The sequence below is a fragment of the Juglans microcarpa x Juglans regia genome, chromosome 8D, assembly GCF_004785595.1.
Source record: "Juglans microcarpa x Juglans regia isolate MS1-56 chromosome 8D, Jm3101_v1.0, whole genome shotgun sequence".
Lineage (NCBI taxonomy): Eukaryota > Viridiplantae > Streptophyta > Magnoliopsida > Fagales > Juglandaceae > Juglans > Juglans microcarpa x Juglans regia.
Genome location: NC_054608.1, coordinates 25673179 through 25805947, shown reverse-complemented (window position 1 = coordinate 25805947; position 132769 = coordinate 25673179). Strand labels below are relative to the sequence as shown.

General features: G+C 36.2%; 3 protein-coding genes, 1 long non-coding RNA gene and 1 other non-coding gene across 5 annotated transcripts; 1 reads left to right on the top strand and 4 right to left on the bottom strand.

Moving 5' to 3' along the window:
• The first annotated feature begins 6561 nt into the window (after window positions 1–6561).
• On the top strand, window positions 6562–8505 carry LOC121243682 (transcription factor TCP12-like). The gene is made up of 2 exons (XM_041141801.1): window positions 6562–8045; window positions 8237–8505. The coding sequence occupies exons 1-2, from the start codon at window positions 6957–6959 to the stop codon at window positions 8330–8332; spliced, it is 1185 nt and encodes a 394-aa protein (XP_040997735.1). The 5' UTR covers window positions 6562–6956; the 3' UTR covers window positions 8333–8505.
• A 13983-nt stretch (window positions 8506–22488) lies between these two features.
• On the bottom strand, window positions 22489–28034 carry LOC121242114. The gene is made up of 3 exons (XR_005935890.1): window positions 27815–28034; window positions 27575–27669; window positions 22489–22656 (listed from the first exon to the last, which is right to left on the bottom strand). It is a non-coding gene; the product is annotated as an uncharacterized LOC121242114 (long non-coding RNA).
• Window positions 28035–32409: 4375 nt separating this feature from the next.
• LOC121243026 (protein transport protein Sec61 subunit gamma-like) lies at window positions 32410–32924 on the bottom strand. The gene has a single exon (XM_041141084.1). It carries the CDS (start codon window positions 32868–32870, stop codon window positions 32661–32663), a length of 210 nt encoding a protein of 69 aa, XP_040997018.1. The 5' UTR covers window positions 32871–32924; the 3' UTR covers window positions 32410–32660.
• A 14657-nt stretch (window positions 32925–47581) lies between these two features.
• LOC121243664 (transcription initiation factor TFIID subunit 2) lies at window positions 47582–99702 on the bottom strand. Its single transcript, XM_041141786.1, has 25 exons — window positions 99411–99702; window positions 98979–99309; window positions 98259–98404; window positions 98071–98137; window positions 88636–88835; window positions 88390–88543; window positions 85541–85625; window positions 85325–85416; window positions 83998–84123; window positions 83844–83897; window positions 81735–81803; window positions 76105–76202; window positions 75607–75954; window positions 67330–67417; window positions 65015–65140; window positions 64862–64918; window positions 62436–62515; window positions 62305–62347; window positions 60257–60343; window positions 53165–53254; window positions 50682–50740; window positions 50499–50589; window positions 50255–50420; window positions 49236–49419; window positions 47582–48868 (listed from the first exon to the last, which is right to left on the bottom strand). Exons 1-25 carry the CDS (start codon window positions 99524–99526, stop codon window positions 47713–47715), a joined length of 4113 nt encoding a protein of 1370 aa, XP_040997720.1. The 5' UTR covers window positions 99527–99702; the 3' UTR covers window positions 47582–47712.
• Window positions 97260–97332, bottom strand: TRNAF-GAA. Its single transcript has one exon. It is a non-coding gene; the product is annotated as a tRNA-Phe (tRNA).
• Window positions 99703–132769: the final 33067 nt, after the last annotated feature.

The following is a 132769-nucleotide window of genomic DNA, read 5'->3' as shown; positions in this document are numbered from 1 at the left end:
TTGATGCAATTATTAGTTTTGGAGGCACATTGTGAATTAAGTGAAAGTTCGAGAGGGCAAAGTGTAATTAACCCTAATTATAATTTTCCAAATTTTATACCCCCTAGCTAGCCTCCTAATTCCCTACTCCTAAAATTGGTCTGATCTCACTAATTAAAAAAGAAAAAGAAAAAAGAAAACCCATCTTCGTTCCCCTAAAAAACTAAAAAAATTTCAGCACTTAATTCTGATCATTTCTTAATTTTCTTTAAATCATAAAGTGGAGAACATGATCACAGTACTCTTGAGTACCATTTAATAATTTCAAGGTTAATTTTTCGATATTATTGTAAATTTGACTATTTAATTAATTAATTAATTAATAATGATCAACCTGTTAATGATTAATACTTTTGGCCTAATTAATTAAAGGCCTAGAATATGAGAGACGATTCTAACTTGGTGGTCTGATTTTGTTTCAGTTTAAATTAAAAAAACATTATCATTCGTATTATTTGAAAAAACATGCTCATGAGAATCAGGAGATTATATATTACATAAAAATACACACACACACAAATCAACTTTTAATTTATTTTTAATAATTTATTTCAATATTTGTCCATTGAAATTGATTTTAATGGCTTGACTGATCTTCATCACGAATTGTTTGTATCACTAAACTAGTATGTATAGGCGATGTTCTTGTATATGTCCTGTGTAACACAGCTTATTAGGCCTTAATTTATCTCTTTTTATGATCAATAAAGTTTTAATTACTTACCGATAAAAAAAAAATTTGTGCTCGATTTGATATCATTGGTGAAGTTAAATGATTTCCTATATATTTAATATATGTTTTAATATAAAATATAAAAAATATATTATAATTGTAAATCAAAGATACAATGATATTATGATCAATTCATGCTAATTAATTGATGCACATCTATATATGGACCTATGGTATAGAAATATCTTCACTTGAAAATATATTCAACGTTTCTTCTTGGAGTTGTGGAGAAAAGAGAAATTAGTAGATGAGAACATGGAAAAGATTGAAGGAGACTCGAGAAAACAGACAGAAAAATCGGCTTTGCCTTTACGAGTTTTTTTTAAATATTTTATTTTTCATTTTAAAAAAATTTAGGGTAAAAAAACTTTTGAAATCTAAGAAGGAATAACAATATTTCTTCTAATTTAGGGCGAAATTTTTAGTTAACAAAATGTAAAATACATGAATTTTTTATTTCTGAAGAAAGAAAAACAAATATTATAGATATTTGGAGGCTAAAAAGACCTTATTTCAAATTGTGAAATACTTTAATCACAAAAATATTCCACAAAAAGTAAACACACAGATATACGTGGGTTGATGCTGTACGTTAAATTGTAAAATTATTTTTATTGTAAGGTATATCTAACGTATCACATCACTCTATTTGTATATTTATTATATGTACACAAATAATAAATATATATTTAGTATTGTATATATATTGTATATATATATACATGCGTGTGTGTGTATATATATATATATATGTATATATATGTATGTATATATATGAAGATTTATTAAAGTGGTTGCTTCTAATTGCACCTATTTTAGAAGTTGTCCTACTCCATGGCATTAAACCACATCATAAAAAATCAAAGGAAACGACAACACTTTGTAATCAATCAAGATTCAAGGACATGATGATAATAGTGTCCTTTTGTGAGAAAAAGATGAATAGTAAATGTTTAGGCAGACATGCGCACCCATTCATTTTATCTTTTAGTCAGATCGAACTTGGTGTGAACATAATTATACTTTTAAGGGATAATTGTTGTTTTTCATCTTAAATTTTATAATTTATCATGGTTAGATTGACTAATGTATCACATTTTAAGTTAAATTTATTGAAATAACTAACGTACTGCAAGTCTTTTAAAATGTTTCATATAATCTTATATGACTAATCATCACGACGATAAAATTCAAGATGAAGAATAATATTTCATCTCTCATATTTTCTTCCGAACTAATAGAAAGTTGAGAGCAGCTAGGAGATATATGTTTCTACATTAGAAACTCCAACAAAGTCCATTGTGCTAAGTAATCCTAGCAAGTTCAATTTATTGAAATAACTAACGTACCAAGTCATTTTAAATGTTTCATATCACTTTATATGACTAATCATCACGACGATAAAATTCATGATGAAGAACTATATTTCGTCTCTCCTATGTTTCTCCAAACTAATAAAAAGTTGAGAGTAGCTAGGGGACATATGTTTCTACATTAGAAACTCCAGCAAAGTCCATTGTGCTAAGTAATCCTAGCAAGTTACAACCACCTATAAATGGCTGCATATTGGTATGCTATGATTGGCAAAAGTGGGCATGTCATGATCACATTATAATATTGAACATAGATCTCATGTTAGTCATGTCCTTTTGTGAGAAAAATATAAGTTGTGAATGTTTAGGCAGACATGCATGTCCACCCATTCATCATCATCCTAATTTAGTGAGATGGAGTAGTATATAGTGCAACCATTGTTTTCATGATCTTTCTCTATCTTGGATCTTTCTAAATAAACTCCAAAAAAGTCAAGTGCATGTGTTAATTAATCCTAGCTAGCAAGTAGCTGATCAACCACCCCTAAAAATGGCATATTGGTGTGGTATTATTGGCAAATGTGAGCATATCATGACATATAACATTATTCATGTACATTGAGATCAGAGAGGCATTTGGTTTACCCACCCTTTCATATAACTTTTTGGCGAAAATGATGTGAGGGACAGAGATATTGGGGCGTTGTTGTTTGAAGGTTTGTGAATCATCCAAGCTAGCTAGCTAGCTAGCCATGCATGCACCCATTGCATGTATATATGCATTCTTATAATTGATACCTCGATCCATATATTTATTCCAAGGCCCCACTCATGCATAGTGGAGGTATATTAATGTGATTACAACTTCGAATACTTCGATTATTCTCATGATCTCCCGTTATATATAGTACGTACCTGCTTTATGACATATTTTAAATGATTAATGTTTCAGTTGATAACAGTACACGATGCACTTACAATTAATTAACCAAGGTGCTAAAAGCAAATTAAAGAAACAAGAATCGAAAGAACTTAATCCATACATGTCGGTGTGTAAAGTACATAATTTTCTATTCATGTAGCTCTTATATGTCTAAAAAAAAGCCAAAATACATTTTTTTTTTCTTTTATGTTAAGTAGTGATGTGACAATCTTTACATTAATATTACGCGCTAGTTTGGATTCAGAGATGAGATAAGATAGTTTCAGATAAAAGATGATAGTTGAAAAAAATATTGTTAGAATATTAATTTTTAATATTATTATTGTTTTGATATTGGAAAAAGTTGAATTGTTTTTTATATTTTGTGTAAAAATTTAAAAAATACATTATAATAATGAGATGAGATAAAATACTTTTTGATTCTAAACGGGACTAATATGTTTGCATGGGAGGTAAATGAGCAAGCTTGAAAATAGATTTTTTTTTATACAAATCTAACAAATTACTAAACATATCCACCTAAGCAGATCTAGAGATCAATGAGTGCAAACAAGCGTGGCATGAAATTGAGAGAAGTGAGAACAAGCTGTTCACAACATTTCCATCAAATCTTAGCTAAGAGTATCCGATCACTACACCTGGATCGATCTGAGCCATGACTATTTGCAACGTACAAATGGAATCCAAACCCTATCCACTGTCAAAAAACCCATAATTAGTACGTAGTACGTCTTCCCCTAAGCTGGAGTGGTGTCTTGGTACGTACAAAAGTTATTCCAGGCTTAGCACCTTGTTTGGCCAAGAACTGGCCAGGTTTCCCTAGAAATATATAATATGCATGAATCAAAGTGCAGAGAAATTTGTTGGCAAACACAAGTACGTACTTATGTTATCCAGAGTCTCCCTCAAAGCCCAACATACATACACAATCAATCCCTTTCAATCAACTAACCAATAACCAGGAGTCCGACTCAACCTCCACATCCATGACATTGAGTTAGTTGCACACAGAAAAGTATATTTGGTATTATCTCCTTGACAGCATTCTTGCAAAGCAGCAGCTGATCAGATATGATCAGCTAGAAAAGGTACTGGTTTAAAGCTTAGGAGCCGGGGTCCCTGCAAAGTTGGGCAGCATGAGTTTCAACAATGGAGTGAAGATCAAAGCTTGAGGACATGATCATGCAATGGAGTCAAGAATATCATAACAGAAGAAGAAAAAACAAAAGAAAGACCAGCTTATGTTATATATGTTTTCATGATCTAGTCAGAGAGAGAGAGAGAGAGAGAGAGAGAGAGAGAGATGCATCTTTCTCAGAATGGGCCAAGTTGGGCTTTTCAATTTGCATCAAAACGACAATAATGGACACATGAGTCAGATATGAAAGAGTAAAAATAAAAAATAAAAATCAAAGCGCATGCAGATGAACCAAACAAATACTGTTTGGTCACAACATAGACAAAAACAGTCATGTCAGGCTGTGTGAGAAATGGAAAAGCAATATTCCCATATAATAGCTCCTTGTTTGGCTCACAGCTTAAATGCTATTATATATATATATAGATCTTTCTTTTGCATCATATTTTCTTTCTCTATCTTTTTGCCCTGTCCTGTCCTGGAATAGTTTCCTAGAAAGCATTCGCAATTTCGATGGTTTCTTGGCCCTCTTCCAGGCCCACAGAGTGGGATGGTCCTCCAAATATGCCCGGTTGGAAATCATATGCCACAAGATCTTTTCAATGGCATAAGGATAAAAAGCAACACGAACTTTCTTTCCCATCACTACCTGTATATAATATGCAGGAATGCTATATAATATATAGATATATATATATATATATATATATATATATAACTAATAGCAATTGTACATGAATAAATACTTCAAACAAATAAACTACCAGCAAAGACTCATCATGATCAAGCTGGACCGGATTAATACTTCAAGTCAAGAGGTTGATGAGATCCGTTTAACAAGTAAAACTCACCAAATATTAAAGCCAGTCAAAAAGAAATCTTTGTCGTACAAGCTGCTGTAATCCGATTTTTCTTGATCGCCTAATTCTCTGATAAAATGGTGCAATATCCCCTGAGAAAAAAAATTCAAATGAAGCTGAAAAGATGGTGAAAAATGAAGGAAACAGTAAAAATAATACTGTGAAGCGTTGTTATTTCAACCACATATGGGGTTTTGGTACAGCACAGACCACAGAGAGGCAAAGAACTCACCAAGGAAGTACTAAACGCACTTGGGGTTTTGTTTTTGGGTTTGTTGGTATATTCTCATATTATCAGCCACTCTAATTGATGGCACATTCATCTCCCTTTTTCTTTCATAGTTATCTCCTCCTTGAAAGCAACCTTAGAACAATCCTAGCTTTGCCATATCATGTGGTCCTTGTAATTATGCTAGTCTAAAGTAGTCAGGCTCAGTTCTAGAGAGAGAGAGAGAGAGAGAGAGTCATGAGCTCTAGCTAGGGAGGGAGAGAGCGATGGTTTGAGATGAGTGGGATCAAGGACGGCATGTATAAATGGAAAGAAAATTCAAGAAAGAAATGGAAATATAGTTGAGGTAAAGATGGCTTTCAAGTGTGGATGGGACTATTGCCATTTTGAAAAAAATAAGATGAGATGGGATAATTAGTAGCTAGGGCACTTGTTGATTGGCTAGGTTTTGGAGAAGGTCTATGTATATGGCAGTGGCAAGTACAAGCACAAGCAAGTCTTTCTTGACAATGTGAGAGAAAGAAAGAATGAGAGAGAGAGAGAGAGAGAGAGAGCTTTTCAAAGAAAAGTTAAACAGATAAGCACGCATGGGAGGGAACCCAACGACATTCTAACATAGAGAGAGAGAGAGAGATGGGATTTCTTCCTTTTGATGAAAGGGACGTTTAATTAGAAGCCCAGTCAAAGGGTGCATTACCTGAGAATTGCAGGCTCATCACAGTGCATTCCCCTTGGAGGGGTGAAATAATTGTCCTCGATTTCTCATCATGTTTAGATATTACAGCTACGTGTAGGTTAAGAAATCCTTTGTAAAATCATATATGCAAACATGAATCGTCCAATGAAAAAGTCACATGAGCCTTTTAGCAAACCAATTACGGTGACACATGGCTTCCCACTTGATGATCCCCCGGCCTCTAAAACACACAAACACAATTAATACAATGTGGATATGATTAATTATTATTATTATATATTATTAATTTGCAGCATATGTCTTAATTAATTTGTGATTGATCATGAGGGGCCTGTTGAAGACTAGTAGTAGTGTTTTTGAGGATGGAGGAAGTAGTTCATGATCATGAAAGCCTCCTCATCACCTGCAAACCACGTGAAAAGCCACAATTACTTGGTATTTTCCTATCCACTCATCACTTCCCAAATATCGCTAAAGTAGCCAGTGCTACTGTTTGCCCAAAAGAGAGAAAAGATTAAGAAAAAGATGGCTCTTTGTCTGCAATAAATTCCCCCTTCCAGGCCATCTTTATTCAATCTCTCTCTCTCTCTCTCTCTCTGAAGCCCTTGGTCGACGTACAGTATTTGAGCTCTGCTGTCTTTCTCAAGCTGAGGGGAGGTAAATGTACTCTCTCTCTCTCTCTCTCTCTCTCTCTCTAACACACACGCACACACACACACACACATGATCACACACACACACAAAACGCAAAGAGAAGCGAATATACATACATACACATACATTGTACATCATCAAGAGGCTGTCCTTCTCAAGCTCGGGTAGAAAGTATTAACTCATCAAGGGTTGTCCTTCTCTAAGTCTCATGGTTTCCACTTGCAGAGAGAGGTAAAAGGATGAAATGAATAGGAAAAATTGAAACGACCCACGTCATTCTCCTGCTTTAATAGTCCAACCGGCCACCGTCAGGCCTAGTTAGGGTTGTCCAGTGCAATTCATATTCACAGATGTATCCCTCAAACAGTAACAATATTGGCAGTGACCCTTTCTCCTATTCTGACCAACCATTTTTCCAGCATCCTTTTCCAAATCATGACTTCAATATCATCTGCAATTCAAAACAAGGAGACCCATCTCCTTTATCCTTCTTCGGCCAATACTTCTCTTCCCCTTTCGTAGATGACGATGTTTTCACCCAACAACACCATGACCTGTTGTTTCAACAACAGCAATCCTTAGCGAAAGCTGCTAATAACACTGCCGGAGCTGTCACCAACAATATGGTGGATTCCAACAAAAATCACATGAATGGACAAAAAATGGCCGAGCAGATCCCGAGAAAACGATCTTGCAAGAGAGATCGGCACAGCAAGATTAACACTGCGCGAGGCCCAAGGGATCGGAGAATGAGATTGTCCCTTGAAGTTGCCCGCAAGTTTTTCGGCCTGCAAGACATGCTAGGCTTTGACAAGGCAAGCAAGACTGTTGAGTGGCTACTCCTACAGGCAAAACCTGAAATCAAGAAGCTAGCAAGAGAACTGAAGCGGAGTTGCAGCGTTAGTGTCAAGAGTGCTTCCTCTACTTCTGAGTGCGAAGTCGTGTCTGGCATCGATGATGTCGCAATTTCTTGTGAAAATCAACAAGGAACGGCTTCAGAGGAGAAGCCCTCGACGTGTGCTGTGAAAGAGAAGAAGATAAGGCAGTGTCGGAAGAGTGCATTTCACCCTCTTGCTAGGGAGTCAAGGGAGAAAGCTAGGGCAAGGGCAAGGGAGAGAACGGAGAAACTGAGGCGACGGAGACTTGATGAATCAAAATTATGTGAAGAGGCGACCAACTGTGACTTGAGCCGGCTAGGTTCTTGGAGTACCTTTGAAACTGGGGAAGAATCTGCTGGAACTCAAAGCCATAACATGAACCTTTCCTTGGAGGTGCCACCGCCTGAGGTTGAAGAAAGAAGCTCCCATGCTCGAGATCATCATGATTTAGGGGCTGCAGAAGCCATGGTTAATGACGATTCATTTCTGATTATTGGAAGATGGAGCCCATCTAATAATTTGATTTTCAATTCTCTGAACAATACTGCAATTCCCCAAGAGGTAATTACTTCCAAAAAAACAATATGAGTTTACTGAATTTTGCGAACAAGGCACTCGATCAGTCTAGCTAGCTTCCTATATATGTCATGTGCTATGACAAGCATATATGTATCTTCAAACGGATATATATTAGTGTCGTAGATGAACTACATTTTTTCAGATGACTGAACTCCTCGTACAATTTTTTGCAGCATCAATTTGCAGACTTTCAATTCTTTGGCAAATCGTGGCCGGAAGCCTGCAACAATCATAATCCATCAGACAAGGACAATCTCTCGTATGTCTGATGTGTGGAATGAATAAACATTAATTTGCAGCATGATATGTGGTGCATGCTCTCTTTCCGTTTGAAATGTAATATACAAAATTACCCTATTTGATCATTGTGCAATTAATCTTGTTTAATACTATGTTGTGAGTGATTGTTGTGTCTTAATTATAAGAATCTCATGTTTCTTTTGCTTCTGTTTCAAACATATCAGAATTGAGTAGAAGAAGACCATCCATGATAAACTATCCACATGATCAGGTGGATTAGCAGCAGGTTGGCCGCTTGATAAAACAAAATTATGATGAAGTCTTCCGTGGTTAAGATGGATTAACAATTAAGTACTAATGCCAATAGATGTATTCTTCATCTATTTTTCATCCCCACTTTAAGGCTTTACCTGCAAATTTTCAAGGCGATTTGCTTTTCTATATAGGTTCACTTGACAGATTGCCATGTTTTTTTTTCTATGTCTTCTCTAGTATATCTTTATTTGGAGTTAAAAGGATTAGGGTTGCTTCTCTACATGAATATCTTTGTTTTTTTCATTTGTGAGTAGCTAACTTCCTAAGTGCATTAATCCAGGGAATGAATTCGGTTTATCTTTTGAGATGTGATTGAATAGACGCTTGAGTGATCCACCATCCACTTTCAGGTCATGTTTTCAAAGTCCATTGACACCTAGGTAGTGAAATTTCAACACACCAATTATCTCATTACTTTACATGACAACAAAAACCTTGAAGTAAAGACAAGGAGAAAATGAATGATATAGTAGCTAGATGTGAAATTTATCTGTGACACATGACACAAATAATTAAATTATTAGCAAGGAATTAAACTTTTATAATTTGCTAAGGTGGGGATCATGATCATGTATTGTCATGATGAGCTGCTGAGGTTTCCTAATTATTAATAGCTAGGGGATAAATCAATGATAGGACACAATTAGCTTCATGAAAAAAACAAATAATAAAAAGCTCAATTGATGATATCTGACCAAGGATCAAGTGGAAGGAGAGGGAAAAAAAACCCTATTACTCATGGCACGTACTGCTGCCATAGTGCATGATCTGTTACTTCCAAGTACTTTACTTATTCCTAATGATACTAGAGCTAATTCTGGACATATACTACATGATCATCTACAAATGCATGGGGTTTGTCCAAAGAATAGTAGTACTATCACAGGCCAGTAGAATAGAAATTTGTATATATAGCATCAAAGAAGCAAAGCTGAATTGTTCTCATCACTATAAAAGATCAATTGCAGTCATCAGTATTGCATGGTAAGCTATAATATTATAGGAGGAAGAAGGTTGTAATGTGCAGGTCGATCTAGTACTGGAAATCTGGGTTTTCCATTTTCAATCTGTTTTTGTTGCAGTCGGGACTGCTCAAGATATATATATATATATATATATATATACACACACATATATAGTTTATTGCTTATATTAATAAATTTTTATCTTCAAGTAAAGGGAAGTATCTATGAGCACATCATGATGTTTCACAGTGAGTAAAATCCTTTACAATTGCAGATCATGTAGTAGTGCTAGCTATATATGCAACTCATGAACAACACAAATTGTTAATAGCAAGGCTTTAAAGTACTAATTTTATCATAAACTTATCAATCATATTAATAAAAATATATTTTTCTAATCTGAACTATTATATATATTAAAGTGCTATTTGATATATCATCTTAATTTTCTGACGCCTCCTATATAGCAGCTGCATGCATGCATCTTCAAAGTAAAATTTTCCATTAGACGCCCAACATTTTACATATATCAAAGCTCCCTTTGCTGAGTCGTTTGGATCTTTGAAAAATGAGGGAAAGCTAATTAAAATTGTTATATTGCTGCTGTTCAATCTGCTGATCAGCTAATTAATACCATTGCTAGTACTGCATGTATGGCTGTCAGTCCTAGATCAGGTTGTTGCTTAATTACTAGCTATGGCTTAGAAAAGTTTTCTAAACAACCAAACATGATATATAAGGTGAAAACACAAGAAGCTGGTGATCTAATATTTAATTAAGGTCATGAGACTGCTCAAGAATCTCAAAAGCATGCATGTTGACAACAAATTTAATAAGATCAGACTCAAGAAGACACTGAAAAAAAAACAATATTCAAGGAGACAGATGATCGGCTGAAATTAGCACTGTTTCTTTTTGGATCTGCTTCGCATCTTCATGTATTTTTTTTATTTTTTTCTATTTTTCAGTCAACATATAGCTAGGAATGGGAGCTTGTAAGAGGTTTTGGGGAGGGAATTGTCACATACATATAGCTAGCTAGCTATAGGTGGTAGATTAGGCAGCAGAAAAGATCTGAATATATGTCTCTTCTTGAAATATGGTTTTATGAAATGAAGCCTCATTTAGACTTAAGAGACATGTACATAACATTGATTTTTAAATGTGAAATAATTTCCTCTTTATATATATATATATATATATATATATGGTGGCCAAGTGTATTCTATATTAATGTAAAGGCAGGCCTAGCTAGTTAATTAGTAATTTTGTGAGCACTTAAAAATATAGTCATGTTTTCCTTAAAGAAGTCACTTGTGTTAGCTCCACAAAAATACACACACACAAATATTAATATATGCCATGTTTTCAAGAAAATTATCAAAATGTCTTCAAGATGAATAATTAACTGATCTTCTTCTTTGAAATTTGATAGCCAAACAATTATTATTTTGCAATGTGATCATATCCAAAGTACTGTAACTTCTGAGATTAATTTGGCATTTTGCATCCTTAATTTATTAAAAAGTCTTCTTGATATGCACACTAATTATAAGTTAATATCGTATCATGTATATACCATGCACCGAGAGTGCTTAATTCAAGTCATCTATTTTCGTCTAATATCTAACACTACAAAAAAACTGCTTATTTGCGACCAGTTATTTCTAGTGAAATGATTATTTCCAATTAAAATGAGTTTGTTTTCGTTACAAATAATCATTTTCTTCGCAAGAAGGTCACAAATATCCGTTTTTCTTGCAGTGTGAACAGTCAAAATTAGATAATGTATCCTATCAAAAAAAAAAAAAAAAAAGATAACGTGCATTTTGAGGCAAATGATCATAGGTTAATGTTGAAATGCATGAAAAAAAAATGATAGTTTAAATACCACAATATTACACAAAATATGATAATTTAAATACCCTTTTACTCTCTCTTTCTCTTTATTTATTTATTTTTAATTTATTGTGTACCTTAAACATTTTTTTCTAGTTCCTAAACAAAAATTCTTGGAACTTTTTGAGTTTAATGTTTTGAGTTTTAATTAATAGTCGAGTCTCAGACTATAACGGCTCAAGAAAGGTTGAACCCACATCTGAATTTATCATGTTCCCAAAGAACTATATTATATATATATATATATATATATAATGATCATGAGTACTACTAGCATTAATAATGTAATATCCCAGTCAGTATATATATATATATAATTCCTACACATGATGATGATCCAAACGAAACGTCTTGATCTAGCTAGCATGTATACATCGGAGTTGATCGTTGGAAATAGGTAGGTAGGCCTAGCTAGCGTGCATGCGTACGTCTAGACTACTACCGGCCCCAATCAAGCCTCTTATATTAAAATACATTTTCTATCTTCAATTGGAAAGTCTTTTCTCTGGTCGTCTTGATCAGTCATGAATATTATTATTATTTGATGCCAAAATTTTTGGGTTGGCTTTTGTAGTCCAACTTTTCAGCCGATATTGTTGAATGGGCAGACGTTTCTTGTAATTACTCTCTATCTTCCTGGCCGTGAATTCCTCAGAAGCTGTGGTTATAAGAGCTGCCTTTCTATAAAAGTACGTATTCTATGTTCAAATTGGATAGATTCTTTCTTTCGGATACCGAGCTAGCTAGCTAGCGTGGTTATCTTTTCTATATTCTTTTCCCTTTTTTTTTTTTTTTTTTTTTTTGGGTTGGTTCTGAGCAACTAACTAGCTAGTACTTGTGCGCATAGGCTTGTCTTTCCTTCTTCTAATTTCTCTACCTACCTATATTTTTACTGTTTAGTAGTTTGGCCACACACACATACAGGCTTGTGTGTGGATTTATTGTTTAGTAGTTTACCTATATTTTTACTATTTAAGAATTATTTGAATTTAGAGATGAGTTGAGATGGTTTGTAAATAATAGAATAAAAATTAAATTATTTATTATATTTTGTATAAAAATTTAAAAAAATTGTAATGATAAGATGAGATGAGATGAATTAAGATGAGTTGATGTGAACTTTAAATGCAAACAAAGTTGTGCCATTGGCTTGGCCAAATAGAAAAGTTAGCTAAAATTTACATGATGTAAAAAGCACCCTACATTGGATTGGCCAAATCTAAAATAAGATGGACTTCTGCTACAGTGGTTGGCCAAATATGGAGAACCACGATTGATTTATCAAACATTAAAATACTAATTTTTCACTCTAAACAAATATTAAAATATTAGTTTCTCACTCCAAGCAAAAATACTATTTGGTTTGTAATTAAAAAATTTAGATAGAATTTTAGATGAGTTTAATCAAATATTTTTTGTTATTAGCATTAAATGACTTTTGAAAATATGATTTTTTAATATTAATTTAATTAGAATATAATTATTATTAATATTAAATTGGTAGAATTATAAAATGTGATACAAATAAATTAAATAAAAACTTATTAATTTAATAATATTTTATTATTATATAAAGAGTAATGACTAATCCAATATGAGGATTGAATTTAAATAGAATTGACAAATGCAAAAAAAAAAAAAAATGTGATATTGGCTAAATTTTGAATATGCAATTGGCCAAGCCAATGGGGATGCCTAAGAGCAATAGCAATGACTTATTCATCTTTATCTTTATCTTTATCTTCATATTTACATAATATGTCTTTAATTTCATCTATATTAGCTTATGCATCTCTAAATTTTTACATAGCTATGAAATAGTACTTCTTCAAGTTTGAAGAAGTACTATTCACTCTCCAAATATTATTTTTAATGTTTTTTTTTTCTCCTACCCATTAAAATCAACTTTGTAGAATTTGTATTGAGATGATTTTGATATATGAAATTGGTATTAAGTTGATGATACAAAGTGTTTTTAAGTACATATTAATATTTATTGATAAAATTGGGCAATTTGATATATGAAATTGTTAATATTTAGATATATGAAATTTATATTTTTGAGCACATGATGCTAATTGTAAAATATATAAATGATAATAATTTTAAGAAAAAAAAATTAAAAATAATAATATTTTTTTTATTTGGTTCAAATATGCATAATTTAATGTGGGAGGTTTTTCTTGATATGTAAAATAAATCTTCAAAAGATGTGATTTTAAAAATGCATATAAAGAAACGAATGCTAATGCTATTACATGATCAGAGATCGATCCATGGCTATGCATGATGATCTTGTCATGAAGAACAATGGCCGGCGCCACCAAAAATATGTTCATGACCAGAAAAATAATTAATGAACATATTGAGGTTGTACGTACGTAGCTTATAAAGAACAGAAAAATAGCTTGCAGGTTGGAGCAATTTTCAAAGTCTTTTAAGCTTTAGTCGGCAAGAAGTTCATTTTTTTTTTGTAAGTATATCAACGAAAAAGGTAAAGCCATTGATTCATAATGTGTTGCAAACTTTTTTTTTTTTTTTTTGTAAGGCTTCATTTGTTTTCTCGTACAGCTGAGATGAGATTTGAGATAATGAGTTGAGATAAAATTTAAAAGTTGAATAAAATATTGTTAAAATATATATTTTTAAATTTTAAAAAAATTAAATTGTTTATTTTATTTTATGTAAAAATTTGAAAAAATTGTAATAATTAGATAAGACGGGACGAAATGAATTGAGAAGTTTTGTGAAAATGACCGAGTTTGGCTGCATCTAGGGAAAAGAATTACAAGATGAATATATTCTTATATATATCGTACTCTTGCTCATGATGAAATATATATAGTTTCCTAGCTGCTGTAATGTTTCTCATGTCTAGGTTGAATAGGATCTATGTTTGGTATTTGTTAAGAGGAACCATTGATCTGAAACATATAAATTAAGTACTTGAGAAAACTGCAAAGTTGGGAAGAAAAGTCTTTTAGGGAAGACAAGTAGTACTATATGTTCCTAGCTCACTGTTGCAGAACAAACGTACCACTGCACCAAAAATCATCCTCTAAGTGAATTCAGCCCGGCCTCTCTACTCCTTATCATGTGCATCTTCTTCTTCTTATTTTCAAGTACCAAATTGAACATTGCTGCTATTGATCTAAACGTTTCTTTCATTTTATAGCACCCCAACCCCCAAAACCACTACACAGAAATTAGCAAATGATTTCAATTTAGTTCAGTTTCTTTTAATGGAGGTGTGTTCTGGGTTCCTTTTCTTTCTCTGGAAAGCAGGTACTCCTCAACAAATTTCTGCAGCTCAGCTTTAAAAAAAGGAGTTTATTCTGATCTTCTTTATAATTTTGGCCTTGCCCTAAAAGCGTGAGGGCAGATCCAAATCCCAGAAAACCTCTAAATACAATGAATCCTTTCCCAGTTATTCAAAGAGATTTCACTGTACGTGCTAAACTAAACCCAGAGAGAGAGAGAGAGAGAGAGAGAGAGAGAGAGAGAGATCCGTGCTCGAGTGATGATCATTCAACAAGATAACCTAGCTAGGAGAAGATCAGAGAAGAGAAACAAGAAACTATATATGGAAACCTACGATACCCTGCAGATTAGGATTTACTATTATTAAGCCTCAAGATCTCTATCATTCCTCCAACCCATTTTCCTGAAAAATGAAAAAGATCGAAATAAACAGGAAATATTCAAATATGATCGATCCAAGTTTACTAAGCCGTAAATTATAACCATGGGTACTAAGGGTGGCCGGAAGCAAAAGAAAAATGGGAACAGTGAAACCCCAATTAGAAACCACTAGAGTACTCCTTGTGGAAGCCCTTGTATAGACATTATTCGTTTGCTTCTACGATTCTGGAAACAAAAACAGGATACCAAAAGTACCAGTGCTTTTGAGAAGCGAATTCACATTTTTTGAGCTTGAAAACCTCCACAAAACATGATTTTCCCTCTATTAAAAAAGATGCAGTTCAACCACAGATCATGAAGATTCATAAAACGCCAAAAGATGCAGAAAGATTTACTGAGAGAGAGAGAGAGAGACAAACAGGTTCTTCCAACCCACTTCCTGCAAAACCCAGAAAGGAATTAAGTTGGATCAAAGTATGGATAAGAAGTGATGATGATGAGAAACCCTAATGGCATGGTGATGGAAAAAGCTTGTCTTGGAGTGGTTGGAGGAATTTTAACAGTGGGGAACACCCGAAAAAGGGTTGGCTGATTACAGAAACGAAAGCGCACTGCTGGTGCATGTTTTATAGTACATTGGACATTACCCAGCTTTGAGCAGATTGAAAATGACCACTTTGGTTCAGGGTGGCTGTAACTCATTATTAATGAAAGAAAGTAAATTTCACTAGTACATGTAACATGCCCTTTTCCTTTGGAGCATCTAATCTTAGATTTACCACCACCTTAGTCCTTTGCATGACCCAGCCCCTGCCCTCTGTCTCACTTTTTTGTTCTTGTTTTTTAATTCAAAAATTAGTATTTTGTAGGCCGGCCGTACCCACTTCTTCCTGCAGGACCACATGATGCAGAGGAAAAACTGATGATTCTTTAAGACTTGCTAGCTTATTGGCTTGGCTTGCATGCATCCATGGAAGAGGATAGGCCTATTGATCATGATGTCTGTTATTTTTTAGGACACACATACATTCAGTAACGTACGTTTTAACCAGATATTAGATATACATGAATCCAACCTAACTTTTAAGTCCACCACATGATCATACTTCACGATCATGTACAGTACTACTTCGGGGTGAGAAATAATTAACTTCAGGACTTGAAATCTTAAACATGACAGAGGAGAAGAAGAAAAAAAAAAAATTAAGAGAACATATATATATATACACGTATTTGGGTATTTTATTAGGGAGTTTTGGGCGAGAAAGATGTCAAGAAAGAGCGTTAGTACTCATGAATTTGAATTTCTAAACAACGCTTGAAAGTTGAAAGCCAGTCTGCAGGGCCCTAGAGAAAGGAACATCTATTATATATATATGATTATCACCGTTGGCTGCACTACTTGAGAGACCATGCATGGTACATAGATTTTGTGGGTGTCATCAATATTGGGGATCATATACGTATATATATATATATATATACACATACATACATACATACATACATATATCTATATACGAAAAACTTAGAAAGTGTTAATTAATGTACTTATGAAAAACTTAAAAAACTTACTTCTGCTTACAAGTACTGGTTGTATTAATAGAACTATCGAAGACGACAACTACGTCGTGGTTAATTTTACTCATAGAATAGTACTGTTCTTAGAAGGTTATAAATTGATCACCACAAATTGCTAATTAGGATACTTAAGTACTTGTAATGAGAAATTAAAATTGTATATATATTTTTGGAACAAAATATATATAGTGTATCTTATACTAAATATTACCTATATTAACTAGCATTTGAACCATATATATATAGATCTTTGTGATAAAAAAAGAAGTTCAAACATCAAAATAAAACAACTTTCAAAAAAATCAAAATAAAAACAACCATTAAAAATTAAATTCAAACAAATTTTCAACGATTTACCCATTCATCAGTTCTTTCATCTACGTGAAGCTCATGTCCTAGTACAAGAAATATTTTAAAAAAAATTATTTAAGTCCTCTTATCTATTTTTACAAAACCCAACAAACAATACATCTAAAAAAAAATTCACAAAATTTCTCTTAAACGAAACACACAAGATTTGCCTATCTCCCATCGGCTAAGATACTAGCTAGCTGCATTCATTTTCCCGAACTATTTGCAGGTTTGTTCTTCAGAGTTTTCAGAGAGATTAATTAAGGAGAAATATCGGAGAAAAACATATATAAAGAGATGATCAGCTCAAAATTAAGGAAAAGATCAGAGACCAAAGGCAGGCAATGATATAACCCCGTACTGATCATAAATCGATCGACAACAGCTTAGAGAAAATGAATATATAGCTAGTATTCAGCTTATCTCATATATATAGGATATACTAATAATTAATTAAGCACCATAATCTCTAGAAACCACAATTGTTTATATATATATATATATATATATATATATATATGAACCCGGTGTAAGGGGATTTTCCCCCAATAAATCCAGCGGGCCTGTGAATGAAAACTAAGGGAATTGAGACCAAAAATCTAGCCTAGAACAAATAAAGTCTCCAACCCGGCCCATGGGTAGGATCCTCTGGACGCAACCTGTAGGAGGGAGGGTGCTGATGAGACTCGTCGATCTGAAGACCCATCGAGTAGTGTCCAGCTCTCAAATACTTGTCCTCATAGTAGGCGTAATGTGCGGGAGCCCCTTGATCTTCTGACAGGAAATATATCAATGGGCCACCAAAGATATTGTTTGGAAAAAGGAAATTGGAAAACCATGCCGTATTAATAGCACCACTACCTGGGCTATATGTCACATTAATGACGTCATCGCAGAACCATGCCGCATTAAAAGACTCTGACACAAGGAGCAGTACGAAGGACATAGACTCTATGAAGGCAGACACGATTTGTCCCCCAAGACTTTTAGTATAAATAACAGGTCTCAGGTACAAGGATACTCTCTCTGATTCCTAAACTTTTTCACTTATTTACAAATTTCCAAGAATACTTCCTAATTTTGGCATCGGAGACTCCTCGGCCCCAAGGTTGCCCTCTCTTAGTTCCATTATCTACCATCTTTTGCAAGTCTATTTCGAAAGACTTGAGTTGTTGGAGCCTGGTCTAAAGGTATGTGAAATACGACGTTAACACCTGGGTTATTCTATTCTCGAACTGACATATAGAACACACCATCCACATCACTTACATGATAAAATTTGATTTGTAAAATTCAAATTTTAAAATTAATCTGTCAAATCAAATCATGGTAGCCACGATATATCCAAACCAAAGTCATGATAAAATGTTTTTGTCTGATCCTCATGATCATGTCCTCGATCATGATCCAGCTAGACTCTGATATTCATATTCATGGTTATGTCTCAGGTAAACAAGATATGATATAACTCTTGTATTTATTCTTTAATTTCAAATAACCATATCGTGATGATCGATCTAGACCTGGTAAAACAAAAAATATCTCTGTATCATGCCCCACATGCATTATTCATTGCATCCTGTGCATCTTTTAGTTACGTTAGTGTATCTTTGACAATCAACAAATGCCACAAGTTTTGGTAATTGGTGCAGTACACATGGTATATTGATTAGATTAATGATCTTGATTTTGTAAATAATTGTGAATATTCAGTGCATTGGGACTGAAATAGTTTGAAATGACCAGCTTGATCATGATCATTTAGGTTTTTATTTGTTGAAATTATTGCGATAAACAGCAGCTTAGGATCTCTGCTTGCTGTAGATATCATCATTAGCCATATTGAAGCTGTTGTACGTAGGGTCGTTAACGTTTTTTGGTTGAACATCTATATATAATTATAACCAATTGGCCGGGTTTTGATCATCTGTCCTTTGAATCGTCTCCCAGCTTGCACTACAACCAGTACTGAAATATCGAGTCATGTGCAAGCAACATCGAAACGAATGTCATGCCATGTCATGTTATATTATTGTGATATGTGCAGTAATTACGATGAATAGTATTAAAAAGAGAAAATAAGAAAAACATACAGAATATAACGTTGTTTTGCTCCGCTCCATATGTTATGGTGATTTTCTCATTCCGCTCTGCTTCACTTTGACATCAATTTATTTTCTATATATATACACACACGTTCCACTCAATATAAATCACATGTTGCAACTCATGCCAAGACATAATACGGTTGTTTACTGCAACATACGGACGGATATATAGAAATTTCCGATGAATTAATGTATAAGAACAGTGGGGGAAGATGATGATCACAAGAAGAAGAGTACTCTTTTTGATATCAGATCATTGATCAGCAGGTGAGCGAATAATTTGAAGGGACAGCAAGCTTTACAGCAAATCAATTCCTAGTTGTCGCTTGGAGGATGATTAAATCGAGGTATATTAGTAGTACTACTAGTGTCGGCTAGCTACATATCTAATAATCTGCATCATGTTGCTGGAACATTGACATAATATTGCTGTGCTGTTCCATCTTGTCTCATAGATAAAATGACACTTGTTGGTCATCATGTACAGTTCAGGTTGTAATAGCTAGTACTACTGGAATGTAGCTAGCTAGGTACCATACAACAGTTTTTATGTAGTACTGGTTGAGATCATGTTTTGTTGAGTCGCCCTTCGGATATTTCAGCTCTGTTTGGATCTTTAAATTATATTATTTGTAAATAATAATGAATTATAATAAAATAATTTGAGAATAGTTGTATTCTTAAATATATAGTTAATTTAAATATTTTAATATATCTGTAAATAATAGTAAAATAGTTTAAGTTAATATATTTTATTGAGTTTTAGAGTGAGAAAGAAAAAATTGAATATAAATATTATAAAGTTAAATTTTTTTTAATAAATATAATTTTTTAATATAATTTTTATTTTAAAATTTGAAAAAATAGTATTGTTTTATATATTTTATTTGAAAGTTTGAAAAAATTATAATGTTTAAATAATGATTAGCTAGATGAAAATGTTGAAAATTTAAAATTGAAAAATATTATGTTTAAGTGATGTTCGATATTAAAATATAAGAAAACATCTGAAAATATTTTAAAACAATTGCGTTGGCAAACATAACTTAATTTTTAGTTTGGGAGCTGTTCATGTATATATATTTGATGGGATTTCCTAAAAATTCTTTGTGCATGGTCAAAAAAATGCAGCTTTCTGAACAGTTATCAAGAACATTGGTTTAAGTAAAAGACGAACGAAAATTCAGGATATCCACTGGCCGGAATATAATCTTTCTTTGGTGGGTACAAAATCTATCTAGAAGGAATATATATATATATATATATATATATATATATATATATATATGAGATCACAATAAACCCTATGTATTTTAGGTGAGGTATGGATACTTATAGTGAGATGGGATGAAAATAATTTTAAATAAAAGTTTAATAAAATATTGTTAGAATATTATATTTTAATATTATTATTATTTTGAAATTTAAAAAAATTAAAATATTATTTATTATATTTTGTGTGAAAATTTAAAAAAATTATAATAATTAGATGAGATGATCAATTGAGATCAACTCCAAATACAAACGATGCCTTATTCTTCTCCAGGTCAAGACGGGCGCCAAATCCACATATATACATACATACATACATACATATATATATATATATAAACTATATATATGGAAAATTGCACCCAAAAGATTTTTTTTTTCTTTTTCTTTGCGACCAATTATTTATCTAAATTAATTAATTCTTAATCGTTTCTGAGCATTGTAGGAAGTGCAATTAAAGCTAGCTAGCAGGACTACAAAAAATGGGGTAACTGATAATTTATAAGAAGAAATGATGATCTTAATTAATTTATAATTAAGGAGATCAGCTTTTGGGTTTTCCACTCTATACCTATATATATGTATATATATATATATATATATATATATATATATATATATTGTTAGCTCTTTCGCCATTTCCTTATTCTTCTTCTAAACCTAATATTCAAAATTGGTGGCCAAAACCTGATCTAACAATATACCAATATCGAGTCCATGCCAATTTGTCACTCTTAATTACCATGTACTAATTAATGATTTCCATGCTTCAGCAATCCAAGCCCCATCTTGAAGAATCAAGCATGAAAGCAACTATATATATATATATATATTAATATATATATATATATAGATGAAGATATGAAATACAATCGACCCTCCAAAGTTTTCGGAGAAGAATTAATTTATAAGTTTAAAGATAATTAATTAAGGGCTTGTTTGGGAACGAAAACATTCTTATCTTATCTAAAAAATTTTCATAATTCTCTTCCCAAACACAAACATTTTTCAATTTCAAATCTTAACTTTCTCATATAATCATTATCTAATCATTACAACTTTCCAAAACTTTCAAATAAAATATAAAAAATAATACAATTTTTTTCAAATTTTAAAACAAGAATTATATTAAAAAAATTATATTATAATAATATTTTACATTTATAATGTTTTTATTTAACTTTTTATCTTTCATTTCTCAGAACTCAATAAAATATCTTAACTCAAACTATTTCACTAATATTACATATTTCTCATCTCATCTCATCTCATTCCTAGTCAAACATCACTAAGCTGTGTTTGGTAAGTGAAATAGTCTTGAGACTACTTCACTACTATTCACAAATAGTTACTATTTACAAACTATTTATTATTTTTTCATTACCATTCACTATTGTTTTTCACTATAATTCACTATTTTTCATTACCATTTACAGATCATCTAAAATTACCACATCCAAAGGTAATAGATTTCTAAGTCCTGACTACTACAGTCTACTACTACTGCGGACAGAACAGGGAAAACATATATGTCGTTTATTTTTTTATAAGGGCATTCAGGAATTAAGGTGCAAAAGTTATCTAAATAATATTAAATCGTCTGATGGTACATTTGTTTTAAATTCCTGAGTAGGCTGCATTCCCAAAGTAGTAATTTATATTTAATTAGTGATTTGGATTCAGAGATGAGTGAGTTGAGATGGTTTATGAATAGTAGAATAAAAGTTAAATTATTTATTATATTTTATGTAAAAATTTGAGAAAGTTGTTTTGATATTTGAAAAAGTTGAATTGTTTATTATATTTTGTGTGAGAATTTGAGAAAATTGTAATGATGAGATGCGATAAGTTGAGGCGGGTTTTGAATGCAAATGAGTTTATTGTTATTTTTTATATGAATATATATATATTAATATTTACGTGTTTGATGAATTAATTAATTAGCAACTAATTCTCGATTTGTGATATTCGTTTTTCAGATTTTTGAGATCTATAACCCAAATAATTATAAAAAAAGACAATAAATTAATATGGAGAGCGAGGTACCTTGATGATGCATATCTTCATAGGCTACACATTGATGCATGCATGCATATACATCGTCCAACTCAATTTACTTCGGTCGACCAAGAAACCATATCATCCAATTAAGTGGCTCATGATCTATATGCATATTGAGATCAAAGGACATTCATTTGCTGGAATGACGTGCTGGTTGTCCTGAAATCAAAATTATTGAAATTATGTCAATTACATTAATACAAGAGTTGCTGTATATACAAGTCAGTGTATGTATTAATGTATGAATATTACTATTTTTTGTGGATTCCATTATAATTTTTTTTTTTATAATTAATAAAATTTATTGATCTTCAAAACTATGTATAGCCCGAGTACACAGGTGGTATACAAGTGAGAGATGCCTAATTACAACCTACGAACGAAAAAAGACGCATACAAGTCACCAAAATTACCCCTATCTAATACAATAGTCTTAGCTCAAAGTAACACTGTTTGGAAGTAATTAAAGATTAATTATAAGAAGTAATTAAAAAGATTAATTGAAAAAAACCAATTAATTAAACATGATAATTTTTTTTAATATAGATCCTTTTCTCTTAATTTGTATATATAATTCTCAATAAAAATATGAAATATTTAAAGAGTTTTGTTATACTGTATAACTTTAAAAAACCAAAACACTAATAATTTTTTAGCATCGTTGAGCTTCCACATCAGCAATGTGTAAAAAATAAGGTTTATAAATAGATTTTCTCATATTTAAAACCTTTTTTTTTTTAAAGTATATTTAAAACATTCTTATCATGCTTGTAAAACCCATAATTTTCTGCTTTGCATAATTTACAACCCCAAATTAAATCTTATCCCATGATTAGTCAAACCTACTTTAAAATTAGTGAAAGAATTGCCTAATTAATACACAAAAATAATCCAAGGTTTTGATATTTTTTTTTTTTTAAATCCCTGAATTACACAAATATTCCATATATACCACGTATCAAAAAGTTAAAAGATCAAAAGAAAATTAAAAAAGATAAATGAGAAAAATGCATAAAATTAATGAAGATGATGGCATGGTGGAGAGGAATATTAACCCCTCCAGCTTCCACCCGGCCATCTCTGCAGCCGACCGGGCACACAATGGGGACGAGTTCTCTTGCAAATCAAGTTTTGTCATGTCAACAGCATAAAAGATATATATGTTTTACACACCGACTTACGAATAAAATTTGCTAGTTAAATTATGTAAATGGCCCCCATTCTAACCCAATTCCCAATTTTTTTGTGAGGGTCAGGACCATTTGATCAGTTTCAAACCATCATGTGGACATGATGATTTCTGCTTTGAGCCCATGCCATCATGTCTACATAATTTGTTGGTTTAATATTGACAGTATCTCTGCAACCAGATGGGCTTTTATAACCCCCTATACTACTTTTACTGTGTGAATCAGTGACTATATATAATGGTAACTTTATAGCGGTAGGCCCAGTAAAGATGGTCATGTCCTACATACCCATATTCGAAGCTGACATTTTACATTGGGAAAACAATGCATGTTCAGATTTCCATTTGCTACATAAAGAAACCCTAAATTTTCAGTTGGGGGCCCAATTTGCGTACATTAATTCTGTTCACTAAAAATATAAAAAGGAATAGGATTAATTGTTGTAATACCAAATTGCATACATGATCTATAATAGGAAAATTATTTATATAGTCGTAGGCTACATTTGGGTACTAGAGTATTTGAGAATACTCCACTCCTATTTATTATTTTATTATTATTTTTTACCTACTTTTCATTACTTTTTACTACTATTTAATATTTTATCATTACTTTTTCACTATTATTCACAAAATATCTGAGATCACCTCATTACCTAAATGCAATCTTAGAGTGTGCAATCTTTGCATGCACTTTTCGACAAATTTGGAACCCACATAAAAATAATCATTTGTTAATGGCGGACTCTATTTTTCTCGATAGAAATGCAGAACTGTATATATCAGTACTACTATATATATATATATATATATATATATATATATATATAAACCTTTGAGTTCTTGGACACCCGATGCGAGCCAATAAAAAAAATATAATAACCTTTTAGCTAGTTAAAAAAAAAAAAAAATCCACATAAATAGGGAGGGTGCAATTGAAACTCAACACAACCATTATCTTATACCCAAGCTAGATTAACCCAAAACAACTGCATTAATCTAGCAATTAATGAGAAAGAAACTATACAATTGAAATTAGTAGTACTGATCAACATAATCATTTACATTCTAGATTATATTAATGATCTACTACAAACACAATGTGAGATTTCCAAGATAATTAATTATATACAACATCTATAATATATACTACAATCTCCCTGTCCCACACAGAAATTCTTGACATGATTCTCTTCAAGATCTCATGTGCTGTGTTTGGTTGCTTTATATATACGTACCCCATATATAATTAATTATTAATGGTGTTGTCAAGTTGACTTCGATACGTACTAGTGATTAAAATATATCACAAGTAAAAAATGCCAATAAATTAACAGGCAAAAATGTCCAAAATCATTACAGAATTCGTTGGAATTAATCTAAAGAAATCTAAATATATATATATATTTTTATTTATATATACATTTCCTTTAACTTCAACTTTTTATTTTCTAGCATTAATATGTTTGCATGCTTGCTTTATAGGAATGTAGATGAATTGGACAAAGTGAAAGTGGTATTCAAGTACCTTTTAATTGTAAATGTCAAATCATCATTTATAGTAAAATTTTAAATTGGGAAGAAAATGTGGATTTAATTATTTACATTATATCTTTAACACTCTAATGTTTGGTCAACCTTCCTCTCAATAAGTGGGTTCGTCTTGTGAAATATTTAATTAGTGAAGTCAGGGTTCTAAGTTAAGACCCATGCTCTGATATCATCATTTGAATTCACTACTTATTCTAAAAATTTAAGATTATAGAAAAAGATATATTTAATTATTTAAATTATAGCCTTTGTAATAGAATCTTGATAGACTACTCAGTATCTACAATTCCTATTAGTTCAATTTATCTCTCTCTCCTATAAATATAATATAAATTTATACAAGAATATCTCAGATGATCTATAAATAATAGTAAAATAATAATTATGAATAATTTATGAATAATAATGAATAATTTATGAATAGTATATCTACTCAAATAGGCTCTAAGCCCTTATATTAATTTATGAACAGTAATTTACTGTACTTTGTACTAGGTTGCTGTCTACATAATACGTACACCCACATCATGAGGCTGTCCTTTCATGTTGACTTTAGTTTACAGACACACAGTACCCAAATCACCTACATTAATTTCTGCTTGCTAACTTCTGTTCAACAAGTGTTTAAGGGACTAATTAATTATTCTATATATAATTAATGGCTTTTTTAATCTTACTACACGTGCCTAGCTTGTGACACATACAATTACAAATTGCACAAGCTGAGGGGCTAGGGGATGGTAATAATTTAATTAGATAGACTGTTTAATTCAATGTTTCTGTTTTTCCTAATTTGTCCAATATCAGTCCTGATCTTGATCTTCGATCTCTCAAAAGGTCAGGCTTGAATCTTTATATTAAATTCATAATCTCATACATACATACATACATGATGTATGTATGCATGACTAATTTGCATGTACATGATTAAGTTAATTTAGAACTGTGCATATAAAGGAATGAGCTTGTATTTGTTTATCTATGGATCATAATCTCATGTGCTGTTTGTTCTTAGTACAATCATGAATACTGGGATATATACTGTGCATCATGATGTGTGAATATTACATTTATATATATATATATATATATATATATATATATAAGTAACAGAAACAAAGAACAAAATTTTTTAATAATGTTTTTTTTTTTAAAGATTAGATTAAAAAGTTATGTTTTTTTTTAGGTTAAAGAAAAAAAAGAAAAGGAGTTGACTATTGAATTTGAATATACTATTTTTCAGGACACAAAGATACAAGCTAGTCACTTCTATGAGATATGGCATATATATAAGAGAATAAAAATTATTCTCATCAGTCACTATATTCACTACTCCACACCCTATGAAAAATATCCTCATACCCTATGAAAAAACACCTAAACCTTATAAAAAACTATAGGTGTGAGGCGTGAGTAAATCCCTAAAACCTAATTTAATTATTTTTTACAACGAACATTAAATCCATTATTTATATATATATATATATATATATATATATATATTTTTAAGGTGACAACCTGCACATTTAAGTAAAAACCTATAAAATGTTCACAAAAACTTCCTAAGACTTTACATGATCCAAACATCCCCTTGAATTAAGGGACATTAATTAATTTGTACAGTGAAGCTGAACCTATCATGCATGCGTACACATACATAGATTCAATTCAGTATCTATTCATTCATAAAATGCAAATCTTAATCCAGAATGGGGATATTACCATAATTGGAATGAGCTAGGGCAATGATATATAACTATTCCTCTTTTGGGGGAGAGAGAGAGAGAGAGAGAGAGAGAGAGAGAGAGAGAGAGATCAGCATGAAGGTGAGGTGACGGTGGTGGCACAGAGGGTGAGGAGTACTTCTGGGAGGGATCGAAGATCAGAATCGAGGTGATCATGATCCTCATATTGTTTTATTTCCAATAATTACGGAAAAAAGAGCAAGTGGAGACAAGATTGTCCCAATACTCGAGGGGTGCATGACGTAGCACAGCTATATCCATGCTAGGATTACTGCAAATCGTCCTATAATTTGTACTCCGAACAAACCAGCAGCGAATTTAGAGACTTTGTTTTTCACACAAAATCCAAAAATGAAATTGGGAGTACTGAGAATTAGGAGAGGTTCATCCATGGTAGTTGTAGTAGTACTCTACCTAAAGAGTATCCTTTCCCACAACAAACCAAGCGGCCAGCCTCCATTCTCTCAAATGGCGACACAAGTAATACATGGAAACTCGGGGGAAAAAACACTCAAAAAGGGAAGGAAAAAGAGAAAAGAAGCATGGTAAATGTCCAACAGCAATAAAAAGAAGCATGGACTTTGTATTTTACCTGGGATATCAATCAAATTTTGGCTTCGTTTTGCTTAGAAGATCATGTTCTTCTTCTTTGTCCAGCCATTGCATGCAGTCTGTGCTTAAAATGATCTTCGTTCAACACAATGCAGAAAAAGAGAAGAAAAATTGATGTCATCTGTAGAGCTCTATAAAGCACTAGCCCTAGAGAGAGAGAGAGAGAGAGAGAGAGAGAGAGAGAAGGGTATTTGAATCTGCAAAATATATATGATCTCACCTTAGAATTCAGCAACGTTTCCTCCGCACTTTTCAACACAAGCACCTTTCTTTCTCTGCACATTTGCTTCAAAGGAAAGTCTCCTCCAAATACAGAAATCGGCATCTTCTAATGTTTTCTTTTTCTTCTCCCTCTCAGAAGTTGTGTGATAGGGAAATGGTAAGTGAAAGAAGAGTAACAGTAATGATTTAGAACAAGTAGCTTGATCCATGGAAATCATTTTAATTCTGAAAAAGAAGCCAAAAAGACGACGAGATTAACGGAAAGTGAAGAGACAAATCTAGAAAAAGGAAGATACAGCAATAAATAATCGATACGGACTAGCAGTTCCAGGATCCACAATACTCCTCCTGCTGCTGCTGCTACATGAGCTACTAGGGTTTTATTTTATGGAGAGAGAGATAAAAAGGGCAGGTAATTGGCACTTCCCCCAGAAAAAAAAATATGAAAAAAAAGGCCATAGTAATGAAGTACATACAAAAGATAGAACAGTAACACGAGTGTCAGATTCAAAGAGATGAAGTTATGGGGGCTCTACATGGTTCAGCAATGGTAGTTACCTTGGAATGTGTGAGCTTTTTGTGTGTTTTGTACGGGGAGGGAGCAAGCCATTGCTCGAAGGAAATAGATCATAGATCACCTTTTTCCATAGGACGTACGTACCCCGGCCAGGCCAGCAGGCTGCTGCAGCGAGCTAGGGCTTTAATCTCTCTATCCGAAGGATTGTGTTTGTGTCTAAAGATTGAGCCATGAATTTGCCCAGATATAGCATTTATCTAATATTTTTATATTGACAATGATGTACTTAGGGGATGCTCGGAGGGGAATGAGATGATCTTTGAGAATTTTATAAAAAATAATAAAATGATTTGTGAATAGTATAAGTGAAATAGTTTGAGTTAAGTATTTATTGAGTTTTGAAAAAGAAAAGAGAAGAAATTAAAGAAAAATATTATAAAGTTAAATATTGTTAGAATATGATTTTTTAATATAATTTTCATTTTAAAATTTTAAAAAATTGAACTATTTTTTATTTTTTGGTTTTGACTAAATAATTGCCAGTGCTCTAAGTCCCGGTATATTCTTAGGTGAAAGTACAATGCATGACAAGGTTTGCCACAAAAGCGCTGATTTTACTGTACATACATACATATACATATATATACACACTAGCATGGGGGCTATGTGCAAGGCATGCCCCTGGTACGTAACGTCTCGTTGGAGGAAAAAAAAAGTCCTAAAATTTCTTCATAGAAGCGTATAATAGTAACAATTCATTAAATAAAAATTTTTTAAAAACAAATTTTGAACAACACCTAATTAAAAACACCATTATTTACATAAATGAACCAACATACAAAATCACTATTCAATTAAAAAGCTCATGAGAGTTGCATACCAAAATCACCAAGTTTAATTTATAAACACAAATTTTTATGTAAATTTGGTTTCACTCACGCTGCCTCAATGCATCAGTGTAAGGATCTCATTTGTTTATGTTTGTTAAATCGTCTCATCATCAATTTTTTTTTATTTAAACAAATATTACATAATACTTGTTTCGTCCGATTTGGTGCTTGTTAACAGTTAAATCGTCTCATCGCCAATTTGTTTTAGATCTAAACAAATATTATATATGTTTATTTCGTTTGATTTGATGACTGGTTTCGTCCAAGTTGATGCATGTCTATTGATCTCATTATTTCGAATGAAGGCTAACCCAGATTATACATGTGAGTTTTCTACATGGTTTCTAAAAATCCAAAGAGCTTCAACTGAGAAAAGAGATGAAGAAAACTCATACCCACGTAATGGTGAGATTCATAGGCAAGAAGAGAAATTTCAACGATGAAAAATCTAGAAGTTTGTGTGAGAAAGTAGGGAATAAAAGATATTGGAAACATGAGAAAGTAAGAAGAAGGAGATTTCGACCAACCTTTGGATAAGAATAAAGTTGTAAAGAGACAAGTGAAACACTATAAAAAAAAGACACTTTACATAATCGGTGAGGGAAAGAAAAACACAAAAGAATGAGAATTTGAGAAAACAGAGGGCAAAATTGGACGAAAAAATACTATTCATCTTGTACAAAGCATTCAAGGGCATAACTGTAATAACAATCAATTACACAAGGGCATAAGTGGAATAGAAAGTATCAAACAAAATACTATTCATTCCCATTCATAAGCGCTTTTAATACATAAGGGATAAGGGATATATATGTACCGCTTTGAGTTGCATGAAGTAGTAAGGAACTGAGCTGCTCTAGACATTAATGCACTTCTGTAGGTCATGTAGAAAATAATGTTGCAGATTGCATGATCTTTGAACTTTTAGAAATCATGTTTTCAACTTTGAACTTCTGTAGGTCATGTAGAAAATAATGTTACAGATTGCATGATCTTTGAACTTTGGGTCTTATTGTTTTTGAGAAAATATAGATGAACAGTTTTTGGCAGAATTCGTAGCATTTTCATGGCCAGGTCAGGAAGATTATTATATATTATTGCAAAGTTAATTTGGATTTTAGACACAATGAAAACCTAAAGATCGATGATCATTTTTATGAGTCAAAATGATCAGATCAGTCTCTTTTTTTTTTTTTTCTTTATTAAGTTTGATGATCGGTACCATATAATTAATTAATGATCAGATGATGAATGAATTAATCCGAGATGCCAAACAGCACTTTTAATTCATCATCTACGTCCTTTTTGCCCTAGTGTGCATGTTTAGCAGCTCAATGTGACAAGTCCAATCCTTTTCAGATTTTGCTTTACGATGAGAAAGGATATATGTACAGTATTCTGTTTCATGTGGCTGACACTTGTCCATGCAATTTTGCATGCTGAGTTAATTTGGCTGCTCCACCTGCCCAGCTGCTTAATTCAAACCTTTTCAGATCTTGCTTGCTGCAACTTCGATCGATTCAGTTTTTGAGGGTACGTACATGATCAGTAGTAGAAGACAAATGTCAAGCCGACCATTCAGATCATTTCAGTACTACTTCAACTGTTCCCTTTATCTCTCATCATCTTTTTAGCATTTGGGTTTCATCATTCACTAGTAAAATTCTTTCAATGGAGTCCATCAGAAAATAACGTTAGTATATTTTATTTTGGAGATCGAAAAAATTGTAATAAATAGATTATCGCTTGAATTTACAGATTAAAGTCATCAAATTTACGTTTAAATTATCGCTCAAATATTTTATTTTTTTAATAGTTAAGAAAGTTTAGTGAAATTATATATATATTTTAATAATTAAGGATGTTAAAATATTAAAAAAAAAGTTTACAGAGCTAGCGATACACCCAGCTGTAGATGCTCTGACTAGGACTGCCCAAATTCTTTCTCCCATAGCCTATCGATCACCAGTAGTACCACGTCTTAATTATGATAAATATAAACAGAGATAATATTTTTAATTATAGAGTGGATAAGTGCTACATATTTTTTTTTATAAAAAAATTAAATATGAGATTCATATAAAAAAATATACTAAATTTTTAATTATAATATTCGAGATCGCATCTTGTAAATTATTTGTTAATAAATCAGGCTCGAAAGGTAGTATTATGTTCTCAAAATTATCTCATTTATATATATATATATATATGAGAAGTCTTATGATCATAAATATATAAATTAATATAATTTCATATGTTATGTTTGATTTTTTTTATAATAAAAATAATTATCTTTACAAATATTTCTATAGGAGTATTTATATTGATATTATTTTAAATAATATTTTGGAGAATCAAGACACATGTCACGTACACTCAAATGCAGAAGCTGTGCACGTGAGAGAAAGAGATCAGGGATAGAGAGAGAGAGAGAGAGAGTAACTGCACTTTCTTGACCAATCGCTTTATGCATATGGTTGCACAGACTATATATATATATATCCGACCAAATTTCAAAGAAGAAGAGGTAGCTGCTAGCTATAAAAGATAGAGCAGCAATTAATAGTCTCGAATTCCTTACAGAAAGATTCCCAGTAAACTAGCTACCAACTGGCCATGCCCACCATTACCTCTGATCTCTTTCCCATGCTTCGTACGTACACATATGAGAGCTAGCTATTACTCTATTTACTCTTTTCTTTTTATATTTTTCCCAGCTTGCATGTCTTGTTGTCTGCCTTCTACGTACTCTAATACCAACAAGTTTATTTTAATCGCCACCAATCTCCGTAAGCAACAGTTGCCTATAAGCTACGAGAGATCAGACCTCCTACGGCCTACTCACTTGGGCATTTTCTATTAAAGATAAAAGAAAAATTCTATTTTATCAACTCAGTTTGTCCCTATTTTGATATCTTATTTTTTTTAACAGAAATGCTACGTACAACTAGCCTATACAACCTTTGTGTAACCGGCTGACAAACTAAATCCCACCACTGTATCCCTTTCCTCCCTCTCTCTCTCCCATTCCTTTTTCCGTCTATCCATGAAAAAGTTAAAAACTCCATCTGAACAATTGTCGCTCCTTTATCTGCAGTGTATGCTCCTCTTGAAACTTCTTCTTTTTTCTTTTTCAAATAATTGTCGCTATAATCTTCAAACCATCAACCAAACAAGAGTAAAAAATAAGAGAGGGAATTATCTTTCCATTGTAAGGATACCAAACGAATCTGAACATACATCCATCAGAACAAACTAAGAACTAAGATTAAAGACGTAAAAATTTACTCATATCTACTCTGCGAATATGACAATGCTACTAAGGTGTTTTTCTGAAAAAAGGTTGAACCCACAAAATCATGGATCTTTGTTCTTCCTTATGTGTTGACTACTTTACATGATCCTTTTTGTGGGCCCGCAGTCCCGAATGACCTCATTTAATCGGACCTAACGATGATGTTGTTGGTGGGGATGAAGATCAACTTCACAAAGAACCCAACGAACCCCATCACCACAAACCCAATTGCAGTACGAAACGCAACCTTTATAAACTCTTTGCGGTCGGGCTTGTGGCAGCGCTTAACGAGGTTGACGCTATCCTTAGAGAATTCTCTGAAGGGGTCGAAGACTGAGTCTATAGCATCCATTTTCTTTTCCTGGGTTGGATAAGAAATTAATTTGGAGGAGGACGAAGGAGGAAGAGTTTACTCTTCTTTGTCTCTTTCTAGACTCAGTTGTCACAATTGTCGTGCATTTTTTACAGAGGAGAAAGAATGAAATCTGAGAGGGAGAATGACAGGAAGAAGAGGTAGGAAAAATTTGATAGAGAGAGAGAGGGGACAAAATGAAGAGAGAATGACAGATTCTTAAAAAATAAAGTTTTTTATTCACCCGGTTACGCGACGGTTGTTCCAGCCGGTTGTAAATAGAATTTTTGTTTTTTTAACCTTTTTTTTCTTTAATAATAAAGAAAATGACTATTAGTGTATTGATATTTTTTTTATATTTTTTAAAAATATTTTAAAATGATAAAAATCTATAAATAAAAAAAATTGAAAAAAAAATGAAAAAACCAATTTAGCTTAGTGGTCACTTGGAGAGGTGCTACTCAGGCGACAGAGTAGCACCACTCTAAAGATAATGATAGGTTTACTACATTTCTAACATTCTTTTGCTGCTTTATAGTGTATTTAAAATTTTTATTTTCTTTTAAGTATTTTTTTTTAACATCCTTAATCATTAAGAAAAATTTAAAAAATATACAACTTCAGTAATATATAGTCAGTACTTCCTTAACTATTAAGTAAAAAAAAATTACAAAAAAGAAAAAAAATAAATAAAAGGAATAGTAAATGGGTTATAAGAAGTAGTAAACATATCATTATCATTCTATTAAAATAATTGCATCATACAACAATATTTTGTTTTAGTAATATTAATTACAGTTTTAAATTGTGAAAATATTCTATATTTTATTAAAAAATAATAAAAATTGTTATTAAAAATTTATATTTTTCATATTTTATGATTATAAATATCATTTCCCTTTTATTTTCAATCTCCTCAAATTTCTCCCTAATGCAAGAAATACTTAATTTCTTACTAGCTAGTGGAAAAGTCTCTCCAAAAATACCTATTGCGTATTATTCATTTTTTGTTAAAGAAGAAGAATAACTCTTCATTGATCAAAGTACCTCAAATGAGGGAAACAATACAAGAGGGACAATTCTCTAACTCAACAACATCTTTAGGGATGCATAATGCACTCTTTGTTAGTGCATCTGCTACAATGTTTGACCCCCTTTTTATATGAACCACTTCCCAATAATCTAATTGAGCAACACCCTTTTTAATATCCCAGATAATAGCCCTCGAGTAATGGCAAGAATCCTCTACCTATTTTATGTAGTTTACAACATTTAATGCATCACCCTCAATGATTATCTTCCTAATATCAATCTCCAGTACAAGTTGAACTGCATGAAAAGCCCCAATGATTCAGCTGTATGTGAGTCTGGAGCATTAGTCACCTTCATCCTCTTTGTAGCCATGACAAATCCTTCTTGATCTCTTACAATAATCCCAATTCCAACCTTGCTGCTTCTTTTGCTCAAAGATGCATCCCAATTCACTTTGAACATCCCCTGAGGAGGAGGAGTCCAATTAACAACAATTGCATTTGCCTCTGCTTCAGTTCCACTGTCCTTATTGTTTGCATCTCTAAAATCATTAGTTGCCTTAACTGCTGATACCATCACTTCTGTTGGGTGAGTAAAAAAGCCTCTGAATAGGAAATTATTTCTTCTATGTAGTATCTTCTGAGCTATAACTACAATTTCCTCCACTTGCTCTTATTCAAACAACTCAATAATAGCTTCAAACCGCTTCAGAAACCATCCTGATGGAAAGCCAGCCTTCTGCAATTTCTTGAAACCCTTACACCAAACTTCCCTTGCAGTTGGACAATCCCATATCACATGAATACTTGATTCTTCCTCTACCTGACACAATGAACACAGTGGTGAATCCATAACTCTCCTCTTAAAATGATTTGAGTTTGTTGGTAAGGACTCTAAGCAAGCTGTCCATATGAAGATTTTTACTGCAGTAGGCACATTTAACTTCCATAAGAAAGACCAAATTTGCTTATTTGCATTAGGATTTGAACCCTGTCCTCTCTCTCTGTCCTTCAACTCATTTTGCAAATAATAAGCACTTCTAATTGAAAACATATCATTTTGACTACATCTCCAAACAAGCTTGTCTAGGTAGTTTGAGCAGCTTGGTGTTATTTTTAATATCAATTCCCCTTCTTTACTTGAGAACCACTCTTGAATCAAATTGGCATTCCAATTTTTGGTATCAAGATCTATGATAGCACTTACTTTTGTATCTAAGTCCAAACCTGCATGCATAGTTTGAATCTTAAAAGAATTAGGTTGTTGAATCCATCTATCTTGCCATATCCTTACTTGATTTCCTATCCCAATACTCCATAATAAGCCCTTTTCCACTAACTTCTTTGCTACAAATAGACTTCTCCATATACAGGATGATTTAGCCCCAATTTTTGCTTCTAGAAAAGAAGTAAATGGAAAATATTTAAGCTTGAAAACTCTAGTAACCAAAGACTCTAGATTCTGCAGGAACCTCCAGCCTTGTTTTGCAAGTAGAGCCAAATTAAAACTTTCCAAGTCCTTGAATTCCATACCTTCATTGGACTTGTATGGGACTTTTTCCATTTGACCCCATGACGCCCAATGAGCCTTCCTCTCATTCTCCTGTTGACTCCACCAAAACTAACACATGATCTGATTAATTTTAAGGATAAGAGATTTAGGTAGTAGGTAAAGCTTGAATTACTGCTTTTAGTAGAATCTCTTTTCCTGCTTTAGACATTAGTTTTGTTTTCCAACAGCTTAGTCTACTTCTAACTTTATCCACAATTCTAGAGAAGGCCTTAAATCGAGATCTACCTATAAGGGCAGGTAGTTCCAAGTATTTCTCATAAGGAGAATAAGATCTTACACTTGCTATGTTCAGAATAAAGTCTTTGGCTTCACTCCTTGTGTTTCCACTGAAATGAATAGAAGTCTTTTCCTTATTTGGTCTTTGGCCTAATGCTTTCTCATATTTGTCCAACAAACTAATCATATTGCTCCATTCCAATGAATTAGCTTTGCAAAATAACAAGCTGTCATCTGCAAAAAACAAGTGGTTAATGCAAATCTGTCCTCGAACCAGTGGAAAGCTAGTGATAGCTTTTGTGATCTCAGCTTGATTTAGCAAAGCACTCAAAGCTTCAGAACAAATAATGAAGAGGTATGGTGATAATGGATCATCCTGCCTCAACCCTCTAGAAGCTTTAAATTTAGTATGAGGAGAGCCATTTATCAATATGGAATATGAGATTGAGCTGAGACAGCTTATAATCAAATCAATCCATTTCTGTTTGAACCCAAGCTTGGCCATAACAGCTTTAAGAAACTCCCACTCCGCCATATCATAAGTCTTATTCATATCTAACTTCAAAACCATGTAACTTGTCTTCCCCTTCATCTTTGAATTCATTGAATGCATCGTTTCATAAGCCACCATGACATTGTCAAGAATTAACCTTCCTGGTATAAATGCACATTTGCCAATACTTTTGAGATTATTTTGTAAATAACATTACATAGAGAAATAGGTCTATAATCTGATACCTTTTTTGAAGACTTATTTTTTTTTTTTTTTGTGATTAACACTATATAAATGTCATTGATCAGGCTCAGATCTCCTTCTATGTTGTTTAGAAATCCAAGGACTGCTCTACTCACCTCCTGCCCCACTATGTGCCAATGAGTTTGGTAAAAACTAGCATTAAAGCCATCTGGCCTAGGTGAACTCATGGGGTTCATCTGAAAAATAGCTTCTCTAACCTCTTATGCCAAAAACTCATTTGTAAGCTTTGCATTCATATCTCCTGTTACCTTGGACTTCTAGCCATTGAGGCATTCTGGAGTGCCATTTGGATTAGAAGAACAGAAAAGGACTTGGTAGAAACTTTGAAACAAAGTTGACATCTTTGTAGGTGAAAGTCATTGAGCCATCCTCCCTCTCAATCTCACTGATCTTATTTTTTTCCTTCTTTGATTAGCACACCTGTGAAAGTACTTTATGTTTTTGTCTCCTTCTTGTAACCATCTTCGCTTAACCCTTTGCTTCCACCTTGTATTCTCTTTCTCCAATAGGCACTCAACTTCCTTTTGTCTCATTTTTATAACAGAACCATATTGCCCTTTATTAACCTCTTACAGCCTTGATATCTCTTTCAACTTTTTTACAACTAAACCTCTACCCTTACTGCCATGCTTTTTATTCTACTAAATCAGTGCCTTCTTGCACATCTGCAGCCTAGAAGTGATAGATAGCAAAATGTTGCAAAATTGCCCTTTACTTTTCCATCCTTCCTCTATAGTTTTACCACAATCTTCCCTCCTATTCCAACATGCCTCATATCTAAATAATTTACTGCCTTGCACATTTGTAAACTGGTGCTGACTCAATTTAATCAAAATGGGAGAATGATCTAAAGATTGAGCAGGCAGAGTAATAACACTATAGAATTCAAATAGCATGTCCAGATTTAGGTTTGCAAATCCTCTATCCAGTCTCTCCTTAGTGAAAGCATTGTACTCCCTATTATTACTTCATGTAAACTTGTTTCCTTGATACCCAAGATCACTTAGCCCATAGCTTCTCTAAATTTCTCCATCTGTTGATATGGTCTAACTACAGCCCCTTCCTTTTCATTTTGGTGAAGGATCTCATTAAAATCACCAAAACAAAGCCAAGCTTTATCATATGTAGGTTTAACTCATTCAACAGTCTCCAACTCCCCTCTCTTTGTTCAGTGTAAGGACTACCATAGAAACTTGTGATTTGAATCTGATTATTATTAGGATCACATACCAGATTCATGGATATGTGGTATCTAGAATAAGAATTCAAGCTCAAATTGCTAGAGCTATGCCATAAAAATGCTAAACCTCCACTAAGACCTCTGCTATCCACAATAAAACTACAATCAAACCCCAATTTATTCCTCACTATCTCCACCTTATCTCTTTTACATTTTGTTTCCATTAAAAAAAAAAAAAATCCGGGCTCTTTGTTTTCACCCAAAGGTGAAGTTCTTGAACTGTTCGAGGGTTCCCAAGCCCTCGACAGTTTCAACTTAGACAATTCATTGTTGTTGGTGGAGCTTCCACCAACTTATTTTGACTCTCACATGAATCATAATTAAAAACCGATTTTGTTCTCTTCCCATTTGGACTTAGAACCCGAGAACTTGCCTGTCCAGCTCCTCTTTTTCTTCCCTCCTTACTGCCAGGTTCTACTTCAATAACTTTATTAGCTATTCCCCTAGCTCTTCTTTTCCATGGAGATTTTTTTTTTTTAAGGTTCAACATTAATCTTCTTAGAAACTTGTGGGGATTAGCTAAGCTTAACTCAACATCGACTAGCATCTGGTTCTCCTCATCTACTAAATTCAAAAACAATTCGTTTTCCCTTGTGCTTATCTCCTTTCCCTTATCCTGATCTTTCAACTTGTCCACAGAATCAGTAACTCTTCCTTCATCTTTATCATTACTAACAGCAATAGCCCCATTAGCACCACTCTTATTTTTAAGGGAGTAGTCCTCCTTATCCTTATCTCTGCTTTAAAAAATAAAATAGCCTGTATTATCTGCCAAAGTCTTTTGGAAGTTTGAATTTGAAAAGCCTGAATTATCTGCAGAAGCTTCCTTGTTTTGCTCTTAAAAAACCGCATCTGGATAACCACCCCTCTCCTTTGGAACTTCACTGTCTGCACTGCCCGAACCTGACGGATGCTAGTGGCCTGAGCCCCCCTCCTCCATACTTCCTTACACCAAATAAGGAAGAATTCATAGGTTGAGCTCTCATCCAGGGACCATACTGCTGGGCAGATATGTGCATCTCCTTGGAGTAATTCTGAGCATGAACACATTCATTCTCTACATGCTTCACAATCCCACACTTGAAACAAAAGTTCTGGAGCCTTTCATATTTAAAAGGCAACCATGTTTTCTTCCCTCCTAGACTAAGCATTGTACCTCTTATTAATGGCTTTGATAATTCTATGTCAACTCTAACCTGAAGGCACCTTCTCCATCCCAGCCCTTCTCTGTTTACATCCACTTCATGAACAACACCTAGCCTCCTACCAACTTGAAGTCCAACTTCTTGAGACATAGCTTCTAATGGAAGATTATGAATTTGCACCCAAAAAGGCTCATAAGAAAAAGGAATGTATTTTACTGCCAATCCACCATCAAAGGCTTGCATCACTAAAGAGAACGATAAAAAAACCATGGCCTACCATGCATAACTTTGTCTTTATCAGATTGTAACTGAAAATCCATAATAAATTTGTTCTCCCCAACATCCTTGAAAACCACCAATCCTTGAACTTTCCACACCTTAGACATAGTTGCCTTGAACGCTTCTTTATTAAAACTTTTCTTAGAAGCAAGAAAAGCCAACAAGCAATGTTCTCCTCTTATATTTGAGTCTTTAATTATATCTTCTGAAATTTGAATAGCTTCATTCTCCCCTTTAGTAAGATGGAAGCCCTCCCAACGACGTGCCAGTTCTTCCTCTTCCATATTCATGCACCAAACTCAGACTATGCTGAGACCAAAGTCCTCGTTTTAGCCAAACAAGGAACAAAACCTTACTCTCTCAACAGAGAAGAGAAGGACTATTATGTAGCATTCATTGATCTAGATTAAAGGTACTTTTCCATCTTATTTTCTCCACATGCATTTAGCAAAAGAGATCGTAATAATTTTTTTATATTAATTAATAATGTAGGATATAATTTTAAGATATGTAAGTTTCAGATACTTTATTTGAAAAAAAAATATAATTCACTATTTAAAAAATAATTTTTTCACGTAAATTCTAGATTTACCTACTTTTTTTAAAAAAGAATATGTGAAATTTACGCACACTCTAATCGATCATTATCTAATGAACTCACACGTGCCAGTTTTAATATATATATATATATATATATATATATATATATATTATATGTAAGTGCCAGTTTTAGTATTTTAACTTCATTTTTCATTTTGCTAGTCATCCTGCTGCATTTAGTTGGTCATGATGCGGTTCATCAATGTAATTTTTTTTTATTCATTAATTTCTCTTTCCACTTTGTCTTCCTAATCTTAACACTTGCTAGATGAAATTGACTTTAATATTTTGCTAGATGCATAACTAGGAATGAAATTAATGATCTCCCATGCATCTAATATTTCTACTTTTTTTTTTTCTCATAATATAGTGGCACTTTTTTCATCTTTTGATTTTATTTTTAATTTTTTGCTTATAATTTTCTTTATTTTGTGTATAGGAAGAAATTATATTATATTGTATATGAGTATTTATTGCAAATTTATTGGTAGTTAGAAATAATATTTAAAAAAGAATATTTAAATGATATAGAGAAAAAAAATAAGATAATCACTATAAGAAAACCTGTATTTGTGACGGATTATTTGGGACAAAAACATACTACTTTTAGCAATAAATAATCATTTTCGCAAGAAACAGCTAGTTACAAATAAACAGTTTTCTTGTAGTAAATGTATGATATATTGTTATAAAAGTCATTAGTTAAAATGAAAAAAGTGAATTCTAGTGATGTATTACGAAGAAAATTCACAAATCATTTGGAGTGCCCTCTGAAAGAGAATGCAAAGTATACATTTATTAATGCTTGCATGCACTTCACATGCTATTGTACGTTTGCATGGTTAATTGTACACTTGGGTGTATTTTGGCATGCGTGGATAAGAGTATGGTTCACGCATATATGCGTGGCTATGGGGTGCTTTTGTAGCGCCTTGTTGGTGCAATTGGCACTTAGCACGAAGCATGAAAGTGATCCTAATTGTTAGTTTTTGGACGGTCCTTAAAATACATTTCATCTTTCACTTCTTCCTTTTCAATTTCCTGTTCCATTATTCTAATCTATTACTGATCATTAGGGTTCTTTATCAAAATTGTAAATCTTTTGGTATTGTGATTTGATTTCATGAAGTGCCTAATGCAATCAAACAACCATGGCTGTTTGATTCGAGCACCCTTTTCTTTATGATATGTACTATCTATATGAGCTTTAAATAATTAGTTAAAATTATTTGGGTAACTATTTCAAGCAAATGTGCATTCACTCCTCCATTTATAATAATAAGGTTGATCGCTTGGACTACGTCATGGCTTCCATCGTTATTGGGTTGATCTCCTACATGATCACCATCGGGTTGTCCGTTATGCGAAACTCTCGGTTGTACCATACCAAAATCTTACCACACAAATCCAAGCCTATCACTCTCCTGCCTGACCCTAATTTACTTACTATAGATCAAGCCTATAGTACTTAAATATTCAAGTCTATTGTGCTATAGATCGTATCCAATTACTCTAGTACTGATCCTAAGTGACATTATGGATTTATCCAGAGTCGTAAAGCTCTAATACCAAGTTGTGGCACCCCCGACCAAGGATGCTAGCCAATCAGCTATATCCCTCGCATTCATGAGAAAGATGCGTGTCCATATGCTAAGTACACGAGTCGTAGTAAATCACTGCTAAATTTGTAAGAGGATTAGTCAGAGACTAAAGTAATTGTACCATAGAAGTATAACAATACACTTTAATAGTAATAATAAGATCCAAATGTCACTATCACTTCGTCCCAAATATAGTTACACTCCTTCATAAGGTCATCGCTTACATCAAAATACAGCAACCCACAAATTACTCGTCCCCCAACTACAATGAACATCGTAATTTTCAAGGTCTACGACTCCAAAGAACGAACCCGTAGGTGGGACCACCAAAACGAGATTTCGAAGAAATCTCAGTAAGTTAAAACCCATGATAGTATTAAGAATGAAAGACAAGGTCAATGAATATGCATGCATCAATTCATATAAATAAGATTAGAGGACATTTTAAACATGGCAAGGAATCACCTTTTGAGCCTAAACACATGTATTTCCAAGCTTGGCGAGGAATCGTCCTCTAAGCAAAACATATACATCCATAAGTATCATCAAGTATAGGGAATCACTCCCTCATTCGATATATAGAATCTCTCTACCCGATCAACATGTGAATACATTCACCAAAAATCAATAGAAAATCACTCTGCTCATTAGACAAGGGGAATTTCTCTACTCGGTCAACACATGGAACACCTCCATTAAAACATCACCAAGGACACTCCACCTGGTCAACGTGGGGACTCTCTCTATCCGCAATATCAAGTGAAGTCAATACGGAAACACCTCAACCCGATCATCACGAGGAATCCCTCTACCCATATGAAACTCGTGGCAACGTGCCACTCAGGAATGGTACAAAGAGTTTTCAACCCGATTACATGAGTATAGAGCACATTGAAAACACTTCACGTTAAATCACATCACTAAAGTAGTCTGTAAATATAATGAGAAAAGTTTTCACTTTCATGAGAGAATGAGATATGAAGTGGAATATGCAAATCCTAATATACACATAAGCATTTACCCCACATTTCTAGTATGGTCGTAAGATTGAACCTACCTTGATAGTATTCTAAATACTAATGGCCACGCTGGAGTGATGATCTTTAGGTTGACAAAGACTCTGAGCTCTTGGATTCCTTGAAGCCTTTGAATAGAGAAGAAAAAATGCGTTGAAATCCTTTACGATCTCTAAAGTGGGATGTTGACTATCGTTTATTGCCTTTTATATGGCAAGACTGCCAGTTATAGAGTCCCCATGGAACTTGATGTTACCTTTGACTTTATTTTTAGTTGAATGAGAGACATTCGAATTCGGCCACCCATTTTTCCTCTGGACTTGAAGAATGGTACAGACCGAGTGACTGATGAGACAAGGTGTGCACGTCCCTACAACCTACCTTAGGTCCAATTTCGTAGTTGCCCTCCTTATGAGAGTCTCCCACGTGGTGTTTAGCCTTACTTATGAGATCAGATGATATGTCCTGCAGGTATGTATTCCTTCTTCCTAGGTGTGCTTTTGTTGTGCCGTCTGATGAAGCATGGGCCTTGGGTACAACATTTGCAGCCTCCTGAGCCCCTTTGTGTTATCTCGAAGTGCTCCCAGTTATGTATTGGGCTTGGCCTCACCCTTTGCTTGCCCTTTGTACGGTTAACACATCCTTTGTATGCTTGTGTTGGGCAAAACTTCCTCCGCCGCCCTATGTTGTAACGTATTTGCCAAGCTCTTTACCACGTGTTGCTCGCCCTACTTCTACCTTGGCCACAAGTTGCTTGCCCGGCTGCCTTTGTCACCCCATTTTGCCCACGTGAGGGGATTCCTTTTCCGGTTCGGCATAATCCACACATTTATGACTCAATGGGTTTCGTTTTTTAATGTTACTTCCAAAGAGCCCCTAATTGTAATCACGGTATTCCTCCGCCATAAGTGAGGTTCCATTAATAAATTTGGGATGCCGTCCCTTTTGCTAAAAAAAAACTCTGTTCGCGAGTTTGAATTAAGTCGAGTTGAGGCTTATGAGTTTGGCTCACTTAATATTCAAACCAGTATTAGTATTTACGAACATCTCACTTATTAAATATCGAGCATGTCACACCCTAAACCTAAAGGGTCAGGGAGTGAGGTCCTTTTACTTAAATCAAATTCCAACTATAATAGTATAGATTCCAACTAATATTAAAAACACCTTAACAACATGCAAATATCATTTATTCCAATAATATATTCCTAAAAAAAAACATAGTTGAACTCCGCCAATTTATAAAATTGAACCTCAATAAAAATCTCAACAATTGCATTATTATCTCTAAATATCGTTCAAAATAAATAACTAACTTCATAAATAAAATCCTCTAATAATTCTCATGTGCCATTTGACACTTATTCCAGTACGCTCAACTAATCCCACCTGTACTTCCAATCTCTGATCTTCAGCTGGAACCTCAAAGTCATTTGAAAAATATGAAGATAAACGGTTGAGTTATCAATAACTCGCCAAGTAGAGAACCTATATTAGTGTGTAAACATGAGCTAGTTACAAAATGTAAAAAAAAAAAACAAAGTCTCAAAAATAACAAAAGTCATATTTTAAAAACATTTAATATAGGTTGACAAAAAATATTAGGCCATAACTAAAACAACATCAAAAACTAAAACAGAGGCCATGTTTACCCCATGGCAAGGTTGTGCATATTTGTGGTGTGCCAGGATGTTGGTCGCTCGGGTGATACACCCCTCGCACAATGTGATAATAAATTGTGTGCTCACATGCTTAATATATGTGTACAGTTAATTCGTTGTGGAAAGTAAAAGGATGGTAATTTAAAACTAATTAACAGTACTAGAAATATTTAAACACAACACAACCCAAATTATGAATAACCCTCTTGTCCCTAGAATATAGGCAAAGAATATTACAATCATCCGATCTTTATAAAAAATTCAAAACACAACAAGTTAACAAGGTGGAGAAAAGTCCCAATCCTTTTGGCCGTCCGTTACCCCTCCAACAATGCATTACAGATTCCTGAGAACTGGAATACAAATCTTACAAAAAAAAAAAAAAAAACTCCAACAAAATCGTAGAAAGCATTAAAAATATCACATATCCAAACAAAAACCAAAGAAACCTACAAATAAAAAGAAATCTAACAAATCCAACAAAAAAATTAAAGAAACAAACAAACCTAAAAAAATACAAAATTAATTCAAAATAAATGCATAGATCCACTAGCCATGGGCGCGTTCATGGGTCTTACAGATATGTGCACAAATCTTCAGAGATCTGTGGGCAATTCTGTATGGCCAATGGTTGCGGCCTTGTGTTATTAAGCTCACATTCCCGTCACGGCATCATCCACAGTCGCAGGTGCCAACCACAAAATTTAGAACTCCTAGCTCATAGAGTTCTAACACAAGCTTTGACCCAAGACAACAGAGAAAAGTCTGTCGACTTAGAGGAGGAGGTGGAGGAGAAGAGAAAGGAAAGAGAAGCTAGGATGATGGTTACTGGGAGAAGAGGGAACCACGGTTGGGAACTGACAATGAGAGAAATGTGAGGCGAGGGAAAATTTCCCTTTTATACTTAGGGTTATGTTTGGGAAACAATGCCGATATTGTTTCTTTCATTACAAAGCTATTATATATTTATATATAATTATATACATATAATATATATATATATATATATATATATATATATTACAGATGTAGGCTGGATAGGGTATATCCCAGTGGGCCTAGGCCCAACCAAGGCCCCATCCCCGCATGTATTTAACATGCGGATGGATGCGCCGCAAGCCCGGATCTAACAGGCAGGGGCCCCGCTCTGGGCAAGCAAGGTTGGGCAGGGGGAGGGCGAACAAGTGACGGGGCCCCCGTTGCCCACCCCTAATTTGTAGCTCTAACAATGGTCTTGGTTGCCTATCCATTTGAGCTACAATTGCTTTATGTATGGTATGTGCTTTGAATGTACTTAAATATCAATATTTATACAATGGATAGATTATCGAATGAATTGATTTATTTACATCTCTACACACCGTTGACTATCAAGACTTGATTTGCAAAAGAAGTTTAAAAATAAATTATCTTGCAAATCAAATCTTTTCATGTAAGCAATGCATTACAGATTCCTAAGGACCGGAATACAAATCGTACAAAAAAGAAAAAGAAAAAGAAAAGCTCCAAAACAATCATAGAAAGCATTACAAATATCACATATCCAAACAAAAACCAAAAACCAAAGAAACCTACAGATAAAAATAAATCTAACAAATCCAACAAAAAAACCAAAGAAACAAACAAACCTAAAAAAATACAAAATTAATACAAAATAAATGCATAGATCCACTAGCCACGAGCGTGTTCATGGGTCTTATAGATATGTTTACAAATCTTTAGAGATCTCTAGGCAATTCTGTATGGCCCATGGTCGCGGCCGTGTGTTATTAAGCTTGCATACCCGTCACGACATCATCCACTCTAAGCTCATAGAGTTCTAATACAAGCCGTGACCCACGACAATGGAGAGAAGTCCTTTGTCGACTTAGAGGAAGAGGAGAAGAAGGGAAGATGAAGGAGAAGAGGAAGGAGAGAGAAGGTAGGCTAATGGCTACTAACAGGTGAGAAGAGGAGCATAGGAGAAAAGGGGACCGCAGTTGGGAAGAGACAAGGAGAGAAATGAGAGGTGAGAGAAAATTTCCCTTTTATACTTAGTATTATGTTTGGGAAACAACGTCGATATCATTTCTTTCATTACAATATAGTTCCAGAGTTTATTTTGGATAACCCTCGAATAAATTGGTAGGATAGTTTTCCTGATCCATCAGAGACGTTATCTATTCTCTATATTATCCATTACGTGTCCATAGGTTCAATCTCTGGGCTTGCAAATCAGACCTGATTCTTGGGACCTCGGACTTGGGCCCTCCAACACATGGGCTTATTCCTACGAGGTCCTAAGTATCCCTTCCAGTTGGTAAGCTCGTGGGCATTTTCAATGGTATTAAAATCTATGGATTTACCAAATATGAGGTAGGAATTGGTAACAAGATCAAGTTTTGACACAATGTATGGTGTGAAAATAAACCTCCCAATGGCCTTCATGGTCTTGTTCAATACTGGAAAAACATTGGAAAGAGGGTGCTCTAGCTAGTGAGGTTGATGGGCTTATGGAGGTTTGTCTATGGAAAAAAATTAGTAGATTTTTTATTTGTTATTCTTCTATAAGTAAATAAGAATTTTATTGAAGAAAACAACAGTCATAGATCATGTACATACTACGCATTCAAAAGAGACTTGAATACGATGATCAATAGTACAAGAAAGTCATGAACACTTATATCCATCTTAATCTATTGCAATGCGAGAAAAAAATAGTGTTGAAAAAGAAGTCAAGTTCATCCGCCATTATCCTCTCACAATCTTCAAAACTTCTGTTGTTCATTTCCCAGTAACTGCACCACAATAAGCATGACGCTTTATTATGTCTCCACTTATGAGTGGTCAAGCCAATACAATAGGGTTTTTTTTTTTTTTTTTTTTTTAATATCATTCAGTGGTTAATTGAAATGGGTATATTTCTGAGAGTGAATGTTTTCGTTAGTCCCAATAAGATGGTTTCTATCATACCTTTCTTCGTTCTTAGTTCAATATTCTGGTGTTGATTCTTAATTTATTCCTTATTTGTTCTCTTTCTTCTTTAAAATGGATTTGATTAAAATGATGGAAAAGGATATTTAGAGACTAAAGAGAGGACTTTTCATTATTCATAATAATATAATTATAATAAAAATATAAGTGTCGGTACCAGCTCATTAAAGTGTAGTAATTCCGCTAGCTTGTTTGTGCATGAGAGAAAAATATCTATTAATGTAAATTATACTTTTATTTTATTTTTTTTTATTTTAAATATTTTTTAGAAAGAAAAAAAAAATACACGACTTCACTAATAATAACTTTCTTAACCATTAAAAAAAATAAAAAATAAAGTACACAAAAGGTAACTTTAAGGAGACAAACTCATAAACCAAGTATCATCTTCCATCTATAATAGAATGGTGGTGTGGTTACAGCAAGATCGAGATCCTCTCAAGTTCTTGTCCAAATCTCACAGGAAAAGATCTGAAAATCTCCCAGAGTACTTTATAGATTTTCTATGTTTAATACAAACTTAAATACTTGAAAGAAAATTTACCAATTCTTTGAGAGCGCATAGTTCTCAACTAGTATAGTTAAAATTTCACATAAACTGATTAATTGGAAGAATAAATGACAAACAAAAATGCATCTAATACAATTATTATTGTGTCAATACAAAGCAGTCCCTCATATGAACGCTCTACTTCTACACACTGCCGGAAATGAAGAATCTATAAAGAGAAGAAGCATAAAATACAACATCTATGATTTGTTAAGCGTTCGGTTTTTTATTTTAATTCGAATTTTTGGAGCAGCAGAAGTGCCTTCCGATGCCTCAGGCTTGACATCAACCCTTTTTGTCATACTATCTGGTCCCCGGCGTTCGTTTGCAACCCTTTTGGTCACCGCATCAGATGCACTGGGTTCATTTGGATTCAGTTGCGCAGGAGCCAACTTCATTCTAGGTTCCCCTTTCTTAGTTGGCTCTACAGAAGACGAATTTGTCTCCTTGCTCGGTAGCTTTGCCATCTCCTTTTCTTTCTGCCTTTTCTCCTTCTTCAAACGCTTACGTTCCAAATACTCGGGGTCATCTCGGCGTTCTTTATGGTCTTCCCGCTTCCTTTTCTTCTCCTTGCCCTTCTTCTTTTCCTTCTTCTTCTCCTTTTCATGCAGAGAAGAATCTGTCAAGCCAAGTGAACCACCATCAAGACCACTTCTACCAACTGAAAGAGTTTGAAGAGACGCGAATTTTTGCGCATAAGCATCTATATTGTTATCTTGGATGAAGCTAGATGATAATGGAACATCAGCCTGAAGTTGTCCTGAGACTTTGCTTGAATCTGCAGTGCACAGGAGTTCTTTTCGAATTTCGTCACCATCACTTGCAGGTTTTGCACTACCAATGCTGGCAGTCATTCGAGAACCATGATCATGGCATGAGTTTACTTCCTCAAGATTTTGGTTGCTGATGCTTACAATCTCCGCAAAATTCCTTTGGGGTGCATCCACAGACACAGAACTACTTGCCCCATGATCAGTTTCGTGTTGCCCACCCTGAGATTTCTCGACAGTTTTGTTATCAGCATCCTCAGTTCTACTGGTGGCAGCAGATTGCTTGACCCTGATTTTAATAGATGGCATCTTACGTTCATGACCGCTGGAAACAGTGTCTGCCTCCTTAGAAGCATGAGGAATAGCCAAAACTTCTTGTGAAGGGTTCGGAATGTCAGGAGGTGTCTCCAGAGGATGCTGTGTGTTAGAAGGTGGTTCTGGATGGTTCGGGATATCAGAAGGTAAGTCTGGAAGTTTCATTTCAGGAACAAGCGATGAAATCATGTTCTTCTGTTCAATGGAAGTTTCTGCATCGCCCATAAGCAATGTTCTAGTTTCTCTGGGCACTCCGCATAGAGTTGGGGACCTGAAAAATAAGAGTTCACGTTCCGCCCAAAATTAATTTTATAAAAAAGAAAATGAAGAAAAAAGACAGTGCTATCCTCCATTAACATGCAGAAAGCGAACAGCTATTTCCAGCATACATAAGCCAAAGAGAACCAAAAGAATTGCAAGAACATTAGATAAAAAAGGACCAAGTAACTTAATATAATTTTTACGTAAAAACGCAAAAATACATGTGATTAATTCATGGAAACTTATTCCAACTAAACTACCCATTATTGAAAGTCAAAACAATTAGGGACCAGGAAAAAAAAAAAGCAAATTAGACAAAAGAAGAAAGAGAGAAGAAGTTCCCCCCTCCACCTTGAAGAAGGAAAGGGAATTCCTACCTTCCTGTAAGGATTTGTATAATGCAGAACAAGTGGTGCCGAAGAAAGACATTGTTGAACCCAATACGACCATCAAGTAGGAGAAGTAAAGACACAAGAACCTCGCTCTTTATGTTATCATTAGAATCAGATCCACCACTTATCTGACATAACCGCATTGCATGTACACCCAATTTCACCTGTCCTGCAATTGGGAAAGGGAAATACTTTAGCCATAAAAGGATTATAAAAAAGTATACCCACAAACTGACGTGGTTTGATAGGATATGTCACATTGTAAAGTTATTTTTATTGTAAAGTAGATCTAATAAATCCCATGAAACTATGTCAGTTTGTGGGTTTACTTTTGTGTAATCTCTGTCTGTTGTAGATCTCATTGGGAAATTATTAATAAGAAAAATAACGCCTCATCATATAAACCACTTCCCCCTCCCCCCAAACACCCAAAAATCTAATAATAAAAATCTAGGATCTATTGAAACAAGTATCGAGGGAAAAAATGATTCCTAGGATGTACCCAAGGAAAGGCCCAAGCCACACTTGGGCCTATGCTCCAAAAGAAATAGTCAAGATTGCAATTGAAGCCCCTTGGAATCATATATAAGACAAGGTTTTCTCATTCCTAAGCAAGGTTGGATTTCATTCACAACATTCTGATACTAAATTCGAGATATTACAATCCCCCCATTAAATTCTCAACATCCACATCGGGCCATTTCATCATATGTGGCATGGCTTAAGTCCCACATTTCTTGTTAGATTTGGCTTTGATATCATTTGTAACCACCCAAGGAAAGGCTTAAGCCATATTTTAGCCTATACTACAAAATGACAGGTCAAGGTTACAATTGAAAACTTTTGAAATCATAGAAAAGATGAGAATTTCTCCCTCCTAAACAATGCAGGATCCCATTCACTACCTTTTTATACTTAATCCAGGATATGACATAGGAAACCACCAAAACAAAAAAACACAAGCCTATGAAAACAATGTTTGCACCACAGAAATTAGTGCGTACCTCTGAAAGATGGCTCTTCCTCTAAATATTTGATAAACAATGACAATGCTGCATCAATGCCTTTACAGTGGAATTCTAGATCAAGAAGTGCCCTACTTGCTTCAATTCGAACTTGCCATATTGTCTTGAAATCCCGAAAAGGTCTTATAAGTTCTATGACACGATCCTGCAGCCATTCCGATAAAGTGAACTCGAGGGCCAAGAAATCTTAAAAGCAGTATGATGGGGACAAGAAAACACATACAAGAGGTATGAACTCTGAAAGCTTTAATGCAATCTGCGTCAGGGTCCGGATACAACTGACTGTTAAGATCCCATTGTGGCTAGGCATCAGCCTGGTACATGTCAATCCCAGATATATGAAATCAATTACAGGTAATTATGGATCATAGTCCACGATATCAGATATGCAAGGAGTTAAACGCACCTGTCAAACTGTAAAAGTCTGTCGATGCGCTTGAGAAGAGATGTTAAAAATAGAACACTCTGGAATAAATTAAAGGACGACCAGAAAGGTAAGTTCTCAAAACATATGGTAGCAGGAAAACAAAAATTGGAATCCTAGAGAAGTATTTACCATATATGTTCATACCAGAGACAACAGGAAAGAGAAAGGAGTAACATCAAATTCTTGTGAGTTGAGCAATAAATGCAGTGGCAGCTCTAACAAAAATTTCAGGCAAGCCAATAACAGACCAAAAGAAAACTATACCACCTTTGTATAGATTAGTAAGTCAAAACTCAGTAAACCTTAAAGAAAATGCAACAAATCCTTAAAAACACCAAACCATAAAAGACAGAAAATAAAACGATTTTCTCTAGAATCCAAGCCCAAAAGGTTGTTAGAAGCTGCTCAGACATTTAGTAGTTAGTGTGACATTGTAAGTATGAACCAAACATAAGACAGCTTCTTGGATCCTCATAAGCTGTATATTGACCAGGATGCACCCGTTCATTAGTGAGTCCTAATCACCCAGTATTACAAACACTTTGGGCATTCATATCTTATGCAACCGACAAGACAGCAAAGTGGAATGCTGAAGAGAAAAGGGACGTTCAAACTCTCACATGTATGATTGTCAGAGTGCAAGAATCAAAAACACTTTAAAAGTACTTTTGGATAAACTTATATTTCAGCGTGAATTAAAAGAAAAGTAACTGGTGATCTTTACAAAGATGATGAGTAAGCATGCAAAGATCTATTTTGTTAGTACAGATTCATCAAAGGTCATCCAGCAAAAACCTTTGCGATAGGGCCAATTCACAAAAGTGATCAGTTTGACAGCAAGTAGAAACATAACCTCATTTACTTGCCAGAGTCAATATGAGGATTGCCGTCAAACCCTTCATAATGGCAGATTCAGATTTTTCAAGAAATGCATTTGACTGCATAACTATAATACCATTCTTCAATCCATTTTCACACTCTAAAAGAAGAAAACCTAAAGCTGCTTTAAGGAGGCCTTCCAAGACAAAAAATTGAACCTCAGGATGCTCAAATTTGAATCACTAACAAGCTAGGTTTATAACTCCCCTATGCATTCTTTTATTTTTCATTTTTTTAAGTAAACATGCCTCTATGGACAATTAAAAATTATTTTTACAGAACTAATAATCTTTTGGAAGGTAAGAAATAAGCATGAATTTCAGTCCAGTATCAGTTTGATAGAATACTGCAGACAACTACCAACACTACCAAATACTAAAGAAACATTAACAGACAGTTGATCCACTTTAGCGCATCATTAGCAGAAAAGTTGGAAGTAATGAATAGGCGATGAGATACAAATCTCTCATAAGCACTATGTACAGTTCGTGCTGGTTGTTAAGAACTTTTTATTTGTCAAATAAAATTACTTACTTTAGTAATCAATAATCAATATAATTTAAAAAATGAGGATTCGAATTGGATACCATATACAAAAGTATGGTCTATTTCTGTATTCACAAAAAGTAAAAATAAAAATTATATTGAAATAAATAAGAAGATTTTGTTGATTCATTCCTAGATCAAATTAATACTAATAATATAATACAATGACTCATTAAAATAGTAAGTATTGTGTATCAGAATGAAATGTAAGATAATGGGTATGTTTATTTTGGGGTGAAAACCGACACCTTCGGCGCGGCTTTTGGGCAAAACCGACGCTGACCGACGAGAGGAAATATGAAGGAGCAACTAACCGTATCAACTCCAGTGGTTCTCTGGCGGTTCACAGTCGATTTCTTGGTTTGAGCTAGCGGTGATGGTGGTTTGAGAGAGAGAGAGAGGATGAGAGAAACTGAAAATCGATTGGGGAAGAAGAACGGAGGTTGAAGACGATATAATATCGAAATGACGCCGTTTGATTTAAAATAAACGGCGTCATTCCACTTTTTTTTTTTTTATATGTTAAGGCTAAAACGATGCCGTTTGGTTTAATACCAAACAACGTCGTTTTAGTTATGTTTAAAACACAACTACAGGTATAAACGATGCCGTTCCACTTAAACTTAAGTGGAACGGCGTCATTTCATATATAAGACTGAAACATAACATACCATCGGCCGGTTCAGCGGTTTGACAGTGGTTCAAACCGGGACAGAACCGATCAACTTCAGTTTAAGCAAATAACCACTGCACGCCGGCCGGTTCCTGACGCGGCCGGTCGGTTCGCATCAGTGGCGGCCGGTTTCTGTTCAGCCCTAGTTTATTTCTTTGTTTGGCGCGAGAGAGAGAGAGAGAGAGAGAGAGAGTAACAAAAGCCAACAGTGAAATAAAAGGGCAATTGAAAGAAAATAATAGGCAGATTGAAATGGGATACTACCTAGCAAAAAGTTACTGTGAAAGTTGAGCATTGTCCACTTACTAAAAGAATTACAGCATCTAAGAAAGGAGAACCAAGGAGAATAACAAGATTCACAAACCTGTTGCCCAAATTCAAGCTCACCGACCGACTGGACCAGTGCAGCAAGCCAGAACACATCGGAGTAAGTATTACCGTTGTTGTCGTTATACTGTCAGTAAGTGAACCAGAAAAAAAGGAAAGAAAGAAAGAAAGATTAAATCAGGTCAACCACCGTGCATAGTGAAGATTTAATGGGATGAAAATATGAAATTTTTTTCTATAAATGGGTGGAAATATGAAATTTAATGGGTGGAAATATGAGAAATTAATGCTGGCTTAGCACATTTCGGGGGGAAGAGGGATGTGAACTAGAACAATAAGTTAAAATGATACTCCAAAAATAATAATCATCTTCTAGCCAATCTCTTTGGTGATGTGGATACTTTAGAATGGGTTATATTTGAATCAAGAACCAAATTAGAGCTCTCTTGGTCCCAAAAGTTTTGCATGTTCAAGACCATGATGGTGCTACCCTGGTCGAACTTGAGTTTTCAACATGCAAATTTCTTCAGATACTGAAGATGCAAAAATAGTTACAAAGAATGAGGCAAATGATTACCAAGGAGACGACCAGCGTGATGATCAAACCGATGGTGGGTTATTGTATTATGTGGTTTATCACAAGTGATTCATGTGATTAAATTCACTACGATGTAACAAACAACTTTAGCAGAAGGTTTTATCTATGGCTAATTCAGCCTAATTGTTCTAATTGGAAAATGTAATGAATACATTGACACTTCATGAAAACCTTTTTGATAATTTTATTCCAAGTCCAAAAAGGTTTCAGCCATCACTGAGCAAAAACCCCACACGGAATCCGTTTCAAATATAGACAAACTAAGTAAACGGGTCGAATCGAATTCTCTTTTCCTTTATCAAGCTTAAGTGACTTTGCCCCACTCCTGTTATCATGTGGACTTTGATTCTTATTCCCTTCTCCAATTTAAAAAATGGGGCCAGTTTTGTTCAATTTGTTGTTAGCCGGGCCTTTGTTGCGCTCTGTGCTAACCTTGAGCCCCCCACCCTTGGGCCCCTTCTCAGCAGGCTGTGTGACAAACCCGCTCTTGCCCAAGTACACCTTTGTTGATAAAGAAGCAATAACCTCTTTCATTTCAATTTCTTTCTCATCTTTCTTAGTATAATGTATGCTCTATTTTTGCCAAGCCGACATTGGAATGACCAAACTCAGCTCCTGCTCCCTAAGAAATGCTTTTGTAAGCAGAAGATGAATCCTCAACGGCTACTTCACCACCTTACTTGTTCCCCTTACTGGCCCTATTAGAAATCTCTGTCACTGAGGCTGGACCAAATGCACACAAGGCCACCACTTACGATCACTTTATTAGCTGTGACAACAGTCAGATCACTCGGATCTTTCTGCTCAACTCCACTTTGCATCCCCCATGACCCGCTAGCTTGTTCAAGCTCTTCCCCAATGATCCATTACCATGAACCGAGTGATCTTTCTGCTCAACTCCACTTTGCATCCCCCATGACCCGCTAGCTTGTTCAAGCTCTTCCCCAATGATCCATTACCATGAACCGAGAAAACCAGAGCAGTGGCTTGGCATGGCTTAACAGTGAATTTCTCCCAACCCAGACCTTCAAAACCGTTCAGTATAACCATAAAACTTTGCTGGACGACTCCACCATACTTGGAAAATGCTAAATAACACCACGAGCGTTGGTGCTATGTTGGGCCAAGTATGCTCTGTTTCCATCACTGTGAGTTTTATGAACTCTGGATATCCCTCAGCCTGTAGCACCTCTTCCACCATTGGCAGTAGTCACCCAATAACAATACCACTCAGGGAGGCAAACCACACACCCCCTCAAATCTTCTCCTCAATATTCATTGTAGTAACTCCCTGATTCCATTTAAAGCTCAAAAAGGCTTCGATTCAACCCAAAAATCGCTCAACAGACCCATTGCTAACATGTTATCACTGATAAGACAAGAAACAGAGAGAAAAGAAGCTATTTCCAACAAGAATCACGGTTTTATGATTTTCATACAATTAAAAAAGAAAAAAAAAAGTTGTTGCTTAGCAGTCACCACCATGCAAAGTACTAAAAACACAGAATTTGGCATTGCTACATTCAGACGTAGCACGATTGCAGCAAAGGGATATTAACACCATTTTCTTTAGAGGTTTACCGAAATCAAATTGACTTACAAGAATGGAGTCTATCAACCACAATAAAAGGAAAAGAAACAAGAGTGTGTGTGGCTCCCTTTATTTTAAGATTGATAGAATATATGTTAAAGATGTATCTTAAAACAACTAAAGGGTACCTAATGCCATGTTATGAGATATTAATGTGTTATTAGCAAGGTCAATGATTCTTTTTGTTTCAAACATAACTGCATAAATTATTGCAAACTAAATATCTAAGGCGCACAGAAAAATAAAACAAAGTGAAAAAAAGGAGCAAAAACAAAAGGACTTCAAAGACCAGTAGGGAAGCTATACTTAGCATGAGAAATTCAACCAATCCAAACTAAGATATCAATGTCGTAAACAAGTTCAAGGTACGGAACCTCTGGAATGGTAATATCACTAGAAGGCTGCAGTTCAAATAACATACATTTAATCACATTTTCCCTTCATCAACTACCTCTCCACTTTTACTTTTTTTTAATCGGTAAACAGATATTTTATTGATGAAAATGATAGGCATAGCCCATGTACATGGGAAATACAAGAGCAACACCTAGGCATGATTAACAGTTGTTACAAGAAAATCGCGGATATTCAACCCATCAAATTCTACCACAATCCACCAACAAAGTAAAGTGTTAAAAAAGTCAAGCTCATTCATTGACCACTCGAGATCTTCGAGACTTCTATCATTCCTTTCCTTTCAAAGACGCCATCATAGGCAAATGGGGACCATTTTCCATATAGCTGCAAAATTTGTTGATTGCCAAGTAAACCACTCCAATTTGAAAGAAAATCAACCACCCTTTTTGGCATCAACCATGCTAAGCCCACTCTAGAGAGAAAAGCATTCCAACCTCACAATGAAGTAGTAGATGGTCAACGGTCACCCACTCTTCTTGCACATGCCACACCAAACCATCACGATGATCTAGCATTTTCTTAGATTGTCTATGGTGAGAATCTTCCCTAAGTAGTCCAAATAAAGAAAAAGATACTTTTAGGGGTACATTGGTCTTCCAAATACTCTTCCAGTGGAATAAAATCGCTACAAGATCTTGTCTACTCCCCCCCACCCCCACTCTGGTAAGAGTACAAAGATTGTAAAACTCAGTGAAGGTATGTACTTTTCCCAATCTTGTGTGGCTCTAATGAAGCTTACATTCATTGGAGAAAGCAATTGGATAGTTCTGCATCCATGCTATTACACAGATTTTGGGATAGGCAACATTGAGAACGTTGTTTCAACCCCAAAGATCATACAATAATTTAATCCTAGACCCATCGCCCACCTCAAGACTAGTATGTCTAGAGAAAGTCCCCAATCCTCTACCTATATGCTTTCATAGCCCCACCCCATGTGGTCCATTAACCTCATTCAAACACCATTTGCCCCAAGCTTCACCATATTAAGTGTCTATTACAGCCCCACACAAAGCTCTCCTTTCATGTTGGTATCGCCACAACCATTCCCCAACAAAGCCTTGTTAAAAACCAGCAGACTCCTGATTCCCAATCCTCTTCCTTGGATTGGGGTGCATACTGTGACCCAATTCAGAAGGTAAAATTTGAACACATTCCATCGCAGCCATAGGAAATCCTTTTGTAGCTCTATATGGTTGCTAGCACAAAGTGGGATCGAGAACAAGAAATATGCAGGCAGGCTGGAAAGAGTGCTTCCGATCAAAGTGACCCTTCCACCTTTGGACAAGTACATCCTCTTTCAAAAAGACAATCTGCACACCATTTTTTCGATTACCCCATCCAAAATAGACTTCGACTTGAATGAAGTGCCCCAAAGGGAGGCCGAGATATCTCATAGGCAATGAGAATATTTTGCACCCCTAAGATGTTAGCCAAAATCTCCACATTTGGGACATTTTCCCATCGGAAATAATTTAGACTTTACAAGGTACACTTTCAATCTGGGAACAACTTCAGAGCACAAATAAGTGCCCTCAATGTTCGGAAGTAGTCTTGGTTAGCCCCAGGAAAAACAAATGTGTCATTTGCAAATTAAAGATGAGAAATATTGAGAATGTCGATGCTTGTCTCCCTCATTGAAAATCCCAAAAGGAATCCACCATCTACAATACCTGAAATCATTTTGCTAAAGGCTTCTATTACAAAAACAAAAAGTAGTGGAGATAAACCATCACCTTGTTGCAAGCCTAGAGAGCTGTTGAAGAAGCTCATTGGTGTGTCATTCACCAATATAGAGAAACAGACGATATAGATACAATGCTTAAACCAACACGACGTCTCCCCGAAACATCATCTCTCAAGCATGTAAAATAGGAACTTCCAAATGACTCGATCATAGGCGTTCTCCATATCCAACTTACAGGGACCACAACTTTCCTGACTTTGCCTACCATCCAAGCGTTCATTAGCAATAAGCACCAAGTCAAGGATTTGCCTAGCTTTTACAAAAGTGTTTTGGGATTTCAAACAATTTTTTCATCAATGTACTCATTCTATTTGTCAACAATTTTGATATGAATTTGTACATCCAATTCAAAAGGCTAATGGAATGGTAATCTTTACGTCTACCACACCCACTTTTTTAGGGATAAGGACAATGAAGTTAGCATTGAGGCTTTTTCCAGACTTTTTGTTTGCATGGAACCTGTGAAACACCCTCATGATATAAACCTTTGACCACTAACCAGAAAGTTTGGAAGAAGGCCATGGGGAATCCATTGAGGCCTAGAGCCTTGTCGCTAGCGATGCATTTACCACTTTACATATCCCTGGCTCATCAAAAGGCCTCTCTAACCATCCCCTTCCTGCTGGTCTAGTGACTCAAATACAAGTCTGTCAAGCTTCGGTCTCCAAGTTTATTGTTCAAAGAGCAAGTAGTAGTTAGTATTGTACAATATGTTATAAGATCTAAGGCAGATTCGATGATAGTACACTATACACTATCATCATCTCAATGGTATTATTCCCCTTAAGCAAGTCAGCTACATGATGGAAAAACTTTGTGCACTTGTCCCCCTCCCTCAACCGTAATGCCCACGGTTTTTGCCTCCAAGAAATCTCCTCCACGAGTGTAACCCTTTCAAGATCCATAGTCACCTGAATTTTACATGCTCTCTCGACTTGATAGTACTCCCACCGCCTCCACACCCTCAAAACACTAAAGTTCCTCAGAGAGAGAGTTCTTTTGCCATTGCACATTATCAAATGCATGTCCATTCCAAGAATCTATCAACTCTCGACCATGCTGGACCATGTGAATGTGCCGCCTACAAGAGGGATATCCAAGCGATCTTGCTCTAAGATGAAATTAGAGAAATCCACCATAACTGAGTTGATGATAGAGCCTCCCAATCTTTCACTCAGAAACAGAGTGATGCTAAAGTCACCACCAATGCACCATGACATGCCCCACAGGCTACACAATCCTGCCAATTCATCCCCACAAGAACCTTACAGTATTATCTAGACTAGGTCCATAAACTACTGCGAAGGCCCACAAAAACCATCCACAACATTCTTAGATGTATAAGCCACTGTAAATTTGCCCACACAATCTTCCATTTTTTCAAACACCCTCATATCCCACATTGCCAATACTTCCTGGAGTCCCATCAGATTGTAACTAAGATCAACCCACTTGATGACAACCCCACAACTTCTAGTTGGGCTTAAAGAAATAAAGCCCAACTCCATCTTCTGCAAGCATACAATGACTGCTTTCCACTGCAGAGCTGATTTTCAGTTATAAGTAGTTCATTTTCATTTTCAACTTGAACCTTAGTTTAAAATTTCATTTTCAGCTACCCGCTCTGTAAAAGACCAATTTTGGCTATTACAGAAATGTGTCGAACAATGAAATGAATTTTCATGCACTATTGATAGGCTTAGTTTTAATATGCCTAAGGGTAATTTTGTGTTTTGATGCATATTTCCATTAAATCAAACAATAATTGGAGCTTAACTGATATTGAAAGTTTAAATTAGGGTCCAAGTTGCACAGATTTGAACCTACAACCAGTAAGTTAACAGTCGACCGCTCTACCACTGAGCTACTGAGAAACAACGGACTTAAGGAAGTCAACTCTCGTCCTTTGGGCCAACCTATGATTCAATGTTTATGGGTAAATTATGAAAGGGGGGGGGGGGGGGGGGGCATATGACAGGAAAAGTAAATAATCCAATAAGATATTACCACTTTCTTGTTCAAAAGCTCCAGGACTTCAAGAGGAAGTTTATACAATCTGGCCATAAAACCTAAGGGCTGGTTTGGTTACATAAAACCAAACTATCTCATCTCATCTCATCTTATATAATCATTACAATTTTCTCAAACTCCTACACAAAATATAATAAACAATTCAACTTTTTCAAATCCCAAAATAAAAATAATATTAAAAAATTATATATAACAATATTTTATTCAACTTTTAACAACACATCTCATCTCATCTTACCTAAACTGCGTAATCAAATGTGGCCTAAATGTTTTAAACTTGTAACATTTTTTATTATTATTATTTTTTTATGATGAGGGAACACCCCACGGCAAAGCCCTTAGGACTCACCCATAGAACCTAAACCCCCGGGGAGACTACCCCAGCAACCCACCACCATGGCCTCCCACTTGAATTGCAGTCTGATCCCAGGGGGAATTGAACCTGTAACATGGGGCACGCACACAAGTTCACCCTTACCATTTGGGCTACCCTCGGGTGGGTCTTGTAATTTCTATAAAGATGAAATAGAAAAATCGTGAATGGGAATGGGCTTCTCTTAGTATAGACTACTCCCACTGTTAAGCTTCCTTACCCTACTCATTCCATACTGAATTACTAGTTCTTTTAAATCTTCCATTACAGAAATGCAAACAAGAGGCAATCAGGAAAGATATTCTTTGTGGTTGTTCTGTCATGTGAATATTGCTGGCCATGTCATACAAGCAGTACCAAAAGAATAAGTACCTTCAAAAGTTGTAATATAAACTCAACAGCTTCTCTTGGACTTTTCTTGTCTGCAGCTCTGACCATAGCTACAGCATGTGGTATGGCCTGAGAAAACCAAAATTAACAAAGAAAAAAAGGATTTTCCTAGTTGCTATGAACTTGTAGAAATTTTGTTCTGTAATATGTGGCAAGAGAGTAATATCCTAAGTATTACTCATAAAAATTTAAAGTAATACCCTCTAAGTTTTTTAAACAACACATTTTTATTAAAAAGTGCCAAAGGTGCAATCCTAGTAGACAAGATGTACACAGGAGAGATAGCTATCTAGAAAAGAGAAAAATACACAAGAAAATCATGAAAGCAAGGCCCATTGAAGTCAATAGAAGATTTCCAAAGGAAGAGAGTATTGAAAAAGAAAGTTCGCTTGTTCAGCATTTGTTCACGATTCTCAAAGTTTCTATCACTCCTTTATCTGCAAATACACTAGTTTAAAAAAAATTAATAGAAAGGATGAAATGAATGTGTACAATCTAAACAGGGCATCTCTTTTATCTCTTCTCTGCAACAGTTGATGTCAGCCTAGAGAAATGAACGAGCATCTATTCTGTTCTACGCTCCTATATTTGATCATAGTTTCTAGGTCAAGCATCAGTTTGAGCTGGTCAAATTTAACTTCCAATTGGTTCATTCAAGTCTAACAAGCCATGAAAGCCGACAGGTGATAAATTGTGCTTTACAGTTTAAATTTTTCTTCAGTTACTGAAGTTGATCAAGGCTGTTTCCGCTCGCGGGGGGGGGGGGGGGGGGGGGGATTTCGCTCGCGGGTGGATGTTCAGTCCGAACTGAACATCCACAGGGACCAGACCAGTAGCTATCGGTCCAATATTTTGTTATTTTGTTTCATTTTTTTTTCAAATAAATTAATTAAAAAAATTACTTAAATTACTAAAATTAAAATTAAGTGAATTATTAATGTAAATTATGTAACTAATTCATTAAAAAAATATTTAACTATAATTATATTTATGATGTTGATAGTTACTACTCTTTAGTATGCATAATTATTAATAATGTCATACATTTTACATATGGTTAATGAATATCAAATAATGTCATTGCACATCAATTATTCATGCTTGCTTGCAATTTAGGTATTTAAAAAAAAATTACCTAATTACTTTAATTAAGAGAGTATGTATGAATGTATGATGTATTAGCTATTTACATATAATGACAAATTATCACATGATTTATTATTTATTATTAATTGATAGCATATATTATTTTATATGGTCAATTATAATAAATTAGATAAAAATTATATCATTAACTTATATAATTACTATATAAAAATAATATATTAAATTATTAAAAATATTTTTAAAATATATATATAGGGGTTTGGTCCGGTCCAAAATTTATAGATCCCGGGACCGGACCAAATTTCTTTGGTCCACCGAGACCGACCGGTCTCAACTTCCGGACCCAATTTTTCCGGTCCAGACCGAACTCCTTACAAATCTAACATCAACTCTTTTGAGCTACCCCTGGCAGCCCAGTCTACAAATTATATGATGATTTATCAGTTAACTGAGAGCTACAATAAAAGAGAATTAATTTGAAAGAATAATAGCCTTGGCTAAAAATGGATAAGATTAATGTCATGTAAATTCTTATCCAAAAATGTACAAATCTAATTTGGCAACTAATGCCAGAAATTTTGCTTTTAACAAAACTATAGACTTATGTTGGATAATGCCTTTAGTACATCACAAAAATTTGTTCAGACAATTTTATAGTAGTTGCAGTTGTATGGACCAAGGAACCGATTGCCCAAATAGCCAATTCTATAATGTATGAATAATGTTTTTCAAGGCCTTCTAATGTTAGATGCAGACAGAAAAAAAAGTGCTCAGAGATTGACAGATGATAAAAAGTCCTTGAAAACAAATAAAATGAGTAGTTCATTGCAATGCTAAAAAAATAAAAGCTTTAGCACAAAACTACACGAACCAATCACATGACATCGCATACAACTTTTACATATCCTACCTCAGTGCATTACCTCTAGAACAAAGTACTCAGGAAAATCGTGAAAGTCATTTGGCCTGATAAGATTAGCATAAAACAAACTATTTCAACTTCATATCATAACAATCAGCCCACAACAATAACCACATTTGTAAGTAATCATACTTGGGGAGTCCAATGTTTGCATCAAACCTCCTACTTTTATAAAATTTCATCAAATGAACTAAACCAGCCCAATCAGTTTCCTGCTTGTCAATGACAGAAAACACAAGTCAAAGTCAATATTTAATATTTGTGTCACTGAAGACATAAATTAGTAGCCAAAGTCTTTTATTTTGCCCCTAAAAAAATGTAGATAAAGGCATTGCCATTTGAATACACAAGCAATAGTACAAAGCGAAATAAGTAACAATAATTTCAAATTCAATTTGAAACTTGTTATTGCTCAATAAAACTTTGTTTTGCTAAATGGTTATTGCGTTTTGCCATGGAGATTGGTGGTAGAAACTAAATTTAGTAGTATGTTGGATGGATATAGTGCAAATATATAATAGAGGGCAGCCCTAAGTGAACTCTTTTAAGGCCCTATCAATCATAGTAGGTTTGGGAAGTGAAGCTAGATATGGCACAGTTAGTTTTATCAAGCCAAGTCAAATGCTCACTATGTTGGAAGCTAGTTAGCTACTGTGGTATGATGTGATCATTCATGGATAAAAGAGTTGTTCTCTTTGAAAGTACAACAATTAAACAAAGGAAACAAGATCCGATTTATTTGGGAAAACATGTCTGGGAAGAGACTAAGGCTGCGTTTGGATGTTGAGCTAAGCTGAAATGAGTTGAATTCTTTATGAATAGTAATGAGTTGAGATAGTGGAGTGAGTTTTGTGGGGCCCACCTAAGATGAGTTTATATGTGTTTGGATGTTAAGATGAATTTAGATTTGTTTATGGGAAGTTGAAAAATGTACGAGTCCCATCAATGATTGGGAAGTTGTCGTAATGCTTGAATAATTAATTTATTAAATCTTTTACTAATAAATAACATAAATCAAACATAAATTCCCTCAATGCATGTAAAAAATAATAACCCACTACTTTTTGTATGAAAATTTTTTTACTCAAAATTTATAAAAAATAAAATAAAATAATTATCAATAAAAAGACAACAATATCATGCCCACAATTTATTCCATTATTTGTGTACATATTCTTTAATTAGTACAAAAAAATTTTGTGCAGGAGAAAAAAAAAAAAAAAAAAAAAACTCACCCACGCTCGGGTGGTACGAGAGAGAGGTCCAACATATACGATAACCTGAGCCGAGCTCAGTTTCATGAGGACATTTTTATTTTTATGTTATGCCGGTCTGCTAGGGATAATGAGATTGGGGAAGGAGATGGTTTTTGACGGGAAAGAGAAATAGAGAGAGAGAACAACACAATGAAAGTTACAAACATATGTGCTACTTTTGTCAGTTGTGGGTCCCATGGGTTTGGTCGGTCTTAACTTGAGTGAGGTTCAGTGATGGCTTGGCTGTGTGTTTGGATGTTGAAGTAGGTTCAAAATTGAACTGCACTCAGATGCTTCCAACATCCAAATGGGGCCTTTAGCAAGAATGGAAAGAGAGAAATAGTTACTTTTTTATTGGTAAACAAGATTTTATTGATCATAAGAATAGGCATGAGCCCAAGTATACGGGATATATACAAGAGCAATACCTAAGTGCGCTAGTTTAGTGATACAAGGAATTCAGGAAAAGTCAAAGAGAGAAATAGTACTGAAAATTAATGTTTCCCCAAGGTTGCGAAGGGTGATGATATTGTGCAAGCTAGGAAATAACGTAAGTAGATATGATCACGGCTTTGTGGTTTGTAGATTCTCATTGATATATTTTCTTAAAATGTTTATAATTTTTCTAAATTACATTAATTGTTAGCTTTTTACAAACCCCTTATTCTGTATCTTAGATGATATTTCATGAATTGCAATTTTTATAAATATTTTATACTGCATGCTTTGCTAGATATAGTATAAAGGGAAATAATTTGTACAGTCCTAAGGTGTGAAAGTCTCGTCACTCCATTTGACAAAAGTGGGCAAATCTGGGACCCACATGAAAAATCTCATTTTTTAATAGGGGGTCCCACTATTTTTCAAATCGAGTGTGCAGGTTTGCACACCCTAGGACTCTATCCAGCATTACTTTAATATAAATACTTAATGTTACGAAAAATTATGAAGGAACGAATGAAAGAAATATGTCGTATGAATGCATAATATGATTTATATTTATAAGTAAATAATTTTGGTTCAACAAGGAAAATGGAACAAGCTTGAAAAACATTTTTTTTTTTTATAAGTAACAAGCTTGAAAAAACATTCTTCATTACAATAGAAAACAAAGCTATGTAAAAAAAGTATTTCAATATCAGAAATAACAGTTTGAAAATAATGTGGTCCAGTCAAGAACCATTTACAGAAGTTCATCCTACAAACAGTTTGGTGGATGTTTTACGAACAATTATTAATTAAAAAAACTATAAGGGCCCACCATGTAGGTGAATATTTGTAAATACTAAATAAATACATTACCTCAGATGCTGTCTTAGCTAATGCAAAAGCTGCCTCAATTCGAAGTCTCCAGAAGGCCTTGATACCAAAGAACAAAATTTCAGATAACCAGTCCCCATTAGACACATGGTTAAAAACTTGAAGACCAAATACACCTCACAGAGCAATCCAAACCTTGGAGTCGGTGAGGAAACTATTCAGAGCATTAACAACAGAAAATGAAAGCTGCGGCAATGCCTCTAGTGTTGCAATTGCTTGCGCCTGAGCAATAACATCTTTGTCCTTCTCTAACTGATTAATCTGATTAAGCATTCCAATGTTACAAAGAGAAACAAAATATAATTGAATAAAATATATCAAATAAGGTAATCCATGCATGGACATGCCTATACATTAGATATATATGTATATGTAGATAACCACCAAAACATTTGGTCACAACCCTTATTGAGGTTTCTAGACCACTCAAAAACAAAGCTGAAATTCCAAACTACGAATTTGTAGATCTAACTGGTATCCACATTTTGCTTCTGCATCCTGATGCAGAGCTGGAGGGCTGTCCTGAAGCATAGATTTTCAACCTAGAGCTTATAAACAAAAAAGAAAAAGAAAAAAAGTAAACAAATAAGTAATGCCACATACCAACTCCCATCTCACTTTCATCCTACTATGTAAAATATGGCATTTTTATCATCCTTGGATCATCCCTTATTCTTTTAAAGAAAAATCCCAAGGTTGATGGGCAATGCTACCTCATCACAGAGGGATGAAAGCAGGATGGGAGGGTGGTATGAAGAGTTTTCCTTCCAAGAACGGTAACCATAGTCCACTTTGGATGATTCAGCTTAAAGTTCCCTACACGTCTTTGCTCTTAGATTCCTATCATTCTTATGTACAGAAAGGATGATACCAAACAAATCGTGCATGTTTAAAAGCCACCTGCCTAGCATCACCATACTGAAAAAATTCTCTTACCCAAAACGTGGCAGTAGCTGCCACTACAGAGCAAGCAACATGCTTAAATAACAACGGATTCTCTCCGGGTTATTATAGTGCGAGGTGTTTATAATATTATCCACAACCCTACTACTTTCCAAGTGAATATAGACATCATGATATTTAAAAGAGAAATGATACTTGCAGTCGTGAGTGTGCAAGTGCCACGTAATCACTCCAAAAAAAAATGAATAAATCTGGGACCCACATGAAAAAAAGTTAATTTTTTAACAGTGCACCCCAGTTTTTTTCAAAGCGACTCCATGGCGCTTGTACACTCCACGACTGTATATAGTATTACTCCTTCACCCCTTTTCACAAATAAGACACATCGGTGAAGAGAGCTTTCCCTAACAACGTATTTCAAATATTAGAAGTACCTGCTTAATAACAACATATCAACTGCAGTGAGCCAAATAAACTTTAACTTCACACTTATTTTGTAACTTTAGATATATGAAAGACCCTTAGAGAAGATTTTTGAGTGGAACTGTTGGTAAGTAGTGGTAAACAACTACCACTTTTGTGGCACCCATCGAGCCCTCCTAATAATTCCTTTTTTTGTTAAGAGTAATCCTCCTAACAGAATTACTCATCAAAGGACAGGGTGTCTGTGAGAAATTGAGACTTTTTTTTCCTTATTTCTTTAAGTAAAAACTTGAAAAATACCATGGTTTCAAGAATATTTACGAATGCATGGTACTTTTCAGGACATGTTTATTTTTAAAACATGACTTTGCACACGACAACACAACTGAATCGTTTTTTCAGAACACAGCCTATTCACAATCTTGTCTTAAAAACAGAATTTCAGGTAAGTCAGATCCAAACAAAACATACACAACTTTATTTAAACAACCCTCTTAGAGCCCTAACTAAAAACTACATTTAAAAACTGCCTAGGAATCTAAATAGTCTTGTGCTGCGATCCTTTCCGAATAAGTTTTTCAGGTAGAGGCATGCATGATAGAACTAAATGTTCAAGAAGCTTTAAACACACACTTCCCAGCACACAATAATATGATCCATGAAATCAGTCAACCATCTATATTAGTAAGGAAGAAAATTATGTTTAACAAAATGCAGATCTCTGGAAGTACATCAGCACATCCATTCAGCAATCACAATAAAACTTTGCCACTGCTTTGCCACTTCGGGAGAGCAGCAAGTTCCTAGTGTTGAAGTTAAAGCTTTCTATTTTTTAGTGCCTCTAAGATTGCACAGCAGCTTCTAACTTTTTTTCTCTCTCTAATTTGTTAAGAGTTGATTCAACTCTTCAATTTTAGATTTAGGGTTTCCTTTTTGCCACCCTCTTCCAATACCCCTTTTTTTGCTTTTTCTAAAGAAATATTACTTATCAGACCAAATATGCATCATACTCTGTTAAAACTACGCAGGCAAAAGTATAATGCTTAATGACCAAGACGAACGAAGATACTTAAGCAACAGCATGACAGAGTACTATTAGAAACAGACCAAGACCTTGTTCTTACCCACATCTGTAAAGGTTGATTAAAATGAATTTCAGCAAGGTATTCCATTTCAGGATCTGCTCTCATCCATAACAAAGGAGATTCTGAACTGCAAAAGACAGAAAAAAGAAAAATAAGAACCTCAAGAAAAAATAGAAGAAAATTATAATTTACCCTCTTAGAACTTATCCATAAACTTGGAACCCCCTTACAACTCAACTTGCGAACATAACACTCTCATGCTTGGGATTAAATTTAAAACCTTAGTTTTTCGCTTCCAATTTAAATGACAAGAGGCACATGAGGATCATGTGACTATTGATCGATCGTATCATGCCAAATGGTCACTAATTGATTATGTTGTCCAATTAGATTGTTAAATAGCCAATTATCCTAAAAACTTGATCGGATAGAAAAGAACAGCTTTATTTATTTAATATTCTCTCTTTCATGTGAAAGACCAAAATTCGGTCATTAAAGTGAGCCTTGACACATTAATAACAATTTTACTTGTCAAAAAAAAAAAAAAAAAAAATCAGCCTAACACATGAATTAGTAACTAAAATAGAGATGAAGTATGGAGCGAAGGTTCAAACTCAAGACAACTTTTTAATTTTTATTTTTTATGAATAAAAATTTTATTTAGACAAGTAACAAGGCAAAGCCTGGTACATAGGAAGTATACAAAAAACTGAACCTATTACATGTCAAGAACTAGAAAAAGAAACAAGAAAATCATGGACACCAGTTCCATTAAATACAATAGCGGAAGCCCACAGAAATAAGGAATTAAAGAAAAAACATCTAAGTTCATCCACCAAGCATTCCTTATCTTCAAAGCATCAACCATTCCTATCAACCAAAATACACCACATAAGGCATAAAGGTATCATATTCCAAACAGCGACTATTTTGCACATTACCCCTTAAACCTCTCCAGCAAGCAAAACAGTCCACCACCCTCCTAGGCATCACCCAAACCATACCACACCTATTGCACACTTCATACCATAACAACCTGGTCACATCACAATGTTTTTTTTTTTTTTTATAAGTAAAAATATTATATATATCAATAGGAGTAACCAAGTACACTTGACGTATACAAGAAAACACCCAGCCCATACTAGTAGAGAGCCCCTAATGATCCAAAAAACCCATGAAACCTACCCAAAATACACCATGTAACACACCTCTCTAACCCCAGTCCCTTGTTTCCCATAAAACTAATCCTCTACTAGAAAATCCCACTACGAGAACGTCTTCACAATGCCCTCCCTTTAGTCTTCCCTCGACTTGAGCTTCCTCCCTTAGCATCGTAGTTGATTATCCATTAAAGACGCTTTAACTCCCTGTTTTTCTTAAAATTTGATTTGGTTTTAAGCGCGTGGCTTGCCTCAATCGCAATGAGTAGTGCTTTAAATTGGTCTTTATGTTCTCCATGTGAAAGCCCCAGGATTTGCTGAAACCCATTAACTTTATTTAGAACCCAATTCGATGGTAAACCCGCTATATCGTTTATCGGAGGAAGAGAAACCAGGGGAAAGACATTATCCCCAGCCACAGTACCCAACTTCACTCCCGACTCTAAACCTTCCCCCACATGAGGCACCAACGACAAACTAATAATTTCCTTCCTGCCATATGGTTGCTCGACACCTATATGGTTGTTGTCCATTGTTTCTGTTACCATAACAGGTTTCTCCCCTCCATCAACATTGCTTGTATGTGCTCCACCCCTCAACGATCCTTGTCGTGCCACTTTGTCAAACCCTACTGCTCCCTCAGGAGACATAGAACAGGTAGGGAAGCACTACCTTCTGTTACCCTGTTTGCATCTTCTAAAAGAGGCTCGACTGTTTCTTCCAAAGTACTTGAGACCCTGGAAGGACCCTAGACAGAAGTACCAACCCCATCTACAACTGGTGCCTGAGGCCCTATTGCTCCCTCGGGAGGCATAGTGACACTGCCATGGACAAAGATGCCAGTGTCCAAAGACCCTATCTGTGACGGCGTTGAAACACCCTTTGCCGGCACACTTGTGGCCTTCAAACCCAAAGGATCTACCCCCACCCTCCCTCATCCATTCTAGACCCGCCACCAAAACCCACGATTAGGTCTAGCACCTTATCCACTTTAATCATCAAATCTCTCACATACTCCATAACTCCCTTCAATTAAGCTTTGGCATCCCACAAGACCCCTTCCACTTCTCTCAATGTCACCTAATGGCCTTTGTCTTCTACAAGTGCCTTACTCTTTCCTTTTGCCGCTGAGCTGATCTCGGCCAGACTACCCGCCAGTGATTTTAACACCGCAGCGTACGAAGCACCTTTGACTGAGGAAGGCCTTCCCACTGTTTTTCCATCAACAAACTCCCTAGTGTTTGCATGCTTCAGAATAGTGGCTTTGGGCCCAGTAACACTTCGAATGGACTATAGAAAGCCTTTCCATCCAATGCCATTTGCGCCCTCCGGAATCACCAACAAACCTTTCCTCCTTCCATTCCGGAATTCTAAGAGTTGCAGAAGGTTGCCCCTTGCGTTAACATGATGTTGAATGATAAAAACTCCATTACCCATCCTTAGCTCTCTAAAGAAACCTTCATGACAGTTAAGTTCTAAACAATCCTCAATCCCCTTAACCACCCACGAAGCTGCCATCCCACCTAGACACATGAACTTAGCTATCCTTTTGCTACGTTCAGAAATATGAAAACTATTTCCTCCATCTTTTGTAAAAACGAAAGTTTTCTATTCCACTTTCAACCACCTCTCGCCTTCCAACTGAGACGAATCCACATCGCGCGTCGTCATCGTCAGATCCCAAATCCCAGATCAGAGATACCCTACTGCTCCCACTTCATCCTCTTAAGGAAAAAAAACAGATCTGTGCCCACTGCAAATCAAAGGCATAGACACAAAATGGACTCCCGATCACTGAAGGAAAACTGACAATGGAGTCGCTGGAGTTCGTTGATCAAGTCTGTGGAGGTGGCGGAGGCAAAGGCTCAGGTCGCAATGCCCCTTAACTATGTTAATGGAAAAAACTGAAGAAAACGCCCAGTCGCCAGAGAAGGACCGACGTCGGAGGCCCCACAATGGAGTCGCCGGAGTCCGTCTATCAAGTTTGTGGCGGTGGCGGTGGCGGAGGCGGAGGTCGCAAGTCGCCAGAGGAGGACCGACGTCGGAGGCCCCTCAATGGAGTCGTCGGTCAAGTCTGTGGCGGTGGCGAAGGCAAATGCAAGGCAACAATTGTTGACACCTCCGACAAAGAGAAATAGCAAAAGAACCAGTTCGCCAAAGAGGACCGACGCCAGACGGCCCTCAGCGAGGATGCCGAGGCCCGTCGACCTCGCCTGTGACTGAGGTGAGGTATCACTCTCCGGTTGATGGTAGGTGAGGGTCAGGGGTGGCGGAAGGATGGATGTGTTTAGGTTTTCTCTCGCTCATCGTGTTAGGGTTCTCTCTTGCTCTTATTATCAATAACAACTTGATAATCACATAACAATGTATTAGTATATGATCCACTGATTCACCAGATATCTTCATAAGAAACACCAATCCGAAACAATTACTCCACGCTTCTTGAGATTGTCCAATGTCAAAATCTTCCCTAAAGAAGCAGACCAGCCAAAGGACGCAGCTTGTGAAGGCACCTTACTCTTCCATATACCCTTCCATGGAAAAGAATGAACCCCATTCGGCCTAGACAGCGCCTTATACCAAGAACGAACTGAAAACTTCTTGTTACCAGTATGCATCCAGCTTATTCCTCATATCCTTCCCAAATTGAGTAGCATACAATAAACCAAACAATTCAGAAACAGCCCCTATTTCCCAATCATTCACAGTTCTAGAAAATAGAACATTCCAACAAAAAGAGCCACTGGAACAAATAAAAACTCAGCCACGAAAGCATCCGGATTCTGGGAAATACGAAAAAGATCTGGACAAACAGCACAAAGAGCCCTACCACCACACCATGGATCATGCCAAAAATGAATTCTGGAGCCATCCCCAATCACCAAGATGACATGTTTTACAAAGGCATCCCAACATCTCCTAATGTTTTTCCACACCCCCACACCATAAGTACTTCTTACCTCCTTAGAAATCCACTCCCCCCAAGCGCACTCATATTTACAATCAATCACAGCTCTCCACAAAGAATCACACTCCTGATGATACCTCCACAGCCACTTCCCTAGTAATGCTTTATTAAAGATACTCAACTTCCGAAACCCCAACCCACCACATGACACAGGAGTACAAATCTCATCCCAACCGACCAAATGAAACTTAGCTTCCTCCTCTATACCTCCCCACAAAAAGTCTCAAAATAACTTCTCTAACCGATTTGCCACACCAATTGGAATGGGAAATAAAGACAAATATGTAGGAAGGTTAAACAACGTACTTTTGATAAGGGTGATTTTTCCCCTTTTTGAGAAATACAACCTCTTCCAACCCGCAACCTCTCTCTACCTTCTCCAACACCCCATCCCAACCCATACTGGCCTTGAAAATAGCCCCTAAAGGAAGCCCAGGGTAGCAAATCGGCAAAGAAGAAACCTAACAATCCAAAATACTTGCCAACCTACTCATATTTCTCACCTGGCACCGGTACCATCTCGGACTTTCGTAGATTTACCTTGAGGCCCGACATAGCCTCAAAACAAAGCATATGTGCTCGCAAAGTTTGCACATGGCCTGGATTCACATCACAAAACAGCAAAATATCACCAGCGAACAAAAGATGAGAAACTGTAACCAAGCCTTCTTGAGGCCCTCCCACCATGAAACTTGACAACAAACCACTTCCAACCGCAGCCCCTAACATATGACTAAGAGCATCCATCACGATGACAAAAAGAAAAAGAGACAGTAGGTCAACAGGTCACCTTGTCTCAAACCATGAGAACTATTAAAAACCCCCTCAGAAGAGCCATTCACTAAAACTGAGAAACGAGCAGTCGAGACAAAATGTTTGATCCAGCCACACCACCTCCACCCAAACCCACATTTCCATGATCATAAGCCTTCTCCATGTCAAGCTTACATAAAATACCTGGCTCACCCAATTTTATTCTACTATCCAAGCATTCATTTGCAATTAATACAGAATCAAAAATCTGCCTCCCTCTAACAAACGAATTCTGCGATTTTGAAATAATCATCTCCATGACATTACTCAATCGATTGGCAAACACTTTAGAAATAATTTTATAGACCCCATTAACAAGACTAATGGGGTGAAAATCCTTCACATCAGAAACTTCCATCTTTTTTGGTATAAGTGCAATAAAAATAGCATTTAGACTCTTTTCAAACTTAACAAAAGAGAATAATTCATGAAGCACTTCCATCACATCCTCCCTCACAATGTCCCAACAATCTTGAAAGAAAGCCATAGCAAAACCATTTGGACCAAGAGCCTTATCGCTAACCATCCCTTTTACCACAGTAAGAACTTCGTTCTCATCAAAAGGTCACTCAAGCCATTGAGCGCTCAAAGGATCAATAGTATCAAACTCTAAACCATCCAATTTTGGCATCCAATCATGTTGTTCCGTAAGAAGATTCTCGTAAAAAAGACAAATATGCTCCTTAATGTCAGACTGATCAGAAAAAACAGCACCATCAACCCCATTCAATTCAATAGCATTATTTCTCTGATGAGAGTTTGCCACCTATTTTGATACCAAGTTAAATCACAAATTTGTCCCAAAAACTAAAGCTGATGGGAAAGAGTGAGTTTACTCATTAATTATATCCTACACCAGCATGTTTCATCATTATCATTACCAATTACAAAAAACTAATTATGTCATCAAACAATCAATTTCTTTTATACCAAAAGGGCTCAGTTAAAGGTACTCAATTTCCTCACTCCAAACTGAACTACAATTCAAAGAGTGGTGAGTAGTAAATGAAATCTGGCAGGCTAAATCCACCCAGCTCATAAGCTGGATCTCAACACCTCAGTCCACTGATCTTTCATCAACATTCCCTCCTTCCCTCTCTCGCCCTTGAGTTTCAGTGTCTCTCATATATCCTCACTTATTACAGTTCATGTAAACAATCTAAATTTAGACTTAAAATGGCAGAATAAATCACATTATATAAACAATCCAAACCCAATCACATAAAACCCAAATTAACAAGAAAAAAAACTATGGCACAGCAATCAACCATTTGCCCAGCTGTCTCGCCAGTGGCTTCAACCCACAGATGCTCAAACAAAGTTTTGGTCAACCCATCCCCAACAACCCTTTTCCCACGGCACCAAAAAAAAAAAAAAAAAAAAAAAAAAAAAAAAAAAAAAAAAAAAAAAAAAAAAAAACTCTTTAGCACCAAACTCTAGATGAACTGATAGAAGAATGGCAAAAATGTAACTGAGATGTTTAAGTAGTGAAACATGCTGTGCACGTAATCAGTTCCTATAAATGGAAAAACTTACTTTTTAAATCCGCCCCTAACCACCTATTTACTAGGGGTGTAAATTTTGACCGGAAAACTAGACCAAACTGGACCGGACCGGTTCCGGTCATAAGATTTCCCGGACCGGACCGGTTGGGGAAATACATATATATATATAAGTTTTATACAAAATTAATATTATACAAAATATTTTTTATATATAAGTTTTATATATAATATATAATTATATGTGAAAGTTGTATATATAATAGATATAATTATATATCATATATGAAATAATTTCATATTATAATTTATAAATTATAACATAAAATGTTAATATTAAATATGAACATTGTTATATTTGTAATTTGTTTGATCATATGTTATTAATATAAATTATAATTATATATAAGATAATGTTATATAATTTATAAAATAAATGTTTAATCTTAAAGATGAAAATTTAATTGATCATATGCTTTAAACATAAAAATATATATTAAATTATATTATATATAGTCTAATATATTATATAGCTATACTTGTACTAATATAGTAATACGAAATCACTATAAGTTTATAACAACTAATACTAATATATAACTATACTTATAGTATGATATTATACTATTATATAGTCTAATATATTATATAGCTAACTAATATATAACTAATAGTAATAGTAATAGTCTAATATTAGTACTATTATATAGTCTAATAATCACTATAACTAAATCACTATATTCTATAACTATGTATTAAATGTATTATAATTATCATTTAAGAAAAAAAGAAGAAGAACCATCTACATAGAAGAAACCAACAGGAAATGGCGCCGTTTCCTCTATACCAACTGGAAACGGCGCCGTTTAGACTTCCAGAAGGCAATAATGCCAACAAACCCTAAAATCGAACCTCACTCTCATCTCTTCCTCGTCTCTCTATCAACTGCCTCACTCTGCCCCACTCTCGTCTCTGCCTCGCCAGTCGCCACCTCGCCTCTCTTCCTTGCTGCACATACCTTTAGCCTCACCTCACGGTAATGTTTCTCCATTTTTTTTTTTTCATTTCATTACTTGTTAGATTTAGTCTTTTAGCTACATACCTGAATCATTTCGGCCATATGAGAGAGAACTAATAGTCTAAGACCTAATAGAACCTGGGTTTAGGGGCAGAGTAAGGGGGAAGGAAAAAAACTAAGACCTAAGAACTAAGCCTGGGTTCAGGAACAAAGTAAGGGGAAGGAAAAAAAAGAGTAGAATGATTATGGATTTGCTTGTACGAACTTGTTATGGCATGCAGATCATTCAAATGTTTTATTAGGATTTTTGTGATTGTTATTCATTTTTATTCCATTTCCTGCAACATTCCAGCCATAAATACATCATTCACCATTTACATTCAATCATCACATCACCATCACAATAGGAACCTAACATAGAACTTCATTATCAAATTTATTAGAATTATGGCATGTAGATCATTCAGATTTTTAATGACAAACTGTCAAACTTACATTTTAAAAAACCGGACCGGACCGGGCCGGAAGTACCAGTTTAGCAGGATAACCGGTGCGTAATCGATTTTGGAAAATGCAAAACCGGTATATACCGGTCTGGTCCTAAATTTTGTCCAAAACCGGACCGGACTGGCCCGGTTACACCCCTACTATTTACTTGTTTCAAAAAAATTTTAATTTACTTGTAAAACAAATCAGCCCCTAACCATGAAAGGGATGTTAGAAGTTGACCTACACAGGAGGTTTTATGTTTTGGAGCCAAATTATAGGGGGATAAACTGCAATTTCACCAAATTTAAACTGTCCTCTTTCAATGAAATATTGCACAAGAACCTATTAGAAAACAGTAGATACCTGGAGCGCATATCTAGGGCAGGCATAACATCACCATTATCGTCAGAGCCATCAGGTTTTGAACTCTTTTTGGGCTTCTGGAAGCGCCTAGCAGCAAGCTTTGAATGGCATTGTATTTCTAATAGCTGCCATATATCTCCAGCCATCGGCAAAATTGGATGGTCATACATACCATCAAGCTCATAAATTCTGATACTCATCATCCCAGGCCAACCAATGTCACTATCTCGGTTTTCTGAATCAGCATTAATATTAAGAACGGAAGCACCAGAATCTGGTGAAGCAGTGCATCCACGTAACACCGCCAATTCAACCATATTTTTCCGTTTGTTATAGGAGAACCCCATCCTTATAATTGAAGTCCCAGGAGAGAATATAAGCAAATAAAATCAGAAGAGAATATCAGTAAATAAAAGCAGTAGAAAATATCAGCAAATAAAATTGGTAGAAGAGTCCAAACATAGATTGAAAAGAAATGATTCCTGATATGGACTATACCTCAGCACTGGACAACCACACGAACCCACCCACCGAGGAAAAAACTCTTTAAGAAAAGGACGCTCAAGATTTCCAACTTTATTCGCCAAATGCCGGAACTGCATCTCAAATAACATAAATATTTAGGTACCTCCACTAGGCGTGTGTGTGTTGTGTTTTATGCCGACAACCATCAAGAATGATACTACAAGCTCCAACATCCTTCCAATTAGAAAATCAGGAATACAAATGCTCATCAAGAAGGTTTATTTAATAGAGAGAAATGCCAAGATGATGGAAGTAACAATAAGTTACAAGGTAGGTCCTGGCCAATCATCTCACCCTTTTAACAACAGTAGCAAGGTTCACATCTTGAGACATACACCTAGATTTCACTGTCATTGTCACCTATGGACCTATATTGACACCCTGACATACATTGATAGTACAGCCACAACAAATCTCAGATAGTCTATATTACAAAAGGAGGAAAGCTACTAACAAGTGGATAGATCAGTAATAGCTACATAGTGCCTCATCTTGACTGAGAAGGCAAAAGCAGCACATTCATGGACAAAGCAGCATGCTCCACCATTATTCGAAGTACAAATTGTTTGAGCATTGTCTCGACTACGAAATTGGTCAACAGTTACACCATGGAGGGTTTACTAGCCCCATGGGTGATCTACCCAATCCATGGACTCTGGTGAGATCACGTTCTTTGTCCTCTAAAAGATGTCACACACACATTCTAAGACAACTCACTTCATCTAACAGTGGAATGTCTCTTTCATCAGGATTGCGCAAGATTGAATCGTGGATCTCTTCATTTCCTTCTTTGATCTGTTATATTCTCTTAGCATGGGGAGCGGTGGAGAAGAAAAGATTAGGTAGACCCCTTTCTAGGTGCAAAGTTGTTGAAATCAGATCTTTGTATAATGTCATATATCCACATGCTAATAATGTCTTTCCTTGAAACAGTACTTAGAGGCCTAGGGCTACACTTTTGGATAAATTTAAGGAAAAAGTGGGTGCTGAAGATTGATTAGTGTTGTATGTGCAGAAGAAGGGGTGAATTTGTTAACCATCATTAGCTTCACTGTGAAGTGGCCATGGCTTTATCGAATCAGACATTTGGGTAATGCCTAGAAGTGTGACGAATCTCCTTGTGTGTTGGAAAAGACAATTTGGTATGCATCACTGCGAAGTTTTGTGGAAACTACCTGTGTCTTGACTAATGTGGGGTATATGGTGAGAACGAAATGGTTGGCGTTTTGAAGATTGTGAGAAATCAATGGACAAGCTCAAAGGTTTTTTTCCCTTAATACCCTTTACCTTTGGGAGGCCACTCATATTTTTGAAATTGAGCTTCCCTATCAGGATTTCCTTCTTTTCCTTTCAATGTTTAGGCATCTCTACTGTATACTCCATGTGTACTTGGATTTCATGACTTCGGAGATTGAATAAAACTTAATTTACTTGTACCAAAAAAAATTATCATGGATACACATCACGCTAGCATGTTTTCTGCTCAAGAAAGGTCTTATCGGTCTATTATTTATTTTTTTATAAGTAACAAACTTTATTAATGAGAATAGGCATAACCCAAGTGCACAAGGGACAGTCTATTATTAATTACTCTCCTTACAGAAAAAAAAATGTAACTCTTGTGAAATCATGTACAATTCTTGAGATATTCTCAAAGTATGATACAGTCGCAAAGTTTGATATATAAACACCATGTCCAATGATGAAGGAATGGCCACATGGCTCGAGCGACCATTCAAAGAGAGCGGTCCTTAAACTGGTAAAAATCAAGATCCATGACAAATCACCGACCTCAATGGTTTCAATATGGCTTTCATTTAGGCTTGTTGGGATGTGATTAAAGATAACATTCTGAAGGTATTCAAGTATTTTCATGCCAATAGTAAGTTTCTGAAGGCCTTAATGCCATATTCATAGCCCTCATTCCCAAAAAAGCAAGGACAATGGATGATGACAAAGAATACCAACCCATTAGCCTTGTCAATGTCGTGTACAAGATAATTTCTAATGTTCTCGCTAATTAGTTAAGTAGGACTGTTGAGAAGATTATTTTTTTATTGGCACCGAGTGTCCAGGATTAGCATCCCAACTAATCCCGGGGGTGCACAGGCCCTCGGCAAGATGTTTCCTGCAAGTGCATCTGGGTGATTCAAGAGGAAAATAACCCAGTCCGATGGCCCCTAGAGATTGTTTGTTGCACCCAAGGGGATTTGAACCTTAGACCTGGGAGAAGGGGGGGGGGGGGGGGAAGCATACCCCAAAGCCCAAGGCCTTTACCACTTGAGCCAACCCCCTTAGGGGTTTGTTGAGAAGATTATTTCAAAGCCACAAAATGTGTTTGTTAAAGGTACACAAGACTTGGTGCTTATTGTCAATGAGTATTTGAGTAGTAAACTCGATTTTAGTGAACCAGAGGTACTTTGCAAATTAGATATTAAGAAGGCCTATGATCATGTCGATTCACAATTTCTCCACTATTTGCTTGGGAGATACGACTTTGGGTAAAAATGGCAATCACTTCTTTAGTTTGCTTTCTATATGGGTGAATGGCGCTCTAACTGGTTTTTCAATAGCTCTCATGGTTTGAGATAGGGTGATTCAGTGTCTCCGTTACCTTTCGTTATTGTCATAGAGCCTCCCAATAAAATGTTATTGGCTATTGTAGATAGGGGTTTTCTCTCTAGCATTTCTATAGGGACTAATGGTCTTGGTGTACATTTCCCATTTACTGTTTGATACCTAAATAATAATTCAAGGCAAAATTATATCGAAGCCCCAAAATGCGTTTGTAAGAGGTATCAAATATTAGACATGATGCTTATTGCCAATGAATGCCTAGATAGTAGACTTAAGTCAAGAGAACCAGGAATTCTTAGTGAGCTAGATATGGAGAAGGCATATGATCATGTCCAGTACGACTACCGATATTATTTGCTAAAGAGGTCTGGTTTTAGGGAGAAACGACAATCTCTATAGTTTGGTTCTTTGCATTGATGAATGGTGCTCTAGGTGGCTTTTTTTTTTTTTTTTTTTTATCCATTAACAAGATTTTATTGGTCAAAAGAACAAATAAGAGACCAAGTATATGGGATATATACAAGATCAATGCATAAGCATGCTAGTTTAGAGATACAAGGAATTCATAAAAAGGCATGCAATGAAAATCAATTACAATCGACCAATGGAGTAAGGTATTGAAAAATAAATTTCTAAGCTCATTAATTGACAACACTTGATCTTTGAAACTTCTTTTGTTCCTCTCCCTCCTAATACACCACCACAAACATATTGGAATCATATTCCAAATTGACATGATCTGAGAGTTACCCTGAATGTCTCTCCAAGAAGCTAGGAGGTCAATTACCCGACTCAGCATCACCCACTAGTCCCCTCTGAGCAAAGACTTCATTCCAAAATGTCCTGGCAATCTCACAATGAAGTAGTAGATGGTCAACCAACTCTCCACTCTTTTTGCACATACAAAACCAATCCATGACCATAATTCAAGATTTCTTTAGATTGTCTAAAGTGAGGATTTTCACCAAGGAAGCTGTCCATACAAAAAATATTGCCTTTAGGGGTGCCTTTGTCTTCCAAATACTCTTCCATATGAATAAATTTGTATTATGCATCATCATGGCTTGTTGGAAAGAGCGGACTGTGAACTTCCCTTTCTTAGAGAGGCCCCAAAATATCCTGTCTTCGACTCCCCCCAAAAAATGGGTGGAGTACACTAGGTCATAGAACTTCAAAAAGCGCCAATTTCCCAATATTCAATAGCTCTCGTGGTTTGAGACAAAGTGACCCATTATCTCCATTACTCTTTGAGATTGTCATGGAAGCTATTAGTAGAATATTGCCAACAATGGTGGAGGGTGGTTCTCTCTCTAGATTTTTGGTGGGGATAGTACTCATGGTATACTCAACAATTCTCATTTGTTGTTTGCAAACGGCAATTTGATACTATGTGGGGCGAACAATTGATCACAACCACTCTTTGAAGGCGCTCCTCCTATATGCTTTGAAGCTGTTTCTAGCTAAAAAGTGAACTCAACCAAGTTAGAATTGGTTCTAGTGGGAAATATCCCTAATTTATGTGAGGAGTTTGGCTAGCATATTGGGTTGCAAGTTGTGATACCCCATTCTGATAAATAATGAGTAGGTGGTGTATGAGATCCCACATTACTTGGGAAGAAGAAGTTCTTACTCTTTATAATATTCCAATGGACTCCAATTGTATCACTGACTAGTCCTTTTGAAATATAGACCATGTCGCATGGACCTTTCAATGGGGTGTTACAAATGGTATCAGAGCTTATCCCAACCAGAAATATGACACCCCATTCTGATAAGTGATAAGGATAGGTAGTGTAGGGGTCCTACATTGCTTGGGAATGAGAAGTTTGTACTTATAATATTCCAATGGGGCTCAAATTGTGTCATTAACTAATCCTTTTAGAGTATAGGCCATATGGCTTGGGCCTTCCATTTGGGCGTTACAAATGGTATCAGACCCTATCCCAACCAGAAATGTGGCACTTGAGTCGCGCCACCTACGACAAACTGGCCTGATGAGGACGTTAGCAATACAAGGGGGGAATTGTGATGCCCCATTCTGGTAAGTGATAAGGGTAGGTAGCTTATGGAATCTCACATTGCTTGAGAATGATAAATTTTTGTTTTTTATAATATTCTAATGGTGCTCCAATTGTATCATTGACTAGTCTTTTTTTAGTATAGACCATGTGATTTGAGCCTTCCATTGAAGCGTTACACAAGTTATCCTCTCTGCTTATGAAATGTACCTTAATTTTCCTTTGATAGCATCCTTTTAAGGCCAAGTCCATTTGGGAAAGACTGAGCAGAAGTTGGCTAGTTGGAAGAGGAAGTATTTGTCAAAAGGTGGAAGGATCACCATACTAAGAGCACTCTTTCCAACTTGCCTACATATTTCTTGTCCTTATTCCCCTTGCCTACATAAGGAAGTATCATTTCATTGTTAGAGATTGGTGCTTGTATGTGTTGAAAAATAGAGTATTTGTCCACCACCTATTGCTCCATTTTGAGATTTTCAAAACATTGTAGAATGGCGTTTTTGGTAGAATTGGTTTGGCTTGAGTTCTATGCAAAAGAAACAGACCTCTCTGCAACTAGGGAGGAATATATGGTAGTCCACAAATTGCTTGTGTGGAAAATGGTCTCTATCTCTCTAGTGTGGTGTATTTGTAGGAGAAGAGTTTTCGAGGATCATGAATAGACAACAAAAGAGCTTAAAGTTTCTTTTTCAATACTTTGATCCTTTGGGAAACCATTACACATTTTGTTTCTATTCTAATTGATGTTCTTCATATTTCCTATGTACTTGGGCTATGCCTTTTGCATTTTCTAATAATAAAATTTTCTTCTTCTTATAGGAAAAAAAAAAAAAAAAAAAGCTTTTTAAGGTGCCCCTTGTTCAAGAACTCGAAGACGAGAATAATACTAATAATAGCTCGTTCAATTTTATTGTGCTAATGGAACAGCACAAATTGGAGTTCACTTAAATTGTGGGGAGTAAATGTACCAATAGTTGATATCATTTTTCCGTAGTATAATGCCATTACCTCCTTTGTACTGAGAGATCTGGATGTACGAGTTGAATCCTGTGCTCGAGAAACTATCGTCTGCAAAATCTGTACAGACAAATCAAGAACGAAAGTCATCAGTATGGAAGATTGCGATTTTAAAATTGACAAATTATAGTCACATTGGGATCCACATGCATAGGCAAACACATTACTAACTAAAAAAAGTATAAAATATATGAGCATAAATTGCAAATGGCATCACTAAAAAGGCAGAGGGACAATGCGGCCACAAGAGCAGCAGATGTGATGTGATGAAAAATTATTAGCAGAATGTTTTTCCATATAACTTCATCAGCACACATAAGCTTGAATCCTCAGCTTTTACTTGAATACCTTTTACATGAAAAAAGCAAAGACTTGGGTCTCCACTCCTCCCAACAACAATTTACGTAAGCACAATGGGCAATTGAAATATTATCACAATCTTTTATCAAGAAAGGCTATCTCCACCATCGAAGGCACATCATTTGCTATCAAACCACCTGTTATATGTTATTAGAAGTATAACACCAATATAATTTCAAAATCATTATTTCAACGACAACTTCAAAGACAATGATGACATTAACACAAACTACAGCTATAGCTAATATAAGGGACCATGAAAGGAATATGGACATATCTCATAGCAACTGATGAGAAATAGCTTCATAAGGCTGGCTACATAAATTGCACATTCATTTCCTTCTACATGTGCATTTACACTTTTATGTCAGAGTTACCCTCCCCTATATTTTCAATACAAGTTAATATCAACAGCATTTATAAAACCTCCAACATCTGCCACCTCATCCCAAAACCAAAGATAAATAGAAAATACAAACTAGAGGAGGAAAAATAACAGAACTTTATGATTCTGGAATACAAGCTAGCTTTCACAAATTGATTAAATTACTGAAAATGCCAATATTATCATCACAAGGCACCGACTGTGACAGAGTATATGCCAAAATATTAAAAGTTCCCAACCAGTATTGTTTATCACGATTGAACACTACTTTTTTGTAAGTAACAATTGGATCATATGCGGCGTAAGATTGTGGAAATCAACTCTCAAGATTTATATCATCAATAAATCGACTGAGGCCCTATGTGAATGGGAAGAATACCCCAGATGCTTTTCAGTTTCAGCTGGTAAAAACAACTTCCATATTGGGCAGCCTATGGATCCACTTTCAGGAAAAAACTATGAACGACTCGCATACTGTTTAACAATATTCCTGAAATCCTGAGGCCCTAATATCTTTATGAAGACCAATAACTACCAAAATAAAATTATTTTTTCATTTTGATAGAGTGGAACCTCACCAAGGCAAGGCCCCTCGAATCCACCTCAAGGGAGTAAAACCTGAATACACAGAGTCTACCAGCCAGAACCGTGTATTAAGTAATCCAAAATAACTCCTAATGCAAAATTGAACCATGTATCTGTGTCCACATCTATAACGTCCCAAGGAAGGTCCAAGTCAAATCTAGGCCTATACTCCAAAAGGAATAGTCAATGATACAATTGAAGTCTCATTGAAACTATTATAAAAAGCAAGAACTTCTCCTTATCAAGCAATATGAGATCTCATACACCACCTTCCTTGATCACCAAATATGGGGTATCACAATCCCCCCCCCAACAAAAAAAAAAAAAAAAATTCCCAACGCGTCGGGCCAGTCCATCGTAGGTGATACGGCTCAAATCCCACATTTTTAGTTGAGATAGGCTCTTATACCATTTATAACATCCCAATCAAGGCCCAAGCCACATCTAGACCTATACTCCAAGACTAATCAATGATACAATTGGAGCCCATTGAAATTATTATAAATTGTAAGAATTTCTCATTCCCAAGCAATGTGGGATCTCATACACTAACTACCTTTATCACTCAATATGGGGCATCACAACAACTAATCTCAAGCCCACCCTTTGGCCACTAGGCTACACCCTGATGGGTCTATTAAAATAAAACTTCAAAAACATATATTAAAGACAAAGAAAAACCAATCAATGCAACAAGCTCAAAAAATTGCTCATGTTTCTCATCCATCAAAATAGTGCTAGCCAAACAACAAAGTATCTAGGGTTCTTACATTACGGAAAGACTCAGGCCCCATCTGCTTTTCCAACATTTGAATGATTGCCACCTTTAAAGAACCAACCAATCAGTTACTTAAAACTTTAATACAAAAGCAATTTAAAAATGTAGGCATACTTGAGATGGGGAAAAACTCAAAGTGAACTCACAGCCTTCCATGATCTTATTTTGCCGATTAGACCAATGCACTGGGTTCCATACAAATCCTTACAAGATGCAGAGAGGCTCAAAGCAGTTGCACCACTATAATCTGCCTTGCAAACTGCACAGTTTGCCTGCACTTACAAAAAGAAAAAAAGAAAGTGGCACTAATTTACAAATAAAATTATAATTTTTTTATAAGTAAAATTATAAATAAACTACATACAATTAAAATCTGCATTTCTTTAGTCCCTGAAAACAAATATGTGCCACCACATCTTTTTTTTTTAATAAGTAAAAGTAAAACTTTATTAATAGAAAAAGGCATAGCCCAAGTACATAGGGAATATACACAGAATACAATACGCCTAATTACCACTAACACTAGTGATGGATACAAGCAAATTATGAAAACTGTCCTCATTACAAATAATGACCCAAGTCCACGAAAACAGTGTGTTAAAAAAGTTGCCACCGCAACCTTTTGATAAGGTAATTTTATTCAAAGTGCCGGGGGGGCACCCGAGTATACAAAAAACATACTATAAGAAACACCCAACTGTGGAAGAAGAGAGAGCATAATCCATATAATATAGAGAACTAGAGAAACAGAAATTATCGGACGGAGCCATTGCCCAACCAGACATAAAGAGAATTGAACATAATATGGTAAGCGGAGAATATATTTCACTGAAGTGTGCTTTTTTTTTTTTTTAATAGCGTGAAGCCACACCAAGGTAAGACCCCTCAGACACCCCTGGAGAGTAAACCCCGGATACACGACTAACACAACCGCACCCACCAAAACTCTGTATCAGGCAATTCAAAGTTACTTCTAGTGCAAAATCAAATCCAATAGGTCTGAATCTACAGCTCATTTCAACCCCACGTTTGATCACTACGTTGCATCCAGACAGGATTCACCAAAGTGAAAACATCAAAAAGGCAAGTCAAAAAATTATTAAATGAAAGGAACATAAAGAAGTGGAAAGGATGAAAAAAAACCACAGGCATATGTCGAGGAATAAATCCAACAACGGCTAAATTTTGTTTTTACTGAAAAACAGAAATTTCAACAAGAAAACTGGGGAAACAACCACAAGGTGACAAATCCATCAAGTGGCCGAAAAATATGGCATTTACATTTTAATTGCCCCGAGTGAAGAACGCGGGAGATAAATGTCAATTTAAATAAACCTTCCTCTAATGGAACAAATCCCCCTCCCAAACTAGCAAAATCTGATTCAGCAATCAGCACCTTAATGTAAACAACTTGTCCACATAGCAACAGATATTAGGTGTGTAGCATATGCATGTACTAAAAGAAAAGCAAACCTTGTATCGTCGATAACGTGCTTCATTATTTCCCAAATTTTTCTTGATAAAATAATCCGTCAAGAAACCAGCAAGGCCATCCAGCAGCCATTCTGAACAATGAGCATTAAGCAATGACAGCAAAAAATGATTTTCTCAACTCTCATGCAAAATAAAAAGTACCAATAATCTAAGTTCAGCACAGTACAAACAAAAAAAAATACTGTACCAACTTACCATCATTTGGTGCCTCAGGAGTGATATAGACACCAAACCACTGTCTTGCAAGGGCATAAGCAAGTTTAATCCTTGTGTCTATAGTCTGCCACAGAAATGTTTCCCATCAACATGATGCAGTAAATCAAAGTCAATTTAGCTCGGCTTTCCCTACTAGCAACTCTACTGAAGATCAAACCTGTTTAGTCTTGCACAAAGCTGACCATTGCATCTTACAATAAGGAGAACAAAAATTTAACAAACAAATACAATTAATCATAACCCTTAATTTAGGCAAATTCTAGTTGTCATCAAATTTTTATTAAAAAGAAAAAGACTCAAATAACCTTCAATAGCTGAAGGAAGACCGGATGAAAAGTGTTTTATGGTACCATTTGAACAGTACATGCAAATAGTACAATGCTTCGTTTGATTTCATCTGTCCACAAGGATTAAACACAGTATGTTGTATAATCATAGACCAAAGTAGTGAATAGCAAGCTTTCCTTTCTCTTCATTTCACCATTTAGGCAATTGAGAAATGTTTCCCATAAAACAAAATGCAAGTCAACAGAAAATATGTTCCAGTTAAGAAATCTAAGAACGATGGGCAAAAACGACTTTTGCTTTCACAAAGCAGGAACCATTTTTCCACCCCACTTAACTCCAAAAAAAAAAAATATCTTCCAACCATCACTACTACCCATTGCTTAGACTTTTAGGTCAAGGGTAATAATGATGATCTGCAGCACCATGGCATTCACTGCAGCTCAAGGCTCCAAGGATAACTCCCAAAGACTACACCACGCTCCTCTATGACACGTTATTTGGCTCTATATCCACCTTTCTTGAGAAGAACCTTCGAAAAGGCCAGCCATTCTGAAATATCTTCCAGTGTCAAACTGACTCGTTAGAATCGGCATTACTTCTTTGGTGAATGGTTCATGTTGTTCTCTTTCTCTCACCCTTTTCTGCGATGTGCAAGCAATATTGCTGGGCAAAATCAGCAGAGGGTGGTTCTTGAAGATGGTGGATGTTCTGTCACAGGAGGAAGGGTCAAAGGAATTCATGAAAACTTACAAAGTGGGCAACACAGAAAAAATTGCCCAACGAGCTCCAACAGCTATGACAGGCTTTTGGCCTTGGCAAAATATGCCAGGGGTTTGAAGAGGGTTCACAGTGTTCCATTGTGAGATGGCCAGGGATCTATGGACCTCACTATTTCATACGTTCGGGATTGAGTGTTCTAGCCTCAATAGGTGGTCAACTTGATGCCTTGTTAATGAAGTCCCCTAAGCAGCCATAGCAATTATGGCCGATTCTATTTATGTTTGGATGGCAGCACAAAATAGTTTCTTTCCACTAGCTTTCTAGATTTTATTGAATTTTGTTTTTTCTTCATTGCCCTAGTTAGCTGTTACTTATTGTTTACTTCCAGTATACTAGGATTTTCTTTTTGCAGTAAAGAAGAATTTTATTGAAAATAGGAATAGGCAAGATCCCAAGTACATGGGGTATATACAAGAGCGTCACCTATGCATGGTGATCCAGTGATACAAAGAATTCATGAAATTTCATGCTGTTAAAATCAATTACAATCAACCGATGGATTAAAGTATGAAAAAAGAAAGTTCTAATTCTTCCATTGACCACTCACAATCTTCAAAGCTTCTTTCGATGTATACTAGGGTTGCACCCCTTTTTTAATAAAGTTGCCTTATCAAAATATAATGTTTTACTAACATCTTCCAACCAAAAGAAACTACATTAAAATAAACAGAGACTTGGTTAAAAGTTGCACTTGCTTTTCAAGGCTTATTGTTGTCCTATTTTTATTTTTTTATTTTTGGAAAAAATGGCAAGGTAGACAATGTCTGCAGAGCAATTCAACTTCATAGTCTCTAAAAGAACAGAAAAAAAAAAATGGAAAAAAGGAAGATCATTGAGCATGCAAAAAAGAAAAAAGAGTAACCCCTAGTGGTTGGCTAGAGTGGTAACGGCCTTGGTCTGGGTGGCATGCTCCAAGTCTAAGTTTCCAATCCTCTCAAGTGCAAAAAATTTCTAGGCGTCATCAAACTGGGGAAACTTCCCCTTGAATTACCCGAGACTCCTTGTCAACAGACTGTGCACCCCCAGGATTAGTCGGGACTTTGTTCTCAGACAGCCAGTGCCAATAAAAAAAATACTAAACAAACAATCTCCATTACCTAGTCATTTTATTTTAATTTAAGAATGATGGAACTCTTTTAAACATCAAATGGCATAGTCAAGAAAACAATATTCCCTAACCTCCACCTCTTTTTTATTGTAATAATTAATATATATTTTTAGACCATAGCCTTCTCCTCTTAAACCGAGTCATCATATTTGGAAATTCAATAGTTGGAAGGCCATAATATATTCAAGACAACCATTATGAGAAAAGACAATAGTTTTTAGATAAATAGTCCAAAGTGGTGCTATTGACTGATCATAACCAAAGAGCAAATATGTAAAGGTCATATGTCTAGTAAAATTTTATATTTCTTGGTAGAAGCAGCCCAGCTTTAGAATAGCATATTAATGCTTAGATAAAGAGTACATATGCTACCACTACTACACATGCATCATTTCTCGGTACAAAGTTTATACAGTTAGCCAAACCTATTTCCATCACCCTCCCATGTGTTTTGCCTGCAAACCAATGGCCCCCTTATTGCGCACATAAATACAAAATTACCATTCATCTATTAGTACTCTCAGCAGCCAGCTTGCCAACATAATATACATTAGGCCTGTATGCATATACATGTACAACGAATTCACGAGAAAGAATTTGACCACAAATAGTAATAAACTCATCAACCATAGGGGGTCAAGAAATGACCAACCTGGTCAATAACCTTCTCATCAAATAGTGCTTGAGAACTAAAGATGCTCATGGAAGCCCCCAGACTTACTGAGGATACTGCCATCTCAGGTTCTATGAAAACTTGCTTGTATGACTCAAATGGAAAGTCTACCGAAAGGTAATCCTTATAACAGCTACAAAGGTTAAAGATTATATCAAGAGAAAATGTAAACGGAAAAAACTATAACTGCAAAAACAGGCCAACAACATGACAAGGATGAAAAACCTGAATGCACTATGGAAAAATTCCATAGTATTCCGAAGCTTTGGCATATTTGAAGACAAGCAAATGTGTGATATGAGATTGAATTGGTGATCTGGAAGGATTTCAAACGGTGCCACAGCCAAAGATATCCACTGAGCAGCAACTGGAACATTTAGACTATAGACATATGTCTTCTGAGGGGGATCATCCTTGCTCAGAACCTACAAAATCCAACTGGAAATGTATAAAATGTTCACTAACAATGTTGTTACTCATATAAGAGAAGTCAAGTGTCAGGGACCAGCACGCTATACCATCCATAAGAACCACAAATCTTGAATTCTTATTATAAAAAAAAAAAAATGGAATAAAGTTCTCAATTGTTTTGATACTGAGAAATCAAAACGGAAGAATAGATTATGCAAAAAACAAAAGCCAAGTGCCTTAAATTTTGTTAGCGAAACAGGGATCAATGCCAACCTTACGGAGATAGCAAGTTAATTCCTACTACTACCTGATGCTTAAGGCAGTAGACTGCAAAAAGCCATTTTTAATTTGCTTATCTAGCACTCGACTCACTTGTCTGCCAAGTAAGCAAAACTCAAGCCAGGGTTCAGGAAATAGCTCCCATCTCTTAATTTTTATTGAAGACCATAAACAAACTAACTCACCAAATTTTCTAGATATAAGTGATAAATGATTGTGCAATTGTACTTAAGAAATCCCAAGTTTTCCTAAAAAAGGCAATTTTTCACTAGAGTAAATGGGAAAATTCAAATTTTGTTGCCTCTACATACATTCTACTTCATGGAACGTTTAACCGTGTGTTTTCACAAGCTAGCACATAGAATAAATTGTGCATAATACAATAAATATCAGGCACTGTATATGCCAAAAGAAAGAATTCCCAAGTTCTTTTAAAAAAAATTCTCATTTTGTTTTTTTTACATAGGTACTTTTTTCATTTCGTATTACATGGACATGTTTATATTTTGTTGCCTCTACAATTTTTTTTTTCAAAGAGAGGAAAGTCACCTGTCCATGAGTGACTCCCTCCCAATTTTATTAAAAAAAACCCTCACTTATGGCGGAGGAATACCGTGGTAACAACAAAAAACCAAACTCCAAACTTCTCTACTAATATCTAACATAAGGAATCCCCAACCTATCAATACGTATAAGCCCCTTCAATCTATCTGGACCAAAGTCCTCCCCACAAAAATCCCAAGTCCCACCCCTCTCCCCATATTTTGCTAAATAATCCGCTACCATATTGGCTTCTCTAAACACATGCTTAAACTGAACATTCATCAAGGAAAAAATGGAGATCGCTTCTTCCCAAAAATCCCACAAATACCAATAGTTACAAACCCCCAAGATAAACCATCCCATCACCACACTCGAGTCGGACTCAACTAAAACATTTTGCAACCCCAACTGCCGACAAAGATAAAGCCCATCAAGTACTGCTCTACACTCTATTTTGTTGCCTCTACATGCATTCCACTTTGTTGAATACTTAACCATGTGTTGAATTAACACATGGGACAAACTGTGTAGCATACATTAAATATGGGGCACAGAAGACTAAAAGGCGGGAGAAGCAAGTTGAACCTCTGACTAACCTAGAAAAAGAAAATGCTCGGCATTGAGCGAACTTAACCAACTGTGCATTCGGCTTCTTCTCAATATTTGAAACCATTATCAAACTCCTCTAAGTTTTTTAGAACAGGTTGAGACACCCAAAAAAGCTGCAATAATTGAGAAAACCAAAAGGAAAAACAAAACCTTAAAAAATAAATGGAGTAGAGGTAAGGACATATACCCCAATGAGCCTTCCCCATGTATGGCTGGCACAGGAGTGGAACTACAACCCTGAGGGGGCGTGGGGAGAGAGACCCCCAATCCCAACCTCATGCCAGAGGAGCCAAATCCACTCTCTGCAGCCCAAAACTAGTAGAGGGGTCGAGGGGGTGGATGCTCATTGGCGGGGCCCTCTTTTCTGAGATTTTTTTTTTGTTTTTTAATATTCGTAGATCTAATGTGGAAATAACAGGCATCTTTCTTAACACTCACAAAACTTTTTTCAGTATGACATGGGATTCTAAGAAGAATTAGTTTATAAAATAAAACAGAAAAGACTTTAAGTTATGGATCCAAACACATCTCCTCCTTCCATATTTTGAAACAAGTTTTGAAACTATTTACAAAGTTATTATAAGCAGGAAAACAAAGTTCTTTATTATAGGTATGCATCAATTAACTTCTGAAACATATGTAGAGAAAAAAAAAAACCATCAACTATTGTATGGTTAACAAACAAGGGGGTGAGGAACCATGAATTGTGATTTTAGGCAGTCAGCCCTACTCCCCTTCTTTACATCTCTCATATGAGAGAGAACACCTAGGTCACCACCATTGCAAAAAAGGACCTAAATATCCTTTCTGCCACTTAAAGCTTAGGTGCATATCAATTTCTGGAAACAGCACATCAAATGTGCGACTTTGGTTTCATGATGCTCTACAAAGATAACGAAGCACTTGTATTAGGCTAAAAGAAAGCTATTGCTTTTATTAATGATGACAACTTGCATTTCCTATTGTGTTCTTTAATATATAAAATTTTCGATCACTTGACCAGAATTATTACACTTTTGTTATGGTTGACCATCCCTTTTCGATTTCTTCAAGAGCATTGTTAAAAAAATAACTTTTTGTTAAGTTTTTTATTTTTTTATAAGTAAAAGATTATATTGATGTGAATAGGCATAGCCCAAGTACACAAGATGATATACAAAAGCTCACACCTATTTAGGGAGAGGAAATAGAAACAAGAAATTCATGAAAATAGAGGCCACGTAAATCTACAGTTGTGGCCCAAAGAAAAAGAGTGCTGACAAAAAATAATCTAAGTTCTTCTAGTGAGCGCTCCTTGTCTTCAAATGTCCAGTCATTTCTCTCCTTCCATAGACACCACATGATACAAAACGGGACCATTTTCCACACCGTTGAGATTTGTGGGAGACCTCGTAGTTTTATCTAGTAGGCCATGAGCTTTGTCACTATGGCAGGCATAACTCAAGCTAACTCCATTATATTGAACACTTCATTCCATAACGTTCCAGCAACCTCACAATGCAACAGTAAATGATCCGTAGTTTCACCACTTTTCCTACACATACAGCACCAATCCACTATTATCACCTTATGTTTCTGTAGACTATCAATCGTCAAGATATTACCTAACGATGCTGCCCTTACAAAAAATGCCGCTTTGGGAGGCGCCTTGTTTCTCCATATCTTTCTCCATGGGAATTGTGTATTTTGTGGTTGTGTAAGAGACTTATAAAAAGAGTGGACCAAGAATGTACCTTTATCGGTGGGTATCCACCACATCTTGTCTGCTCCTTGGGTTCTCGGCATCATGGTGTATAGAAGACCAAAGAACTCCTTAATGCTACCAACTTCCCAATCTTGGGTGCCTTTAGTGAAATTCATGTTCAATTGCGTATTTTGTTAAATTTTTGCAGAAGTAAAGATACCAAAATTTTATCAAAAAGAGCACTAGGGCAACCCAAGTTTACAAAAGTATACAAAGGAGAACACCAAAGGCGGGGGAGGAGAACAAGAATTCAGAAAATCTAGAAAGAATGAGAAGCGAGTGTTGTTGTGGGCGGTTGTTCCCTTCTACCACCAAGCCGGCCATCAAACACAAGATTGGGCCCCTTCTCAAAGGTTTGATGGAATGGCCCGGCCCACCCAAGAGCACTTATCATGGCTCAAAACAATACTGATGGTTTTTATATCCAGTAGGAATAATAAGATCAAAGTCCACCTTAGTTAGTGAGCCTAGTGATAGGAGACTATCTAGCTTGATTCATAGAGCACTTGTTGGGTTAAAGATTTTTTTGCCGTTGAATGTAACAGCCTAAATGCTAAACTATTGACCCTACTTGCCCAGATGGGTGTTCACCCCAAACTGTTCTCGGACTGCATGCATACATCGATAAGTAACTTTGTGCAACATGGCACATTTAATTGAGAGGAATGATACCGAGTTTGTGGAACGAGATTCTTGGTAGGATGGGTATAGCTTGGATGATGCCTAAGCAGGTGGTGGATCTACTTGCTTGATGGAGAGGTGTAGAGGGGAGACAACATATTGCTGCCATTTGAAAATGATTCCTTTGTGTTTGATGTGGAGTTTATGGCTGGAGAGGAATGGGAGGTGTTTTGAAGATAGAGAACGTTCAATGGGAGATATTAAGGAATTTTTCTTTAATACTTTATGTTTGTGGGCTAAGGTTTTTGTAATGAATGGTGAAGAATTTCTGGATTTACTTTAGTCTTTTCTGTCATTTTTAGTTAGGAGAGGTTTGGATTCAAAACACATCTCAACTCATCTCATCTCATCATTACAACTTTCTCAAATTCTCACACAAAATATAATAAACAATTCAACTTTTTTAAATCTCAAAACAACTTTATCAAATTTCTACACAAAATATAATAAATAATTCAATTTTTATTATACTATTCACAAACCATCTCAACCTATCTCAACTCATCTCTGAATCCAAACCTCCTTAGTGTATGTAGGTATTTCCTCTGGTATATGTCTTGTGTACTTGGGCTATATCTATTCTTGGTGATAAATCTCTTATTAATTATATATAAAAAAAAAATCAACTCAAATCCAAACATCTTTCAATCTCAAAGATTGGAAAAAAAAAAAAAAAAAAACTTATCAAAAAAACTTTTTTACTTTTTATCCAATCATTTGCCTAGATTGAAAAGTAAAAACCACGACCAACAAAAACTACCCTTAAAAATTACATTCAAACAACTTTTCAACAACACCTATCCACTTTCACAAACCCCAATACAAAATATATTTCAAAAAAATTATTTAAAATTTTCCTATCTACTTTCACAAAAACTAATAAACAATATACCTCAAAACAAATTCTAAAAAACTTCAAGCATTCTAAAAATTTCTCTTAACTGATCAAAAAAAAAATCTCTTAACCAATACCCTTTAACTTTAGCAACATTTTCTCACTATCTTCTGCATACTCCAACATTAAGCAAAAAGGAGTGGTCCACATACCCGGCTAACGTTTTGTTAAGTTACACACTTAGGCATGATAAAAGAATTAAGCTTCACCAGTATTCTCTATGTTAGTCTAAATATAATTTAACGCTTACAGACACCACATGCCATTATTACTCATAAGCATAACTTGTATATTCTATCAATTCTAAAATATGATAATATTTTGTATTTTCAAAATGAAAAACTTGCAATATCACTCAGATTATCACCATGGATAACATATGCCATCATAATTGACTAATGTCGCACATGTTAGAAGAGTTAAGAGTACGTTAATCATCTTTTACTTAATTGTGAGATTGCAAGTATACTGTGGACTAATTTCTTCAATCAAGCTGGATTGGCTTGGATCAAGCCTAGTATAATTGTGGATCTTTTCTATTCTTGGAAAGGGTTAAGTAGTAATCCACAAATCGTTGTAGGGTGTGGTTCCTACTTGCCTCATTTGGTGTATTTGGAAGGAAAGGAATGATTGAATGTTTGAAGACCGCGAACGAATGTTAGCGGAGCTCTTTTTTTTTAAATACCTTTCTCATGTGGAGTGTTTCTCTAAACTTTTCTTTATATGGATAAGAGTTTCTGTAAACTTTAATGAGCTAAATTTGCATGATTTTCTTGAATCTTTTTTTTTTCCATCTACATTAGGGGTGGACGGCAGGCACCGCCCCCTACCACCACACGTCAACCGCCCCGACTGCGGCATAGGCAACCCTGCCCACCCCATGCAGGGGTAGGCGCCCCCACCCATAGGCAAAATACCCAGCAGGGGGGCGGTCTGGGCCCAGACCTACCCCCCTCCGCACCCGAGGCCTAGGCTTAAGCCCAGCCCAAACCTAACACCACCCCCCCCCCCGGACAGTCTGTCTTTCCCCTCTCTCTTTCCTCTCTACATCACTACCCTCTTAGACCCTCTCTCCCTCTCGCAGTCGTCATGGGCCCATGGCCATGGAAAATCATTTTTACTAGTTTAGTTTTGCACTCTTCAAAATCCTTACTAAGAAAACTTGTTCCCTCTAAAAGCTGGCAAGGCTTTTAGTTGAATCACAATGTTATATATTGAGTTAGTTCCCAAGGATGTAAGGAGCAACTTTATGTTACTCAATAAGAGGAAAGAAAATAAGGGTGTCACCAGAATGCTTTATATTTTACATTAACTTTATAAACAAAACCTATAGCCATGTTCAATGGTTTACAATTTGCAGTTGTTTACAAGGTAATCACCAAATTGCTATAGCGTGGAATATGATTCCCTTATGTCTCATGCAGTATATTTGGCTGGAAATGAATGGTCAGAGTTTTGAAGATCGAGAACGCTCATTGGATGGCCTTAGATGTGTCTTCTTTCATACTTTTTGTGGGCTTCTGCGATTATCCTCAATTGTAACTAGGTGTTATCCATTGACTAGTTCCCATTTCTAGTTCCTAACTTGTAACTAGGTGTTATCCATGTATACTTCTTGTGTACTTGGACTTTGCCTATAGGAAAAAAAATCTTTACAAAAGAGTCCAATGACCTAGTGTATTGGAATTTGTTAGCTATTTGTGTTAAACAAGAGGATGCAATCATATGGTATATTTCAACCCTATTTGTTGTTGATTGGAAAGCATGATTTTCAAGATTGCTTAGAAAGCTAAAGGATTCCAAAGTGATCACAATTTCAAATTTCCTCCACGGTGCGTGAGGAATCCAAAATGGTCAAAGTTTCTCATTTCCTCTATCATGCCTTTATTTTTATTTTTTTAATAGATGGGAGTGCACATTACTAATTACTGTGTATAGAAAAATGTTATAGTGGATTATTAATTTGAAACCATTCGTATACAACAATCAGTCCTTCGAGAAGGTGTGCATCAACTTACACAGAAAAATAAAAATAAAAAAGAAGACAAACAATCTATTGCTTATAAACAGCCCTTTTAGGGAAGTGAGTCAGTTACAGGCTAAAAGAGCAACATTGTCAAAAGTGAATCAATGGGAAATGAGCAAACTTGTCAGTAGTGAATCAATGGGGGAGCTTTCTAACTTACAAAGATTTTTCTTTGTACTATATTCTCAAGTTTAGTTACCTATCGGAGACATATTGGGACATCTTCTAACTTTAATAGGGACATTGGACCAGTTTCCCCCCTTGGAAGCAAATCCACATTAACATAGAGGGATAACCTTTTTTTTTTATATATAAGTAACATAGAGGGATAACCTATTCTTGTATTTCTATTCCTATTCTTGGCATTTGTAATTACCAAATCTATTCTCTTGTTTGGAAATAGTCAGTGTTGGTAAAAGCGTGCTTAAGCACAAAGCACGAAGTGCCAAGGCTTAAGCACTTCGCATATCAAAAGCAAAGTGCATTTACAAAAGCATGCTTTAAGTGTGCGCTTGGCGCTTTTTGTGTGAGCTTAAAGTACAGTGAAGTACATTTTGTATTTTTTTAGGAAAAAAAATTGTCAACATCAGTTCAAGACTTGGGCCTCGTTAGTTTTTACAACTCTTCTTAATTCATATCATCTCATCTCATCTCATCTAATCATTACAATTTTCTCAAATTCTCACACAAAATAAAATAAATAATTCAACTTTTTCAAATCTCAAAACAAAAATAATATTAAAAATATATATTCTAACAATATTTTATTCAACTTTCATCTCAACTCATCTCATCTGATCTGCGAAAACAAACAAGGACTTAGTTGATATTGTATTCTTATGCTTTTAATTCATATTGAAGATCATTTACATACCATGGCAGTACATGTTGTCGTATGGATGTATATGCTTTGAACCCAATATAATAGGCAAAGTTGATTTACAGATGGATTGATATTTTAGTGCTTATGTTAGCATAGAAGTCGATAGCTATAATTCTTGAGCTTTTTTGGTCTTGGCCTTCTAGGTATATTTGGATTGAACCATGTAATTTAATTTGAGTACGATATGAATATAACTTCTTCATAACATATAGAAAAAAAAGTTGATTATGACTATCAAATATCATACATGTGCATATTTAGTAAAGCATAAGACAATTATGGAAAATGTTATGTTTAAATATATGTAACAAGTGTATTACTTAATTTTTATGTCGCATGACACTAATAAATTGAGCTAATAGGCTAAATATACTACCGTCTTGTTTTTAAAATTATTTTAATTATATTTTATGGCTTTTTTATGCATCATTGATAAAATTGTGCGCCTTACTTCAGTGGGGTGCACTAGCACTTTGTGTCTAAGCTCTAGACAACACTTGCACTTAAGTGCGCCTAGTGTTTTCAACAACACTGGAAATATTTTTTTTTTTTATACGTAACAACACTGGAAATATAATCAAACCAGAGAACAACTTCCTAACAAAAACATTTCAAACATGGGGTAGGTGTCTCATTTTCAATATGTCACAAGATAGCTATTTTCCTCTTGAAATCGAGACTAGTATTGTATAGAGGGATTTTATCCTGATCAAGGGATATGTCTTATCAAATAACTAGATTATTAGTCAACTCATTAAAGCCCAATCCCAGGGATGCGTGCGGTGAGCGTGGATTGAACACGCGACCTTCAGATCTTCAGTCTGACGCTCTCCCAACTGAGCTATCCCCGCAAATTGCACCAGTTGGGAAACGAACCATGTTTGCACCATGGAAAAATATCCTATAAATTTGCATATCTAGTCCAAATATCATTTCGTTGGCCAAGGTTTTTCAATATGTAAGATTGGGAACTAGAACCCCCTTATTGAAATAAAAGAGTGTGTACTGGGTGAGGGCTAGGATCAACTCCCTACATGGGTTCCTGCCTATCCCTTATGGGAATCGAACCCATGTCTTCGACATGAAAAGACGATATCCTTTCTTCCCTCTCGATTCCATCAATTTCCTGCCTCCACAACTGGGTGTTCCAAGTAAAGCAGTTATGGGCTCAGCTAATCAGAAGCGAGGGAAAAAAATATGGCATTGACCATTATTTAGAACCCAATCCACAATATGCGGTGATGTCTATAAAGTGAAAGAAGGCACCATGCCCAACCAAAGAACTGCAAAAACAATTTCATTGTATAGATTCTCAAGTATTTGGAGGTCCAAAAATTATCTAAGAATTCAACAATAAGTTCCTCTATTAAGTTAAAAACGTGGGGACAGGTTATTGAGTGTACTGCAAGGGAAAAGAATATGCAAGTAATAATATATTAAGAATGGGAAATTGTATACAAGGTATTCGGTCAAATGCACAATATGGTGTATTAATGTAAAATATAGCAAGAATCAAGATATTCTATATGCAGCTTGCATGGAAATGCTCATAATACTAGCATTGATACAAAAAATATCAAGTATCCCACCTGGTATTTTAAGTTTCCATTGCTGACAGCCACAAGATTATGGGCAACCGTAAACTCCATATCATAGCTGAACATGCATCATGAAAGCCACAATTATATAGAGTATGAACTGTGATATGGAAATTGGCAAAAATTGCCAAGAAAAACATGCACATACACCATCAGTCATATAACCAAACCATTCATACCAGCAGCGCTGTGAACTGTCATCAACACAAGGGAACCAACACCGTGCACGCCTTATCTGGTTATCAGTATGTAGCACATTATCCTTGAAGTGAATCCCTGTCTCAGCCTTCTCTACCCAATAATCAATACGAATCACTCTTGCATTCTGCACCCAACATAAACCGACATGAGAAAGCACAAAAACATAAACCTCACTACAGCCTACCTTGCACTCCCAAGCCACACCACTCATTTTATTATTTTAAGTGTAAAAAAACAAATGATTAAAATATAGGTTCAACCTTAAAGCTCTCCAGACGCATGCCTATCCTGCTCAGCCACTAAATTATCTGGTTTCGTGTCTGGTGTAAGTTTCAATTTCTTATATGTTGCATGGGTAGCATTAGTACTCTGATCTTATGGATACAAGATGTGCCACCCAAAAACAGGCCAACCGGAATACATAGGTCAAAGTAATACTAATATCAGATTAGCCATTCAGGTTCACATTGGTCATACTAATACTGATAAGTTCTTGATCTTCTGCAAAATTTCTACCCAAAACGTATAATAGCCGAAAATGAATGCATTTGATACAGAAGAATGTTCATACATAGATATAAACTACCAAATAAATATGAGGTAAGCACAAAACAAAAATTCAGTCAACGACTAAACATAAGCCCGCATTTAAGGCCCATTCTCCGTGACGGGTCTTGAACACAGATAGAAATTATGACCTGCTGCTTGGCCTCTGTGGACGAATGAAAACCGTTCTCCGTGACGGGCTGCTGTTCACTTCCGTTCTTAAAACCCTTACAGCAATTAATCAACAGATTCGGGACCAATTCCCTCTCGAGTGCCGTTATATATGCAGACGCCGCTGCGTCCGCAGCCAAACTCGGCGTTAAGACGGCACTTAACCCCTTTTCGCTCTCTTCGTGATACTGGTGCGGGTAGTACTCGAATTCAGCCGCCTCTCCGTCGACCAAAACACTCCCAATCCCCAAATTCTCCGCGTGTAACCCTACAATACCAATCTCTGGAACTGCAATTTCCAACTCCGTATGCCTGAAAAACCCAAAAGAGAAAAAACAAAACAACATAATTTGGCGTATGCATACATATACGTGTGCTCATAAAGAAAGAGATTATATATGGGCGTGGCGGACCCGTAGATTCGGCGCCGATCGATGTCGATGGAGAGGCAGAGCTTTTGATGGCGGACTAGGGCTCCGGAATTTTCGGGCTTGGCGTCGTCGTTTTTGGGCTTGCGAGGCTTCGCCATGGCTATCTGGAATGCGAGGTGAGGTTTAGGCTGTGCATTTGGCTCAGTTCGCTGGAGGGGAGGGTTTTTTTTATAGAGGACTCCCCGGCCCTCTGCTCAGTCTGCCAGTCTGGTGTCAAGCCTCGCCCATTTTGGCGAGCAGAGATTGCCGTTTTGGCGTCACTCTCTCAGCGGCTTCGATCCAACGGTGGTGGTTAAGGCTTAGTTTGGTATTAGTATTCTCGCAAAACTTCACTACTATTTATTATTTTATTATTATTTTTACTTACTTTTTATTATTATTCATTACTATTTAATATTTTATCATTACTTTTTCATTATCATTTACAAAATACATGAGAATATCTAAGAATAGATCACTACCAGAACGCAACTTTATCAATTTATGTTTTTAGATTTTTATAAACTTATTTATTGACGAAACTTTGGTCCCATTTGGTTTCATAGATAGTTTCAACTTATCTTATTTTATCTCATCTCAGCATAAAAAAAAAATCTCTCTCCCACTCCAAAAAAAAAAAAAAATTCAGATCTAAATTTCACTAGAAGCTTCCCTCTCCTTCCCCTCTCCTTCCCTCATTTCTCCTATTTCTTCATCTTCTTTCCTCATTTCTTAGTTTATTTTTCTTCTTTCAAGATCGAAAAAGTCATTACAGTTTTCCTATAATTCTCGAGAGACACGCACAGCTCAAGAAGACTCTCAGGTCGCAGATATTTTAAAGGATAATGGTAGTTTTGTAGAAATCATCACGCATGGTCCCTTCCAACAACTCTTCTCAGCATACGGGTCAGATCACCGGCCAACACCAAATCTTTTTAGATCTAACTTTTGTTACTGAAAAGAGATAAGCTTGTTGCCTTCACGCACCGTCAAAGTCTACCAGAATTAGTCCAAACTGTAATCCATTCTTTTTCCTTTTTATTTTTATTATTGTATAGTAAAAATAAAAAATGAATTCGTCTCATAGACTGTTTGTCCATAGAGGATGAGTCCTCCATTTTTATGAAGAGTGAGATTGAATCTCTGTTTAAGCAGAGTGTTGTCTCTTAGACGTTTGTATGTAAAGAGTATCAGCAGTAATAAAGTCCAGACCAATCCAGTAGTGTACTGGTTGAGTTTCAAATGGTTAATATGGGATATCCTTGATATATCCGGTCATGGATATACGTTTTTCTTGATTAATAAATGAATGATTACATTTTTCTTTAAAAAAAATTCAAATACAAATACATTTCAATTTCAATTTCAATTTCAAGTTTAACTTTTAAACTTTTAAATTGTTGAAAGTACTTTTTTAAGGCTTTGTTTAGATGTTCAACTACTCTCAACTCATCATTACAACTTTTTCAAATTCCAACACAAAATATAATAAACAATTCAACTTTTTCAAATATCAAAATAATAATAATATTAAAAAATAATATTCTAACAATATTTTATTATCTCAACTCAACTCAACTTAACTTATTTCAATATCCAAACACACTCTAAGTTTCCAAACTCAAAACCAAACAAACACTTGATAAATGCTCAAAAGTTTATTAAAGCGATTGGAATTAGGTTTTAATTGTGACCAAACGCTCATTCTCCTCTCAAATTGATCAAGAGTCTCGCTCAAATGTTTTAAATCTTGAATTTTTGTTTTTAAATTTAGTTAGTGATTTTAAATGAGCCAAGCATTTTAAGTATTTTAAATATTTTAAATGTCTAAAATTATTTTAAATGATGATTTTTTAGTATTATTAGACCAAACTTAATTTTAAGTAAGTCTTTTTAATTTTTGGATCCCGATTCGAGAAATTTAGTTTTACCGATTCATTTATTTAAATAATTTTATTTCTCTTGAAAATATTTATTAAGATTAATTATTTTATTTATATTAAAAATTATATTTATTTAGATGAATTTATTTGTTAAAAAAATATTTACTAAAACTCATCATTTTATTTTATGATAAAGAATATTATTTATTTGGATCAAGAATAAAATGTTACATCTTCGCATTTAATTCATTTATTTTCCCTTTCTATTTTCTATATTATTTATTGAGAAAAGATATTTACAATCGTGAATTGTGTAATCGTTGTGCAATCATTTTGAAAAAATGATTAAAAGATGAGACTCACATGAAAAAATTAATTTTTTACTAATAAATCTCACTTTTTTTCAAAATAATTACGCGATATTTACACACTTCATAATTATATGTAGAGTTACTCTTATTTCTTTTATATTTCTCATAATATCCACCCTCTTGTAAAGTTAGGCATAAAAGTAGGAAAATGATTAGTTTGCCCGAGTCCTATTTCTCCTCCACTCTCTCTTTACTATATTCTCTTAGGCTTCGTTTGGAAGATAAATTTTTCTCAACTCATTATTACAACTTTTTTAAATTTTAATACAAAATATAATAAATAATTCAACTTTTTCAAATCTCAAAATAATGATAATATTAAAAAATAATATTCTAATAATATTTTATTATCTCAACTCAACTCAATTCAACTCAGTTTAATATCCAAACACAGCCTTATTCTCCCTCCACTGCATCATCCCCCTCTCGTAGCCCCCCAGCATGTCTCCCTGCAAGCCAGCCACGCAGCCGTCAACAGCACCGCCAGCAACCATGAGCACACTGTCACCGGCCGACTACCCCCTTCCCCCCTTCCTTCTCTCTCTCTCTCTTCATTTGCTGGTCTCTTTCTCAACATAGCCCACATCTCAGCTCAGCACCGCCTGTCAATCCACCCCACGCCGATGTCTCCTTCAACAGACTCACTCTCTCAAGATTCCTCCTTCTCCTTCCCTATACTCTCTTGGCCTCTCTCACATCTCTCTTTCTCTCTCCATTGAAGCTCAGCCTCTTTTCGTAGCCTTCACCACCACTGCTCCTCCATAAGTCGCCTCCTTCCTCCGAGCACGGTAAATTAACAGGCCAACCGCTACATGTCTGCTACCCAACCACGCGAAATCGATAACCAAACCCCTCTCATGCGGTGCCTATAACCACTCACCATTAGCTGCAATCCACAACAGCATGTTTCACCCCTTTCGGTTTCTCCCTCTCAATCTCCCAATATTTTTCTCACATCTTCCTGTGTCCACACCTAGTAGCATCGCCCAGCCACCACAACCACCCTTAGCCACACCCTGGACAGCAAGAAAACCAATGTAGTTGCTGCCTACCCCAAGTAAACCAACTCCACTGTTATCACAAGCCTCCACCGTAGTCCCTCCATCATTGCCTCTTCTCACTGCCCTAAATAGCCACAGGGAACATCATTGCCACCTCTAACCCGTCTCACGCAAACCTTGTTTGCCACACCTAAATTAGCGCAAGCCGCATGCTTCCCTCACTGCTCAGCCCCTTGTGGTATAATTTGTCTCTTTACATTTAGAAATATTGTGTTTGTGAAGCTAAGATTTGTGTAGTTTGTGATGGTGGTATGATGTGAAGTGAAGAATTATTGAGAATTGTGAAATGTGCTGTGTTGTGAGTTGTAGACTGTGAATTGTATATTTGTGATATGGTCGTGTGTTGTGTAAAGTGATGGAATTATTGTGCAATTGTGTTGTGGATATGTGTAGTGTGAAGTGATGGATTAACTATGAAGTTTGTGATGTGGTTGTGCTGTGTGAAGTAATGGGATGATTGTGTAATTTGTGAAGTGGTAGGATGCCGTGTTAGGCGTTGGGATTGTGGAGGTTAGGAAATTGTGAAATGTGATGATTGTATTTGTATGAGAATCTGTGAAACCACGTGTTTATGTTGGTTTATTGTATATTACAATTGAATAGGAGTGTAATCTGTCTGGAGTCACTGATCGAAAATTTCGGTCCATCTTTTTTTAAGACCGAAATGAACTAATTACCCCAAAGTATCGAACCGGACCGGACTGTTAGCTATCGGATTATGTAAACTAATACAAAAAATTAATTAAATTAGTAAAATTAAAATTAAGTGAGTTCTTTAATGTGAATTATGTAACTAACTCATTAAAAAAATAAATAATTGTAATTATATTTATGATATTAATAGTTACTAACTTAGTACTTTAGTAGAGTATATATATACATATAATAACATATATTATCATATGATTTATCGTTTGATATATTAAATTAATTGATAGCATATATTATTTTGCATTTTATATGGTCAATGGTGATAAATTAGAGAAAATTACGTAATTAACTTATATAACTACTATATAAATAATATATTATATATTTAAAAAATTTATATGTAAGTGATTCGATCGATTTTGGTCCAATTTGGTCTAAAGAAAACACCCCATGACTGAACCAAAAACCAAATTTTGGAGGCACCATGGATCGAGACCGAGTAGGGGTGAATTCAGTTCAGTACGGTTGGTTTTTCAAGTCCAGACCGAAAAATTTTCAAGTACTTTATAAGGGCACCATTCAGTTACCATTTAAGCTTCAAGTAGGCATAGAACCAACCCAAATTGTAGGTAGCAACAACATCTTCCAACCCTGGTTTCTTGAGGTTCCTTTCAATTTCTACTGCATGATCTGTCCCATCCCTTCACCTTTCGAGTTTCACTTCCCTAAGTCTTGATTGACCACATTCCTCAAGATTCCTTATAAAAGCATTAACCAACCTCAACAAAAGTGTCAAACAATAACTCTTTCTTAGTGAGCTCTTCTTTATCTTTCTTAAATTCAATTGGATGTTAGTGTCAGTGTATATGAAGCTTGTAAAAACAAATGGATGTTTTAGTGGATTGTATGTTGATTTCAGGTGATAAAAAGGTATAGTACATGTGTAAATTGGTTCAATGCATGTATCGGACAAATTTATCATATGTAATAGATAGTATGTTTTAGGCATGAATACACAAGATTTAAGTCTCAAAGTTGGCTTAAAGTTGTGTATTATGCTTGGTTTGGATTATAATGAGGTGTTGGTTAGGTTACGCATAAATGGAGGAAGGGATTGATAGAGTTTATAGGATTTTGCCTTGACCTTTAAAGTGAAGCATGGAGATTCACGGTATAAGGACATGAAGTTGAATATCATGTGTTGGAATTGTGACTTTTAATGGGTCTAAGTGAAGGAAGTTTTAAGTCAAGGGTAGTTTTATACACATTCTAAGTTTAAGTTACATATGCCATTAAAAAGGAAATGACATAAAGCTATGTATGAATGTAGGTTGTCATCCGATACGCATATGAATGGACTGCATGAAATGAAAATGGTAGGGAGTCATGGTAAATATTATGTTCTTAAGCTTTTAAAGCTTTCTAACTAATATGAAAATGGAATGAAAAGCTTTTATGAAAAATATTCTTTTTATCTAACGAAGGAAAATGAAATGTTTTCTTAGAAATCAAACTATAGTTTATAAAAATATGCTAAGGTATTAATGCTTTAAGGTTTAGGTATGTAATGGCTGTCTTTGGCAGTCGCTTTTTATGCATATAAAAAATAGTTGTATGCATGTGAAATTGATGTTATATGTAGTACTATTGTTTTTATGTTACATGAAATGAAATGATAATGTTTATGATCGAGACTATGAAATGATGTTTAAATGATGCCATGAAATGATGTTTAAATGATTCCATGAAATGATCATGTTTTTACTTGTGCTATAGAATGATGTTTTATGAAATGAAATGAAATTGACTTATGAATGAAATGAATGAAAAGGGAATTACTAAAATGAATGAAAGTAAATAAATGTTTTAACATATAAAGCTATGTAACAATCATGACTGAATGAATGATAGTATCAACAGACTGGGTAGATTGCAATGCCGAATAAGTAGTAATAGTAGTGCACCCAATGCTGCCCTTGACTGAAAGAGATTCTCAACCTGTGGCTACGGGTGAAATCTAGGTCCAAAAGCCTGCTAATCCCAATACACTGGAAGTAACAGTGTGTATCAGCCAATAGAAAGTGATAAGAGTAATTTGATGTATGAAATGATTTAGTTTCTTAATGAATGAATGTAGAAGGTGTGAGAAATGTTTTATGATGAGTGAAAATCTTTTTAAAGAAAAGCCCCACCTTGTAATATTTTCAAAGTAAATAAATATTTTATATAAAGTATGTAGAGAAATGATAAATGCATGAATGAGGTAATGCTTACTAAGTATATTTTTACAGAATGAAGTAATGTTTATTGAGTATTCGACTTATTTTGTTTTTAAAGTATGCCCCTCCCAAGAATGAAATGAGGATGAAACATTTGGACAAACATAGCCTAGGGAAAAGGTTACAGAAAGCCTAGGTAGGTTTTAAGTAATGTATAAACTCGGGCTTTGTAAAATGGACTTTGTATTTTGATTTAAAAAGTTCCGCTGCAAACTCTCTTTTAAATTTATAAGCAGGTTTTAATTTTAATAATAAAATCTTTTATATCTTGGGGAGGAAATGAAAAATTTTAAAATGTTCAGTAATTCTCGTCTTATTTTCTAAAACTATTTCCTAAAAGTTTAGAATATTAACGATATTCTAACTCGTCTAAATCTTCTAATGTGAAATGGTAAACACAAATAAATTTCAAACTACATAATCTAAAGGCCCATTTGGATACTTAGATATATGTAAATAGTAATGAAATAGTTTGAATTAAGATGTTTTATTGGATTTTGGAAAATGAGAGATAAAAGTTGAATAAAAATATAATAAATTTAAAAATTGTTTGAATGTAATTGTTTAATATTATTTTTGTTTTTAAGTTTGAAAAAATAATATTGTTTTTTATTCGAATGAAAAGGCTACTTGATCTTGATTATAAAAGAGGGAATATGCTGAGGCTTTTATTAATGGCACTTGGATTAGGTTGATGTAATGTGATGAACGCTTCTTTTCCTTTAAGGTTTATTATGAGTCCTGCTTAATCGTTTTAAATCTCAAATTATTATTTTAAATTTAGCAGATGATTTTTAAATTGAGCTAAATATTTTAAAATTCTCCAAATATTTTAAAAGTCTAAAATTATTTAAATGTGATATTTTTATTCGTTTGGTTATTAAATCCATCTCAATTCATCTTAACTCATCATTATAACTTTTTCAAATTCCAATACAAAATATAATAAACAATTGAATTTTTTCAAATTCTAAAATAATAATAATATTAAAAAAATAATATTCTAAATATATTTTATCATCTCAATTCAACTCAGCTCAACTCAGTTTAACATCCAAACGCATCCTAGTATTATTAGACCAAGGCTAATTTTTAAGTAAGCCTCTTTAAATTTTGGAGTCCTGAAAATAAAATAGATTTTTAATACTTCATTTTATGTAAATGGTTTTATTTCCTCTTAGAAATATTTATTAAAGTTCATCATTTGAATTTATGTAAAAAATTCTATTTATTTAGATGGATTTAATTCTCTTAGAAATATTTTCTAAAATTCATTATTTTATTTTATGATAAAGAATATTATTTTTGGATCAAGAATAAAAAGTTTAGTTTTAAAATTTAGAGTATTTCCATTCCTTCTCTATTTTTTCTTCTCTTATTTTTCCATGCATTATTTTTACTCTTAGATTAAAAGTGGGACAAGTGTAGGGCTAGGATCGGATTGCCCAAAACCCTAATTTCCCTCCCCTCTTCTTTCTTTTCCTCTTTTCCTTTCTCCCCTTATGCCGTCACCCAGCCCATCACCCATGCACTGTCTCTAGGACTGTAAATGAACCAGTCTGTTCGATAGCCCTTTTGGTACTCACTCGATTAAATTCGAATCGAACTCGATTCGTGAAAAAAAAGTTCATTCATGAAAGCAGATACCCGCTCAATTTGTAAATGACACATATTCGACAAAACTCGACTTGACTCGGCTAAGGCTTGTTAAGGCCCGCTCATTTATATTCGAGTCGACTCGTTAGCTCGACTCGATTAAAACACATTCATATATTGATAAATATATACATACATTTATGTATATATATATATGTATCAGCTGATAATATAAGCATACTCTTTTATAATTAAATATATAATATATAATCTAATTACTTATGTCTATATAGTAAATATACTTCATAGGTATATTTTATAATTTGTATAATAATTAGTCAATAAAATTCAATAATTTCATATACTAGTATGTGGGAACCATATATGAAATAGATATATGCTATCATATTAAGTGTATGTATTAATAATATATGTAGGCATATAATATATTGTTATTTTGGATAAATATCAACTAGTTAGATATTAATTATTTATAAATTTTTTAAAATTTTGTAATTCAATAGAGGTTCTACTTGTTAGTTGTATAAATTAAATATTAGATCGTTTATTTTTTATTTATTTAATTTATTAATTATTAAATCTTATTCAAAAAATAAAAAAAGTAAACAATTTGAGCTTGAGCTAGAGCTCGAGCTCGGCTCGACTCAAACTCGTTTGTGGGATGAGCTCGAGTTGAGAGTTTAGCTTATCGAGTCGAGCTCGAACAAGGAATAAAAAAAAATCTCGAGCTCGAGTTTTTTGAGTCGAGTAGAGCTCGGCAAGCCAAAGACTGGCTCGGCTCGATTACAACCCTAACCGTCTTTCTCCCTTCTCTTGCAATGACCACCGCTAGCTGCCATAGAGCCGCCATGAACAACAACCATCGCAAGGCTCAGGCATGGCCAACCACCTTCTACGCAGCCATTGTCGAACACCACGCGACGGTAGTCTCTCTCCATCTATATTTCTCTCCCTCGGCCACTATCCCTAAATCGTGTGCCACCAGGCGACCACCAGCCACGGCCACCTCATTCTCAGATCCTCTCTCTCTCTCATCTCTCTCTCTCAGCATCTCCCTTTCGATTCCTCTATTTTGTTACTATCGCCACTCACTGCTGTAGCTCATCCCACATCTCGGCCCAGCTCCTCCTTTTCATCCACCCCACGCCGATGTCCCCCTCAGTAAACCTGCAAGCCACCATTGCATGCCATTTCCTCTCTGAAGCTCCTAGCTTCTCCGTGCCCAATTGCCAACCATCGTCTTCGACACCAATCCACAGCAGCCAAACCCCTTGCCCCACCATCTCCTTCACCCTCAGACCACCGAAACCAACAACACTAGAAATACCCAAACCTCACGGTGATTCCTTGTCTCAGCAACTAGGAATGGAGCACAATCGTGAAGCCCCATCACCCACCTCTGGTCACCGTGAGCAGCGGAAAGGAGAAGAAAATAGCAGCATCAATAGCCCCTCCACACTCGGCTTCAAGCAGTTACGTCGAGCCCTATGGTTAGCCCAAGGTCCTTGTGTGGTGTAAACTAAAACATTAGCAACACACAGCCACGTCCAAGGAAGAACCATTGCCCCGACCAGCTTCACGCCTCTTTTATGCGACCACGAGCCACCACGCTACAACTACTCAGTTTTGATTTTACATGAGGACCATTGGATCCAAGAATTGGACAGATTTGTTGTATTGAATGTGATGGTTGTTCTATGTGGAGTTTAATTTGGATTTTTTATTGAGTATGTATGTGTAGTTGCATGATATGGTGTTTACTTTCATGGACTAAGGAAGTTTGTAGTTGAGTTGGCAACGCCTTATAAATTGGTGGGTTGGTGTATATGGAGTTTATCTGTGTAAGAAATTGATAGTATGGGCAACAAGTATGTTTTATAAATTTAAGTTGCATATGGAAGATTAGAGTAGGATGATGTGAATTAATACTAATTATAGAAGTGATATATGGTTGTAATTTTGTGGAGTCATGATTTGTAACTTATAAAGTTTTGCAATTATGTTGTGTTGATGTATAAATGACATGGATAGATTTTATGAATGGAATGTGTAGGTTTCAATAAACTAAGAAGAATTTATGTGGTGATTGGAAACTTGTCATTGAGTATGTGTGTTAGTGTTGGATGGTAAATTGGGAATATGTATGTATTACGAAGAGGCTTGTAAATTGAGTAAAGTGTTTGTGAAGGTTGGGTAGATCGATTATATGCATATTGAATGTAATATGAAATTTCCATGACTATTTGGTTGTGTAATGGATATGTGTTGAGCCCGAGTGATAGATGGATGGAGCACGCGTATTTTTGTATCAGTTGAATGTATGGATAGATTTAGTATTTAACCTTTGAGCTCACTTGCATTGGATGTTGAGTATGAGAATAGCTTGTAATTGCATACTTATCCTTGACTTTGGGCAATGCTACATGATTGAATTGTATTGAGATTTTGGATATGAATGCAGGCCTTTTGGATTGATATGGCATGACTTGAAGTGTTGGGATTAAATGATGGAAAGTGAAGTTTGAAAAGCATGATAATGATGTTGGTTTTTAAGTGGACAGATTTTGTATATTTAATGTGTTGACTATTATAAAGAGTGATGTATTAGGTTGATCAAAGAAGCTTGCATGGAATATGCGGTACGTGTATGAAGCTTATAAAGCTTTGTGCGTGTGTAATGTAGGTGTATAAATTGTATGGGCAAATTTCATGTATTGAATGTGTTGGTTTGAATTGCAAGGGTTTGGACGGTATGCTTTTGGACAAATTTATATTATGTGCTGTCTCGGTGTATTGTCGTGCTATTTATGAAACCAGTGGATTGTGTAGTGAGCTTAAATTGACTTAAATGGAGGGCTAGACATAATTGTATTTATTATGTATGCTATATGTGAGTGAAGCTTGTAAAAACAAATGAGTGTTTTGAATGGATTGCATATTGATCTAAGGTGATAAAAATGGTAGGGTACATGTGTAACTTGATTGATTTCTTGTATTGGACAGCTTTGAACACCTTGAATGTATTATGTATGGACGGAGCTTCTAAGATTAAGTGGATACTTAAATAAATTGTATGTCGATCTTAGGTGATAAAGGGGTATGGTAATGTGTGCATTTGGTGGATTGTAAATGTACACTTGTTTTGGATTGTGTTATATGTTTGAATGTGAGGAAGTGAATGAGAATTTGAGTTGATGTTGGATTGGATTGTATGTGTATGGAGGATGGGTATTATGTTTGTAGTTTGGATCTCAGGGTGAAGTGAGACTACTTTGCAAGGCATGTTGAGTGATGGTTAGGAGATTAAGGTGCCGTTTGGATAGTGAGTTGATATAAAAGTTAAAAATTGAAAAAAATTGAGATTAATATTGTTGGAATATTATTTTTTTAATAGTATTATTGTTTTGAGAATTGAAAATGTTGAACTGTTTATTAAATTTTGTGTAGGAATTTAGGAACGTTGTAATGATGAGATGAGATGAAATATTTTCACTATCCAAATAGGGCCTAAAGTGCATAGGAGCTTACTGTATTAGTTAGAGATAAAGCTAGGCTTTAGGTTCATAGTTTAGGTTTATAATTTATGAAAATGGTTATGTTTCAAGAATTGAATGGTGACTTGTACAAGTGTAATGAAAATGAAGTTATGAATACCTATATGTGTAAGTTTGTACAATTAGGAAGATCATGAAGAAGTACACGAGTAAATAATTGATGGAGATTATTTGGACGATGACTAGTCTAAGTGGAGGAAGTTTAAGTAAAGAACCAATTGGAGGTTAAAGCCATGTGGAAGAGAATGCATTAAGAGTTATGAGTAGTTTTATTATGCAAGTTCAAGTTTAATGTTCTTATGTAAATGAAAAGGAAATGACATCGATAATGTTATGAAAATGAAAATGAAATGTTTTTCTTTAGAAAATTGAAATGAAATGCTTTTATAAGAAAAATGTTCTCTTTATGCAATGAAGGAAAATGAAATATTTTCTTAGAAATGAAACAATGTTTTATGAAAGTATGCTAAAGTATTAATATTTTAACATATATGTATGTAATGATCTTCCTTGACAGCCTCTTTTTATGCACCCCAAGAATAGTTGCATGCATGTGAATGAATGTTATTTGTAGTATTTATTGTATTTATATTCCATAAAATGAAATGAAATGATGATGTTTATGCTTTATGTTATGAAACGATTTTTATGAAATGAAATAGACTAATGAATGAAAAGAATGAAAAGGAAATGACTGAAAGGAATGAATGATGGTACCAATGGACTGAGCAGATTGTAATGCTGGGTAAGTTGTACTAGAAGTGCACCTAGTGCTGTTCCTTGACTGAGGGGTTCCCAACTCGCGGCCATGGGCGGAATCGGGTCCGAAAGACCGCTAACCCCAACACACCGGGGTGTAACAGTGTGTACCGGCCATAGGAAAAATGATAAGAGTAATCGGATCTATGAAACGTTTTAGTTTTTATGAAGGAAAGTACAAGGTGGAAAATGTTTTGAGGAATGAAAATATGTTTAAAGAAAAACCTCACATTGTAATGTTTTCAAAGAAAGAAAATGAGTTATGTAAAGTATGTATATGAATGAAAAAATGCATGAATGAAACCTATGTTCGTATATTTTTACAGTATGAAGTAATCATTACTGAGTATTTTACTCATTATGTTTTAATGTGTGCCACACCCAGGAATGAAATGTGAATGAAGCGTCAGGACAGACACGGTCAAAGGAAAAGGTGACAGAAATCTAGGCAACTTTTAAAAAATGCATGAAACATATTTTGTAAAAGGACTTGTATTTTAATTTAATGAATATCGCTGCAAAACTCTTTTTGAGATTTTAACTATAGTATCTTTTATATCCTGTGAAGGAAATGAAAAGTTTTAAAAAATTTAATAATTCTCGTCTCGTATTCTAAAATTATTTTTTAAAGTCTCACCACAAGAACAAACATTACAACGAAACCTTAAAACAAATCATTAGGGCACCATCAATTATGACATTTGAAATAGAGTTTAGTATTATGCCAATGACTTAGCGTTGTATGCATGAAATATATTACCTTGGCCCATGAAATACTTAAAGAGTATTTTGTTATGGGCTAAGACAATATTATTGGAGATGGACCATCCCCTCTTCAATCTTTCACACACAATCTCAAAAATTTTCATTCAAGTAGAAGTGTGTTGTAAGAAAGAAATAAAAGTAGCTTACTGGATAGAAAAAAAAAAAAGAGGGGAAGAAAGAAGAAAGCTTTAGAAGAAAAATATTGTTGTCCTTAATTTCTATTTCCTTCCCTCTTAAGATCACTTGTGATAAATACTTAGTTGTTTCTTATGTTCATAATAAAGCTATCATCTCTTGAAGAGGAGTAAGTATATCATTAAATTGAAGTATAAGTGTCATGAATAACGCCTTGTATATCTCGAATCATCGTTTAAAGCCCTAACCTTAGATTATTATATAAGTTTAGAAATCTTTACTAATAACTTCTAATCTTTACTATAAGTTTAGATTATTCTAATATTTATTTTGAGTGATGTACTATGATAAATGTTCAAATGTATTTGTAAACTTATTTCTCATTTCAAAACTCCTCGACATATTGTTATCATATTAATATTTTTCCTTGATACATATAACTTCTTCTAAAAAATACTTGAGAGTAAAGAAATAATAATACTATCTATCATGTATGAAAAAAGATACACACATCAATTCAATAATGTGTGTTGTTTGCTACTCTAAAATTAGGGCTGGCTCTTCTTCTAGGTGAGTTAGATGGCTACCTAATGCCCTATAGTTGAAGAAGGCACGAAAAATATATTAAAAAATAATTATTAAGAAATATCTAACCGAGAAATATAATATATAAGAAATAATATTAATATAAATAGACCCAGTTATAACAGACAATGATATAAAAAAGGTTTTGTAAGGGGTTTTCCCCCCTCTATCTTAGCGGGCCTGGGAAGGGCTACTAAGGGAACGAGAAACAAAGGCGTAGTCCAAAACGAATAGACTCTTCAGCCCGGCCCACGGGTAGGCTCGGTCCACGAGTAGGCCCCCTTGGACGCAAGCTCCTTAAGGGAGCGTACTGTAGGGGGATGGGACTCTCAGTCCTGAAGACCCCTAGAACAACGTCCAGCGCTTGAGTACCTATCCGAGTAACGGGCAGGAAGTAAAGGGGACCCTTGATCCTTTGATAAGGAGATATCGACAGACTACCAAGGACGCTAGCAGGGCAAGGCAAATTGGGGAACCACATTGCATTAATGGCACCACTACCCGAGCTACACGCCACATCAATGACGCCTTTGTAGAGGCACGCCGCATTAAAGGACTTTGACAATAAGAACAGTAAAAGGACACGGACTCCATAGGGGTAGGCACGATCTGTCTCCCCAGACTCCTGGTATAACTAGTAACTCCCAGGTACGAGAAACCTTTCTCTGATCCCTAAACTCTCTCACTTATTTACAAACTTCCAAAATATTTTACTAACTTTGGCATTAGACTCCCAAGCCCCAAGGCCGCCCTTTCTTAGTTGCTTTCTACTTTGCTTTTGTAGGCCCAATTCTAAAGACCTGAGTTGCTGGAACCTGACCCAAATGCGTACAAAACATGAAGTTAACAATGGTGCTGTCTATGGGATCCTTATAGATCTTATGTGTATTTCGTATGCATGCGACAACCTATTTTGGACAACTCATAAGAGACACAGAGGAAGTTATGGAAGCAAGACTGAAAGCTATGGAGGACTGGGTGACGAAGTTGACTGACGAGGTGCAAACACTTTGCAAAGAGAACGAGGAGCTAAAAAGGCCTTAATAAGGGCAGAACGAGGAGGCGGAGTCCAGAGATAGCGAGCACGTGGGGTGTCAAAACACAGGATCTAGGCAAACGTGGAGGAGGAGAGGAAGAACATGTAGGACGAGCTCCGCAATCTCAAAGGAAAGTACAAAGAGATTGCAAGGAAAGTGGGCACATCGTCGTCGGTAGACAAACTACTCACGAGCACTGTTCTACCCTACACGGAAGAGGTGATGACTATGCCCTTACCACCAAAGTTCAGGTTCCCAACCATGGAGATGTACGATGGAAGGAGGGACCCTTTTGAGCACCTGGAAACCTTCAGGGCTTATATGACGTTGCATGGTTTCCCGAGCGAGGTGGCATGCAGGGTGTTCCTGCTGACCCTGAAGGGGCTAACACAAGTATGGTTTGGGTCTCTGGTGCCTGAATTTGTAGACAGTTTTGGTGAGCTGGCCTGCCTATTTTTGACCCAGTTCATGTCAAGTCAAAGAAAGCGATGCCCAGCAGCGTACCTTTTCATCATCAAGCAGGGAGAGGAGAAAAGCCTGAAGATGTATTTGTTTCGGTTCAACAAGGAGCGCATGATCACCGATGACCAAGACGAAAAGATAACCTTGGCGGCGCTTCTAGGAGGGTTCTAGCCACGATCCCAGTTCATGGCTGAGCTTGCGAGAAGGACTCCCGTAAAGCTGCGGAAGTTTATGGACCAAGCTGACAACTTCATCAATGTCGAAAACACTTTTCGTGCCCTAATGGAGTCGAGGATCAAGGAGTTGGAGCAAGAAGAGTGAAACTCAAGGGCCCCAACCAAGGCTAAGGCCCATGAGAAGCCGAAAAAGAGCTCCCACGATCAGAAAAGGGAAGAAGCTCCAACGAGGGGACTGGGATCTCACTTTGACCGACCCGCGCTTACCATCCACGAGGTCGACACCTCACCACCTATGAATACGATGACCATGGTATTGTCCACTCCTACTGCATATACCACAGGTCCACCTCGCACAATACCAAGGACTGCTTCTCCCAACAAGGGAGGAGGGAGCATGCAAAATGGATGAGGCAACGCTATCCCCCCACTTGAAGACTAGAGTAGGAAAGGAGGGGAAGATCGAGGGAAATGAGCACATACCGATCCGATCAACGAAGAAGGGAGGAAAGCCCTCGGCAACGACCACCAGCATGTGGGCTGCAACTCTAGGCGGGTTCTGTACCATGAGGTGTATTCGACAGAGTACCACCCTGCCAAGTACCAAAGGGGCGAGTCAAATTTGGTCATCTCCTTTGGGGAGGTTGGTGGTGACCATGTTGGTCACCAACTTCACCACCCAAAGAATCCTCATTGACAACGAGAGCTTCGCGGACATCCTGTTCTGGGAAGTCTTCACCAAGATGGGAATAGAAACTACCTGGCTGCACCCAACCCCCATGCTATTGAAGGGATTCTCTGGGATATGGTTCATCCCATGGGAACTATCATGCTATCGGTCCTCGTGGGCAGTACCCCTTGCACTACCTCAATCATGGTCGACTTCCTAGTAGTGAGAACCTCGTCGTCCTACAACGCCATCATTGGAAGGCCCACCCTCAACAGCTTGCGGGCAGTCTCGTCGATCTACCACCTCATGATAAAGTTTCTTACTACCTATGGAGTGAGAGAAATCTGAGGCGAATAGGTCCTTGCGAGGAAATGCTATCTCTAGGAACTGAAGTAGAAGGATGATGGGGTTACTCCGGACGGCACCTCAAGGAGAGAGTAGGTCATGCACCGCTTGGAGAGCCCTGGCAAGCTTTAGTCTGTGACTCACCTTGCCAGGCTCGAGAGGGAGCGAGAAGGTGCATGGTCCTAGAGGCAGAGGCAGAACGGGCGAAAGCTCGCTGGCTGAAAGCTCCATTTCCCCTTCTTTTGTAATGCATTATTTAAATACTGTAAATTCTTGTTATTTAATGAAACACAAATATTTCCAGGACAATGCAGCACATCTACTCTAAACTTTCGCGTTATCAACAAGACACCAACAAGACGATCTACAATTAACGTAATCTTCAATGACAAAATCATCGCCGAATCAATGTCTACCTTCCCTGCGATGTCAATGGGCATGAGTGGGTCAATTTCCAAACTTCCCAAACAGCGTACCTCCTGTGAGATCAAGGGGAGAGCTAGGCTAAAGGCCACTCTACCCCTCCCGCAATGGAGAGCGAGTCTTGCCCCCTGGTGGCTCGAAAACTTACTCTGACCCATATCGCAGTGAAGAGCAGACCAACCACATCGCTGTTCAAAAACGTTACCTCTCTCGCTAGGTACCAAAAGGAGGAGTACGCCAGAGACTACTTTATCCTTCTAGCGGCAGAGTGCGGGCCAACCCTTGGTGGCTTGAAGACAAAGACTTACCTTCCCTGCCTTACCTCCGTCATATTAAAGAGTGGGCTCAGCACTAGTCTGACCCAACATTTACCTTCTCTACGATATCAACGCGTGGGAGTGCGTCTAGTCTCAAACTACCTGAACAGCGTACCTCACGAGGGACCAAAGGGAAAAACTAGGTCGAAGGCCATTCTGCCCCTCCTGCGATGGAGAGCGAGTCATGCCCCCCCGGTGGCCTAAACAACTTCCCTCTACCCCTTTCGCGATGAAGAGCGGACCAGTTATATCGCTGATAGAACTTACCTCCCCATAGGGTACCAAAGGGATGAGTGTAATGCCTACAACTGCTTTATCCCTTTCGTGGTGGAGTACGGGCTAGTCCTCAGCTGTCCAAAGACAAAGACTTACCTTTCTCTTAAGCGTCAGCGGGTCCAGTTGCAAACTGCCTGAAAACTTACCTCCCCACTGGATTTAAAAGGATGAGTCACGCTAGAGGCTGCTCTACCACTCTCATGGAGGAGTGTAGGTCTAGCCCCCCGGGTGGTCTAAATACTTACCCTGACCTTCGCTGTGAACAAAAAATGGGTTCAACGCCAGCCTAACCAAAATCTTACATTTCCCTACGATGTCAACAAACGAGAGCGGGTTTAGTCTCAAACTACCCAAACATATTACTTCCTTGAGGGTTAGCAGGGGCGAGTTGCGCCAGAGGCTGCTCGGACCCTCTCACAGAGGAGAATGGGTCCAGCCTTTCGACTGCTCGAATACTTACCCTAACTTCCATCACAATGAAAGATCGGACCAGCCCACGGCTGTCCGAAGAAGTTACCTCCTCAAGGAATCAAAGAGGTAGATTTGACTTGAGGCATCTCGACCCCTCCCTGATGAAGTGCAAGCCTAGTCTTCCGACTACCCAACGTGAACAAAGTCTCCAAAGGTGAAATGTTGAAGCAATGGGTGTGTCACCTTGAAGGCCAACGAGCAGGAGTGGGTCTAGTCTCAAACTGCCTGAAAATATTACCTCCCCGCGGGATAACAAGGGAGAGTTGTGCTGAAGGCCACTAGGTCCTACCAGAAAAGGAGAACGGGTGTAGCCTTTCGACTACTTAAATACTTACCCCGACTCCCATCATAATAAAGAACGGGCTGGCCCCATTGCCGTCTAAAAGAATTACCTCCTCGGGGGTTAAAAGGGCAGCTTGGCCTGAGGCAACCTAACCTCTTCCCAAAGGAGAGTGGGTCAGGTCTTTCGACTGTTCAAATACTACATTAAGGAACGCGGACATGAACAATCCGGCAAAAAGTGACAAACAAATTGCGTCATAGGCCAGAGGGTCCAGGATTGCAAAATCTAACTCCAACAAAGCTAAGGATAAGGTTATGATGACATGTTTATCTTCCAATCAGGAGCCAAATATACAATGACAACGAGCGGGAGCGGGTTTAAGTCCCAAACTGCCCAAACAACCTACCTCCCCGCAGACTAAGGAGACCAGTCGAGCCTGAGGCTGCCTTGTCTCCCCGCGACGGAGAGCGGGATCAGCCCCACGGCTACCTGAATAACCTACCCTGACCCCCATTGCAGCGAAGAGCAGCCCATATTAGTTACATTCAAACTCCATGGCCACAGAGCTGCTTAAAGGGGCATAGAGGCAGGTTTGCAAAACGCTTCTCGGCCTCTCCCCTAAGGAGGCGACCGAAGTCTCCCTGACGCAGCTTAACTTTAAAGGGTGGATTTCCATCCCCTCCAAGCCGACATCAGCGAGCAAGGGCCAACACATGCTAATGACATTTCTCTCTTCTTTCAGTTACGTACTAGAATAAAGCATACCGGCACAAAATGGAAGAACTGAAGTATTAGGCCGGGTAGAGCGCGTCCAAGAAATAGATGGTAAGAATGGGGAAATCGGCTTAAATAAGGAGTGGAGAGACATCAGCCTCGTCAAACAATATCGCTAAAAGTCCTAAGGGGACAACTACCTAACAAGGGCGAATGAAGACAACACAAGCAGAAGAGCGGTCGGCCAGCGGGGTTGTCAGGAATAGGTTAGGCGTTGGTGGGGTGGACCGTAAATCTCCGTATGACAGAAATCCTTCACCGAACTCCAAGCCCACAATTTCTAGACATATAAAACAAAGGAAGAAGAAGAGGGGAAAACATGGAAGGAAACATCAGAGTAGAATACGTAAAGACAAGTGGATTGACACAACAAAGTATAAAGCAATTTCATTAATGATCAAAAGTTACACACAAGCAGCATGGCAATGGCGCACAAATATATACATTTACAAAAAGGAAAAGAAAGAGAAAGAAGAGCAAAATGAGATAACAACAACGACACCAAGAAGCTAGGGCGTAGCAACATCAGGCACCATGCTCGGAGACCTCGACATCGGAAGTGTCAATCTCAGGGACATCAGGATCATGATCGTAGCGTTAGGGGGTAGTAGGCTTGGGTATGGCCGGGAAGGCAAGACCAACCCGTAAAGGCATCAGGAATCTCTTCATCCCCAACTTGCAACCAAACGCAAAAGCTTATCTGTCAATGACAACTTGGGTAAGGTCAAGGTCCCACAAATATTTCTCAAGAGTCCGCGACCATAGTTGCAGACTCTCCAAGATGTGGTCCCACATCGACTTAAGGCCCTCAGCACACCCATGCCCCCATGTGGTATTGTGAATGCCCCCGACCAACTTCAGTTGGCTGTCTAGGTGGGAGGCGACGCCTTGCACTCGGGACGGGTCGCCCCTAAGGTCTGCGACAAGTCGCTCTAAACCCCCCATCCGCTGGGCGTCATCCCTCGCCTTCTTCTTTAGCTTCTTCTGACAGCGGTTAAGCTTCTCGGTTTTCTTTCTACCCTCATCCAAGGCAAGCCGTACCCTCCCTAGCTCTTGCTTCAGCCACTCCCTCTCATCCCTCTCGTCACGAGCATACCGAAGGGTAGTCCAGGTTATGGCATGAAGGGCTTGGTTTTCCTGCTCAATGGCCTCCTGGCCATCCACAATAAAGGCTGCTAGATGAGAAGAACTTCGACAACAAGGGAGGCTGACATGGAACATCAGTAAAAGGAATTTAGAAAATATTGAAAGGAAGGAAAAAGTCAGAAAAAGAAGTCGTCGAACCTCATGGAAGAAGCCAGACAATCACTTGGCAACCTGGCTTATGGCTTCCGTATGACACCCTTATTTCTAGCCGAACCAAAGGGTGGATAACTTCCACTGAACCCTCAAAATCATACACTTGTGCAGCTGCCTCGGTCCGACGAGCTCCGTCAGCAACCTCCCCAGTTGCAAGGGTCGGAGGATGACCTTTAATGCTTTCTACGTAAGAAGGGACAACCGCTTCAGCAACCTTTCCCACCTGGGCTGGTAGATCTCCACACTACCCCCCGAACCTGCGCCAACTATGACACCTAGAAGGAGATCACCGTCCACTGGTGATCCTTCTCCACGACACGATCACTAGAAGTAGCAGTCGCTGCCCTTTTAATAGCGGAGTCCAAGCCTCCAAGCGACTAGAGTTCCTCCCCACCTGCCACATAAATCGAATTGTTTAGTCTGGCAGTAGCAGGCGAAGACGTTGTGGAAGGCGGTGCCGCAGAGCAGAGGCCCCCAAGCATGCCTCGACCTCGCCCTCTAAGGAGTGACTGTCTGCAGTAGAACGAGCAGAAGAAGGGTAGGAGACCCCTGGAGGACGTCGCCCCATGATGGCCCATTGAGGGGTCCTGACTACCAAGACTACCCGGAATAGGGCATCAAGGTCATCAGTTTTCAAGAGCATGTCACAGGTATCAATCGGTGGGGACGACATCATAGGAACCTCAGCCGAGGGGCCTTTTGCATATGGGTCCAAAGGAAAAGATTCCGCCAGCACCTTCACGCCAACAACACAACGAGATGCTTCCACCGGCATCACCAGGATGACAGGACGATGGGTTTCAGGCCTAGTCGACGCCTGCCATTCAAGAATTGGGGCTCTAGAAAGGGGCTCGCTGTCTACCCCAGGAGAAGGATTCAAATGATGCTTTTGAGCAAGAGAAACCCTTAGGCTTTCCTCAGAGAGGAGGGCTTTCGAAAAGGCACTTTGAATATAAAAAAATACACACCACGAAGCGATATGAAGGCGAAGAGCCGCCTGACACCCTTGATACTGATATAACTGAAAAGCACCATCAAATGCAAGAATTGTTCTTGGGAAAAGTGCCACCAAAGGTGAGAAGGGAAACAGTATCGAGGTAGCCAAGTGACAAGAAATCGCCTCAAACTTTGGAGCCAAACGCACATCATCAAAGGGACCCTAGCCTCAAAGCCAAGGCGGGTTTAAGATTGAAAATAATTCCCACCATACAAGTCCGATGAGAATTTGCATGGTAACTATAAGGGGTTTTTCCCCCTTTGTCTTAGTGGGCTTGGGAAGGACTACTAAGGGAATGAGAAACGAAGGCCCAGCCCAAAACGAATTGACTTTTCGGCTCGGCCCACGGGTAGGCCCTCTGGACACAACCTCTTTAAAGGAATTGTAGGGAGATGAGACTCGCCGTCTTGGAGACCCCTCGAACAGTGTCCAGCCCTTGAGTACCTGTCTGCATAATTGACAGGAAGTAAGGGAGACCCTCGATCCTTTGACAATGAGACATTGATGGACCACCAAGGACACCAGCAGGGTAAGGCAAATTGGGAAACCACTCTGTATTAATGGCACCACTACCCGAGCTACACGCCACATCAATGACGCTGTCGCAGAAGCATGCTGCATTAAAGGACTCTAACAGAAAGAACAGTAAGAGGACAAGGACGCCATGGGAGCACAATCTATCCCCCCAGACTTCTGGTATAAATAGCAACTCCCATGTACGAGAAACCTCTATCTGATCCCTAGACTCTCTCACTTATTTACAAACTTCCAAGATATTTTACTAACTTTGGCATCGGAGACTCCCCAGCCCAAAAGCCACCCTCTCCTAATTGTTTTCTACCTCGCTTTCGCAGACCCAGTTCTGAAAACCTGAGTTGCTGGAACCTGGCCCAAAGGCATATGGAACATGACGTTAACATGTTTAATTATCTCAAATTCCACAGTAAAATAAGCCCAAAAACACATTAACATTGCGAAAAAACCAACAATCGGTCGTAATGACCATAAATCCAATTTATCATCTGACCTGCCTAGTTTGGGTTCTCAGAATACGTCACTACTATTCATTATTTTATTATTACTTTTCACTACTTTTCACTACTATTCAATATTCTATCATTACTTTTCATAGAATACCTGAGAATATCTCACTACCCAAACGCGACCTTATCTCCAATGGACCAACACACAAATCTCTCTCAAGCTTTCTTCTTATACCTCTCTGAAGACTAAAACCAACAATCTCTATATTATCTCTCATTTCTATTTCTCTTGTACTCCAGTCTCTAGCATCCATTAAATTTTGCTCGTAATTTGTTAGTCATTGAAGGTTGCTTACACTTCCATTGTCGATGTTCATTGGTGGTTGACGAAAGTGAGAAATCAAAGAGTAAATATAGATGAATCGACCTTTTTCCATTTATAGATGTAGTGCAGTTTTCACCCATGTGGATGAAAAAGCATAAGAATGCACCCATGTGGCAGTAAAAGAGCCACACAATTTATGCATACAGAGACTGTAAGAATCAGAACACAAGCTACACTAGTTTTTCACACTTTTTTCTAGAAAAGTCCATACTTGTTAGGATAAACTTGACTGGGTCCAGCCCATTGAAAATCTATCACTAATCATAGAAGGTGATAAGGCAAGAAGAGATAAGGAAAGTTGACTCGGACTCCTAGAAGGAAAGGGCTTCATAAGGCAAGTAGGACTCAATCACTCTAAGGAAGGAGACCTCTATATAAGGAGGAGATCTCCATAAATCTATAGGGGCTCCTACGTACAGACTCCACCATGTATAATGACTCCAAAGGATCTTCTCTCAAAGGAGGCATCATCTTCAATCTCTTGAAACCCTAAATTCCTCTATTGTATTGTGAGATATATAAGGTTATGAGAGATTGTACAATCGCTCATTATAGTGGATTTTGCCCCCCAAATAACCTGTAGACGTAGACATTATGCCAAACTATGTAAATTTTAGCGAGTCAAACCTCCGTGAGCCGGTGAGGCCACCACCCACTGCCTCTTGACCCAACGGAGTCTTTGGTCTCTGATGAGGTAGTCTTCGGCCACGAAGGCCCCTCTTGATGGTTTATCTTGCCATACGTAGTTCTACGAAGGAGCATTGGTGCCAGCCACCTTCGTGTGTGGTGTGGCCCAGATCTGGCATGACAGCGCCGCTCACCTTGTCGGGCAACAAGCACGCCACATGAGTTGGAAGGCGCCGTGTAAACCACCCTCTACCTATATTCTGTAGGCGACTACATGGTGGCGTGGGCACCCACAGAGACCAACAAGAATCATTTCTGTTGTCGGTGAGCTTCCACAGAGGCGATGAATAGTGCCAAAAAACTAGGCATTCCCACAATTCCTGCCACCCTAGTGGAGGGCAATGACCTCACCTAAAGGAACGCGGCCTTTGGCAATCGGCGACACTCCCTTCGAGCTTGCCACCCTTGTGGCGGACAACAAGCATGCAGCACCTCCAGTGGGCAACGAGCATGCAACAACAAGCCTCACCCAATGTAACATCTCGTCGGCCCATGGCGACCAAGATTTCACACCACGGAAGCTCCTCGACACCCCCGCCGAGTTTCAGGCCGCGGAAGCTCCTCACCACATGTACACCAAGGATGTTTCCTTGTCCACAGAGACAACCTCAAGCAACCCACGGTGGCAGTCAACCAAAAGGAAACAATGAGTAGCTCACACGGTAGGCAACAACTCACTAGCACCTCGCCACCCTCATGGTGGGCCACAACCCACCCTTGCTCGACCAACGTGCAGTGCCTCATGGCAGCCAACAGCTCCCCAGCATCTCACCTCCCTCATGCCAGTCAACCTCCTACCAGCCTCACCTGTGCAGCATCCTGCCACTCCACAAAAGGCTATGCCCACCACACCACACTCCAGTCATACGGTGCTTGCTCGCCACACTTTAGTCCAACTAAATGCTCGCCTACAAAAACTTGCTTGCCACAAAGGTGGTTGCCACAAGCACCTTTGCTCACCCATCGTAAGTTCCTCGCCCTTTCGCCCAAAATATTTTACTTGCCCATAGTAAGTCTCTCTCGCCACACTTATCTGCTTGCTCAAATTTGATAGTAAAAAGAAAAAACATCATTCCAAGACGGATGGACAATCTTCATCATTACAAAAGAGCTCAAAGACAGGCAATTTTTTCATGCAAAAATATTTTAGTAGCTAACTCAGTCGAGGGAGAATTGAAAGTTACGGCTAAATCACTCTAGTTTTGTCTTCTTCAAACTTGTTATTTTAATTTTATTTTTACAAACATATTTGTTTTTTGGATATTTTCCCCACTAAAACTCCTTGAGATTCCATGAGAACCTGAGTGGCCACGTGCTCCGAAATATACTTTGCAGGAATTGCCCGCGTGGCACGGAATACTGGCTACTAAGTCTCTATTGGGAATCGCACTGGCTTCTTAATTCGTTTGCATCAGAATAGACTACTTGGTATCACGGGCACCTCGGACCTTTATCATTGTAGAAGCATGGCTCCCTGGAGGCCTCGTCTGTGTACGTCAAGCCTTCATCACGCTCTAGCAAAATGGCTCAGGTTTACGAATCTCAAACTTGTAATTTGTATTACACTAACCTATTTAGTTATTGGTGAAAACCTCCTAGGATAGTCGAAATTCACTTCCTACCACAGCAACACGGTTGAACTCAGCCTCCTACCACAACAGTGCGGTTGAGCACCTCGCCCACTAATGTCAAGTCCTTAAACTCGTTGTGAGGAATAGGCCGCGCAACTCCTCATATTCGTGACACTCGCCCATAAATGGTGAGTCCTTAAACTCACTATGAGGAATAGGGTGTGCTAGTCCTTATGTTGCACAACCCTTGCCCACTAATATCGAGTCCTTAAACTCATTGTGAGGAATAGGGTGCGCAAAACATCAGATTGCATGACCCTCACCCACTAATGTCAAGCCCTCAGACTGCGTGACACTTACGACACAACTACCACTAGTGGGTTACCCTCGGGAACCAGCCTCCGAGCTCCCCAACTGCCAAGCTTGGCTACAACCTAAGATTGACCCAGGGGGTCGACAGGCTTCCTGACCACTTAAGTGCAGGTTACTACAATCAATTTGTAACATCAATCACAAAATGGGAACATCAAACAACAATTTACACCAAGGGACAAAAAGTCCATTACTGCAAACAAATAGCAAAAAACAAATTATGGAAATATGCACTATTCGTTGACAATAAACAGTCTCATGCAACCAATTAGGTAAACGTTCACACAAGAAAACTCAAAATGGAGCGCCACACTCGCACCTAGTGCGGTCGAGTACATGTCCAGCCTAAGCTGAGCTCCGTGCTAGCACCTAATGCGGTCGAGAAAATCTCCTGCCTAACTTTCAAATAATACACATAAGGATAAATAGAGAGAGAAAATGAGAAAGCACCCACACCTCTATTTGACCAGTGAACTCTGTTTTGGCCCTTTGGATCTATTCAGACCACATGTAGAAACCCCTTTCTATCTTTGTCGGCTCCCTCTTCCTCCCTGATTTCTCTCTCTCAACTAATACCCCTCTCTTTTCTCTCTCTCTGCCTCATGGCGCTTGCCGCCATCAGCAGCCACAGAGCACGCAGGACAACTGCTCACATTAGATCTCTCCTACGTTTCCCTCTCGCACCGGCCGTGTAGTCACCTTTAGGAAGACCCATTGAGCTACCAACCACTGTATGTAGTAGATCCAGCCTCTGGTTCTACCTCAGACCACCACAAACAGTGTCGACGTCACCCATATGACAAGCTTCGTTGTGACATCCAGCCCCCAACGCCCTTCTCTCTTGCTTTCTGTTTCTCCCATTTCTCGGTTGCCACCCACGCCACCAACCACCAAGGATAGTCCAAACCTCACAGCCATCCACCACTTATCATATGAGTTCTACATCCCTCCTCCTCCAATCTCTAGCACCTCGTCCTCTTCCTTTTCACAGCCGGTTCAGGCCTTCGATGGAACCCATTCAAGGTACACTATTTGCACCATTAAATTTAAACCCGCAATATGTATGTATTATTCTGTTAAAGTTATGTTCTTTTTATGTTTAATTAGAAATATTCTTTTTTTTTCTAGGTGGGGGGGGGGGGGGGGAGCGTTTTGGGTTATTGTTTTGTTTGGAGGAAATTTGATTTTCGAGGAGGCATTGTGAATGTTTGCTTTATTTTAATTGATTTGAGAATGAAGGGAAATATGTGAAAAGGAATTTGGGGGCTTGTGGATTTTGTTGGCTTTGTTTGTAAGAGAAATTATTTTTTACAATTTGGATGTGTGCTTGTCTTTGGTGAATATGGGCTATAGTTTTGTTGACTACCCAATAGTTAATGACTAAAAATATTGCATGCATTGTTCCTAGGGAGGACTTGAAACATTAGAGATATTGGTGTTTATGTTGCTTTTTACCTGAGAAAAGCAAGAACTTTACAAGATGAAGCTAATTCCAATATAAAACCATTGACTCTTTTTGTGACTTGTTGGTGTAAGAAGGTTGACAATTCAATTCTGAAAAGAAATAAGAAATGAAACCATAAAACCAATAAATTTATCTTTCCCCCTTAGCTACCAAGTGATGGGTTTTGCGGTGAGGGAGTTTGTTTTGTAGTTTTGCCTGAAATTTAGATGCTTTTATGGTCTGGTAGTTGTTTTCGGCTTGTTTGAAATTGAGATGCTCTCTTTGCTCTTGTTTTTTAGGCAAACTACTCAATTAGATGCACCATCTTCTTCCTCATCGGCTTCTGCTCCTACTGCTACTCCTTCATCGACATTATCAACGTCACTTGCCACGCAAAGTCACAATGCTATTCTTGTGAGCCACTGACAGGTAAGTATTGAACTACGACATCTTATGACATTACAATGAATTATATGCTCTCATTCTATTTAACTTGTTTTTAGCAATGAGTATGCATCATTGCCCTTGGGGCTTACAATATACGGCTATCGCTTAGGCCTTTGTTAGTTGTGTAAGCTTTAGGCATTTCAGTGCTTACATCTTTCTTTGCACATGTCTTTCTCTATGCATACATCTAAATTTGTTTGTAATGGTAGATGTGTCATAATAGTGTCGTTGCATGTGCTGGACTTGTTTATAAAATAATATATGAAACAAATTTTGGATTCTATTTTTCTATTAATGTTATAGATGTTGCAAGTTATTATTATTATTATAGTTTATATCAGTGCAAAATGGTTAGAAAATTATCTTTGGTTATGTTAATTTAACAAAAATGATAGACTTACTACTTGTTAACAATTCGTTTGTAACTATGAATTAAAATAATATATTTTTTAAAATTTAAGTTTAACTTTTATTTTGATTTGATTTTTTTAAATATTTAAGAAATATTATTTTATTAAGAATTGTAAATTAATTGTGATTGGGTTGTAAGTGTATCATACTACTTATAAAAAAAGGTGTATCACTACTCTTAATTTAATACTATAAAGTAAAAATTATTGTTGGACTATGCTGCTCCAAAGTGAATGATTGAAGGAAAGACTTCATTGCATGTTGTATTTCTTTGTTTTTGGAATAGAAACATAGGTTTTCTCTAAACTAGATTCAGGGAAAAGAACTTCTATCGACATTCATAAGTTGATGAGACTAATATATTTCCATGGTGGGAAAAGTTTGACAATTGGAGTAGTTTGATTCTATGTAGATTGTAGTTCAAAGCATTAGGAAATAGGAAACAAATGTGAGGTTGGATAAACGATTGCTTATTAGATAGTTTAGAATCTTTATAATGTACTGCACTCTTCAAGGCAGTGTAATCTAAGCTTAACTGGTAATAGTTTTTGGTGTTGTGACTAGGAAGTATATTTTGGGTTTAAATCTTTTGGTGCAAATCATTTCTAGGATCACTTTTCTATTGCTTAAAATTTAGTCCGCCGCTACATGTAGGTAATTATGAATTAACCTATTTGTTGTGACTAGGATAATTACTTGGAGATTAAAGTACAACTTTAAAACTAGGTATGTTATTAAGAATATTAGCCTCTAGATGTTTGGCAATTGACCCCTTTATGCTGTTAGATGCATAATGATCCGCTTATTGTAATTCATGAAAACAATGGCATAGAGACTTGCTTTATATGGTTACAAGTTTAAGATGGTTATCCAGTCTCTAAACAATTGTTGAATATTTTATCAAATGTAACATTTTATTTAATTCCTAGATTTTTAATTGGTTCCTAATGGACAAACACGACATCATATAGGTATAGAATCTCATCTTAGGCTCACAAGAGATGGCAACACAAAAGTGGTGTCACGAAATAGGAAATATACTGGTGTAGAGTACCCACTTTTTATTGTGGGAAAATGATGCTAAAGATTGATTGTAAAAAAAAATAAATATTATACCCAATACGGCCTACTATCTCACACTTTATTTTTGTTGTCTTTCCTCTCTTAGATGTCCATATCTGTTTATAGTAATATCGATTTGTCTAGAATCCGTTGGAGTTTGAGAAATTCATGGGTCCCTAGATTTAAGAGTATCCGTATTATCAAATTTATAAAGTCAAAGATTTGCACTGTGCTTCATTATCGTTTGGCATCATTCTTCCCCTTATTCATTTTGTTTCCTTTTTACTTTGTTCAGCAGGCATTCTCTTATCATATCACTTTTTTGTTGCTTAAGGGCCAGTCCACTACATATAGCTGATTATGAATTATAAGTTTCATTTTGAATTAAGCCAGTATGTTGATGATCATTTTGTAATGAGAATGTACATGTGGAATCTATACAAATTATGTGTCTGATGTTGTGTTAGGTTTAGACAGCACATTGATGGAGTCAATTTGGCTAATCCTAACATGCTTATTGTGTGATTTAATCTAAGATGGAGTCAGTTTCACTAATCCAATAAGTTCAACACAACAACATCTATAGATGCTTTACAATAAGTTTAATCATAGTCATATATTGTGTTAAACTTACAATTGTGTGCCTTACAGACAATTGGTTATAATAAATATGGATAGTGTTGTGTTAAACAGTTTGACCAATCCACTGTTCAACTATAGATGGTGTTTTGTTAAACTATTGTTAAATATACCTTAAGAATATAGATGGTGTTGTGTTGACTTTGTGATGGGCATGCTTTTGTTAACTTTGCACGGATGGAATCAGTTTGGATTATGTGTATAGAATCTTTATGAATTGTGTGGAATAGATATAAAAAAATAGATGAATGTTCCCATTGTGCTTTCTTAGAGAATACTTGATAGTCAATAGAGTGCATGCTTAATCTTTGTGGCATATATTCTGAATCACTTTATTTGGAAATGTGTGTTCAAAATCAAGTGTTAAAGAACCCCCAAAAAATTGAACCCTAACTTTCAAGATTTAGAACTGTGTGTTTGGCAGCAAATATTATGAATAATGACAGCAGGTGCTCATATATCAGCCTCTTTTTGTTGCATAACCTTAATGTGGTCGCATTAAGAGACCATTGACTCACAACCAGTTTAGATAAGAAATATCTACATGTAGTTGGCCTCTAAATTTGTTTCCCGGCATTTCTCATTTATTATTCTCTTCATGTGCCTTACCTTCATCTTCTAAGGTATGGAGAGATTATAATATTCGTCCTTTTTTTGATAAATCTAAAATAGTAATAATAGTAATTAAACTTATGGGACACAAAAACCATATAGACTGGATTATTATCATAATAATACATAAGTGGTTTCCTCGTTAATTTATGTGCAGTTGATAACTGCGGTGTCTTCAAAAGTGCTTTTTATCAGCAGCATAACAATCAAAGCTACTGGATGTCGTATGTATTTGTGTTTCGCTGCTATCGTTATTCTGTTCTCATTTTTTCATTGACCAACAAATGAACTGTGGCCTACTTAATTACTTTCCTATGATGTATGATGTTATTGTAGCATGTGGCACCCCTAGCGTATATGATTTGGTTGTTCATTAGAAATAGCTAATGGTAGCATGAATGAAATGCTTTTCGCAAAACTATATAATATGGGTACTCATCCAACGAGAAATGATTTGTACAAGTTTTAAATATACAAATTCTGTGCGTGCAAGCCTTTACAAAAAAGTGGACATCACCTAAAAAAAGTGTAAAAAAACTAGTCTTTATTAGTGAGACCCATTTTTTTTTTATAAAGGACTTGTATAAGACTTGTGTATTTAGAGCTTATACCTAACATTACTCCTCATGCAACTTTCCAAATTTGGGTTTGAATTATAGATATAGAAGTATAAATAATTTAAATTAATTGATTATAGGGGTGTCTTTAATTATAAGGTGGATAATCTTCATGTGTATATAGAATAGCTAGGTCCTAGGGTCGAATTCCGCAATGGGAAACACTCAGAATTATTGGTGACCCATTGGCTCATGGACCATTGATGTCCTCATGGGGCTGGGGTCAGGCAATGGCTCAAGTCTGACTTGTAGGGAGCGCTTGTGGTTCTTGTCATCTAGGCTCCTTCTGTTTGGCTCCCCAGCAGGTTGGGTGCTATTATGGTCACATCCTGGTAGGGAAGCCATCTCTGGTCGCTTCCTCCAATCCTTATTTGCCGAGAAAATAATAACAAAAAAGCTAGCTAGCTAAGCTACTTAAGGGCGGGCCTGCAAGGTGTGATATAAACCACATGCCAAAAAGTAGTGTACGTATATGGTATTAACCTTTAGACAAACGATGATGATGATGATCAGTTCTAGCTCATTGGCAAAAGTAGGCAAGTTGCACTACTACTAATTGTTTCAAAGGGCACATTCTCGCCTTTTTTTTTTTTTTCTTTTGTTTTTGTTTTGTTTTTTTTTTTTTTTTGTTTTTTGTGAAAGAGCTGTGTGGTCAAGTATTAGCTCAGTCACATTATAATTTTGGTGAGAAAGGAACGTCAGTTTGGCACAATAATGAATAGTTCTACTACGTACAAGCACAAGTGTGGAGGTACTATGCACACTGTTGACATGTCAATGCTTATATTAAAAAAAACTAAACATAGGAAGAAGAAAGAAAAAAAGCAGTGCTCATTTCCATCCATACATAGACCGCTCGGAAAAACAAAACTCATTTCGTGTTCCTCGAGAGTTTGCTACTCAAATTTCTCTTAAACTTCAAACCACTTGGAAAATGAATCCTACTTTCCACCGGTAATGCATCTCTCTCTCTCTCTCTCTCTAAAACTTTCTGGTAAAATCTTGGCAGAAACCCATTAGGGTTAATGTCTATGGGAACCTCTTTTAAAAACCTCAGTTTGGCTTCAATATGTGTGTGTCCCTCCAATGCCTTCATTTCACTTCCTATTCTCTTTCGTTGGTTTGTTTTTTTCCCACATCAGTAGACAATGTTATATTGACTAAATTGTGAGTGATTCTTTCTAGAGTTCAACACTGCTAGATGTATACAAATTAACTGTTACTATAGAATTTTTTAGATGCCAATTGTGTACTATGAGAATCTAGTCGATCCAATCGCTTGAAGCATTTGGATTCACAGTCAGGGAGAAGATAAGCTAATGAATTAAAAAAGGTTGCTCGTTTAGAAGGGATTTGAACTGCAAAAGGCTTAGGGTTACGTTAATGAAATACACCATTTCATTAGAAGGGATTTCTGTCTCACAAGGCCATGTATGTGCATCCTTCTGAAACCTCTCAGTTCACTAAACGCAACATATCATTAATACACGCTGGCTGGTGTGCATGAGACCTACCACTTTATGCTTGCATTTAGAGTTTTTCTATATTATATAATGCAAGGACAATGCTACATTGGCTCCCAATGTTCTCTCCAAATGTATGAATATTCATTAATTTACTCCAAGTTGGGTTTGAACAAAATGGCCGGGGATATATTAATTGCAATACCAACTTATTGAACTCCCCAGTCTAATTAGCTAGGGCCATCCCGAGATGAAAAAAAGTTGCATGTTTAGATCAAGATGGACCGGCCAACGATATTGTTCTTAAAATATGAAAACATTGAGAAAGATAAGATAAGCCTAAAATTAAGCAACTTCTGAAAAATGAATCATAAGATTCCAAGGCATCTAGAATCTGATTTTTTCTAAGAATATTAGTTAGCTAGGCCAGTTTGGGATCTAGCTAGTACATTAAATGGTAAACAATGGTTTGGATAGTGAGATGAGATAATATTGTTTTAGATAAAAGTTGAATAAAATATTGTTAGAATATTATTATTATTATTTTGAGATTTGAAAAAGTTAAATTCTTTATTATATTTTGTGTGAAAATTTGAGAAATTTGTAATGATGAGATGAGATGAAACACTTTCACTATTCAAACGCTTCCACCCAGGTTCTAAACAATTTTAAGGGGATGATCTATATCATGGGATCTGATCTTTCACGTACAACTTAAACATCTACCTAGAAGTCAAGCAGCCCCGGCCCTTCTAAAAATAGTGAAATAAAAAAAGAAGAAGTTTTCATCACATTTAAACCGGATGAGGCCAATTAAAACAAGTTTCATTGCTTTATTTTCGGTAAAAACCTTGTCAGGAAGTGTTAAATTTTACTTAAAATTAAGTCGTCTTTAGTGGCCGTACGTGAAGATTTTCACAACCAGATCATTACTTCCAAGGGAGAAAGGTGCCAAACTATTAGTTTAATTAAGTTAAAGAGGACCCTACTAATTAAGATTCAAATTAATGTGAGTGATCAATTAACCTCAAAAAACATTAAAAAAAAAGAGAGTTAAAAAGTGATTGAAATCTAATTAATAAGTGTAAATTTGTAGTTACAGGTAATTAAGTGTTTCCTTTAAGAGATTAGGGAGAAAAACTTTACTTAAACTAGCATAAATCAAACATTAATAATAAGGCATTAAGAAACATCATTTTACCTCATCTTCAAGCATAAGCATTAATCTTCTTAACATTATTAATCTTCATCATTATGGCCGTTACATACTGTTAACCCCGTGTGTTAGAGTTGACAACCCTCGCGATCAATAATTCTTCCCGGAGCAACCGGCTTAAGAATCGAACTTCAAGAATGGGTCATGACTAGGTTCACCGTCAGTGATGTATTCTGACGTTGCCATCCATCCTAACCTTTGTGGTACCGTCCTCATCATTATATGGTTAGTTCATTAACCACATTCCATGCAGTCATAAATTT

What these genes read in the sequence shown, in the direction of transcription:
- LOC121243682 (XM_041141801.1), top strand. Translation starts at nt 6,957, where the DNA reads ATGTATCCCTCAAACAGTAACAATATTGGCAGTGACCCTTTCTCCTAT. An exon ending in ATACTGCAATTCCCCAAGAG is followed by an intron (nt 8,046 to 8,236) that starts GTAATTACTTCC and finishes AATTTTTTGCAG; the next exon opens with CATCAATTTGCAGACTTTCA.
- LOC121243026 (XM_041141084.1), bottom strand. Translation starts at nt 32,870, where the DNA reads ATGGATGCTATAGACTCAGTCTTCGACCCCTTCAGAGAATTCTCTAAG.
- LOC121243664 (XM_041141786.1), bottom strand. Translation starts at nt 99,526, where the DNA reads ATGGCGAAGCCTCGCAAGCCCAAAAACGACGACGCCAAGCCCGAAAAT. An exon ending in TCCTGAGGCACCAAATGATG is followed by an intron (nt 85,417 to 85,540) that starts GTAAGTTGGTAC and finishes CTCATTGTTCAG; the next exon opens with AATGGCTGCTGGATGGCCTT. An exon ending in GGCCTGAGTCTTTCCGTAAT is followed by an intron (nt 81,804 to 83,843) that starts GTAAGAACCCTA and finishes TTGTCTGTACAG; the next exon opens with ATTTTGCAGACGATAGTTTC.